This window comes from Aulostomus chinensis, chromosome 3, assembly GCF_037954235.1.
Source record: "Aulostomus chinensis isolate RoL2024-O1b breed Wild chromosome 3, RoL_Achi_v1.0, whole genome shotgun sequence".
Lineage (NCBI taxonomy): Eukaryota > Metazoa > Chordata > Actinopteri > Syngnathiformes > Aulostomidae > Aulostomus > Aulostomus chinensis.
Genome location: NC_141322.1, coordinates 6,883,453 through 6,988,732, shown reverse-complemented (window position 1 = coordinate 6,988,732; position 105,280 = coordinate 6,883,453). Strand labels below are relative to the sequence as shown.

Below are 105,280 nucleotides of genomic sequence, written 5' to 3'. Positions count from 1 at the left end.
TGCCAGTTGTTGGGCTGTGGAAACAGATTTCAGTGTCAGTCCAGGAGGCAGTCTCTGTCTTTGCATTTCAAGGCAGACTTAAAGCGTTCCTTTTTGCTAAAGCTTACAGTTTGGGTTAAGCTGTCATATCATTGTAATCCTGATCCTCCCACTTATATACTGTTCTTGATAAATTCTTTATGTTCATAGCACCCTCAAACTCACTATTCTAGACTACAGGTAGCCATTTCTTCATTTAATCCAACAGGTTTGGTGGTGTAGAAACATAAACTATTTGTTGTGTAAGAAATTATATAACGGCACAAACTGAAGACAGGATCACCTTTCATAAGGTTCACATGAGTTAAAATTATTCATTCATTTTCCTCAGATGGCATGTCAAATCAATGCAGTGGCACACATACAATTAGCTCTGTGTGTGTGATGATAATTGCCTGGATTTATGGGTGACAGGAACAGCTAACTGTGTCATTCAGATTTTCAGGGACAAGAGTTCACTTGCTGTTGAAGCACGCACACACATAAATGCACAAACACACACACACACACACTCACATACACAAACTCTCTCACACACGCACACAAACTCACACACACACACACACACACACACACACACAATCCCCAAATTTTACAAGACAAACCTGCTATGAAGCTGATGTGCTTAATGTTGCTGACTGTCCTATAAATGAACTCCTGATACTGAGATTCACACTAAACCAAGGGGAGTCTGATCAAATACTCCAATTCCCTACTGTTAACCCACATGCTCAGACACAAAAATAGTGTGGAATGATGGTTGAATACTAATGTCAGAGCTATTTACATTTCAAGCTCCACAACTGGCAGCACATCTCGGTTCCACGAGGGAATTGTGGAACTGTCAAGAATACACAGTTCTTGCTTCACTCTTAGTTTATTTCTACCATCTAAACCCACAACATATTGTTGGGATGCTTTGCATCAAGGGCTGATAATGAAACCTTAGTCAAAAGGGGTCGATAGGGTTATTTTGCTTACAAATCCCATGTTTACACCTGTTTTCTTCTGATGAGAAAGCAGCAGAAGATCAAGAGTGAAAAATCTGTCTCCACATAATTCCTATTGATCTACTTTTCTGTTTTATGTGCTCATGTGTTGCTTCTAACTTACCCACTAAAACCAGCCGGGAGCTGCTGCGTGAATAGCAAAGCTTTCTGAAGTCCTACTGAATTGTTCAGATATTTTCTTTGGCTATCTTTTATGAAAGGATCAACCAGAGCTCTGCTGAGGTGCTTGAGTGATTACAGTGCCAATGCAAGCAAATATAAAAGAATCAGTTGAATTAACATTTTTCCAGGATAATGCCTGCATGACATCTCTAACTTGTTGGCAGCATGAAAAAATGTGTATTCGCCAATTCTTTTTTTTTAATGCAAACTTTACAGCCCGAAAAATATGTTGTGTGATAAAATTTGATCTCAAGAGCAAAGGACAAAATGGCAGCTACCGCTGACGTAGTGTTTTAATTCGTAAACTTTTAGATTTAGGGCAGTACGGTGGTGCAGTGGTCAGCACTGTCACCTCACAGCAACAAGGTTCTGGGTTCGAGCCTTGGCTCGGGCACGGGATCTTTCTGTGTGGAGTCTGCATGTTCTCCCTGTGCCTGCATAGGTTCTCTCCGGTACTCCAGCTTCCTCCTACTGTCAAGTCACTTTTATTTGTGTAGCGCCAAATCACAACAAGAGTTATCTCATGACTGCAAGTAGAACAGGTCTAGTACCACACTCCTTCAATGAATTTACACCCAACAATTCTTCCTGAGCAAGCACATCCTGCAACAGCAGCGATGAAAACCTTCATACCAACAGGCAGGAACATCGAGCAGATCCAGGCTCAGTGGAAGGGAAAGAGAGCAGGAGAGCAGCGCAGAGACAAAGACAGATAATGGAGAGAGACAGATGGTAAATGGACTCAATTTTATATAGCGCTTTTCTACCTTCGCGGCACTCAAAGCGCTTTACAGTGTCATCTCATTCACCCATTCACACACACACTCACACACTGATAGTGGAGGCTGCCATGCAAGGCACCAACCTACTCATCAGGAGCAATTATGGGTTCAGTATCTTGCTCAAGGACACTTCAACATGGTCACCGGGGTCGAGGATCGAACCAGCGACCCTTTGGTTGCTAGACGGCCACTCTACCCCTGAGCCATGCCGCCCACAAAGATATGCAGAAGGAAAGAGAGGGACAGAGAGAAAGAGAGAGAGAAAGGGAAGAGACTGATGGACAGACGGGGACGTGAGCAGGTGGTGCTACGGGTGGTTGCTTGAGCCTCTTCAGGTCTGTAGCCTCCTCCAGCAGCACCCGGGGTCTGGGAAGTGGGGAGCCCGAAGGCTCCGGAGAAGAAGACAAGGGGACTATGAGCTCTGTCAAATATGAAGGTGCCTGATTGTTGAGGACTTTGTATGTTCGAAGGAGAACACATGCAAAGGGGGGACTAGGTTAATGGGATACTCTAAATTGACCGTAGGTGTGGCTGTGAGTGTGAATGGTTGTTTGTCTTTAAGTGTTGGCCCTGCAATGGACTGGCTACCTGTCCAGGGTGAACCCTGCTTCTGGCCCAAAGCTGCTGGGATAGGCTCCAGCCAGAAGAAAATGGATGGAACTTTTAGAGTTGAAACATAGGCCAGAATATTTCTTGTTTTGAAACTGTCCTACTTCTGAATATAGATTACCTGACAATTGTATCACAGGTCAGAGCAAGAACTGTTAACTGTTCACTTGGTACTGCCAGAATTAGATATCCCTTGTAAAAGGAAAAGCAGTCATACTTAATCATACATAGTCATAATTATATAATGATCATTATAATCACTTACATTTATTAAGCACCTCAAAATCAAAGTGTGTCAAAGAAACAAAAAAAAAATTAAAAATCTGACAGAATCAAAAAAAAAGTCTGAAGCTATGTGCCCTATTGAAGAGCTGGGTTTTTAACTTTGTCTTAGACAAAGAGTCCAGGGCTGCAGTGGAACGGCTCTCAGCCAGCAAGTTCTGTAAGTCATACATCATGCACAGGCTGGAATTCTTGACTTTAGTCAACTTTTGTGTAAGTGTGTGTGTGTGTGTGTGTGTGTGTGTGTGTGTGTGTGTGTGTGTGTGTGTGTGTGTGTGTGTGTTATATTATTTCTGGCTGAACTGAGTTAATAGCTGAGTGATATATTCACGCAATTTTAAGTTCCTCTGTGTTGTTTTACTCAGTTACTGCAGTTCATTCGGTATTGAATCATTTGGATTCAGTTCGTACTTCATCATCACAGTATAACACCAAATTAGACAAACTTGTGGAATATCTGTCTGTCTAGGTAGGAGGTGTAAGCATGAGTGAATCAGTTTCACCTGCTCTGGTGCTGATGAAAGAGACAACACATGGCCAGAAGAGGCAACAGCAAGCCTGAAGAGAAGGCTCTTCCAGGTGGTGGCCACAAACCATTTCTCTCTCCTTGTTCCTACTGACTGATTTTCCTCTAGTTTTGCATTTTGATAGTGCCCTTGTCACTTTTTGTTGCCTAAAGCTGCCGCCCATTCAGGTTTCATTAGAGGTTCAGCTTCCCGAAGATGGCACAATAAGGTTTTCCGTATCTCCCAGCACAGTCTGAAGAACATGGAAAAGATACCATAATTTTATGTGCAATATATTTAGAAAAATCAACACCATTAATTAGTCCAAGATAACAGTTAATATTAGTTGTCAACGACAGAGAAGACGTGGGAAATTTAGATGCGCTTCAGTCAATTTCATTCACAAAATAAAGCTAACAAGAAAATAGTGCAGGAAAACCCATAAACATTTCATTTCTTTTAAAACCATGTTTAAAGAAAGGCCAAGGGGATTGCCTGACACAATCTGGGAATCCCTCACAAAACAATCCCGATCAAGCCAGATGAAGAAGCTTCTTTCTACATTTTGTATTGTAAACTGTTTTCTTGTCTGTAGCAACATCGACTGCACGTCTGTCCGTCCTGGGTGAGGGATCCCTCCTCTGTTGCTCACCCTGAGGTTTCTCAGATTTTTCCCTGTTAAAAGGGTTTTCTATGGAGTTTTTCCTCAGTCGATATGAGGGTCTAAGGACAGAGGATGTTGTTATGATGCCATGTGAAGCCCTTTGAGACAAACTGTTTGTGAAAACGGGCTATACAAATAAAATTGCCTTGCCTTGCCTTTTGGGTCTCTGAGAATCTTCAGCTACATCCATACCTATGTTTGTGGCATCATCAAAGGGTGGAGGTCCGCGGACTATAGAGGTGTCCACATCATCCTCTGTTTTCCCTCCTGTAGCTCCATCAACCACTGTGTTGACATCAAAAGTGAGTGCACACACATCATCTTTTCTGAGATGGACATTTGTGAGTTGTTCAATGAATTCTCAGATGTGCTCCACTGTGATAAAGTTGAGCCTTAGAGCTTCACTGGGAGAAGCTGTTTGTTTCCAGCAAGAGTCAGCAGCCTTTTCATCAAATCGATAAAGGACAACCTGTCAAGTCACTTTTATTTGGATGGCGCCAAATCACAACAAAAGTGATCTCAAGACACTTAACAAGTAGAGCAAGTCTAGTACCACACTCCTTCAATGAATTTACACCCAACAATTCTCCATGAGCAAGCAAATGAAAATTTGAAAATCCTGACCGTTCAGAATGAATACTCAGAGATTTGAACCCTTCTGAATCAAATAACGCAGTGACTATTATTAACTTAATATAGATTCTGTGTTGTGTTGTGTGAAGTAGTTGTGTTTCATTTTTGTTTTTTCTTATGTGTTGGAATTGTTATGTGGAGGATTTTACAATGATTGTGTAATGCAACGTATAATGTAGTGTGTCTGGTCGACCCCAAGAATGGCTAATGAAGCCATAGACCCACACATTTTAAAACAGGTCACAGCTTTTCCAATACTCCAATATATTAAAAAATTCTGTAAAAACACAAGAATAAATGTTAATGATAAATCGACTCATTTTTGTATAGCACCTGTCTCAGTGTCATCTCATTCACTCATTCACACACACACACTCACACACTGATGGTGGAGGCTGCCATACAAAGCTCCACCCTACTCATCAGGAGTAATTATGGGTTCAGTATCTTGTTCAAGGACACTTCAACATGGTCACCGAGAGGAAGTGAGGATCAAACGAGAGACCCTTCGGTTGCCAGACGGCCACTCATCCTCCAAACCATGCCACCCACAAGAATAATTGTATAAAAAAACTAAAATATACAACTTTCTTTGGGAAAAACTCAATAATTATTGAGTCGGGCTGGAGCCTATCCCAGCAGCATATAGATATATCCCTGTGTCTTTTAAACCAGACAACACTCTGAGACAAAGACTGGTTCACCCCAAAGATCCCACCCCTCACAGCCAGAAAAGCAATCTGGTATACGCTGTCAGATGCAGTGAGGCCTGCACGGATCTCTACATAGGGGAAACCAAACAGCCCCTCAACAAGCGCATGGCCCAACATAGAAGAGCCAACTCTGGAGGACAGGACTCAGCGGTTTTCCTCCACCTCAAGGAGGAAAGCCACTCCTTCCAGGACGACCATGTCCAAATTCTCGACAGAGAGGACAGATGGTTTGAAAGAGGAGTTAAAGAAGCCATCCACGTCAGGATAGAGAAACCATCTTTGAACAGAGGAGGTGGACTGCGACATTTCCTTTCACCTATTTACAACCAAGTCCTTTCAAAGCTTCCCCAAAGAGTTCAGCTGAAAGACCCATGTGGAACGGCTGATGCCAGCACAGCCCATTAGCATCTGAGTGGTCGGTGAAACCCCCTAACGACCACCCCTGAAACTCCCTGACACCGCACAACGACTGTCGTTTGGAGAGGCCAGGTGAGTCTCGGGAGGGTCGTTTCCACCACAATAGCACTGACCACTCCCACATAGGTTTATAGCTGGAGTTTCCACACTCTTCACTAGAACTGAAGAAGCCTCTCGGATGAGAGGTGAAACGTCTTCAAGATAAACTTACGTCCAGTTGACCAGATTTTACTTCGCTTCGATCTACGATGACCTGGATGAATGAGAACCTACACAGACAACATTTACGGAGGCTAATATGATCCATATAAAAATAAGTTGGGTATTGAAAAACATATAAACATTGTTTTTTAATTGACTTTACCCCTTCATCACCAGAAATATGTGTAACTCCAAATGTTGAAACACATTCTGATTATATTCCTACCAACCACACTTATGCATCTTTTTCAGAACTATTTTCAAAGGTTAGTCATTCACCCTTGTGGTATACAGTCTTGCCAATGTAAGTAATTATTTAAAAAATAAATAAAAGAATGGGGGGGTGGGCAAATTGTAGCATCAAAGGGCTACCAGTATTTATTCTGAGAATAAACCATGTGCCTTTACAGGTTGGTATTTGTATTGAATAAAAGGACTGTATGAGTAAGTCACTTCCACCTGAAATACACTGAGACTGGCCAGCAGCAGACCCTCACATTCCAACAGTTCCAATGCTGTCAGGAGTTACTGTTGGTTAAATTTACAACACACAAGGTTTACAGGTACCATACTAGCAAGCTAAGATAAGCAACAGCACACACACATCTGTTTAACAGCATGCAGGCTAGCTCTGCATCTCTCCTTATCCAATCTTGTCCTCTAAATCTTGCCAGCAGGTGAAAGCCAACACCTCATTCACTCTAAAATAAACTTTACTTTCTGTTTCTCAGTCACTTCCTTCCTCTGAAATATGTTTGCTGCTTGGTTGGGCACCTGTTCAGCGAGGCTCAAAAGCACCTACACACTGTTATTGGCTGAAGGGTCACAAACCTACATGGGCTAAATGGAGAATGTGGAGATGATCGTGCTGGAGAAGCATGCATTGAACTACCTTGTTCAACAAAATCATAAGAAAAAAAAATCATAAACTATAGATTGATGGAAGAGACTCTGGAGAAACAGCCATACACTTCAAAAGGGATAAGAGTAACTATTGAGAGAGATTTTACATATCTATACAATTTTTTTTTTTTTTTTTGTCTAAATGATGCTGCTTGTTGTGCCTTTAATTTTCTTTAGGCTACAGTGGATGTGAATGTTGAGTTTCATTTGTTTGGCCACATCAAGAGTTCATTTTCAAAAAAGATAAGAGCCATTCTCAAAATGAATGAATAAATGCAAATTGCATTAAAACGGATACATAAAAAACAGGAATTAAGATAGCAAAAATGCATATGATTAAATAAATTGTATTTTATTATATTTTTGTTATCTTAACCAGTGTTTGTGTCAAGGGATCTGCACATCCAAAGAATGTGTGTGCTTACAATTCCTGTACACATAATCAGCATGTGCAGGGGCACAGGTTGTGCATGAGTAAATCATTCCCTTTACTTTTGAGAAACCATAAACCTTAAAAGCTGCTGTTGATGTGACAAGTGTCCACAGAAGGTAATGTCCTTAATCATTCCATATTGTAAGGGTTTCAGGGACAACACACCAGACCTGGACTGGAAGAAACCTTAATCTTAAAATGAAATGACAATTTACAAATTGCAAGATTTGGGACCTATTAACATTTTGTGATAGATTTGACAAGATTGACAAGATGAAACCCTCACACAGGGTTTGGCAGTGATGGTGGATTCACCCCAACTCTAACCCTCTATGTCTAACTCTAACCCTTTAACTCTAACCCTCTAACTCTAATCCTCTATCTCTAACTCTAACCCTCAATCTGTTACTCTAACCCTCCAACTCTAACCCTTTAACTCTAACCCTCTAACTCTAACCCTCTAACTCTAATCCTCTATCTCTAACTCTAACCCTCAATCTGTTACTCTAACCCTCCAACTCTAACCCTTTAACTCTAACCCTCTAACTCTAACCCTCTAACTCTAATCCTCTATCTCTAACTCTAACCCTCAATCTGTTACTCTAACCCTCCAACTCTAACCCTTTAACTCTAACCCTCTAACTCTAATCCTCTATCTCTAACTCTAACCCTCAATCTGTAACTCTAACCCTCTAACTCTAACCCTCTAACTCTAACCCTCTAACTCTATCTCTAACCCCCTAACTCTAACCCTCTAACTCTAACCCTCTATCTCTAACCTAACGCCTGAACTAATCCTCGAGTTTTAAGTTTTAAGTTTCACTCTAGAAAACACTTTCTGACAAGAGTTTTTAGCCTCCTTTCCCATTTTTTATGTATATAAATCCAATATTTCCATTATTTCATTATGTCCTATAAAATGGTCCTTTTTCATTTACATATGCTTATGTTTGTAACAAATACTCAGATTCCCTATATAATGTATTCATGCACATAATAGTTTATATTTATATATACAGTTATTTCTTTACAACTGAGGCATGATTAAAAACCACAAACATATGGAATAAGTGGAAAAAATAAATAGCCATGCAATTTACTTATGAACATCATACATAATGCTCTCTTGGTTCATAAATCATTCCTTTAATTATTTTCTGAAATATTAACATGGCCAGTAAATCATAGTTTGATGCTGTAAGAACTTGCCATGCAGGATATTTGTCTCTAGGCAGGGATGATGAACGCTGTCTGCACGTAAGATTGTACTGCACTTTGTGCTTTTCTTGTTGGTGGTAGGATGCGGCTGTTGGTCATTTCCATAAAGATGGTCCGATCCTCTCGCTTGAGTGCACCCTGGACAGTCTGGTGTTTCCGATGATTGAGTTTTCTTTTTTTTTTTTTTACATGCCTTAAAATATTTCATTTTAATACTGCATTCCCATAAATTCAACTTCCTCCTTGCTTCTTTTAACAACTCTTTTAATTTGTTAAAATATGTCTTTATTTCATCATTGATCTGGTGTTTCTACTGTGATTTTAGTTTCATTTCAGTCGAAAGTGAAAAGAACGGGTTTAGAGAGGTTGGATCGCCAGTTGGACAGACATGAACAGGTATTGTGGTTCAAGTTTTTACCAAGGTACAGTGGACTGGATTTCTACTGACGAGTAGATTTAAGAATCTGTGAAGAATCAGGAGCCAAGGATAGTATTACAGAGTGAAACAAGCAGCGTTGTTAGGGCCTGAGCCCCCGCGCGGCCTTTGGCCGCGTCGCTGACTGCGGCCTGAACCCAGTGGTGTACTTGTCAAATCTGTAGGCCTTGTAGTTTAGGAGTTAGAAGCCTGAGTGTGATGCAGAGCTGAGAGCAGAGCTGAGAGCTGGCCCTTTAAGAACCCCTCCCCCACTCACTGTCTCTGATCTGTGCTAGAGTGGAGAGAGAGGAGGATTAACAGAATTTTTTCTGTGTAAAAACTGAATAAATCAGCATACATTGGTCAAAAGTGACACATAATACCATATTTATGTAGGGATTTTTGTCAGGAATGCAGTGGTGTGTTTTTACAAGCTGTGGGATGTATGGGGTAGACGTGAGAAGCGTTTGTTTGAGAGTATGTGCCATGAGAGGACACGGCCTCCCCATTGGTTTCCATTGTAAGCGTAAAATGTGTCTGCCCGACTGTGAGGGCTTATAAAATGGACACCGAGTGAGTTATTACAAAGTTTTTAAAGATTTTTGAAGAGCAGAGTTGTGTGATTAATGTGTGTAAGTTTGGAAGCGATACCATTAATGCCCTAGGAGGAGATAGATTTTGTTCCGGGAGTCAAAGTCCTAATGTTGACAGTTTTGTCCAAATTGTGGACATTCTGTTGTAGATAGGTGAGGGGTCAGAGTGTATGGATTCTGCGTCTTCATGAGACGAGTCCAACGGTGTTGGTCCCATGTTTGTGGGACATTCGTGGGAGGAGTTATAGCGCTGCAAATTATCTGAAAATTATCTTGTAGTTGTGTGGCTCCGTAGGTGGCGATACTGACTTTTGTGGTGTTTTTTGTTTTTGATTAATGAATGTGTTGCCAGACCGGAGAAGTATGCCAAATTTCAGCGAATTTCATGCATGTTCAGGTGGTGAAATTAGATCATGCGCGTTATGCACGTTATGTGCATAATGTGCAGAATGCGCATTGACAGCAAGAACAGTCTAGTACCAGGTTTTGAATGGGTGTGTATGTGAAAACCGGCTCCGGGCCGTCTGGCCGAGCTGCCTCATGGGTGTTTGGGGGGGGGGGCTGGGACACTGTTTATAGGTGTTTTTAGTGCTGCTGATGTGTTGCTCTGCCGAGCAAACATAATAGGGTCTTCACCTGAAGTACCTTCATGCTCAGGCCCTAATGGACAGGAAAACAAAGCTCAGAAGGTGAAAAATAATAGAATTGGTGAGACGGGATTAATCTGATAAACCTGAGAACAAATATATTATCTGTAGATTAGGATCAATATTCTCTTTAAGCCTGGATCAATATTCTCTTTAAGCTTGGATTTCATGTACATTAATATTTCAATCCGAATGCCATTTTCCTTCATTTAGTTTTTAATATGTTCCTTTTGTTCGAAGCGAAGTAAAATCTGGTCAACTGGACGTAAGTTTATCTTGAAAGATAAACTTACCTCCAGTTGACCAGATTTTACTTCGCTTCGATCTACGATGACCTGGATGAATGAGAACCTACACAGACATGTTCCTGTTGTCTTTTAATGGTAAATATTCTTTTTTTTTTAACACATGGAAAGTACTATGACTTCCTCTGTTTATGAATGGTTCTCTATAGACAGGCTTGTCTTGATTTGCCATTTTGTCAGGATTCTAGATGTATCCTTCATCTTAAAGTCCCAGATATAGGTTATATTTGTAATCACCCATAACTGTGCCTTTGAGTTGTTTTTACTGGTTGGAATTTAAATTAAAAAAAACAAAAACATTTCACACCTCCTGTAATTTGGATTAAACTGAAAATTCCGAAAGTCCAGACAAAACGGTGTAGGTGTAAATATTTATGTGTGTAAATATATATTTCAAGTCAGTTTGGATGGAGTTGGAAATTGAAACTGTTTCTGTATCTTGTCTCTCCTCCTTTTGGTTCCTGCTGGTATTTGGGTCTTCAGAGCTGCAGAGACTGGGGTGTCAACAAATACTGATGAAGGGCATTACTATTTATACTTTATATTATTTTATAGGTTGCAGTGATGATTTAGTGTTACCATTAAAATAATAATGAATTGTTGTTGTTATCATTTACATGTATCATAATCTTTTGTTGTATTATGATTTTGTTGATCCGCTCTGTACTTGTGACAACTAGGACAAGATAATCCATCCTGGGAGACGATCCCTCCTCAGTGGCTGCCTGAGGTGTCCCCCAATTTTTTTTTTTTAAGTTTTTCCTCACCATTTGGGTATATAAATATAATTTATCTTGACTACAGTTAAGGAGCAAATATCTGCCCCATCTGTCTTCTTTGTTGCTCCTTATACTTTGTCTCTGTTTCCACCTACCCACAGCATTTCCTGTAACTCCAACTCCATAATGACTGAAAACTCTACAGTTGAGGATAGTATATAAAAGCAATCCTAGAGCCTCATTCATGAACTTTTTTTGTAATTTCACCTTTTATTTTGTGTACATTTTGCATGGTGTGGAACTATACCACAGAGCCACATCACATTCATCAAACACTTGTAAAGGAGATGCATAATTCCAGCTGTTCTAAATGAACACACGTTCACGAGTAAAGCAAATCAGCAAAGTAAAAATATATGGTCAGCCATACTGTATGAGTTTCATTCATATAAATGGTACAGAAAACAAAGAAGAAGAACGCTAAGTAGTAGAATTACAAATGATACCCTCAATCTTATAGATCACTAACCAGAATAATATCCATCACATATATTCACCCTTTAGTATGCGCACACAACAACTGGTCCGACTGCACCGCTCGGTGCTCCTGTCTAGTCTGTGGGTTGGTACGGGGAGTCATCATCTAGGGAGTCAAACCATAGCCTTGATAATGTCCCCATGTGTATAAATTCAATTGTGTAATATCGTCACCTTCTTGCAATAATTGCCTAAGTCACTTTTTACTTTTTTTGTTGTTGTTGTTGCTTCAATCAACTCCTTATGATGTTTTGCTTCCAGTTTTTTGTGTTTTCTACAACACTTGAAAAAATGACTTAGGCGATCATTTCATGAAGGCGACAATTAATGTATTCAACTCAGAATCTTTTGGATGTCCATCCAGCAATGAGGGGTTTAGTATCTTGCTCAAGGATACTTTGACATGGCGGCCTGGGGAAGTGAGGATTGAACCAGCAACCCTTCAGCTGCTAGACAGTCACTTAATCTCTGAGCCATGCCGCCCACATTATTTTGGATGTGATGGACAAGAAACAATCCATTTGTCAAAGTTTAAATCATTTTGACCGTGGCGTGTTGATTGTACACAATTTTGACAACAGATCTGCGCCACTCATGAATTTTGTTTGTGTCTGAGAGAAAATCCCAAATATGAAAACAAGGTTAACAACAACATTCAAGCAAAGTCTCAACTCATACAAGTTATTTAAGAGAATTGAGAATCTGTGCATATGAGTGTTCCCTGCATGCAGCTAAATGTGACAGCAAGAACAACAAGGCTTTTCATAGGAGTTTTATTTACTGAATTTTTTGTTCTCTCTCATTACGCCAACAGGTTGTGTGCGAATTTAAAAAATAATGACTTCATCAGTTCAGGGTGTCACAGTGGAGCACACAGCGTCACGGTCATATTTATCAGACATTCATACAGACAAAGACGGATTCCAGCTCCAGCGACAGACTAGACTGAACCACGTGTTCTGTGCCTGCAAGCAGGCACCCACTCTAGGCCAAATGCAGTCCTGCACTGCCCTCTTCAGGAGGAATAGTGAATAGGATGTTCACTCAGATAACTGGATTATGTTGGCTCTTACACCATCAGATATATGTGTTCACATGTCACAGTAGACAAAGTTTGTATCTGTGGCAACACAGCTGGATGGTGGTTGGGGAGGGGTGCTACTGAGCATGCTCTTTGGGCAGAGCATGCACACTTGCTGAGCTGGTTACTTTTGGAGAGTCCAGTTCTTAATTTCTAAATCAGGAGACCCCAGAACACAGGGAGGGTGCTGTTTCATCAGCATTCCAGATGCTGGAGAGAAGTACACAGAAAATCACATGCAACACATTGTAACTAAGCTTTCGCTGTCTCCAGACAACCACTCTAAAAAAAAAAACTTAAAAAAAAAAACCCTGATCAATAATAGTCAGTACATGATGAATTCCAGTCATAAAGATAATAATTTTGAAATATGAGAACTCCATCAGCATAACATATGCATATATATGAAACAGAAAAAAAGGAAAGAAAATTCCTAATTACACTGCACTGTATGAGGAAAGGATAAACCTTACTGTCCATTTTAGAATTTGTTTCAATTAAGTTTTAATGTTGTTGTTTTTTTTAATTTACTATGATTTTCAAACGGAGTCAAAGAGATGCCGAAATTCAAAAGAATTTTTTTTTTTATTTTTAGTGGATTGGAGTGTTCTGGCCTTATGAGTATGTGATTGAACCAAAATGCAATACCGAGTAATACCAGTATCAATATCTTAAACCTTGACAAAAAAATCCATAAATCAACTTCAACCGAGAACCCCTGAGAGTGAGCACATTCAAAGATGATAGATAGATTCAGTATCTGCAGTATCTGCAGTACACTGCAAATACTGCAGATACTGCAATGTTTAATTACTTAATGTGGAGTTCTTTTACATTGTTTCAGATAAAGAAGTAATTTGGGTCTGACCAAACATTTCTTTTATAATCTGGAGCAGTCGGTTTCCATAAAGTAGTGACTTTTGGAAAAAAGCACTGCTCTGCTATGACATGATTACCTACACATATGATGAGATAGAACTTTCCCACCTGGCAGTTTGTCAGTTAAAAGGACAACATTTCCAAAAGTGATATTCTTTTTATAACATCATAACACCCCCCCCCCCCCCATGTCTAAATCCTTGTCCTAAATCTCATGAAAATCCTCACATGTGTACCGTTCACATCTACCAGTGAGTCCATCTCATACAAAATTACATCCTTTTCAATTCATTCTTTTGTGGATCTGGACTTTACATTCATGTGGATATAAATAATGATCCAAAGCAATAAATCAAATACAATTTTTTTTTTTTAGCTTGATAAGTAACAAAGATTTACATTTTCAGCCACCACACTTTTAAAATAGGAAATTAAGAGGATGATATTGATGGCATGGTGGTGCAGTGGTCAGCGCTGTCACCTCACAGCAAGAAGGTTCCGGGTTCAAGCATGGGATCTTTCTGTGTGAGTCTCCATGTTCTCCCTGTGCCTCTGTGGGTTCTCTCAGGTACTCAGTCCAAAGACATCAAGAAGGGACTAAGTAAATCAATACTCTAAATTGACTGTAGGCGTGACTGTGAGTGTGAATGGTTGTCTCTCTATATGTGCTGGACCTGCGATGGACTGGTGACCTGTCCAGGGTGAACCCCACCTCTTGTCTGTAGGCTGCTGGGATAGGCTCCAGCCCCCCTTAACAGGATGAGTGGAAGAAAATGGATGGAGTATGATATCTATGATTATATCTTTAAATAACTACTGCTTAATCCATTTAATTTTATATATCTAATTGATTCTTTTGAAAGTCTAACACATTAGATATGTTATTTTTATAAGTCTTTAACACACTCAATGTTTTCCTTTGTAAAGAGAAAAAGGAGAGAACTGATAGTTGCATGTCTTTGGATCAACATAAAGTGAGATGGCAGGGAATCGTAATCTCGAGATACCTTTATGCCTTTGAGAGGAGTGCACAGCCTTGTTTGATCGAGTTTAATATCTGTCTGAATTTTTCTGTTTTAGGTAAGAATTTGGTTTGACCAAAGCATTCAATATGACCGACACTTGATACTCATACCTAGAAAAAAACATCATTAGCTGACTGAGTGTTTAACAAGTAATTTTCTCATATTTGTAAAATACTTCATTGTGTGCAGTGTGCTGTGTTCAGGTTAATAAACTCAGCAGCCACTCTAAATACAAAATGTGATATTGGGCACAGTTGTATGATTGATGGCTTCATATCAAAATCAGGAGATGCCATATGAACCAAAGAAACACATCTATTCATATTTCTGTTAAGAATTTGAATTGATTTCCTTTGATTTTCCCAAGCAGCCCAAGTGAAGTAAAACTCACTTATGAATAGGTGCTCCACAATGTTGAAGGCTTTGTAAAAAATCTATAAAAACAATCCTTCATTCATTCATTCACTGGGACACAACCATATCGTTAATATCTTCCCAGAATGTTCTATAGCATTCAAACTGTGAACTAGGATTTAAAGAGGGTTTTCTAAATTGCAGTATCACATTCTTCAAAAGTCCAAGGACATTCACAAAGTCTTAAATATCTTGCCCCCCTTCATCCCCCCCAACCACCCACTCCTAAAAAAAAAAACAGCTACTATGATCATGATCTTTTAATAGCCCCTTTTGCTTTTTCAATATAAATCATATTCAATTCACCATACAAATCATGTAATTTTGTTTTACCTGCACCTCATCCAAGCTTAGATGTGTCACCTAGGAACCTGAGCTCTTTGCTGGGATCAAACTAGGCTCAGACTGGACCAGGCTCCCATGTGGTGAGTGCTTTCATTTTCCTGAATGCTTCATCGTGCTGTGCATCCCATACAAATGCACCAGAGTCCTTTAACAGATGTCTGAGACCATAAGACAAACACTGATAAGTACTTGACCATGCCGAGGATTTTTCCAGCCCACCTTTGTCTTAGGATGCCGCCATGTCTCTTACAGCTGCAACTTTTGCTGTATTTGGCTTGCCTCCTTAACTGATGAGATGCCTAAAGTAGCTGATTTCTGTAGCACTGATTGTGCTCTTTTCCTGGATTTGGCTTGACAGCTTGTTCCCCAGAGCACTGCAACAGGGCACCAAGATTGCTGTCATGCTGTTCCTTGCTTTTACTGTGGATAAGAAGTTTTTTTTTTTGTCTATGACCTTCATTAGTTTAATCGACTTTCCATCGAAACTTGTCTCAGACCATATCAATCCAAAGAGTAAGGGGAGGAATTGTTACCAAACACAGTTGTGAATGTGGTCAGCTTGGATTACTCCTCTGTGAGCTTCATGGCTCATATAGCAGACTCCAGCCAACATGGATCTAACTTTGTTGAGGGTAAGTAATGGGTAGCGTGGTAGCTTTGATGAGAACAAACACTGTTTCTGCACTGGCATTCTTTACATGCATCCCTTAGGATGTACAATTCACAGTCCTCTCACTCGACATCCAATAGGGCACTTGACACTATCAACATTACACCATCTACTGCTTCTAACTGCCATACACTGGTTAGACCTCCAGACATCGCTGTCTGTCTTCCAAGCTGAATGACCTTTATTTCAGGCTCATGAGTCAGAGGAAGCGAGCTGACAGATGGACCAGGGTCTCTCTCAGGTTGAATTTCCTAAGTGAGGAGGTTCAGCAACTTCATTGCTGAAATGATGAGAGTTAAAGCATCCTGCTTTATTTCAAATTCTAAATACACTCAAGAGTATCGACACTAATTTCATTATTAGTATCTAGAAGTCATTTTATGATAACATGTTTCTATTCACTATTGCCTCTCAGGTATCATTCACATCCATCTTTGTATTTAATGCTTTCATGATATCATACCAGAGTTAAACCATAACTATCATGCCTTTAGAGTCATCATTATTCACATTTATCATCCATCCGTCCATTTTCTTCTGTTAATCCTGTTAAGGGTTGGGGGGGGGGGGGGGCGGGGGGGGGGGGGGCTGGAGCCTATCCCAGCAGCTTTCGGGCAAGAGGCAGGGTTGGAGCTGCCCTGGTGAAGACATGACATCCCGGAGCTGAGGTTCTCAAGTTGCTGGAGGCTTGGTGAGGGATGGAGCAGCCGCTGAAGCGTCCAGTGACATTTGGTGCAGAGATCATTCTTTCAGCGATGATCGTGAGTGGTCCTTTATAGCCAGGCAGCTTCTCTTACCTTCTCACCTGTTCCCCAAGTAGCAACAACTTGGCTTTCCTCTCTCACATGTTGTGTTAAGTTCTCCAAGATGTTTTGCTTGACAACTTCTTAGATCACAGTGTGGTAGCAGGACGGTAGTGAGAAAGACACGATAACATGGGATGGCTGCTTGCTGCTTCCTTTGCCAGTCTTATCAAGCTTGGATCCAACATCATGCACAACATCCACAGAGTTTTTGAGTGAGTCCTTGATTGCTGGTGAGACCCTGGAAATAAATCAGGCATGGTCATCTGGATGCCTTCATTTTCCTGCATTGACATATAGGATGTTGTCAAATTCCATCTCGTCTTGTAGGCATCAGTGTCTTTTATCCGGCCTCATAAACCTTGGCCTCAGTAGTTAGAGAAGTGACCCTCTGCTCCAGACCCTTTACCTGTTCCACCATGTCGCCAACAAATGTGGACTGGGAGCAGATGGCTTTGTTGTTCTCAAATCCTTGATCTTTTTCATCGCAACAATTAAGGAAGTGTTTGTTATGAGCTCCTGAGGTTCCTTACAGTAGACTTTCTTGAGAGGACTGGTATCCCGAGAGTTTGCAGGGTTCGTTTGTTTTGTATAGTTATGTTTCACTCACTTCATGCCTTTAGCTTCTTTTCCTCATTATCCACTTAAATAACCAAGTAGGGTGATTAGTTGGCTAGCATGTTACGTGGTCCTAGTTTAGCGATAAGAAAAGTAGAAACATTGTGTCACAGGCACATTATAAAGTTCTGAAGATATCACTTCCATTTGAGACTGCTCTTCCCAGTCCTTTCCATCATCTGTGGTACGTTAATCAAAAACTTGGAAAAGAAAAGTACTCCTTTATAGCGCTGATTTTACTTCTGCGTATTACATTTTATTGAAAAAGTCACATCAATTGTGAGAAAAAAATGTTTTTCTCAATACTGAGGTGCACTATAGAGAAAAATAAAATTAATTTTGCAATCACAAAATAAAAGACGAACATGCTATATGAGTCTGCTGAAAAACAAGAAAACATATTTGTAATGTATAAATATGATATGCATTACTGTCTGGCTAATAGTACTCTCTGAGGTTGATATTGGTATACATCTTAAACCCTGTGACCAATCAAGTTCTATCACAAGCTGCACCACTGCTTCCCTTACATCATTTTACCAGAATATAAACAAGCATTAATGACCAAGTTTGTAGTTGGTTATCTGGGACCATCCATTTTCTTCCACCTATTTCTGTTGAGGGTGGCAGGGGGTCTGCAGCCTATCTCAGCGGCTACGGGCGAGAGGCGGGGTTCACCCTGGACAGGTCGCCAGTCATCTGGGACTAACTCCGAACCTTATTTGTGGCTTCACATTTATTTTTAGAATTTATTGATGAGCAGTTTTCCTCGACTCCAATCTGTCTTCGCAGTCATATTGATGTCATATTCTGTTTTGATTCAGTTCTGCTCCTGCTGCATTTTCAGTTTTTCCTCTCAGGCTTCCACACTCTTTGTGCCTCCTACCAACTCATTTTCTCTACCATTTATCTTTCCTCAGTCCTGTTTTCCATTGTTAACGCAGTTTAAGGAAAGATGCTGGGGGGACTATTCTAACCAAGCCTGTGTATCTGTCTTGATGAGCTCAACAACTTTGATCCAATCATCAATGTTGGTGCCTAAATAAAAGACAGTGCCAAGTTTGAAGTCTGGGGTTTAAGGGTCTCGACATCCCTGAATTCAAATTGCCATCAATAAATGTTTGTCCATATGTCATACCATAACCCCACCGCCACAGCAAACTGATGGTTCACCAAATTCTGTACAGTCTGTCATCTGCCTGGTACAGTGTAAACCAGGACTCATCCATAAGGACAACTCTTCCACAAAGTGGTAGATACCAGCAACAGTGAGCATTTGACCACTGACATCAGTTACGATGATGAACTGCAGTGAGGCCAAGACCCCGGCAAAAACAAGGTCTCTCTGAGACACTTTGAGGGAAGTCTTTCATGTAGCATCAGCTGTCTGGGTGGTGTCAAACCATTTAGCAGGAGAAGAAACTGGGTGTTGCGATCCTGGACTGGTGTGGGAACACGTGACCTGCAGTTGTGTAGACTGTTGGATTTTCTGCCAAACTTCTGGAAACAATGTTGAAAATAACTGCTGCTGGTGCAATTCCCATGCCACTGACAAGATCAGATGGACATTGCAGTCAGTGCACCCATAACATCATTCCTCTCAACTTGTGACATCATCATCATCATCATCATCATCTTGTTGTGTTATAGCCTGGTCAATAAAGGGACACTGAAATGTGCAGGTTAAAGACTCATCTGTCAATTATCCTGCTGTTTAATCAGCATGCACATATGTCACACCTGCCAGGTGAAGTACTAAGTGCTCACTAACATGGATCTTTAACACATTTGACAAAAACGTGAGGAAGACAGAAACCTTCCTCCACATCTTTTCTGCCCGTCAGCAACTGAACATCACAAAACAAGTAGTTTAAATACGTATAAAAAGTAAGTTGCCTTTATTAGAAGCTGGAAAACCAAAACATCGTCAACATCATCGCTTCACACTTTTTCCACAACATGCAAAAGTTCTGCTTTTCCACGACTGACAAAGCCTGTCCACGTTGACTCCTGTCGGAATCACATCTTTGCTTACATTTATTTACATTGCCAGGACAAGTGAAGTGATTAAAAAACACAGCACAACAGAGGAAATGATGAACTGATGAAGAGGAGAAATTCATAGCCTTATGCCATGTGGCTCCTGTGGGATGATGACAGGAACATCATTCATGCCCTCAGACTCGCTGGATCTGATCTTCCTGAAAACACTCAGCAACTGACTACAATTTAGAGTCTGCTTGAAGACAAAAAAAACAAAACGCACGAATTTGCGTATGAGCAGTCGTACAGGATCATACAGGTTTCCAGGACTTTTTCACACCTTTGAGGAAAGGTTTCATGATCATACATTCTCTGAAATGTCTTTTTACACATGAAAAATAAGGTGAAAACTATGTCAAAAATGTACCAGCGCACATTTCACTACAATTACTGACAAGCTACGTGGTTTGATACAAATTAAATATGTATTCATGTCATCAGTCAATATTAACCAAAGTTGATCTTAACTGAACCACCTACACTTGAATATGCAGGTATTTTAGAGGCAAATTTCCAAATTCCAAAAAGCTGATTTCTTCCAAAATTGTCAGGCCTAATTCATTTTCAAAACTTGTACAGGCCTGTAAATTGCAATTTTAAAACTCAATGACTTTTCCAGGTTATTTATGACCATATGAACCCTAAAAAACAGCCGGGTCCAGTTGATCTTGTGTACATCCAGGGCTGGTTTCTATTGTGGGTTTGTGGCAAATCAGAAAGCATTATCTGATTTTCTCCCATAAATTTGTACATGCCCCCAAGACCACAATAGCAACCGTTTTTTTTTCATATTAGACATCAAACACAACTTTGCAAAAAGAAGACAGTCTCACAAGTGCTGCACCTGATCTAAGAATCACGAGTTTGGAGATCATTTATGGCTTTGGATGGTCTGCTGATGAAACAGAGTTGCTGCTTGTAGAAGAGACCAGGACCATGAGGACAGATGAGGCTCTAAGGCCTCCAGTGATGATACCTGAGCCACCGCTCAAGCTCGTCTGAGCCTCAGTGAAGTGGACAGTAACCGGAATGGGAGAGTGGTTCTACTCGCCAAGCACACCTTTACGAATGACCTTGAGTGGGCAACAGCAGGGATACTGACAAGCCATGAATGCTGATGGGGCGGGGACAAACAGAGCATATAAGAAAGGACTGGGTGGCTGGTCTGGTCCCCACAGGCCAATCATCACGCTGAACACACTGGATTGAAGGTCAACATTTTTCTTTAAAATCAAGATACATTTTATTTCGTTTCTTAAAAAACAAACATTACAAAAAAAATCTGAATAGAGAATTAGTACAATGAACCAACAGGAAAAAACATTTTTTGGACTCAACAGGGAAAAAAAAAAAAATCTGTTCTTGCATTTCTAAAAAAAAAAAAAAAAAAAAACTAAAAGAAATTAAGATTTAGTGGGTGCCCGGCACAAGGGGTTGAATGTCAGGAGAATGCGGCGGCCACGCAGGGATGCAGGGGTTGTGTACTTTCTTAATAACAATAGAAACCATTTCACAAAGGCAGCTAATGGGAGGCTGAGACAAAAACAAAAAACAAAAAAAAGCCAGGCCCTCGAACACAAGTACCCCGTGCAAGCACAAAAACTGAAACAAGGACATAAAAACACACATGCTGGCTTATCACGTGTGATTAGTGGCAGTCCGGCACGCAGCAAACCATCAGCAGCAACCCTACATAATTTGAACAAAGATCCATGATGTGACACGTTTCACAACTATTTACTTAATGTTCTCCTGCTCCAGCCACACAAGTGTTCAGGGCATGAATATCACGTCTGAAAGAAGCTGGCTGATTGTTAAATATAAAATGTATAAAACACAGCTCTCAACCGACTGAACAGTTTCAAAGAGTTTTAAAACAACTTCCTAGTGTTGCCCTGTTAAAACATGCTCCTTGTTTAAAAGCACAATGCAAAGAAAGGATAAAGAGACTCAGCTGACTGATCAACTGGGAAATACAGCGCTTTACTTCCTGATCCTGTGAGCCCCAGGAAGCCCATTGGTAGAAATCTGATCATGATCATCCAGAGGGAGGAAAGCGCAAACACAAGTGAACTAGTTTGTTCACGTAGGACGGATGGGCTTTGAAACTGCTGTCTCACTTCCAAATTGTCACCCAGCTGTCAAACTAAAAGTGTGAGCGATGAAGTCAGGAGGATGAGTGAAGCTGTACGATCACACATTCATTGGGACAGACAAGGGTCCGGGCTGAGGAACAACTGAGAGATGATGGGAGGGGAAGGCAAAAGAAAGAAAAGCACATCAAGTCCAAACCATTGAGCCAGGCCACCAAGGGGGCGTAAGGGGGGGAGGGAGAGAGAAAAACAAAAACAAAAAAAAACAACAACAACAAAACAAAAAAACAAAACTTGGGTACAGACATGGAGGATGGGCTTGATCAGGTACCATCTTCTAGTCTTCTCCAGAGGGCGCTTCCTCCTCTGAGCCCTCCTCCTCTTCATCGTCCTCCTCTTCCTCTCCTCCTACAGCCTCCTTTGTCGTCTTGGGGGCAGGGGAAGTCTCCTTCTTCTCAGTCTCCTCCTCTTCTTCCTCCAGAGGACTCTCAGGGTCCTCCTCTTCCTCCTCTTTGGGTGAGCTCTTCTCCAGGGCCTTGGCACTGGGGCGCCCTTTCCCCTTGCCTTTGATCGGGCTTGGAGTCACTGGGGAAGAGGGAACCGCACACATTACTGGTAAGCACAAGATAGTACAAACTTGTGGATCACTCTCTCATCCACAAGGGACCTGTACCATAAAGCAGAATTAGAGGGTTAGCCAGAAAACTTAAGGCTAAAATTGGGATTTTCTGTTCATCGAAGTTGGCTGACTTTTCGGTTTGTCACCATGGTAGCCATGGCTGCAGACTTAACCTGCTCCAGAGCAGAATGAGAAATAGCATACCGGGTCAGAACATCTATAAGCCTCGCCCACTGACCAACTATATCTCATGGACAATGTTGTCAGCATTGACCCATTCATAATTTGACATTCGTGCAGAGATCATAGGAGGGTTTCTTTGGCATTTGAAAGATAAACCTGATGGTCTTTCTCAATGAGTTTCTCTATGAACGATACAGAATTTTTTTTCAAGGGGGAGATATTGGAACATATGTACGTAACCAGTCAGATTGATCTGTGTTTGACTCTCACTGACTGTGTGTCACTCTACATGCATGCATTTCTTCTCAATTGGCAATTTCATGTATTAAAACCCAGCTGCAAGAATGACACAAATATTGTCATTATTTATATTAAATACATAATGACATCATTTACGCCATCCATTAAACAAATGTCAATTACTGGTGATTGCACTCACATCTACTTGCACCTCAATGAATAACAACGAGATTAAAAAAAGTTGAATTCATAAATTCACAGTCAGCTATGCGTTGCAGCTTTCCCTCCTGCTCCGGGTGCAGCAACCGTGCATTGTGGTTTTATACTCATTTGTTTACGGTTGTAGTTTGTTCCTCTTGAGGGTAGGAAAATGGTTGCTTGATTCAGTTAGTTGATAACCACAGCTGATCCCTAACTTTGATTGTGTGGCTTTGCCAAACCACACAAATTGAATATATCTTTGATATGCGGATCCTTCTGTGCAGTGTATGACCCTAGGGTGCCTGAAGTGATCATGTTCAAAGTCATTTCGTCTCATAAAATGTTTGTTTTTATGCACTACAGGAACAGGACCCTCTGCTGACGACTGCAGTTTAAAGCTCATGACTTCATCTGCAGGGCACAAATGCGTGCACACTGCTGTCCACCCCTAGCCCCGTGAACACTAAATAAGCACATGCTGAGGAATATTTTGGTAATGTTCTTCCATTAAAGTTTTTTTTATGTGCATCTTTAGTAAAATTTGACGGAAAATATGTAAGTAGTACTTACAGACACCAAACATTCTAATATCTGCATATGGAAGGTTTTTACACAGGGCTCCAAGGAGCATTCCTAACCCATATCAATCCTGAAGAGCTCAATGAGGGGCTGGTTCATGTTAAAGTCTGGTGATGTGTTTAGTCAACCAGTCAGTATGAAGGCAGCAAGTCCACCTCCCACCTTTCTCTCCACAGTTGCCCTGATTAATATGAAGTCCATGTCCAAGACACTCATTCATGCCAGGAGACAGAATGTTGTTATTGCACAAATATCATGTCAATCACATATCCGTGCAGTTGAAAATATTGAACTTAGACAAGAACATTGCGCACCATTGTGTCAACATTAGAACAGCTGATAAGCCTTTTGTTTCTCATCTTCCAGACAAATTGAGATATATTTGTATTTGTGTATTGATAAAGTCACAGTAAAATCCCAACAATGCCCTTGACAGTTATGCGGGCTTCACATTTGTGTAACTTTCACAGATATTAGTCAACATTTCTGTCAATTATGGGACATATGTTTGGTACCTACATGATGGTGAGACCCTGTGATTTGATTGCCAGTATTTATTCCATTGCACACAAGAGAAATGCAAATAAACACAAGTAACCCTGAAAATAATAGAAATGAAAATTCACTCTGATCCAAGCATAGGTTTTCACAACCTGCAGATAAAAGCTGAAAATAAACAGATTAAATACTTGCATATTTTAAAGACATCACTTGCCATTGTTCATGGGCCCTTTCATCGAAATACTGAGTATCCCAATTGACAACTGAGAAGATGATACACTTAGTCAGTACTATAAAATGATAGAAAATGCTTACAAGGTGACTGTCCCTAACCATTTGCAGCTCAAGCGGAGCCCCCAGAGCTTGTGGCAGCAGTTGCGTGTTAGCCATGTTGCATTGTGATATTGTGCAAAAACATGCTGGAGTCTGTTGAAATACAAATTTAACTCATTTAGGATATATCAGAGGCATGTTGCTTATTTGTAAAATACACCTCCTCTACTTTGGACATCCAGTTAGCATTGGACATTCACTTCTTCCTTGGCTGGTGGATTTCAAAAAGAAACTGCCAACATGGAAAAAAAAAAAAAAAACTGCCAACATTAAAAAAAACTGCCAACATTAAAAAAAACAGCCACCATTTTAAAATCAAACTTTTTTGTGCTCTGAAAAAAAAAAAAAAAACAGGTTTCCTTCTCACTAATAGTGTTAATGCCACATCAATTTTAAACAAAACACACACTTCAAATGCACAAAAACAAGATAAAGAGCTAACCCTCTATGTGTCCATCAATTCTGCCCAAACCTCCCTTTCCCTGGCCACATCAACCAGCCCTGGCAAGGTGATCCAAGGCATTACCAGGCTAGAATGTATATATAATCCACCTTGGTATGCCCTGCAGGACGTGCTTAAAATCTCTCCCAGGGAAATGTGTCCAGTAAACATCCTTACATAAATGCCCAAATCACCCAACCTAGCACCTTTTAACACCCAGGAGGAGCAGCTCTACTCAGCATCCCTCACATATGACTGAACTTCTCACTTTATCCCTAATGCCTCCGATAGACTGTGAGATTCTTATAATTCTATGAATTAAGTGCCGGCCACACAGTACCACGTGGATCTTAAAAACTTGGGTAAGACATCAATGCAGAGTTTACTATGACACCAGCTCCTGAATCCCAGGCTGTGATACAAGTGGATTCATGCATTCCCACTAGTTTGTTAGTAGACATAGGTCATAGCAGCAGTCACAGTGAGATGGCGAAACTAGATTTCTGACACTTTTAGACTTTTGTCCCAGGTTATCCTTGATCAGGAGACCATGAAAACACCACATCTCTGAACCTCTCTCAAGGTGAAATAAACAACCGTTTTAGAGCCACAGTCAGAGATATTGCCGAGTTTAGTCATCTTTTGGCTGAGACGGCCCAAAATTGCACACCCAGCTTAAAAGGAGACACCAGCCCCCTCTAGAGGAAACCCATTTAGGCTGCATGTATCTGAAGTTTCATTCATAGGTGAGAGTAAGAACAAAGACTGGTAAGTTTAAGAGCTGTAAGAATGTGCTCCAGCTCCACCAATTCTCTGGGCCACCGCACTACCACTCAAGAACAGGACCCTTAGATACTTGAACTCCTCAGCCTTAGTAAACTTATGAGCATTCTTATGTTTTAACATGGTGTCCATTTTTGACAATCCATGATTCCCACGAAATCCAATTGCAAGACATTGTTAAGGTTCAGATCAGGGAGGCTGTTACTCCCAATCACACCCCTGCAAGTCTCATCATTATCCACATGCATTTGCCACCAGTACAACTATGGAATACCCTACAGAGGACTCACAGGTGACTGCTCTTTGGTGCAAAGGCACAGACATTAGAGAGAGTCATTTCCCTACAGAAGTATTTGGTTTTTGTGGTGTTGGATGACTTAAGGATGGGTGAATTTTTCCAAATGCCAATTTGAAAATAATTTTAAAATTTGTGTTATTCAAAATCTGCCCATGAAGAAATGAATGGGAGGTTGTCATTATTATTTCATTTAATTTTAAAAATTGCTACAAAAAAACAACATGCAACTTTGACAGGAATATTTAATGCAGTTCAGATGAGTGGAATCTATGACTTAGTTTCACAATTTTCAATATTCAATAATGTAGAAAGTAGAGTTTTGACAGATGTATGCAGTTCAACAACGTGGCCACAATATGTGTATATGGCTGCTTTTGTTTGAGATAGAAAGATGGCAGGGTGCACAACCCCAAACACAGAATATTGATTTGTTGTGAGGTTGTGTTTTGTTTTTTTTGGGAGGGGGTGTGAAGGTTAATGTAAGGGCAACAGCCACTGATAGGACTTGAAACAGATGACTGAACTGAATTGACCATTTTTAATGGAGAGCAACATCCAAAAAACAACAACATTCTGAACAGGCTGCTTCCACATTAACAGCATTTTGTGACTTATTTAAAATGCATTTTTAGAAACAATATACAATTGTCATTTTTTAGGAGTTATGAAAGCCCCAATTCTGATCAATGAAGTACATTGTAGATGCCCATGACTCAATGACTGCAGTCCATGTAAAAATAGTCAAAGTTGGAATGTAGTTGAGGCAAGTCCTCAGATTTGTGACTTGATGTCATTAATCATATTCCCATCTATAATAAATGCACAATCAACTGATCAATCGATTCTCACGGAAAATACTATCACAATGCCTTGAAGATCGCATGACTCTGTGCACTGATGACAACTCCCTTTCCTTGTGAAGTGTCCAGTGTAATGGGTAACATCGGTATCACTCAGCTACTAAGCAACTAATATCACAGCAGTGATTTGAACTTCGGTAAGAACTCAGGGTCTGTGGTTTAACCCTGCATATCTTACCTGTGGCCTTTAGTCTGGGTTTGGGGGATTTCTTCTCCTTCTTGTCTGGCCGTCCCCGTCGAATGACCTTCTTGCTTCTTTTCTTGGAGTGACCATAGTCACTGTCATCATCATCTTCCACCATGAAGTCCTCGTCACTGCCGGACTCGTCAGCTGCACATAGATTTTGGGCTACATTAAAATCTTTTCAACACAGATGTCCTCCTGCCCTGCCGTCTGACATTTGCACAAGGTGGAACAGATCTACTGAAACCTATCAAGGTATCATAGGTCTAAATATGAATTCTGAATTAAAGCTGCAAACACTATTGTGCGAACCCTTGCATCTTCATGCATGCTAGAGTGTGTGGCACTTTTTGTCTTCACAGTAGAAAAACAGAGTTGTGAATCTTCATATTTGGATTCTGAACTTTGTAGGTATCATTCTTCCAAGAAGAGTAAGAGGACACACAATGTTAACTTTGTTGCTCAAGTGAGAACAAAATAATGCTATTTTGGCATTCAAGTACTACTGTATTTGTGACATATCACTTGCTTACATTCTTACGTGGGTGGATTTGAGGTAGATCTAGTAAACCCACAAACATATAAACTGCCTGCAGGTGGCATTACATCTGTGATTCCACATTTGTCCACACATGCAGTTCAACCATGAAGCCTTTTCCACTTTTCCAGGCATCTCAGCCACATCAAAATGAGAGTTCATTAATCAGTCCATCAATTAGTGACTGAGATAACCAGTTTAGTTGTTGAACCATTGAGGTAAAAGGTTGCAAAATAGGTTAAATGTTTTAACAGCAAAGATGTGTTTCTTAATTCCCCATTCCGAAAATACTCTCAACAGCAACAAAAATACATTTACCATGTTTTTCAGGATCTAAATGATAAATGTCAATAAATCCAACAACTGTTAAACTGATCAACATTAAACCTGGCATGGTTAGTGATAGGGCCTCAAGGAAGTACAGTGGTGGGTTTGAAGGTAAGCTCAGAGTTCTGACTTCATTGCTTGGGTTGAGATGATAATCAGGATTCTGATCAACAGTCAGGCGAAAGACCAAGAAGACAGTCAAGAAAAAGACATCATTAAACAACCCATGACCGCCCCCAAGAAAGGGCACTTTACAAGTATAGGAATCAAACCCTCAAAGTTTGGTGTCTGTAAGATTCATAACTCTGTTCTTGTTGCCTGACAAGTTGTCAAGCCTGGACTCTTAGCAAACATGTAAAATTTGGGATTATGTTATATCACATAAAAAAATCCATCTCACCCACACTGTGATGTTAACTCAAACACAAAAGAGCATCATAATGTTCAACAAAATGTCTAAAATTCAAGGGGTATCCTGTCAACGCCCTGGGAGAAGTAAAAAGTGTGACATACATCATCTCCTTTGTCAGTAGGAATCTGAGCAAGCTGGCATGATAAAACAGATTGGTGGCACACAACTGAAATGATGCTAGCCAGCCTTGAACCATGTGTAGAGGGCTTTGCCATGTATTGTCCAAGGTATATTGTCAAGAATCTTCACCATGAGATTTGTTTGGTATTGTCAATGTCATATATTTGAAGTATTTTAAAAAAATTACGACCATGAGGAGGTCTCAGGCCGACCCAGGACCCGCTGGAGGGATTATATCTGTCAGCTAGCCTTGGAATGCCTCTGGATCCCCCCAGAAGAGCTGGTGGTAGTAGCTGGGGAAAGGGCACTCTGGTTTTCCTTGCTGAGGCTGCTGGCCCCACGACCCAGATAAGCAGAGGATGATAGACGTGAAAAATTTACTCTTTTAAATAGAAGAAGTGTATTTTATAGTTCTCCTTGTATATCCTAGAGTGAGTTAGATCAGGAATTCAGCGTGTTGAGCTATTTGCATTGTAAACAGCATTTTGTTTTATAAAATACATTCCTTCTACAACTTATAAACCAATTTAATTGGTGTTATTAAGTATTAGATGTTGGTATGGATTTAAATTCATGTTTAAGTTTGCACAGGAATGGAGACTGTATGCTGATGTGACAAAAAGACAGTTTAAAATAGTACAAACTTCATGTAGTCATTTGTAGTTTTATTTTTGAGATTTATATTAACCATCTCAGTGGGCACTTGAGCATATTTTGTCACTGGCTTAACAATGTGCAGAATAACTACAAACAGTACAAGATCATTACAGTGTCACCATGAGGTCAATGCGTATGGGGGAAATTTACAACCCACCAGCCAACTTTGGCATTTTGTACTCTTCAAATACGAACAAACATTTTTGATGGGCTCAAAGGCTAATCATCCATTTAAAGTGATATTTCATCAACTAGTATAATGCATTCCTCTATTACCGCAGTATGCTCAGTAATCCACAAAGGGTTTCATGATTGTTGTGTTTTTTTCCGATGATCTGCTGGCTAGGAAATTGAAGTGGGAAAGATAAAAACACTCTAAGCCAGAAAATAAAGCACTAGATCATGGTAAAAGGGATCAAGCCGTCTGGGATGTGTATAATATTGAAGAGACAAGCTCTGAAGAAAGTCCATGCTAGCCTGTTAAATAAATCACCATTTGCACTGTAACTATTTTTCTTTACGCCAACATACTTTCAACTACTATGATACTTTCACGTCTTCAGCTTGTGTTTTTTTCACATTGTTTTAGTACTGTCTATCTTTAGGGCCTGAGCCAGTCCCTGGCGAAGACCCTATTATGGTTCGAAGGCACACTCGCCACTTCAAAAGTTAATTTGACCCCCTAAACATGCTCGAAAACTCACCAAATTTGGTACGCACATCGGGTGCGGCGAAAAGTTCGATGATTAAAAAAATAGAGGCGCTCTACCCAATAGCGCCACCTACATACACAAAAAACCACACCACAGCCTGTAGGAATGTCCTACAGACATGGGACCAACACCATTGAACTCATCTCATCAAGACGGATAAATCATACACTCACCCCCCTGACGTAACTGTAACAGGATGTCCACAATTTGGACACGAATGTCTAATTTTGGACAATTTTGCGCCCCGAACAAAATCTATCTCCTCCTAAACCGTAAATGCCAGGGCTTCCAAACTTTCACACATTACTCTCCCAACTGTGCTGATTAAAAGTTGTACAAGATTAATGTACTACGCGCTCGGTTTGGATTTTATGAGTCGTTAAAGTGGGGGAGACACATTTCACCTTACAATGGAAGTCTATGGGGAGAGCGTGTCCTCTCAGGGTACATACTGTCAAACAAATGCTTCTCACATCTACACCATACATCCCACAGCTTTTAAAAACACACCACTGTATTCCTGACAAAAATCCCTACAAAAATATGGTATTTTGTGTGACTTTTGACCAACGTATGCCGACTTATTCAGCTTTTACACACTACATTTCTCTTAATCCTCCACTCTCTCCACTCTAGCACAGATCAGAGAAAGTGCAGCGGGGGAGGGGTTCTTAATGGGCCAGCTGGCAGCTCTCCCTCTCAGCTCTGCTCTCAGCTCTTAAAGGGCCAGCTCTCAGCTCTGCAGTCACTGTGCAGCGCACTAAGGCTCGTATCTCCTAAACTACAAGGCCTAGGGATTTGCCGATTACACCGTTGGATTCGGGCCGGTGTCGGGGCTCAGGCCCTAACAACGCTGCTTGCAGCTTTAATTTAATATATGTTTGGTACTGTTGAAGTCATGTCAGCCCATTCAACTTTGGGCTGTATGTTGCTCTTTTGCTGCAAATCAATTGCTCTTTTGCTGCAAATCAACTGCCCTAAACTGCTAGTGAAAATCCATGATCCAGTCCATGAAAAGCAAAGTACACATTTGGATAAGTCCCTCTTTAACTCGAATTTAGAAAAGATACCACATAAAAGGTATTGATACATTTTAAATTGTAGTTTTACCAGCAACAGATTTAAATTTTGACCTCTTATTTGCAAAGCTTTGACTGATTGATAGCTCACAGATACATGATGCTCACATGAGTCAAAATGTTGGTGCAAAAAATCTTGCCCTTTCAGTAAAGAACAGCTACATGTCTTGATGAGCAGTCTTCTTTCTTGGTGGTTCTCATTGAGAATAATGGCCTACAGCTCCTGAGTGACATACACACATTTGGATATCATTCCCAGGGTTGGGAAGTATTCCCCAGATATAAATGCTGAACTACAGACCTTGCTCAAGGGACTCTCCATAATCCTGTCACCCTACCCCCGTATATAAGGTTGTAAACAAACAGTCAATAAAGGAAAAGTGTAAACACACACACACACACACACACACACACACACACACACACACACACACACACACACACACACACACACACACACAGTGTTGCACTGGCATCCAAGTCAGAGCAAGTATGGGGATCCTATTTACCAATAACAGCCCCTGGTAGTCTGTCAATGGGTCTGTCCTCACTCTTGTTGCAAATGAGTGGAACATGACTGGTTGATGCTTACATATAGCTGTGCAAAAGTCAGAAAATAAACATTGTTTCGCAAAAAAAAAAAAAAAAGCTTTTTCACTGCATAATAGTCACTCTTTTCAAAAGAACTCATGTTACCAAAGTTTGGAAAAAATGTGCAGATATGCACAGTAATCACACAAAAAAATTGATCAGGTGTGCAAAGGCCTAAGACTTGGAATCAAATCATCATCAGCTGTCAAGGATTAATCCATTATTTCTGGCAGGTGCAGGGAATCACACCTGGCCTACTGAGCATCAAAAAATGTGCCAAAGAGACCCACCAAAACAAAAAAAAACAACAAAAACAATAAAGAGAGAGAGAGGAAAAAGTGCTTGTTTAATAGTGTACTTTGCTGCTGGTGTGATGAAGGTCTATCAAAATTAAGTAGTGTGTATGTAGTAGAAATGTGCAGTTATATTTGAAAACCATCGCCCTCTGCCCCTGGAAAAAGCCGACAAGGGTCTATTTGCTCAAATAAAGCAAAATATACAACTACCACAATGCATGCTCACTACCCTCCAAGGCCATACCGACTGCTTTTCGAGCTGGAACTGTATTCACAGCACAAGATGTGAAGACAAACAAATTCCTTATACAGCAAGACTAATTCAGACACTTAGGCTACTCTACAATGTCTCAGCTAATTTGAGACTACACCGTAAATCACTTATATTTGTAGTTGTTTAGCTTTTTTTTTAATCTTTACAATGTTCATGTTTTTAACGGTTAACTTCAAGTGTCCTTGTTTCCTTGACCACTGAACATTGAGCTTAGTGGCATGAGATTTTCCTCTGAAGAATAAAAGATGAGATCTTTTTTTTAACCTTACCTTAGACTCCTGTCCACACCGAGGCTCAACATAATAGCCTTGCAGGTGGGAAGCTTAACTGCAAGTCTTACTGATTATACTATTTCAATTATTTTTTTCCTCATATGATTTTTTTAATCTGTGAAAGACAGTGACTCTGCATCTCAACCATCCCTGGTAGCTATTAGTATCTCTCTAACACAATACTCTAGTGAACCAAAACTCTGATAGTTTACAAACCACAACCAGCATGAATTTAAAGTTTTAATCTGCCAATCATGAAAAATACTTTACAAAAATAAGAGGTCTAGAGTGTTGGTTCGGATCAAACTGTTCACAGTTCATCATAATCATCTATATTCTCTTGGTATCCATGGTACAACCATCAGATGTTTCTGTCAGGTTCTGGCTGCTTAGCCCTGATGGACTACACAGGCTGGCAAAACAAGGTTTGCAGGACCCATACCAGGAAATGGCAACTGAATGTTTGGTGATACGGTCTCCAAAAAAATGAGCATAACATTAGTGAGGCAAGCTGATATATGCCTGCAGTAGTCTACCAAGCATATTACATGAAAGTGAACTTAGTGTAAAGTGAAGTTACATTACAAAAATATGCACTTTGCAACAGGACTCAAGCCTGTATACTGAATAAATTCACTGGTAAATGGCCATGATAGTAACAAAAAAACTTACTGTATGTCTGTTTCTCCAGAGGTGCGACATTTGTTTTTCCCCATGGACTTTGGCGGGTGTTACACATATTGCCCTTCCTCTGCATATTCAGCAATTTCTTCAAGAAACTGGCATCTCTGCTGCACAGGAACTCAATTTCATTTTCTGCGGTAAACAATGTAATCGTCTGCACCCTTGCGCCCAGTATACTCAAGCTAAAGCCCCAGTGTTCTAGCTTGGTCTCCTCATCCTCGCAGATAAGCAGGGCTTCTTTCTGCTGATTCTCTTTTCTCTGATTTGTACATGTAGCGATTTATGGCTGGCTCCATTAGACTTCCTCTTACAAACGAGCTTGAAACCTGTCTTGCGTCATGATCGTGAAAGATGATTGCAGAGAGAAATGCTCTAATACACTAGCCATTAGAGAGTGAGCAACTCAGCGATACTTGTATCCTTTTGTATTTCAGCCAGAAATGAATAGCAGAAGCGAGAGAACTAAAATCTTCCAGGCTAGGATTGTTCCTCAGCATGTTCTCGACAAACAAAAACGCCCGAGATGGTTGCATTTTCTATGGTGTGGTTAGACTCATCAGGCATTTTGTAAAAATAATGCTGTTTATGGAGGAATCTGTGTAAATTTCTGCTTGAATATGGATAAGCTGATAAGATGAACTCTCCATGTGGCCCTGAATGTATTTGTGTTCCCAATATTGAAATAATGCCACATGTGGTCCAGACCACCTCTGAATGGGATCACAGCAGTGGGATTTCAATGCATCCTGAATGTGTACACACCTCAACTCAGAACTTTTTCTTGACAATGATGCACCAGAGATTTACGGATCCACATTTTTTTCCATATAATTGCTGATACAAATTCAAATAGACCATGTTCTTAATTTTTTTATGTTAAGATCTGATTTTGTATTAAGTTTAAAAAGGCTTGAGTTAACCATTACATTACACAAAAGACCACAACTATATATACATATACATGCATCAAATCAAAAATCAATGTTTTCTCAAACTCAGTATTAGAAATGCCTCACATTTATGCTGACAAACGAATACTGCAGCAGTGTTTTTGGGCTTAAATTTAATATTAAGCTAACCAACCAGATATGATCATCCGCCGGGATAAATGATCTAATAGAAAAGAGGTGACCGTCAATAAGCATCTCTTTTGATAAGCCGAGTTATTGTCTTAGATTACCGTCAGAGCTGTCACATTTACCAGGTTTTCAAACTTAAAATTATCAAAACTGCAGGAAAAAAACATATTTTTGGTTAAAATTGCTGCAACTCTGATGACTAATAGCTTTAGTTCAGGTACAGCAGTCTTTGTTATGTTTTTTCTGTATGGTAAACCACCTCAGATCCCAGTAGCTCAACACATAGCTGCTGGTCACTGATTATGACGAAACCGAGCGACATCTGTAATCACTTTAGTATGCAGATTCTCTGCTAGATGTTCAGTGTATCTGGAGTGTTTCACAGTAGGGCTGCAACTAACGACTATTTTAATAGTCGACGAGTCACCGACTATTGAAACGATTAATTAATCAACTAATCGGATAATTATTAATTTTTTCTTAAATTCAGCCTGAAGTTGATTTAATTATGTGGCAAATGATAATAAACAAGAAAGATGGGTACAATGAAAAATACATCTTTTATTGAACATTCATTAATTTAAAATAGGTTTGTCAGGCGCAATCTGGCATAACGCGAGAGCTCTCTTTTATAGCGAAAATACGTTTTTAAAATGTACAATGTGTGTCATAAAAACCGTATTGGCTTGAATGTTACTTGAATCTCACCGAGGCGAGTCAGACTCCGTTTCGTTCAACTGCCCGACGTGCTTCTTTAAATGTTCGTGCATCACCGCCATGATACGCACGGTCTGCTTTGCAACCTCTACAGGTAGTCTTTTTATTTGCCGTATCCAGGCTAAAATGCCACCAAACTTTAGATGTTTTGGTACGCGCACCTGATGTTGACGCCGCGTTCCTGAATGTTATCGCTCTGAGTCAGAGACGCTATTGCGCATGAGCGACTCTCAGCAGAGATTATAAACAAGTGAGATGCCTCACTCTGTTGGAAAAACGCATGTGGCGACAATAGTCGACAATGGAATTCATTGTCGACTATTTCTATTATCGATTTTTGTCGACAACGTCGACTAATCATTGCAGCCCTATTTCACAGTGAGAGTCTGTTGCCTGTCTTCCTGGTTGCTAGTGTAAGCTTATAAGAACTCTTCCACACAAAACTTTTGCAGATGCTGAATTAAGGTGGTTGTATCTCACAATGCAACATTCAAGGCCGCACCCTTTGGAACCCTCGCTTTACACGTGACAAGTTGCTGCAGTCCTGCATAAAATATCTCCAAACCAAGGACATGTTGGGATGGATATAAAGTTCATGAATGTAGATTGGCACTGTCAATCCAATGTCCCATGTGTGACTAATGTCAATGTGTGACTAATACAGGATCAGTCCTGTCCCTACAATTGACTGGGGGCTCCAATATGCAACCTACTCTTCAACTCTTGCTCTGCAAAGAGTAGTTGCATATCATCACATTAGCCTGGGTCACACACATTTTCTCATGTATTGTTGTGGTGAGGACTTGTGTTGTTGCACTGATGTAAATTGATGTACATACGGTCCATGTAGGCTTCCTCTTGGTCTTCATGCTCCTCATCCTCACTGCCACCATCGCCCAGCAGGATCTCCCTCTGTTTGGACACAGCCTTGGAGGCTGCCTGGCGCACTGTACGCTTTCGACTCACTTCCCTATCTTCATCACTGTCATCTAAAAGACACACATACACAAAAACACATATCAAGCAAACAATGTTTCAGTTTATATCAGCAAAGGCAGGCCAATAAAAGTGAGCAGTCAATATTCAGCACTTCCCTTCTATGTTTTTGAATGGAAGGCTGTGGTGTTTGCCCTTATCTCCATGACTTTCAATTTATCTTGCAACCCAAAACCATGTTGTAATAAATAATCTATAAATGTACCAATAGTTAAACAATGTATGACTTTATTACTGATTTCAAATCATCCATCCATCCATCTTCTGTTTATCCAGTGTCAGGTCGCGGGGGGCAGCAGCCTAAGCAAGGAAACTCAGACTTCACTCTCCCTTGATACTTCCTCCAGCTCTTCATGTGGGATCCCGAGATGTTCCCAGGCAAGTTGAGAGATATAGTCTTTCCAGTGTGTCCTGGCCTTCCGAAAGGCCTCCTGCCATTTCGGACATGCCCTGAACACATTCCCAGGGAGGCGTCCGGGAGGCATCATGACCAGGTGCCCAAGCCACCTCATCTGACTCCTCTTGAAATGTATATGCATATCATTGAGTGAAGAGCAGCAGCTCTAGTCTGAGCTTCCCCCCGGATGACAGGAGTTTGTCACTCTGTCTCTAAGGGAGAACCAAGCCACCCTCGAGAGGACATTCATTTCCGCAGCTTGTACCTATGATGTCCTTTCGATCATTACCTGAAGCTCACGACCATAGGCGAGGGAGGGTAGGAACGTCGACTGACCGGTAAATTAAGAGCTTTGCCTTTCCACTTAGCTCCCTCTTCACCACGACAGACTGATGCAGAGTCCGCATCACTGTAGACGCCACACCAATCCACCTGTCAATCTCACAATCCAGCTTTCCCTCACTCATGAACAAGACCCCGAGGTACTTGAACTCCTCCACTTGGGGCTGGATCTCATCCCCGAAGATGGCACTCCCCCGTTTTCTGGGCAAGAACCATGCACTCAGAATTGGAGGCGCTGGTTCCCATCTTGGTCGCTTCACATTTGGCTGTGAACCGATCCAGTGAGAACTGAGGGTCATGCCCTGATGAAGCCAGCAAGACCACATTGTCCACAAGGAGCAGACACCCAATCTTGCTCCACCAAACTGGATCCCCTCAACACCCTGGCTGCGCCTAGAGATTCTGTCCACAAAAGTTATTAACAAAATCAGTGACAAAAGGCAGCCCTGGCAGAGTCCAACCTTCACTGGAAACAAGGCCTACTTACTGCTGGCAATGCGGACCAAGCTTTGGCACTGGTCATACACGGAGCAAACCACCAGAATCAGGTGGTCTGATACACCATACTCTCGGAGTACCCCCCACAGGATTCCCTGAGGGACTCGGTCTACTGCCTTCTCCAAGTACACAAAACACATGTAGACTGGTTGGGCAAACTCCCATGTATCCTCAAGGACCCTGCCAAGAGTGGACAGTTGATCCACCACGACCAGGACAAAAACCTCCTGGATCTGAGGTTTAAATATCAGACACACACTCTTCTCCAGGGTTATGTTATCACTATAAAAGACACCTGTCCACAACCTCAAACAGTCACACTCCCAACTCTACTATGGCCAAGACCAATGAGCTGTCAAAGGACACCAGAAACAAAATTGTAGACCTGCACCAGGCTAGGAAGACTGAATCTACAATAGGTAAGCAGCTCGGTGTGAAGAAATCGACTGTGGGAGCAGTTATTAGAAAATGGAAGACATACAAGAACATTGATAATCTCCCTCGATCTGGGGGTCCAGGCAAGAGCTCACCCCGTGGGGTCAAAATGACCACAAGAACGGCCTGCAGAGAGCTGGGCCCAAAGTAAAAAAGCCTACCATCAGTAACACACTACGCCACCAGGAACTCAAATCCTGCAGTGCCAGATGTGTCCCCCTGCTTAAGCCAGTACATGTCCAGGCCCGTCTGAAGTTTGCTAGAGAGCATGTGGATGATCCAGAAGAGGGTTGGGAGAATGTCATATCGTCAGATGAAACCGAAATAGAACTTTTTGGTGAAAACTCAACTTGTTGTGTTTGGAGGAGAAAGAATGCTGAGTTGCATCCAAAGAACACCATACCTACTGTGAAGCATTGGTGTGGAAACATCATGCTTTGGGCCTGTTTTTCTGCAAAGGGACCAGGACAACTGATCCATGTAGAGGAACGAATGAATAGGGCCATGTATTGTGAGATTTTGAGTGAAAACCTCCTTTCATCAGCAAGGGCATTGAAGACTAAACGTGCCTGGGTCTTTCAGCATGATAATGATCCCAAACACACCGCCTGGGCAATGAAGGAGTGGCTTCGTAAGAAGCGTTTCAAGGTCCTCGAGTGGCCCAACCCCATAGAAAATCTTTGGAGGGAGTTGAAAGTCTTTGCTGCCCAGCAACAGCCCCAAAATAACACTGCTCTAGAGGAGATCTGCACGGAGGAATGGGCCAAAATACCAGCAACAGTGTGTGAAAACCTTGCGAAGACTTACAGAAAATGTCTGACCTCTGTCACTGCCAACAAAGGGTATATTACAAAGTATTGAGATGAACTTTTGTTATTGACCAAATACTTATTTTCCACCATAATTTGCAAATAAATTCTTTAAAAATCAGACAACGTGATTTTCTGGTTTTCTTTTCTCATTTTGTCTCTCAAAGTTGAGGTATACCCATGATGAAAATTACAGGCCTCTCATCGTTTTAAGTGGGAGAACTTGCACAATTGGTGGCTGACTAAATACTTTTTTGCCCCATTGTATGTAGTCTGAATTTTCCAACCTCACACACCAGCTCAGGCTCCTTCCTGACTAGAGAGGTGACATTCCGCGTGCCCAGAGCCAGCTTCTGCAAAAGAGGATCGGATCGCCATGGTCCCCTCTCTCCGATGCCACCCATCTCACACTGCACCCAGCCCCTTTGGCCCCTCCCATAAGTGGTGAGCCCATTGAAAGGGAGACTCACGTTGCTTCTTCAGGCTGTGCCCAGCCAGGCCCCATGGATGTAGGCCCAGCCATCAGGTACTTACCATGGAGCCCTTCTCATGTAACAATTCATGTGTAGATGATGAGGTGATCAAAGTTTGATTTTGTGTGAGTGTCAGCGGCTGTTAGTCTGAAAGAACTCATAAAATCACTGTAGAGTTTTTACATATTAACCATTTACCGGTGCTATGTTTTCAATGTTTGGGGTATTATTACCACGATTGTGTCAAAGGTTTGTCCAATTATGTTTTAGAAAGCTGAGAATTGTGGGCATGCGCACACACATTACATGGTATGGTATTTAATGTGGAACAGTACCACCAAAACTGCAACTTTGACAGAAGAGGAGGAAGAAAAAAAGAGGGAAGGAAGAGAGGAAAAGAATAGCAAGTGAATGAGTGTTTTTTTTGTTTTTGAAATAGTGTTAGATAGTTGTATTTTTGTGTCTGTGTTAATTACACACATTTCTAATGTCGGGAAGACCATCAAAAATGGTAAAACAGCCGCTACTATCATAGGAGAGGAGAGTGATTTTGAGGACTCTTCTTCTGAACTGATTTCTGTGAATAGCATACATTGTTTGCAACAAGTTTCCAGTGTTTAGCTCAACTTTACTGTTAGAAGTATTTGTCAGAGAGTGTTTGTCATCATGTCAGGCACACATATTATTTGTACATGTTATGATGATGAAAATCATTGTGTTTTCTACTATGATAAAAAGGCAAAGTTTTCATTTGCTGTTCTCCATTTTACTTCTTGTGCTTACCCCCCTGCACATATGCACTTAATGTTTTTGGATAAGGTGTGTATGAGTGCGGGACTTGACAATTTTTCCATCATCATCAGTGTTCTCTCTGGTGATGAGCAGCCATCCTGCAGTGGTTCCAGCCATGGTGACTACATCACACCACAAGGGAGAGAGAGATGCAGAAGCAGAGGCCCTCAAGGCTCTGCTCACCACTCACCACTGTTATTTGCACTAATTTTTGCTTATGTATACAGTTATCTTTTGCACACCCAGAGACCTAAACTGTCTGAGCCTTGAAGTACAACATTGTAGTTGTTACATATATTGCACACCCATTCCTACACTACATGTCCTGGACATCAACATGATTGGTTCCCTCTGCATTTGACCCACTTAACACCAGCGCTAGGATGCAGCTGTTGATGAAGAAAGAAGAAACTAAAGTCTGACCTGCAGCTCGTTTCCTCTTCGGCGTCCTCTTGCTGGGTTTCTCCACCTTGGCTTTCTTTCCCTTTTTCCCTTTTTTTTCTTCATAGTCGCTTCCTCCATCTTCATCTTCCTCCTCTCCAAAGTCATTGTCTTCCTCATCACTGCCAAAGTCATCTGCAGTGACATAAAGGAAATGTCAGCATTACATCTCTGCCAGTGGTTTGATATGGCACGTTAGCCAACCTTTGACCATCTTACCTGCAGAATCATTTTTTGATTTGGAGAGCTTGTCATCAGAGTCCTCACTAGAACCAGAGATCAGAAGAAAAAAAAAATCTTAGCATAGCAAGGCTAACCAAGGAGAGCCTGGTCAAATAAATCCAGATAACATTTGTGAAAGGACCTTTTTTAACACCATATGATTTTTCAGTATTCATTGACTATAAAAAGCACCAGTCATCTGCACAGGATGGAAAATGTAGGATGATGAGGATTAAAAAATGTAAGCCTTGATTGGCCGAAATGAAGTGTCAAATGGTCAGAGGGCAGATGCCATTTTTGTTTATATGCAAATATGTTTTGTTAAAACAATGTTGGCAGCAACTACAGATCCACTGTCCATTCTCCTATTTATTGTACAGTTAAACCAATAACAACCACTTTAACAATCATATTTTGATCTACTAAATCTATAATTTTAGCAAAATCCTTACAAAATTACATATTGTTTGAACCTTGACTAATAGCCATGCCCACATTTTTTCATTATGGTAAACTGTATCTACTAATTGATGGAAAATCTGCTAAATTGCCCCATTTTACATTGTCAAGTGATTCAAAAAAAAAGATAGTCGTGTCCCTTTGCTCAGATACACTCCAAACTCTAATTGGTTCAACCTTGGCCCCCCATCTTCCCACAAAGTTCAACACTCCCAAAATCGGTTTAATAGTTTTAGCATAATCCTTTAACAGGACGTCCTCAGTGGATGTAATAATGGAATCACTACAGAAGTGCTCACCTGTCATCTTGGGAGTTCTTTGAGCGCTTGTGCTTCGTCTCTCGTGGAGCTGTGCGCACCTTCTTAGGCTTGTCATCACCATACTCCTCATCTGCAGACAGAGATACATGGCTTTATTACTACCAGCAGACACGTTACCAAACACCAATCCTAATTTTTAGTTTGCATGTATGCATGTTTGCTTCTGTACAGCACAAAAATGTAGGGTATGTTGATTTCTTCGCTATACTTACTATCTACCCTGTTAACCATGGCATTAGTATGATGTTGAAACTATATAGAAGGTATCCGATTTCATCCGATCCCACCTGTAGGCTCTCTCCACATTTAAGACAATCAAAAAAAGCCCAGCATGGACAACTAGTCTGCTGAGGTATGCATTAAGTTAATACACAAGACTAGTTTATCACAAAAATGTAGGTTTTGTTTTTTTATAACTCCTCTTGTGCTTTTTCAATACATCATAAGCCACAAGCAGAAATTCACGTTATACACTTTCAACATTATTCATTATATAATTGATATACATAATTACCATGCACTGAGATCATGATGTAAAATGTCATCAGTATGTTGTCTTACCTGCATCATCAGATTCATTGAATTGTGAATAGTTCACCACCTTCCTGTTCCTGTTAAGAAATACTCACATAAGTTAGCTGCCAACAGATGGATAACAGATACAAACAACAAGGGATGGGTGTGAACTATCAATTCATTGATGATCATATCTGCCAATTCAACAGGTTGCACCCGATCAGCTGTGCTTTGCTCTGTAGTTTGTAGAGAGAAACTTCAGACTACTTATCTAACACCAAATGACTTTTCATCTGACAACAAAATGTTGTGCTACCTACTCTATTTGTCAAAAATGATAATGAGCAGTGAACAGTGCTATCAAGTAGCATTACAACAACTAAATAATGTTGGAAATGTGAGGGGGAAAAAAATCAAATATCTTGATAGGCATGGATGGCAATGATAGCCTTTTTTAATGAATCGTTTATTTGTCTATTCTCTTAAAAAATGTCCCCTTTGTTCCCATATGTGCCTCGTAGTAACATGTAACTGCCAGAAGGTGGCCATAATGCACCATTACACAGAGTATGTTGCTATGAATGTATTTACTGGTTTCATGACTAGACAAGTGAAATAACCCAGGTTAACCTTCCTAATGGCTTTATGTTTAAAAATGTAGTGGTTCTTGTTTTTTCTATAGAACCAATAACTTAGGTGCTTGAGATATCAGCAACACAGAATGAGAGGCAGCTGCTTGTGGAGTGGTAGAGATAAAAAAGAAGACTGTGGAGATGACGAACGATAGAATATGCTACTGTTAGCAAATGTGGTTGGAAAATATTGTCCTGCTTGATGATATTGGGTGGAGGGGTATGCAGAATGTTGTTGCTGTTGCTTCTTGTCGGGGGGTGTTTTAATTGGAAAGCATTTTGTCGGAAGAGTAGTGTGCAAGTTAAATTTTTTATAAGATTTATACTTGACTTTGTCCATATGACCATTAGAGAAAAGAAGGCAGTATTTAATATTTTCAAAAACGAAAAATGGGAAAAACATACAGAGGAAAACCTTTTATTATGGATGTACCGTGCGCATGCCTAGGGACCGGAATCTGATGGTTTTCGGCATGCCTGGTCAGACAGACAATGTTATGCATTTCCTATTTCTAACTTGCCACTTCGCAGGCAAAAGCATTGTGTCTGTTTTTGATGGACAGCAAGTCAATCTGCATAGAGCAGATGGAGCCAGACAGGAAATCTTCACACAAATGGGACAGTATATCCAGTCAATTTTAAAAATAAAACCACGTGTAGGCTCCTTATTGCCAAAACAGACATGAAAAGGGACACAATATAAATACATTCTCAACATCCACGTGATAGAAACACACAAATCAAAAGACAATGGCCAAATCAGCATAATCTGAGCAGTTTTACAAAACTGCCAGGCAGCTGGAAATTGCAGCTGTGCAGAGGACCACCATGATTGGCATCACAGCTAGAATACTGCACAGCCACAACCTGCAGCTGTGCCCGGTGGAAATTCATGTTCAGTGTGGAAGTTTTTCACTGTGAGTAATGAGCACATAAAGCTAGCAATTTCTTAAACATATAAGGCCAAAATAAAAAAAGGGGGGAGCGACAACGAACAACAAACCTAATCCGACGTTTGTGGACGTTAACAAAGGGAAAGCAGCTAAGGGTAGTAGGCAGAGCTTAGAGCCAAGCAAATACCAGCAGCCTCTCCTATCCTGCTTTAAACAATTTATTACTAAAAGTAAAAGGTATGTCAAACATAGCTGGACTTACAGCAACTCATTTTCAGTAGAATTTTGTTTTTACCTCTCTCCAGAAGGAGGGCAATTTATTTATTGTGAGACAAATGGAAGTAACAAAACATCCATTAAGCTAGTGCAATTTGGGTAAAACTGTGAGAGTAGTATTCTTAAATTATGTAAACAAAATTTTCTATTTTTCCATTGGAAAAAAAGGTTTATTTATATGCTCTTACATTGTCAAATTTAGTGCACAGAATGAAAAGTGGAATCGGCAAAAGTAGGATCCACTAATAAAAAAGCAGAAACTGGAAATGATATGTATTGATGTCATTGTTCTACTGTAGACAGGTTTTTTTATAACAAGAATCATGTGAATTCAGTTGAATTGGAACATGCCTGTTGTGCTATCCTTAGCTGGAGCTTGAGCAAAACTCAGAATTTCTGTAGCTTAACTTTGGTTCAAACACATGTCAGAAACTACTGAGACTTTTCTTAACTCATAATGAATTCCAATTCAGTCAGTTGTTGAGATGAGCAAAAATGAAATCTTTCAGTCATGGGCCCTATTGTTAATATAACAGACATTATGAAAAGTATTCAACTGAGAGGTAAAATCCAGCTTCCTTTAATGCCACTAGGTAGGTGTGATGATGTCATTTTGCATAATAATTAGCCATGTGCTTTGAGCAAAGATCAGATGTCGGATTAAACATTACTCAAATGTGAGCTATTGCTCTGGTACCAGATTATTACTCCAGCTGTGAAGTAAGACATGCTTACAATCATGTTATTAGTTGGGTTGTTGTTTTTTTACCTGTAAGTCTTGTGCATATTTCAGAAGAAATGATTCTTTCAAAGAGAACACAAATACTATAAATGATGTTATTTTCTGCCAATAACAGGTATCCAGTGTGTGAACGGATTGAAACTAGAGGGCTGTGAATGCTGCTGCTGCTGCTCATATTGATAGATTTGGAGAAATTGTATCAGTGTTTTTGTATCTGTACTTTAAGCATTTTCCAGCCTGTCCATTGTCACAGCCATACCAATGAACCATGACATCAAATTACTAGTTACATTCCTCGCTATTGTAATAATAAACACATCTGGGAATGGAAGGTCATTTAAAAACAAGTATATCTAAACATCAAACATAAAACAACATGTGTTTCCCAACAGTACACCTTAATCTCACAGGTAATGTGCGTATTGGTGAATGAGAGGCAAAGTTCAAAGCAAATGGCTAATTGTTATACAAAATGGCCCCATCACATCAGACCTTCCCAGTCACACTGAAGAAAGCTGGCTGTGTGTCCGACCTTACAGTTGGATATTTACTAAACCTTGTCTGGTTGAATTTATGCAGCAGTGATATTGTGACGATAAAGAAGGCAATTAATCTTCCAAGACAAACGAGCTGTTTTGAGAGTGTGAATTCAGAGAAGCCAAGTTGTGGCAAATTATCTGTTAGTTGTTAATTTGCTGTTAGTTTAGTTAACCAGGCATAACATACTGAAGATGCATGAAAAACAAAGTGTGAATTAAAATGAAAGGATGAATAATATTTCTGCAGCCAGTGATGGTAGCTGAAGGAACGCAATCAAGTAACATTAGCTGCACCATTTACAGTTTCCACAAGGTACCAGGGTCAATGATCAGTCTGTGCATGTTCATCTTCTGCTGGATTTATCTTCATTGTCCCTGTGGTGGTGAGGCAATGTTAATCAAAGCCCCTCACACAAAAAGCATGAATTTTCACTTGGCCGATGCACAATTTGCACAGAAGCTCCAACAACTTCACTCAGAGGTGCAGTTAGATTGCTCGCTCACTGCATAAACATACCAAAACACAGCATTTTTAACCCACTAGTAGGTATAAGTGCGGTACACCGGATTCACGGTATGCCACAGTTTGAAAACATAGTGGTATCAAGACCACTAAGAATTTGCGGTCATACTTGCGGCACAGTATCAGCCTTTTCATTCAGGAGAGAATGCCCCGCTTACTTGGCCAATCCACCAGCTGTATGCCTGGACTAGAGCAATCAGTAGTGTAGTGTCGCTGACAGTGTTGTTTACATGAGAATTGCTGAGGTATGTGCACGTTGAGGATTCCCCAGAGGAATGTTTTCCCCCCATCTAAAACAACGAAGTCAACAGTGTGTTAAATTTCAGCTATCATAAAAGCAGGGATTACAAGTTTGAAGAGAAGGTCGGTCAATATGTAAAACATGCAGTCAAAGAGTGAATGCAGGAGTAGGCCTTTTTACGCAATACTTATTTACACAGGAAGCTGCTCTGCCACCTGCAACTCGTAAGATGCGTTACATTTTGCCTGTCCATCAGTTCCTGTGTTTAGAATTTGTGTCAGCATTCTGTCCTTTTATGCCTGTTTTGAAGATAGTCAATACACATGGTGTTTTATTTTGAAATTTGGCCTATGCTATTCATGTAGGGGCTTCCTGTCTGATCCAACCTGATCCATGCAAATGGACATACCATCAAATAGACTGCCAGCATTAATGTGTGTGAATAGTAGGGATGCAACAGTTCAGTTAGCCCATGGTTCGGTTCATACCTTGGTTTTTGGGACGGTTTCGATTTGTGTTTTGCATAAAAAAACAAGAAGTTTTGACTTTCCAAAAGACTCCCTTTATTAGAATTAGCCTTAACTATTATTTAGCTTATATAAAGTAGTAGAGAGCTCAGGGTGATGACGGCTGAGGTGCTGACTCATGTTGGAAGTGTTCTCATTAGCGTAGGGGACTAGAGCTGAGCAATGCTTGCACAGTTTTATTTTTGTCCACTGTTTTCTCTCCCTCGTCGTTAAAATTTAAAGGGAAACAAATGTCCCCACAACGCAGATTTGAATGAAGCCGGTGCTTCTTCAAACTCCGGTCTCGTCACCCCTCTGCTCGCCATAACATTTTTTTGTTGTTATTTTTCTTCATCTCAGCGTGTGAGCCGTGAGCTGCGCTGAGCTCGTAAAGCCTGGTTAATGCTTCTGCGTCGTGCCTGACATGCACCTCCAAAAAATCCTGACTACGTGTCACATCGATTCAGCACAACAACACAGCTATTTTTGAAGTTTCTGTGATGAGAGCTACACACAAAAATGGACCAAGCTGAAGAAAGGGTTATCAAGGAGGTCCACAAGTACAAAGACACAGCCACACACCCCCTAGTGGATTGGCGGTGACTTGCAGAGCAATGCATTCCCTCAACACAGAACTTCGAATGCTAAATGACGGCGTAGGGTCTACGCGACGCAGAAGCATAAACCAAGCTTAAGTGAGACAAGCCGCTGCTCCGCTATGTGCTCTGCACATATAACACAGCAGGTGCTTGACAGTGATTGGATATTTACTCGCGGGGCGGGGTTTTGTCCAGAGCTGTGCGAGGAGGGGTTGTCTGCAGAGCCGGAGAGCAGGCACTGGCTTGACAAATACATCCCACAGCTGTTCGAAATTAATTAATGGAAAGACCGAAAAACCCGGTTTCATAAAGGCGTCTTGAGCCGTGCAGGGTGTGCCGTATGTTTCGGTTTCAAACCGTAAACCGTTGCAACCCTAGTGAATACTGCATCAACTTTGAAAAAAATGTTTTGCCCAAAAAAAATCACAAGAGAAACTGTTTACATTTATAAGTATGAATATTTTTACTATTGAAATCATATGAAGTGACATAAGTGATGTTCTAAATTAATGTTGTTATAAATAAAATTATTTTGTTCAATGTCCAAAAAGCATATTCTCCTTAAAAAAGACAGAATTTACAGCAAGCACAGAATACAGAAAGACCTACACTACTGCGATACTTTGGTATTTTATTCACCAGTTATCATGCCGTAAAAAGTTATAGCAGCACATCCCAACCTGCACATAAACACCAGATGAGCCTGTTCTAATTGCAAGTGGATGTGGTGTTGCTTTTCTGTTCCTTTCAAAACAGCAACACAGTATCAACACAGCAACAGAATTTAGCATCTTGGGCTTTTATTCCATATTTGGTAGCTGTAGTAAAACCTACTTTGACAGTGACTTTTTTTTTTTTTTTTTAATAGGTCCAGTCCGTTTTTCGAAACTTAACACTATCTCAGCCATCCTCACTGCTTAAACACTGTCAGACTTCACAGCAGAGATCATGTTATGGCATTATACATTAAGTTGACAAGGATTCATTGCCTCCATGTATTGTGTTGACACTATGTTCAAACTATGCTTCTGAAAAAAATCTAAGCTGAGAAGTGACAATGCATCAAAGGCAATTTGATGTGTGATGAATCAGCACAACCTGGTTAGAGGTTGTTGGACTGGAGTTGCATCGCCCTGCCGGGCCATAATGCACAATACAAGCTCTCCAAAGAGAATGGATGGGATCCATCTGTCAGCATCCCCAACACAGCTGCTTTCTTCTGCACTGAAGAGGCAAAGCTTTCGTCCTACCCGCCAAATGGAATCTTAGCAGCTGACAGCAGGCCTGGAGTGTGAGTGAAACCTTTTTGAGTCTACAGCAGGCTCATGGAGCCTGCTGGGCTTTGTGTTGACTTGCGCTAACTTCTTTTGCTGTAGCACACAGTGAGAGCTCACAGCTTCATTGTAATAATACTCAAATAGCAACACAGAGCATTTCTGAGGTTCATCAATGATGGTAAACAATTTTTTTCCCCTCCTGATTCAACTGGTCTGAAATTCACCAAGTTCCCTTGAGTCATCTCTACATTTATCAGGATCAAAGCTACTCTGTTCTTTGCACAGGTTTGAAGTGTATGTGTTTTTCTATTGCAACTAGTAAGCCAATAAAAAACATCAAATTGGGACAAGGAATTCTATCAAAGATCATATTACCTGCTGATAATAATTTAATTCAATTTAAACACCGTGTTTAAAAAAAAACGGCCAAAAGTGTCTGCTGTTTTACAAAATCATGGACAGATTTCCAGAAATAATTTTTTCAGTGTGAATGAATAAACAGAAGTCTTTCATTACCTGCTGGGAACTACAACCCCCCCCCCCCCCCTTTTTTTTGTTGGTCTGGAACATTGAAGATGTGGATGCAATCGACAATGTTGGACCCAAACTCATGAAAGCATGTGCTGTTTCTTTTACCATCAATGATGAACCTAGGGCCATAAGCCTGCATCGTTTGTCTTTGAATTATAACGGCGTAGCTTTCCAGCTGACGTTATGTAGTGCATTTGTCAACAGTCGCCGCGACGTAGAAGCATAAACCAGGCTTTATTATGAAAATTTGTGACAAGAAATTTGTTCTGTTGCAATGAGCCAACATTACACTACTCTATAGTTACACTACAGATCAGCCCCTATGTTCTTGCTGATATTACATTTAGGGATACACTACGATATCAACATGTCACTGACATTGGCAGACTTTGATCTTTTTTTTTTAATATATTTTACTTCTGGTCTTATCTCTGATATGAATATCTGACCAGCAAATCAAGGTAAGTTTCTTGATTATTGCTCGTTGTTTTTTAATAAAGCAACAGTTGGCTTTTCAAAATATTTTGGAAATGAAAGCACTACTCTTTCAAATTCAACTTGTATATGTGTGCTTTATGGTATGAATAAAATTTTAATGTCACATAAACTTGATTTTAATGTACATAAAATATATGCATTGGCAGATACCGCTATCAGCCAAATCAGTTGTAAAATATCAGCATATCTGACATCAGATAAAAATCCAACAACATGCATCCATTGTTACATTACTCTCGTCGTTGCTGCAAGTCTCATTCGTGTTTTCAAATAGCTCACGGTTCTCGGTTTTGGTCTCATCCCTACACTCACACAGCAGCTGAGTGGAAGAGGCTGACCATTCCTAACACTGTGAGCAAGCACCGCTCCTCTAGTCAGCAGATTTCTCCACATGTTGAATGGGATGTTCCACAGAAGTGAGTCCTCATAACCCCCGAATGAGCTTCCAGCTCTGTCCAGATGACTTGAATGGAACATTGTCAGTACACGAAACAGCCGACACTGACACGAAGAAATTCTGCTTTACAAAGCTAGTCTGTTACTTTTAACTTTCTCTCTAATAGATGGTTAGACTTGTAAATACAGCCAAATTTATCCATTTAGTGCATTCAAGTACATTAAAGCTTTCAATGCACTACTGTGTTTAACTCCAAGAGGTGAAATGTATTAGTGGGCACACATATCCTACTCTTAAATAAAATTTAGTTAATTTACTTTAATCTGCTCTGCTGAAGGGTTCTTAAACCAGCCCACTATCTTCACTGCTGTTCAATAATCTGCATAACCACTTGCTTCCTTCATAAACTCTGGTATTTTATTACTTTGAGGTGTGTGTGTGGGAGGTTTTTTTTCACTTCAATAAAAAAAAAACTTTGCTAACTTGGAGACATCTTTATTGGCCATCACGTAAGATTTTCTGAACTAGCCATAAGTTTTAATGTACATTCAAGTACCTGTCAGTCCACCTTAAATGTTAGCACACCTTAACTGAGAAAGAGCCATGGTAGAAGCTGGCATTAGTTAGCAACCTAGCTCTGCTGGCAAAACACATGAGCGTATGAATTAATAGACAAATGTCCTAAAAACTGCACATATGTGATTTAAGTCTGGCGATGGCATCATATAGCCATCCATAGCATTTTAAAATTATTTCCAACCACAACAGAAACAATGGTAATGTTACTTGTGAGAAATGTAGCCTCCAGGGGACTTCTTGTTTTGTCTTTGCTACTGAAAAGCTATTTTTTATTCAGAAAACAGATGCTGCCACCACGATACTGAGAGACAAAACATTAAAGGCTGCTGCTAGAAGAAAAAACTGCACTGCTGTAAACATTCCTGTAACGCTACAGCTGATTTCATACATGCAGTCCCCTGACTTCTCATTTGCTTACACACATTCCCACACACTTAATTGCTATTCTAATTTATCTTTATGTGACACATTCAAATATGTCTTCATGCTTCTCTCCTCACTATTTTCTGTCCTTCTCCATGTTGCAATCACTGCCATTCATGGCATACATGCTACAAACAACTCCATTCACACAAAGCACTGACTGATGAGAAGTCACATGTTGGCAAGCGAAGACCTAAGTAGAGAAACTGCATAGAGGATTTTTGTAATAGACAGGTCCTTCAAGAAAAATGCAGATGTTTCTTGTGATTGTTCCAGGCAAAAATCCTTGATCATAAGGCAAATTTTCTTTAAAAATGTGATGGAATATGCGGGATATCAATGTAATTTTATGCAATGAAATTGCGGGAATTTACAAAAATTATGGGAACTTGCAAAAACTGCAGTTAGATGAATAAGACAAAAAAGTGATTCCCCAAAATTCCTATGATAAGCGAGCATACTCAATCACAGAAAGTGCTTGAAATAATTAAGTTGTCATCTGGTTTTATTTCTGACCCCAATAAACACATGGCTCAAACTTACAAAACATTGATGAGTCAAACAAGTTCCAAGCTTATTTTTGTTTGCAAATGAGACTGATTTCCAGACTTAAACATGTATTCTTCGCAGCTTTTGCAGCTTTCCAATGATGTTATTTCACAACATTTTTCAACTTTCTGCAAAAATGTGGGACTTTTTGCAACAGAAATGCAGGGATTATGATCATCAAATCATGCAAGCCCCACATATTTCAAGCATTTTGTGTGGAAATCAGCGAGTTATGTTGCAAAAGTGCAGCGTCTTTGAAAAATGCAGCCCCCACGTAAATGTGCAGACTTTGGCCAATTATGCGTTGAATTATACGATCGCATAATCGCATTTCTCTGCAGGGTCTGAATAGAGTTACAGTAATCAATCACATATAATTATGATCAACTTAAAACTTGCATCAATGAAATTGCGCATCTTGAAGGTGTGAGATGAATTTCATAACACAGCAGCAGCCTGTTGGGGGCACATTACAACTATATGGAGAAGAACAAGGAGACTTAATACTACACCATACAGAACAAGCAGCATGAGAGAAGAAACCACCTACTTTACCTGCCTTGTTTAAGAGGATTGTTGTTAAATTAAAAATTTTGTCTTGAAATATACACTGCACTGAGGAAAAGGCACTTTCTTCAGGCTTGTCTGCCATAAGCATTTTAACAACATAATGATCAATTAATTATTAAAGTTAATTTCCCCAGTGTTAATGGCCAGCAGAGTGTGTCCTGTTGTCTTATAACAGGTATTAGGTTTGGCTGTATTCACCTACAACTGAAACTAATTTCACAACCTTCAGTAATACAAACAAACAACAACAAAAAAAAACATCCTGCTGCACTGTTGTATTACGATTTCTTTAAACAAACTGTCATGTTGGGCATAACCTCAAAGACACACGTGGATGTAAGGAGTGCAGCAGCCATATTTTGTGCCAGGGTGAGCAGTCTTATTATGACTGGTTCTTGCTACAAGGACTTGAAGCTTTTTTAACCATTTTGCACATGGGTTCCATTTCTTATTAGCTTCCCTGCCTTTTTATGGCAAGCAAAGACAGAGCTGCTTTTCACCTCACTGCTGTGGTGGATCAGGTGAGCTGAGGATTTACTCTGGTTGACAAAGATCTTAATGCAATAAATTAGAGATGCACCAATTCCTTTTTCTAGGGCAATAGATTTATTGATTTTCAATTCAGTGTGACCCATCCTTACCAATGTTTTGCATATTCTATTTTCTGTCAATGAACTACACTTGACAGTGTATAAAAATATAAAAGTCAACTTTTCTTTAATGGAAAATTTCATTTTCAGAATTACAGAAAATAATCTCTTGATTTATGCATTTCTGTCACATGCATGTAGAGTGTGTGGTTAAATGGTGTCCTTTTAGGTCGGTTTTCGCAACTGAAAAATAAAATTGCAGTCAAACTCCATCTGCTCTGTGCAGATTGATGCAAAAGTAGACATGCCGCTATTCCCAGTGAGGCAGTGCGCTGCAGGAGGTGACCGGTTAGGGATTGGAAACATGTGACTCTGACGGGCCGGTTACCCGACAAGCAGGGCATCGAGACAACCATTCAATTCTGGTCTGTGGCCGGGTTATCGGCGTATCTCTATTTCAATCAGCTTGAAAAATTACAGTTGGAGTGTACCAATAGGTCAAATGTTGGACTTTGAGAGAAGATTTGAGGGCTGACAGACTAGAAACAACACTTCAGATAACCTTTTGTTTTTTGTTGTTGCTGTGTTTTATCCTCTATACTTGGAGTAAACTGATAAAAGCCCTGTGGTTATTCTATCTTTTGAAATTGATATTTGCTCGCTTGGTATACATAACTTGTTCTAATTTGATGTTCTTTCTAGATTACACAAAATTTTTACTTCGCGTGATCAGGATCAGAAGATATGGCATTCAGTGATCGTCCAAAATTTGGAGCACCATTAGTGCATACCTTCATCCACAGCCAGATATTTAAAGACCTGAGTATGTCTACTCTATATTTTCCATGTAGAAAATTAATCAGGAATTGATACAGAAACACTGACTAGCAGAACTAAAAAGCATCAAGAGATTGTTTATCATCAAGTCCAACCCCTAATCTCCTATGCTCCAACTACAATCAGCAGCAAACTACTCACAGCCCATCAGACCCTTGGTCCTCTGTTAGTCTGGTTCAACACAAGTGATGGGCCATGATTTCCAGATATTCTATCAACTTTGCAGCTTGTCCTGAAATGTGTCTTTTGTTTTGCCTGATAGTGACACAGAAAACCCAGTGATTATCAAACTGCAGATGTACCAAACCACTCATCTTGAGTGCAGTGCATCCTTTCTTCCAAGCTGGTGGCGTACTCCACCCCTCCTCTAAAGCCCCCCAAAACAATTTCTGCACTATAACCATTGTACATTTCTGCTGGTGGAGATAACAGGGGCAACTTTGGTTGAGGAGGAGAGGCTACTTTGGTAGTCTCGAAACACTGTAAAAAAAAAAGAAAAATCTAAATAGTGAGCTAGAAATGCACCTTAAATAATTTCTTCTGATCAGATTTCAAATCTATGTTTCTGACATTTCTGATTAAGCTCACATTAGGTGACAATTTGTATTACTGATATCCTTAACCACTCAAATTGCACAGGGGAAACATAGTAGATCCACATCACTGAAGGCGTTGCTGTGAGCCATGTCAACCAACATGTCACACTACTGTCCTTGAAAGTCCACCATATTGTACATTCAAGACCTCTGGTACCGGATCTGGATCAAGTCAAGAGCTTACTCAATAAGAGATGACCTCTTACTGTTTGAAGGATGGAGAGTACTGCTACTGCTCATTCACACACATTGGTTTATCAGCTCTTTTGAACAAAAGCCTTCACAGGGAGGGCCATAGGACAAGGAAACCACATCAATGATGAACATCATGCTAACTCTGCAACCTGGGTAACAGCTGGTATGTGTATCCTTCCACCCTCCGTCTTCTTTCTACTACCAAGTGATACAAGAAACTCTACAGCTGAATACAAGATATTCTTGGAGCATCCACGCCATTGGATTTGAGGGCACAAATTAATTCTACTGTCGTTAAGGACGTTCAGAAGTGTATTAGGAGACACCTGTGTAAACTGGGGGACGGGGGGCGTGGCGACTGGCTAGAAGTCTCCGCCTCCCCTGACATCAGCCAGCTGCATTCGTAAGTGCCCCGAGTGAAACATGGAGCTCGACTGCCCTCACCCAAACAACGGTTCTGCCCGTGACTAATACACAATTATCTACTGGTCTTAACATAGTATGAAGCGATAAACGTTAGTGGAGCTGTGCTCCGATATGCTGGTCGGCGCGGCAACCAGCTACATTACCGAGGCCGACCCCCTCCCCCGGTGTGTGTGTGTATGTGTGTGTGTGTTTCAGGGCCTTGCTGGATGAATGGGTAGCCATGTTCGCATTCTCTGACAAGGAGGGAAAATATGATAAGGCCTAGCACCAGCGAGTCGTCCAATGTGGTGTATTCACACCGACCAACTTTACGCTTGGTCGAACGTTACACAGCAGCCAATAAGGCGCACCGAGGATCCGCTTCGAGCCGATAGACGCGGTACAGGAGACATGGCGAGCATTCCGCACCGCTGGGATCCATGTTAGAAAAGAGGGGGGCATAAGCAGGAAAAGAAGCAATCATTCGTGCTAGATTTTCTTGAATCCGATTCATTTCCACCTCAGCACACACAACATGGTCGACATGTGCAAGCAAATGTCTCCCAGCACGGCCGTTGTGAACGTGCGTAGAGCCGCGGACAGATTTAGCACACCTACCTCACGGGTCTTGACATTCTGCAGGAATACTGTAGCGGTTTACGGATGGAAGAAATGAGGAGAAGAAGAAATGTAGATTCCCGCTCAGCTAACACCAAGGCGAGCGAGGTTGCCGCGCGGCTCCACCGTCCGAGCTAGCGCGTGAAACTAAAAATATGGCAGCGACTTGTCCCCCAAACGCAAATGTTCTTATTTTTTTTACCTTCAGCTACTCAAAATGGTGAATAAAACAAACTGAAACTGCAGCCTGTGTGCAACCAAACCCGACGGCGTCGAGGGTGGCGCCTCGGCAATACGCACCGCCCATAAGCGCCCTGAGAGGACAGGCACAACGCCTCGCTGCCGCCATTGGTTCATTTGAACGACCAACTTCGTATGTATAAGTCACATGAGCTGCTCATCAGGAAATTTTGTAGCTCGTTCCCCGCCCCCGTTAGAAGGCTGGGTTGAATTAGCACTGTTAAGAAAACAAAAAGAGGCCCTCAAGTTGGATGCAAACATTCTATTCAGTGTGGCTTCCAAAAGACCATAGAGCTACATAAGAGTGCAGGGTTCCTGCTGCATATACCCAGTGTATGGTGGAGCTCTTAGCCTCCTTTGTCTCACCTGCTGCAGTGTGATATGCATGTAGCAAGCATGCATCCACATGACTTTCCAGGTTTTACTTGATAATTGGTTTCTTTGTCTGCCTGTTAGCAGGATTACACATAAAGTTCAGGACACATTTTCACTGGAATTATAATTGGAGTTGCATCATGGTCTAGCAACGAGTATTTTTAATTTTGGGTGATCAAGATGCAGAATTTTGGGGAGGATTCAGAAGCACTGTGAGACAGTCAAATTTGGCATTTTGAGACATTCAATATTTTTTTCATGAAACGTATTGCATGAAGCTTATGGTTTTTCTCCAATATGTACACACAATTGGAACTATGAACACAATTCATGAAACGTATGTAGTGGCACTTATGTATCAACAGCATGAATAAACTTTGTAACAATTCCATCGGTAATCACAAACCATTTTAAACCACAGCTAAAAACAAATTGCATCATATGCACTCTTTCGTGTTGCACTTTGTTTACATGGACAACACAAGCTTTTAAAATGTAACACCCTGATCAAAAATTGATCACACTCGTGTAATCTGTGCAAAATTAAAAAAAAAAAAAAATTAAAAAGCACTTCAGTAATGTGTCAGGAGTATAAAAATGGCCTTGGGTGACTTTCACAGAATACGAGTGAGTTTAAGAGGTGGAGGAGGCACAGGATTAGAAGTGGGATGCTGAGAGATTTGTTTCATTGAATTTAGTAACATTTTTTGTTATTTATTTTTCAGTCAGCATCACTAATAGATCTTTGTTCCCTTTTTGTATCAAATTCATCATCAGATAGATAGTCTAAACATTTTCTATGTGGTGTTTCTTGTTGTCGGTGACGTTCTCTGTCATCAAGGTCCTGTTGTGTCATAGTCAACCGGACTTATCAACAAATAATAACTGTGTGTATTGTTATGATCATTTTTTTTGAGAAGAGAGTATGGTTTCAAGTGTTGGGTGTCATCATACAGAAAGATTTATAGAGTTTTGACAAAGTGGATAATTCTTTGATTTCGTGTTTCAAGTTTTGAGAAGGTCACAGCTACTAGAAATGTGCTTTTACATTTGGGGAAAACTGAATAAGAAAAGGCCCTGCAACGGAGTGGTGACCCGTCCACCAGGGTGTACACAGCTTCTCGCCCAAAAGCCGCTGGGATAGGCTCACGTCCCCCCGTATTTCTGATATGTTTGCCCACATTTCTAAATACAATGGGACCTGCTTGGTCCATAGTCATAGTTTTAACTTTGAGTTTAGGGGTTTACAAAGAAAATAAAAAATAATAAAAAAAAACAAGAATAAAAATTAAAAAAAAGATTAGTAAAACAGAGGGTTTGATGAGAAATATTTTATGAATTGTGCAAAATGCTGAGGATACTCCTGCACTTTGCATGACCAGTATCATCACCTTAGCTGTATATGTATTGTTAAACTGGATCATGGATAAACATTAATTTGGTTGATTTAAATGTAGTCTAACCCACAATGTTGAATTCATGTCTTGCATATCCAATCAACTTTAAACACATATATTATACTTGTATGTCCTTCTGTCCAGGTTTATGCCTGGATGCAAGGCTGGACTGGCCACCCAATGGCCTCCAGCCAGGGGCTCAGGTCATTTAATTAATTTAGTCTCTGACTAATACTACGTCGGACAATCGAAAGGAAACAATCAGCCAGGCACATAAGGCTGTTTAGAATGTGTTCATGCTTGTCTTTACAGCCATCTCTGTTTTTAGTGAGGTCTTCTGCATGATGTACTCCAAATTGACCGTAGGTATGAATGTGAGTGTGAATGGTTGTCTGTCTATATGTGTTAGCCCTGCGATGGACTGGTAAACTGTCCAGGGTGAACCCCACATCTCACCCGAAAGCTGCTGGGATAGGCTCCAGCCCCCCCCCCCCCCCCCTCCAGAAAATGGATGGATGGATGGATCTGCATGATGTTCATATACCAGGGTATTGTGGTTAGATATGTGTAGTAAGTGTTGCTACAATGCTATGTCACTGCTGTACTGTAAGATGACTCTTCATATGAGATAGCATTCACATCAATATGGTCTCAGAAGTAAACCTGAGTGTACATTGGCCCAAGGACTGTAACATATTAACCTGCTTGTGTTTGATGACCATATCCTGACAACTGAGTGAAGTTAAAGCAAGATTGGCAAGCTGTAATTGCCAGTAAAAAAGTACTCCTTAACCTCGCTGTTCCAAAAGCACTAAACAAGGTTGACACTTTTACTTTGGAGAAGGGAGAAAATAAGGAGGATCCCAATGTACTGGTGAAGACATCTGAGGAAATATGCCTGGCAGGAAAGAATATGATAATGGACATATGTATTAACATGATGAACCAAAAGCCATATGAGAAAGAAAAAAACTGCAACCATTGAAAACTTTATACCACCTATAAACTGTATACTACCTGAACAAGAAGAAAAAGAAAAACTCAAAGAGGTAAAGATGGAAGCCGAAGTGTGTACAGTGCAAAATACAGCATGCTTGAATTACAGCAGATAACACCCATCCGTTGCCTTCAGTAAGCACTGTTTACACGTGAAAACTGAACCATTTCTCCAGGTGCTGTCAATCAAACAAGTCTTCTACAACCAACATACCCAGATAAGGTCTATCCTAGTTCAGTGGTACATACTACCACTAGGCCAGTTCAGATACATACACTGAATAACTGAACTTAACACACAGTCACCTACAGATCTGTTTTACATCAAGAATGTTAAAATGCGGCGGCAAGGTGGTGCAGTGGCTTTGACTCCAGCAACAATCTCAAGGTTAATAGGGGGCAGTTAACAAGACCGATTGAGTCACAGATGTGAATTTCACACGGCAAACACTAAAATTTCATGTTGTAGAAAAATAATGTAAACCCTCTGCTGGGTGTCACTGACTGTAAGCTAGGCTTTGTACACATTGAGCCAGATGTGCATCTCACCAGCAGAGCGCGCCAGAGCTCACTGAATACAAGGATCTGTTTAACTGCAGCACCATGGATAAAACTGCTGTTGTATGTCACATGCGCCTCGATGCCAAGGTGCCATCCAACATATGTACACAGAATGGCTAAGCTGGGTGTCATTTGACCAGATCAGGAGCTCAGCTGATGCATCTCAGCTGTAGTAACTATATTAAAAAAAAGATGGAGGCACCAGCCTGATCATTGACCTCATCCATCTCAATAAAGCCCTCCTTAGACCACATCAGCCAATTAAGATAGTGGAACAAGTTAGTGCTGGCATGCCATTGTCCAAAGAGTACAGCATCCTTGATGCAAACTGTGATTTATGTGAAGAGTCTTCCAGAAAGACCCACTTCATGACCCCATCGGGTTGCTATGCCCTCCTCCAAATGCCCTACGGAATTTCTACAGGAAGAGAGGTTTTCTAGAGGTGTATGGAGCAACTCATTGCAGAACAGTGGTGACCATTTGTCGTAGATGTCATCTGGGTCTAGGGGCGCACAAGAGAAGTGCAAAACCTATGCCTCTACCAAGATATGAACAAAATCTGAAATGTTAGTCTAAAACTGAACCCCACTATGTGCCCTGTGTCTGGTTTATCGTATGTAGGCCATTTACTGACTGATTTGGCCTCAAGCCCAACCCTGGTAAAACAGCAGCAGCTGGTCTGACAAAAACTATGAAGGACAAGCTAGGACTTTACCAGTTAAGTTAATCAAATTGAAACACTATTTTGCCACCCATGGAGCAACATACAAACTAATAAGTGACAATGTTGTGTTGTTCCCAAGCAGGGAGTTCCAGAAATTTGCATGACAGTGAGACTTTTGTCATATCACCAGTAGCCCCCATTACCCCATATCTAATGGGCTCGCTGAGAGGGCCTGAGTTCTGTGAAGCATATGCTGGAAAAAATGTGAATATGATGGCACGGACATGCATGCTGCTTTCCTCGACCTCCACAACTCACCAATTGTTCTTTCAGTGCACAAAGCATCCATCCCCAAGACAAAAGCCATGTACACCCTTTGTGCATATGCCAGACAGAAAGGAAACACACACCATTACAGGTGAGCCATGCCGTTGGATGCCCTGCATACAAGACAAAAGATGAAGATTCATACAAGTGGATATGACAAGCTGGTAATGCTTCTTAAAAAAGCATCACAATCCAATAGCTGCCACATCCAGACTTGGAAAGACAAGCATGTAAGGAATAGGAGCCACCTGTTCCAGACATCCAAGCTCTATGTCCCTCTCCCATAGCAAAGGCCATGACCATTGACACCTCCCTCCCCATTTTGCCCTCAACGCGTGGTTGCTGAAAAAAAAAATCAAAATGGCTTTTGTGCCACATAGATAGATAGATAGATATAGATAGATAGATAGATAGATAGATAGATAGATAGATAGATAGATAGATAGATAGATAGATAGATAGATAGATAGATAGATAGATAGATAGATTACTTTATTCATCCCTGAAGGGAAATTATGTTATTTATTATTCAATATTCATTCCATATTTTATTTCACTTAAACAGTTACACATGAGAATCCTTATGGCTGTTTAATAGATTGCCAATCATTTAGTCTTCCAGCATTGTGACGGGAGGTGTAGAATGTTTTTATGGTTGTAAAGACAACCATAAACCTCATATTGTTTTTATGGTTGTCTTGACAACCATCTCTGTTCCGGTGATAAACTCTGTATGTGCTCATGTTCCAGGGCACTGTGGGTAGACCAGCGTAGTGAGTGTTGCTGGATTAATTATGATAAATGCAACATGGCTGCTGTGCAGTAAACTGATTCCTCAAACAATATTGCATGCACATCAACAGCTGTATTTTTGCTACAATCAGCCAATATTTTGGGCAATAGTTTCCAGCCACACACATTCAGTTACTCAAATACTTCAAGCTGTGTGTGTGTGTGTGTGTGTGTGTGTATGTGTGTGTGTGTGCTTGTGTGTGTGTGTATTTCATGTGTGCAGCTGATTATAGTGCAGATATGTGGCCTAATGTGCAGAATCCTCTAATGATGACAATAACTAATTGCAGTCAGACATACGATGCCATCAAAGACAGGCTCTTGTTTTTCTTATCCAAGCACATTAAGGTGCACAGGGTCTTTGATCTCTGGTTTTCTTGGAGGACGAATGAGCAAATGAGCCAAAACTGTCCTCCACACGCCATGCAGACTGAGACAAAGCCTAGGCTGCAGAACTCTTTCGCTTCATGAATTTCACTGGGGATGAGACTTCATCAACAGAGCTGCAGCAAACTGAGATGGACTTAGAGCAACATTCTCAAATGAGTTAAGGAGAGAGGTGTTTTTCATCAAAAACCAAATGTTCAGTAGCCCAAATCAATTTATTGAATTAATCACAATTTTGGCACAACTAAACAATTTACATCTAGATAGACAATGACCCCTTTTGCAAAACTCTAAACACATTCTCACTCACTGACACATTTACTTTGTAATGCAATTGTGGTGCGAAACAGTGAACTTGAGTCGCAAAAGATCAAAGCGATTCATGCAGGGGGACATAGCCAACAGAAGCCAGTTCAGAGGTCTCAGGTTGTTGAGGGTTTATATCAAGTCTTATAGTATGAAATGTGATGCTGAGGCTGAATGAACAGACATTAGTTGAACTGATATTTGTGCTCACTACTACGGTGTGCTGAACTGTGGTAAAAATTGTGAAGACACAGTATTTGAAACTATCGACCTTTTTCCAAAAACTGTAAGCACAAAAACCAAACTTCAAACTACATTCAGTGTTTTTTCAAAACTATATTTTTACTCTGATATTAAATCCATTTATAAATATGTTTTTTTACAAGAGAGAGCGAGCGGCATCATCAAACAGACAAAGCAATCTTGAACAATGACATTGTATGACAGCTGACACTGTCAAAGTCAAGACAGTAGCCAGTGTAATGCGATATGATGATGCAACAATTTGTGTTCGCCTGAAAAGCACACCATTAATTTCCTCAAATTGTTAGAATTTAATTTCATAATGATGTATAAGAGCCTACAATATCGAGTCTCAGAACAAATCATTCAGACTTTGCTGGTTAGTCATGTAATTATCTTTAAATGTAAGACTCATTTTTTTGGGTTTGCATTTGCATTTGCATTTTAGTTTCAGTGCTTATTGTTGTTAGTGACAGCTACTAATACACAGAAAATTATAAACTTTCTCATGATTTACATCATGGGTGCCCAAACGTTTTTGCTCAGGGAGACAAACAAAAAAATTAACACATATTTTGGAGTTTCAAATGCCTTTTTCTGTGTCCCATCATGTGTGCCTCTTGAGATGACCCTGTCTGTTTTGCTGTGCTTGTCAGCCCATTTCAGTGCAGTTAATTAAGGAGGCGTGTCAATGGAGATGCCACACCCGAACGTACTCCATCTCAGGGCTCCTCCTTTATAAAATGGCTGGTCAGTCATTTCTCTCTCTCCCTCAGCCTCCTGTCCAGCAAGCAGGGTTTTTGTTTGGTTATGTTTGGTTGGACTATTTTGATATGCTGCACTACACACTCACACACAATAAACAAGTCAAGTCAAGTCAATTTTATTTGTATAGTGCCAAATCATAACAAAAGTTATTTCATGACACTTTATAAGTAGAGTAGGTCCCTTTCAGTGACAGTTGCTGCTGCAGCACCAAGAAAACCATTGAATTTGGATTAGTCCACACAGAGACAAAAACGAACACAATTTTCAAACATTTTCCACAAACACACCTTCATCTCAAGAAATGGGTGTGTACACAAAACCACTGAAAACACTGAAGTGTATATGCCAGGCCTGAAAGTGGTGCTGTAACACTGCCTCAGAAATACGACAAAACAGAGAAGAAAACATAGAGCATATGCACAAAACTTCCATCCATCCATCCATTTTCTACCACTTAGCCTGTTAAGGGTCGCGGGGTGGGTGGAGCCTATCCCAGCAGCCTTTGGGTGTGAGGCGGGGTACACCTTGGATGGGTCACCAGTTCATCGCAGGGCCTGCATATATGGACAGACAACCATTCACGCTCACAGCCACACCTACGGTCAATTTAGAGTATCCAATTAGCCTCGTCCTGTCTTGATGTCTTTGGACTGTGGGAGGAAACCGGAGTACCCAGACAGAAACCACGCTCAACACAAATACTTGAAGATATGACATGTATAAGGAACCAATGAATACAGAATGAAGAAAATGTAAGCTGGTATCAATATGCGACTCATTAATGTTCTTCTTTGAAAAAGGAGTCTGCTTCAATGTGATGTCAACTTGAGCTTCTTACACATCCATGTTACATCAATATATGGCCAAAAGTGTTTCTGTAGCATTGTGATAGCTACGTGACAACAACATAGATATGAAACTGCTGTGGAAAAAAGTGGACACTGAGTTGGTGCAAATCCATTGAATCTTCGACCACAAAGTGGGTTGTAATTGGGGAGTGGTGCTGTCCATGTTTTCAGCCATGTACGTCATCAGGTAGGAGACAATGCTTAGCAATTCCACAAACAAAATAAACCTCGATACATCAATTCAGGTACAGTCTTATGTATCAGTGTATTATAATATATTTGAGGTTTTGAATGTTAAAGGCATCATTTCTGTCATGTATACAAACATTTGTAAGTAAGAAAAGAAAGATGTGTAAGTGATGTAATCTGTTACTCAAACATGTTGGCAGGTTAAAGGGACCCCTCCCTCACACACAGTTTAATAACAAAAAAGTAAAAGCTCACACTCTTTTCCTCTTCTTCTTCTTCTTCTTCTTCTTCTTCTTCTTCTTCTTCTTCCTCTTATCATTATTATTGTTATTATTATTATTATTATTAGACTTTTATTGAGCAGGGACAAATGCATCAAACATTATTTCATCTGAATACAAAAAAGACGTTATGCATTCAGGTATCCAGCCAAGGCGAATTTGCAACCCCTGTCCCTATAGGCCTTTACAAAAACTTCCAGAGCAAAGTTAAAATAGCACAAAAACATTAAAATACAAAGCATACAAAACAGTAGTAGTACAGTATGTTAAAAGAAAAGTTCAAATGCTTATTTCACATGATTGTTTCAGTTTCATCCATCATTTTGCTTGTGTGTTAAAAACCTTGAGGTCTGTCAATGTTTTTATTTCAGGTGCTGATGTATTCTAGAGTTCTGTACCGATTACTGAGAAGGATGACTGTCCGAATATTGTTCTGCATTTTGCTGTTCTACAGTTACTGCTTGTTGCACCCAGTTGGCAAAATATTTCTGGGGCAAGGTTGTTGAAAATAAGTTTTAAAAATGAAAAGCCCATAAACAGATTATATTTCTTGTTTATTTGGTGGTGATGCCATCTTACAGGTTTTTGACCCATTACTTTCAGTGCCTTTTTATATGGTGACCAAATGGGTGCAAGTGTTTTCTGTTTAACTTGGCCCCCAGACACAGTATCATAAGTGAGAAAATATCATGGCATGCATAGACTGTTGTGCTACCTTATGGAATATGTATTGTGTGATCAGGCCAAAGCAGTTTAAATTAGCTTTGAGAGTTTTACAAAGCCTTTCCATGTGTCGATCAAACTTAAAGGTGGCATGCAGTTGATGTTGAAGTTAAATACATTTAATAGAGCAGTTTAAAATAATATACAGATTTTTCAAATGTTGCGTAAAGTATTAAGCAACACAGCAAAAACAATCTTCAAGTGAAACTGATTGGTAGACTAATAATACAGTAAATCCTGACTTGATTAGACAAATGACATTCAAAAGGAATGTTTTATGACGTGCAAAACCAACAGTTTCAATCAAGCTGGTCTTAGTCGTAGACTCATAGCAGATCAAACCAGTGACTTCTTCTGGGCTCATTGATTAGCAGACTCCCCTGTCCCACTGTAATGGGTAGATATCATTTCTGAAAAAGGGCTTATGGCATTACTTAATTTGTAAATCTGTGAAAAGTGACTAGTTCCTGAAATTATGAAGCATTTATAAGATATGAAGCATTTATATATACATTAGATATTGTATATATTTATATATACAAGCAACATTTTTTGTGTTCATTAGATTATGTGCAGGTGATTTCAATTACTCTGTGAACACAAGCTAGCTTCCAGGTCAGTCTACAGACTGTCAGAAGTTGTCGGAAGCTCTGCCAAATATTCTCAGTATAACTCATTTTAACGGGCCATTTCCCAGCTGCTCTTCTAGCTCCTGCTTATCTCATTTACACACTTCAAACGTGATCTGTAGATCTTTTTTTTTTAATCTGTTGATTGCTCGTGGTTTCTAACAACCCCACCCACTGGGAAGAAGCTGCAGTGTGCAGTGACCAAACTAATCTGCAATAAGTGTATTTAATAGTATTAAGGCCTCTGATTTTTGAAAAAAAAATTATACATCAGTTCCTTCTGGACCTAATACATGAAAATACAATACAGCAATCATGATTTAAATGTATTTTTATCAAAACTTTAAATTATAATATCATCTTGGAACTGTGAAGCTATCATGATTGAATGATTAGATCCTCACAAACTGTCATCATTGGGTCATCGTCCATCCGCCACCTGTCAGTCTGAGCGATACTTTCTGCTCTGGCTCCTTCAAAATAACCTGCAATGGGCAAAAACTTAAAAAACAAACAAACAAACAAACAACACACACACAAAAAAGAACTAAAAGAAAAAGCAGTCCCATGGGTCAATTAGCAGTTCAAGGCAGGCTACTGTGCTCCCGATTTCTAGTGAGGGCCTTGAGGAAACATGATGTCTTCGCCCAGGCATGGATTTCTCCTCAGTTGATCACTGCTGATGAGTTCGGGGCGCTTCCATCGGGGTGAACCTGCAAAAATGGAGAGCATGTGAATGAATGAATGAATGAATGAATTTGACATGTCTCACAATATGGGTCTAAAGCCATTAACTCAAAAGGAGACCAAGAACAGAGCATACACAAGATCATTTCCGCTGTGGTCCTTTGGTGTTAAACAGATTAAGAAAAGGGGACGATGAAGGAGAAGAAGTGGGAAGGCCACTGGCAGGACAGGTTTGGTGTACAGGGAGTGATATATGGTAAAAATTCATCAACCAATATAGTCAGGGTAACTATAAAATTCTGTTGAAATATAGAAGTATCAAAATATGTAAGACATTATTTAGAACAGCAAAAAAAAAATCAAAAATCATACACATATCAACCCTAACAGGAGTCCTAAGCCCCCCTTGAAAAATCCTACTTATTAATTACAAGTAGCCTTTTTTTCAGTTGACTCTAAAGGCTGGCTGCTCACACTTAATAGAGTTTTAAGATGATTTGGTAAATCATCCCATTATTTAGCACCAAAGTACAGGAAGGATTTTTCCCATGTGCTTTTGAAATTACATAATGCAGAATGAGGAGGGCATCATGCGCCCCCTGTTGGAGTACTGGTGAACATCTGCAACACAATACAATAACTACAGAGGTACTTCAGCACATCCCCCATGACAATTGCACCAACCACAGCTTGGTCATGGAAAAATCTTTAGCATTCATCCATCCTTCGAAAAATAAATATATGTAAATCTCCATTGATGGTGTTTTCTTGTCTTGTGGGGTTAAAAAGGTTGCTTTTTATATTTATATGGGGGATCCCTGATAATTGATTATTTTTCATAAATTAATCAATTATTCTGCACTGCGTGCAGGAAATCAGTTTGGCACAAGTTCAGTAAGAAATAAAATAAAAAGGTTGCAACTATGGCAGACAGCCAAAAGGCATTTTCACAACGCAATTTGTGTTGGAGGTGGCACGGTGGTGCAGTGGTTAGCACAATTGCCTCACACCAAGAAGGTTCTGGGTTTGAGTACTGGCTTGGGCATGTTCTCCCTGTGCCTGCGTGGATTCTGTCCGTGTCCTCCGGCCTCCTCCCACAGTTCAAAGACATGCAATTGCGGACTAGGCTGATTGAATACTCTATATTTCACTTTGAATATATACTTTAAAATACATGTAAAAAATCTGAAGGGATACAATGTTGCTGGAGAAACAATAGAGGCTGTGAGGGTTCAGGCTGGCATTTAGTATATTCATGAGATTATTGATTCAAATCCCGTATAAACATGCACCCATGAAAAAAAAATCTGTCAGAAATATTTGATTCACCATCGGAGAGCGAAAATATGAAAATCAGGTAACCACGTTGAAAAGAGGTAAAAAGAAAGAATTTAACCAGAGTAAAATTAAAGCCTCTGGAAATGATATGAAGGTCATCACATCAAACAAACTCTTTTCTTGAACTTGTCACTTCGGCAATTAACTGGCCTCAAAGTTCACAGCATTCATACAGAGATCACTCTACTGCCCCAACCCAGCTAACAGAGAACTGATCCAAAAACAAATGAATAACAAGAAAACGGTGGGCACAGTCTTACCTGACTTCAGTGCCGATGTTTCCATGTCATACATTATGATATAATGACTGCTAAACTGAAGCAATATGGATTCTGAGGCACTGCTCTCTCGAGGATGGTCAGCTTTCCATCCAAAAGATCGCAGATTTATGGGATGGATGCTGCTGAACAACATTATCCAGAACAACAACAAAGTATTTGATCTCATATCCTTTGTAATCTAGCTTGGTTAAGTGGTTTCAACAATGGTTGCTTTTCACCATAACCTTTGCGGTGTTTGGTCTTTCCTCCGTCTCAGCTGCATTTAGGATGTGTCATGACATGACATGAGCTGCCAATCAAAGACGCCGTATCATGGAGTCCACTTCGGATGCAGATGAATAGAAATCCATGGGACCACCTGCAAGCTAGTGGGGCACCCGGCGCATTCAAAGGGATACCAAGGCATTCTATTGACAATCAATATGTAACCAGTTGAGAATGAAGCCATATTGGTTTATTTTTTTCAGCCTTCAAGTAGGGGATGTGAAGGGCTGAAGTTGTTGGAAGAATGTTGGAAGTTGTGAGAGAAATTATTTTGTTGTTGTTGTTGTTGTATATAGTGTATACAGTATATTGTTACTGTGTTATTGTGTTGGCAATGTTGCTGGTAAATTTATCTGAAAAGTAAAATACATTTATTGAAAGAATGGACGGATGTTTTAGTTTATACTTGTCAATTAAGGTGACATGCTGCTGCTGGCTTTACATCACATCCAGTCTAGACATCCAGGCACCAATTTGTGTTTATGTTCACACTGACCCTCCTTTCTCTCTCTTTGTATGTGTGTTTCTCTCTCTCTCTCTCTTGCTCTCTCTCTCTCTCACACACATACACACTGATGATTAAATAGAAGTCACAGTGACCCTCACAGGCCCTCATGTAATCAAGGATGGGAAAGTATAACACTAGATTAGATATTTACTTTTCATCTGAATGTCGGGGTACACATCTACAGTAGACTAACACCTCACATCTTTTGAGCCCCCATCAGTCACATGTCTCAGGAACAGGAAGTGAGGATGACCAGCACCTTCATTCTGCTGCTTGTTACACATCTCTCTTCTACCAACAGTATCAATAGGCCATATTGTGTGCTGCTGCTGCTGCTGCTGTACGTCCCTCCATCAACACATGGTAATCAGATTTTTTTTTCGAGCGGCAGCCAATCAGAACGCTCGTCTTAGGACGAGCCTCCGTCATGCTCGGCCAATCAGCAGCTCGGAACAGGACCCGTGCCTCCGAGTTGTGCAGCCATGCGGTCACGTGATACTGGGAGAAGGAATGCCAACATGGACCCGTGGCAAGGACGGGATGTGATTGTGTTCCCACAATAACACGACGGTGGAGAGCAGCGGGATCAGCGAAACCATCGACGGTGTGTCCTCTTTTCTTTTTCCGCCTGCCCGCCAACCCTGGTAGGTCGAGCTAACGTGTCCACGTCCTCGGGCTTAGCTCCCTGCCCCGGGAGACAAACAGGACGTTTACCGAGCCAGTCCAACTTGAGACTCGGGGATCGTTGCGCAGGCCGTTAGTCAGGTGGTCGTCCGACTACATTGCTACCTACGCAGTTTCTGCGCTTTGGCCGAGCAATAGTTCGCTGCGTCGAGTTTTCCTCGATGCGGCCGTGAGTGCGGGCGTGTTTGTCCAGCTGCGGTCCGAAGGGGAAGGAAGGCCCCGCTGCAACATGTGCCTTCGCTCTGACAGCCACAACAAACAGGAACGTTGGTAGTCAGGGTGGGAGGCTCCTCTGCTGTCACCTCAGGGCTCTGCCCACCAGCAGGGGGCCGGAACTCAAGCTCATCATTAACAAGTGTGTTTATGCTGCTGGAGTTGAACCCAGAGGTGTTCCAGGTGTGTGTGTGTGTGTGTGTGTGTGTGTTTGGGGGTGGGGGGGGGGGGTAGAGCAACTTAAATGTATGTAAATTAGTTAAAGATGGTCCCAGGATGCTGTAGTTTCGGGTGAATTGGACCGCTTTTCCTACTTTCCAACACACAGAGACCAAATGATTACTCAGTTCTGTTTTAAAGTATTTAGTGACCCTGAAGTTCTGTAAACGGCAATATTAGCCTAGCGTGGCTAATAGTTGGCTATTTATATTATTAAATAACATATTAAAGATACTACATAAAAATCTAGAAACTAAATAATGTAAACAGTAAGGAGGGGGGCTTATTCCAAGCTTTGTCTGTATGGAGGCCCACTATGCTAGACCCCCTAATTCAGAGTATCAGACTGGACTTTAATTATAGTTGTTGCACAGACATAAATCTAAACAGATACCTGCCATGGTATTTTCATATAAGTTGCCAAATTCGATATTTCCCATCATTACAAGTTGAATGTCATTAAATATCGGACGATCTCACAATTTAATTATGCATACGTTTCCATGAAGTCAAAGTCTACAGTTCCCATTTGTTGGGGTGGCCAAACTGTGGAATTCCAAATACAGGATCAGTCACGGGATGACAAGTAGCACAGAAAGATGGCTCAGTTACAGTATAGTGTGAAGAAAGTTGCCATAAAACCTTTCATTTGTTTTGAGGGTCATTTTCCCAAGAAACGGTTCTCCTATACACCCATCAATATGTACTTAATGCTGAATAATATTGATAATAATGATGATAATGATAAGGTGCTGGAAATGGATTTTTTTTTCCAGTTTCCACCTTTTGCAATTTTCACAGTTTTGAGTGTAATGAACATTTTAGGAGAACCAAAAAAAACTTGAGTGTTTGTTTCCCACAGATAGTGTTGATTCAATGTTTACGTCATGTTTGTGCAGATTTAATTCTCTTACCCTCATAACAGACTCCCATAAACAAGAGAAACAAAATATCTCAATGGAAATTAAAAATGTGCATATTTATAAATTAATGTATTATTTTCATTTCAGAATTGAAGAATACATTCAGAATACATTTTTAGAATGTTCATGTTCTTTCTCCATGGCTATTAACTATCAAATAAGAAAAAAGTACTTGAGGGACATTTAAGTAAAGATATGGGATTTTTGGGTGAACCTGAATGCCCCATTAAGTTTGTTGGTTTGACTTTGATGATTAAAAAAGTCCAAAGATAATAAGAGTATGCAAGGGTATTAATAAAGCCTTATGAGTTCTCAAATACAAACAATGAAGTAATGACACTGGTTGAGGAATTAGAACACTGGAAAACACAGGACATAGATGTATTGTTAGTTTTTGCATGTGTGTGTGTGTGTTATGGCTTATATTTTTCTGCAAGATGACGGTGATATGAATGTAAATGTCTCACTGTGTGTGTGTGTGTGTGTATGTGTGTGTGTGTGTGTGTGTGTATAATAGAGGGAGAGCGTGAGAGAGTGTGTGTTTCATATGATCCTGATTCTTGGAAAGCTGAATCTGTGTTAGATATTATTTTCAAGGAAACTTCTGTTGGCTGAAGCATGTGAATAAACAAGGCCCTGTTAAAAAAAAAACATGAAATAAAGAAAGATAATTCTATTTTATAAAAGCAGGATCTGTTCCCAGTGCTGCTCACCCTGCACCAGCTGATCTGCTCGCTCAGTTATGATACAGGATAATTTGTATGCATTGATTTGTTGGATCTATTTTAAAGTAGAAAACATAAACAATGAGGTTAAATAGAATAATTTTTCACAGTCAGGAAGTGCTGGAAAAGCTTGAAAATGTTCCTTGGAATGGATGGATGTACATATGTACGTACAACTTGTAGATGAATCGTGATTCACAACCTGCTAAAATGACCTGTTATGCTGTTTTTGTGGTGACAAAGTTTTAAATTCCACATTCAAGTGTGTAACTCTTGATGCACTTTTTGTTTTCTCTATGCTGCCTTTGCAGGTCCTATTCTTGGTCTTGTGGATCGAGTTAGCATTGTCTCTGCTGTGGTTGGCCTGAATCAATGGTGTCCCTCAGCAGCAGAACGCTGAGTTTGGAGAATGACCTGTTCAGGGACAGCAGCGGCATCCTTTTCTCCCTTGGCCTGGGAGACGGAGCTCACAGCGAGGGGGGCAGTTCAGCCTCCTGCAACAGCCCAGATGCTGGGGAGTTAGAGGCTATGCACAGCTGCAGCCCTGGAGCAGAGGAAGATGAGGATGAGGAGGAAGATGACACGGCACCTCTGCACATATTTTTAGAAGCAGTAGGAGAGGAGGAACCTGTGAGTGAGGAGCCCAAACTGCCAGAATTTCCTTTCAACCCCTCCTCCCCTTTCTCTCCGACCCTCGAGGACATAGAGGAATTCTTAAGGGAGAAGATGGAACTAGTCAAAGAGGGGCTGCTGGCCCCTAAAGAGGAGGCCACCCCTCTACTGTGCATCTCCAGTGACTCTACATCCTTCACTCCACCCCCGCCCCTCTCCTCAGAGTCATGCGGTGATCAAGGGACGAGTGCCTCCAATTGCACATCCAACCCAGACACCCATCAGGACAAGAAAACCAGTCCAGCACACCCTTCCCCCTCTGCACAAGTCAACCCATCACCTTCCGCTATAAGCCCACCCATGCTCCTGGGGGCTCCGCTGGTGCTGCAGCTCCAACCGCTTCCTCTGGCACAGCCTCAGACCCCAGCAAGTTCTCCTCTTGGGTCAAGTGCCATTTGGCTCACTCATGTGGTCATGGGACTTCAGGGAACATCAGAACAAAATATCACTCTGCTTGCCCCTGGGGTGCCCTCCACACCTACCACCCTACTGTCCCTGAACAGTGGGGATGCCCGGTCAGCTGACCAGAAGTATGTCAAAATCGCACCTCTGCCCATCACAATGAGGACTCTAGAGATTACAGGTGTGACTGGGGTTGGGGGCCAAGGCAACAGCCTGCTGAAGGCAGTAGCACCCCGGGTGACCAAAGTCCCACCTACAGAGAGAGTCCATAAGTGCTCGCATCCAGGTTGTGGGAAGATGTACACCAAAAGCAGCCATCTCAAAGCTCACTTCCGCCGGCACACAGGAGAGAAACCCTACACGTGTAGCTGGCCAGAGTGTGGCTGGAGGTAGGTGCCTTAACTATTGGTGGTAATGTGTTTCTCCTTAGTGGAGCTGGCTGATATGCTCTTGCTGCTGTGGCAGGCCTCTTCTCCATCTCTATGTATTAATAGCATTATTCCTTTGTGACTTTGTCTATGACAACAAATGAGTTCAATGATGAAATGAGAAATGGAATGAAGTCATTCACGATCCCCTCCACTTCTTTGTTTCCTTCGATCAATGAGTTCATGATCGATGTCAGACAAGGCCACAGCCACTAAAAAGCTCAGCTCAAGCTCAAGTGCAGGCTCACATTTACAACAATTCCTCACATTTCCAAAGACGTTGAGCAGTTTTCCCATCAACCCATGATTCCACAATGGTTATTACTATAATTGTCAATCACTGAGTCATTTCAGTATTAATGCAGGCTTACAGAACTAGAATGTAGCATGTATGTGGCCTGTCCCTCCTACTTTAAATAGAGTAAAACTACAGGGCACTCTGAGAGGGCAAACCTTCACCACGGCAACCTCAGCCAAGCACGGTGGAGAAAGATCTAATTCTAGCTATGGTAAAGCATTCTGGGCTACCTTTGGTTTTTACAGTGTAGTTCGGTACATGCAGGCACACAAACATGCAGTACCATAAAGTAATGAGTGAACACATTATTCGTCAAGTAAAAACATCAATGATACTTTCAGTTATTCAATTTTTTACATCGATCTATCTTATCTATCTGTCTACACACATCTACACGGAGCTCCATGTACAAAAAAGCATGACTGCAACATAATACATTATAATACAAGCCACATTGCTGGAAGTTATTACATTAATTGTTTGAAAAAACATGAAAATCACAGATGATGTGGTAATGCAAATGTTGTAATAATTTATAACTGTACATTACCTTATGTAAATTATATATATTATTTGTCATTATATGATATGTCACCTTATTTAGTGTCACACCTCTGTAACACTCTTAAAATTTTATTTGTTAGCAGATTTTTAGCATTCAAATGTTTTTTACCCCTTTACATTTCATGTCCCCTGTACTTAAGAAGTTAGGTAGTTAGTTATTACTTCAAATTGAAGTAACGTGAAATAAAAAGCATGCAATTTCAACCCACTACTAGTATGAAGGTAAAACTGTGGTGGCTTTCATTTGATTTAATATGCAATGACCGTTTACTTTGTTTTTGACCCTTTGTCGAGCCTGTCATAACCAGGAATGTAAATATGGTAAGGATTCGTGTGTTCATTCATTCCTTCGTCTTTTTCATTAAAAAGTGTAAGTGTCATGGAAGTGTGACACTTATGATATATGATACATAACAATTTCAATCAATTCAATGATACATAACAATTTCAATTCCATCCATCCATCCATTTTCTTCCGCTTATCCTGTTAAGGGTTGCGGGGGGGCTGGAGCCTATCCTGGCGGCCTTTGGGCGAGAGGCGGGCTTCACCCTGGACAGGTCGCCAGTCCATCGCAGGGTTAACACATATAGACAGACATCCATTCACACTCACAGCCACACCTATGGTCAATTTAGAGTATCAATCAGCCTTGTCCCCAATTGCATGTCTTTGGACTGTGGGAGGAAGCTGGAGTACCGGAGAGAACCCACGCAAGCACAGGGAGAACACGTGGACTCCACACAGAAAGATCCCATGCCTTGAAGTGTATTGCTGTGAGGCGACAGTGCTAACCACTGCACCACCGTGCCACCCCATATCAATTTCACGAAGAGATATATCATTACTTCAATAATGTAAAAAAACAGCTAATGGAAAAATCATTGGTTCAGGAATGTCATTACTTTATTGTTAAGTAATGGCATCATTGGCGATAACTGTCCAGTAATGTAATAACTCATGCATTGTGCAAGTTATTATGTTATTGGTTATTACATTTTTGTCAGTTATTACATTATCAGCTGTTATTTTTTATCATTATGCTTCTCTGCTTGAGGGATGAGATGATTGTCAGGGTCCTTCTCTCCGGACCAGCAAGCCTTAACCATGTAGGAGGCATAGATAGTGGCATGGATGACTTTGGTTTTTATGGATTTAGCATTTACCTGGGAAATCAGCAAAGGAGGTCAAATGAAGTACTTTTTAACAGTTCTCCTAACTTCACATCTCTGCTCTTACATCACCAGGTTTTCTCGATCTGATGAGCTGTCTCGTCACCGCAGGTCTCACTCTGGCATCAAGCCATACGAGTGCTCACTGTGCGAGAAGAAGTTTGCTCGAAGTGACCACTTATCCAAACACATAAAGGTGCACCGCAGCTCCAGGCCCAGCAGGATTATCAGATCAACTGTGTGACTCCATCGCTCGGGCTAAATCCAGGTCTCCCTCAGGACATTTGGTGCTTCACGAGCAGAACTTTTCAGAAGAATCTGGAGAGCTGGTTGCTGTTCCGCCTCTCTGTCCTCTTGGCTAACCTTTCACTGTTTTTGTTCACAGCAGCTCCTTTTACTACCCTGCTGAGCTTCCCACCACCTCAGGAAAAACTGGGCTAAAAGTGAAAGTTTCCTGGCCTCCACACATAAAAACATGACACAGGAATGCAGATGCACTGTGCTTCTGCCACTTCCTGTTACTGAGCCACCAGCTCATGGGAAGTAGGCTGATCACTGATAATGAGCCGTTCTGTAGTTCTGCTTTTCTCTAATATGATCTATCCTCTTCCTCAAAGCCAAACTTTAGGGTCCACATGGGAAAGGCTTCCCAACCTGTTTGTTCACTCATTGTTCATGTGTGGACAGAATTTATGATGTACATTTATGCATTTATTCAAATCTTGAAGCTTGCAATGTTCACATGGTGGGGTGTGATTGCTACGTCGATAGAGTTCAATTCCTAAACTGCTGCGTCTCAGTGCAATATACATGAGTGGTATTACTCTAAATGCTGAGACTCTGATTTAATCAGACTACAATGTGCTTTTTTGGTTCAGTTCGGCCAAGATGGAAAAAAAACTCTTCAGCTTGTGATGTTTTACACTCCCAAATCTGGCATTTACTGCATTTGTCCAATCATTCTTGTCTCTCCTTGTTTGTCTTCTCCAGCTCCCAGTGTAACTGAATCTTGATAGATGCCTTTGTGTATTTCACAAATCTTTCCTTGACCATACTGTTATTCTGTAGGACTGTGCCTAACTGTGATTCTGAACTGGGTTGCCAAACCAGAAATCCCTGTTCAAGTCCTATGAGAGCATGAAAAAAAACACCTGTGCTTCTGACAGTTTATAAGCTCTTTGTTCTCTGAAAGTCTCCTCATTGTTTTGCAGCCATCTTCTGTGGCCTAAAACCTGCTCAACTCACATGTATATGCTGTACTTTGGTTCAATGGTGCAAAAGTGATGTGAAACGCAGTTTTTCTTTTTTTTTTTTTAACCGTAGAGCCTGACTGATTCATTGACTTGACACTTTTGGCTTTCACACATGTATCAGAATCAGTGGATATACTGGCTGAAGTGGAAACTTCTATTCTACCAATTCTAATGCAGAAAAGTTGCTTTGGTGCCTTTACACATAGTGTCGTTGGATTAATTGTCAAGCAGATTGCGCTCCACTTGCTCTATTGTTTACAGTGATCTCAGCACTGACTTCAGGGTTGAGAACTATTTTGTGGAACACATTGATGGAGCGCTGGAAGATAGAGTAGAATAAAACTTAATTTCCCATCGAGTTGGAAATCTGTCTTCTGAGTCTGTGTTGACTGCACACTACAACCAGTTGGTGAGATACCATTCTGGAAAATTCGTCATTCGTTTGCTACATTTGTACGCTTAACAGCCTCATAGGAGCTTACTTGTCAGCAGACTGGAAGCTAATGGTTTGCATCTACGGTCTTAGGAGTTACTCATGAGAACATTATGCATCTCCAACTCCTAACTGAACTTTTTCTTTGCTACATCTACATACAGGGGTGCAAACTTGTCATCCATCCATCCAACCATTTTCTTCCGCTTATCCTGTTAAGGGTCACGGGGGGCTGGAGCCTATCCCAGCAGCTTTCAGGCATGAGGTGGGGTTCACCCTGGACAGGTCGCCAGTCCATCACAGGGCCAACACATATAGACAGACAACCATTCACACTCACATTCATACCTACGGTCAATTTCGAGTCTCCATCCAGCCTAGTCCCCATTTACATGTCTTTGGACTGTGGGAGGAAGCCAGAGTACACGGAGAGAACCCATGCAGGCGCAGGGAGAACATGCAAACTCCACACAGAAAGATCCCGTACCCAAGCCAGGGCTCGAACCCAGAACCTGTGAGGCGACAGTGCTAACAACTGCACCTCCGTGCCGCCTGTCAAACTTGTCATTTGTAAGCAAAATTTGCAGTTTTTACCTCGAAAAAGGCCATCCATGTGAATCCTGTAGATGTGCAAAAAAGTCTTCAGGATAGGAATACACTTTTGTGCTGGTTTGTCTGTGCCATACTGCATTTAAATCACTCATCCACTAGTTAGCAGTGGGACTTAAATGCACCTGTCTTAAGTTTCTTAGTGTACTGAAAAGCACTGAAATACTGAAAAGCACTTGGACCAGAGGGGCGATGGTCAGGAAATGAGCATGTGGAAATGTGATGTTAAAGCAAACCAGTCTGTTATGGTAGTCATGATGTGAAGTCACATTTCCAGGAAAGTGCACTTTAAGGCATATCGCATCGGGAGAAAAACGGAGCATATGTGTCTGGGAAAGGGAAACACAGTGGCCAGTTGCTAACAAGCTAATGGTTAGCAAGCAGCAGTTTAACAGAACTTGGATAGGAATAGTCACTGTAGTTAATGAGAAGGGTGTGGCAGGTTCATGAGTTTCATGCAAAGAATATGTCAAATTTTTAGGCCTTCACCATTAAATGAGTACATATTTAAAAGTGGTTTTCTTTCGGGCATGTTGAACGTTTCCCATGAAGGAGATTCAGTCTTGGTTGTATACATTCACTGCGAAATAGAGGGGAAAAAATGTCATGGAAATTGAATCATTGAAATAATGTTTGAGAAGAAAGCTGCAGCATCAATCTCAGAGCTTGACAGAGGAATGTTAGTGGTGTAATTGAGAGGTGTGGTGGATTGTACTTTTATGAAAAGTTTTTCAGTCTGAGTTAAATTGATCAGCTTGGTGTATGGAGGGATGAGGTATTTTAATTCTCCAATACAAAGTTAGGCTCTCCATGGGTTCCCTCAAACAAAAGCTAATGGGATTGTTAGGTTGGATTTTGGATTAATGCAGAAAATTAGCTCTGAGGTGAACTAAAGTTGATGAGTTGTACATGTTCTGTTCAGCAAGATAATCTTCACGAAGTTACACCACTCTAAGATTTTTGACGCATAAAATGCAACGACTGTGTTCTGGGCTAATGTGAGGCTATAAAGGCATGACACCACAGACGCACAACTACAAATTAGCTTCATCATTGCAATTTTAAAAAGACACTCATGTTGTGTGAGTTTTGTGTGTGTGTGTCAGCATTGCCCCGTAAAGTCAGGATCAGTCGGGCTCCAGTTTACAGTAGCAGTTACTGTAAACCGTTTCCTTTTGGTTGTATCAGCAAGAAAAGCTACTAGGTAACAGCTGGAAAGGCAGCTAACATCTGTTCAATCATCTGTTTTAGCATACTCAGTATCATGTATGCTTATAACATGTAAGAAAACATGTAGCCTGTAGCCTTTGTATAGCAGTTTTTATCCAAGAAGATTATCAATCAGTGCATTAAGCTATTACTTGTGTTTCAGAAGAGGATTCTGTTCTGTTGTGTGAGTTGGATTGTAGCGTGATCAATCTCTAGAATGTCCTTCACTAAACATTACGCTCCACTGACTCCACCGGTCTCAAGTGCACTTGTGTTTGCAGGAAGTGGAAACAGTCATTGCGGTCTTAAAGCAATCTCATCCAATGTATTGGAACCATAAAATGCCTAAAATGGATCTTTTCTACAGAAGGTTCAAATGAGCTTCACATTTGACTCACTATTTTCATGAGCTCTTTGGTGCTTGAAAAGCATCAGTGTCTGGAGACTTTCGGACTGGATTGTATCTGTTGAACCTCCATAAACATTGATGCTTTTAATAACCTCTGAAATAGAGCACATTCTACACAGCAGTCATTCTCATATCGTAGTAGCATTGATAGTTGTCTTTCTAAAACCATGCTTCATTATGTTGACCAGTGTAAAGCAAACAGACGGGCAGACATCTGACCCAGCGCTGTCTTTGTGTCTGAGCTCCCCCCTTCTCTATGCTTCTACTGACCTACATGCAGACCTGTACTCCCGAATTATCATCAGTTCTCTCTGTTTGTCTTTTACACACGTGTATCTGGTCAAACACCGGCTGTTTTTTTTTTTGAATACCAGAAATGCTATTTTCCTATTTGCAAATATAAAAATCAACAACTAAAAGGCTGAATCCTGTTGTTATTTATTAATGTTTTACAGTATAATACAAAGGTGTATTTCACATATATCAACAGACTTATCAATTACACAGAACGTGATAATATGTAACACTTTTAAGTGAAAATTAAAATATTGAATTAAGTGATATGTTCTGGTTTTACCTGTCATCACAATTTATGTCAGGCCAGACATTCAGCTTTTATGAGCTGCAATGAAAGAATGTTAAATTACTATTTCAGTGATGATGACATCTTAAATTCAGTTTCAGATTATCAGTGTTGGGACTAACGCGTTATTGCGTTATTAGTTAGTGCCAAAAAGTAACTTTGGCACTAACTAATAATCAAGTACATTATTTTTAAAATTCAATAACTCAGTTATAGTTACTAAACGATCCGTTTATTAGTTTATTTTACGTTATTTTACTATCTTGGCTGAGCCACTGTGTTTACTTCCTGTGTCGGGGGGCTTGGGGAAAGTGCAAGAGACAGGAGGAGAGTGAGCTGCGCTGTGGGGGCGTGTTTGTTTATAACAGCAAGAACGTGCAGGGCATCATGGCGGAACCTAGGACAAGTTTCTTCACGTGGAAGTACGCTCACTACTTCTCCTTCGTTGAGCTGAAGGAGAAAAATGTTTATGTTAAATGCAACTTGTGTCTCGGAACTAAGACCCTCTCTGCGGCCGCAAACAGCAACTGTAATCTATTAAAGCATCCAGGCACGCAGCATGCGACGGCGACGAAACTTGTTGCTAAAGCTAGCGGGTCAGGGACCGGCACAGATACCGACACAGATGTCGCCTCACCCCGTTCACCTAAGCAACATCGCCTGAGTTGTTCTCTTCAACGAGGGAGTGCTACTGCTAGCCAGGCTAAAGTTAATCAATCACTTTGAAACATCTTAGTGTTTGTATAAATAAAGACCATATTGCTTTGCAGAGTTCAGTTCAGTGATGAAAATGCATGTCAAGTAGTACAGAGCTTACAATGATGACAGTTCTGAACTTTTTTTTTAACTAAATAGTTTTCATAGTAGTACTCTTTGGTTTTAATAACTGAGTTAGTAACTGAGTTGCTTTTGAAGTGCAGTAACTAGTGACTATAACTAATTACTGTTTTGCAGTAATTGGCACAACACTGCAGATTATTAATTGTGACTGTAGCGAAGCATATTAGAAGAATGGTAAAGGATGTTGAAGGCTGAGATTACATCATCTCAACTCATCAAACCTTAAAATTAATACACAAACGGTTTAAGGTTACACTTCTTATCCTTTGTTAAGATGTGTCCATCTCTCTGAAGCCACTGTCCAATGACGTTTGAGCCAAATGTCCACAAGGAAGCGGTATGCAGAATCACCTCACAGCATATCAACCCTAGTCTGTTGGTAACCAGCAACATGTGGTTTGAACTGGAAAACTGTCCAGGGGCCTGTACTACAAACAGGATTAGAGGGCTAGTGAGGCAATGTCTATAGTATTATTGTACATTACCACGTAAAATATGAATTAGTGCACAGGGAGCTGTGTTGCAACAGATGCTGACATGTTGCTGTTCATGGTACATGGTAAAAATAGAAAGTATTGTTGATATACAGGAAACAGAAGGTTGTCAGAAATGCTGTTGGTCTAAATCAGACATAAATTGTATACCTGGAAGGAAAAAGAATGGTTGATCAACAGATAAATGAGTGGAAGTAGAGATGAGCAGAGGGGAGGGGGAGCATTCAGCCACTAGAGCCCTTTGATTTTTCTAAACTACACAAGTTTATTGTAGAGATTCCACCATGAAAGTAATTTAACTAGCTCAGGAAAATCAGGTTAAAACACTCTGTTCTCTACATTGTAGATGAAGCAGATGATGTGGTGTGATGCTTGATATAATGCTGCAGAGCAGTCAATATTCTAGAGGGGAGGGGGGAGCTTTCAGTCATTCTTTTCTGTGAAAAAGAACATTGTGTAAGACCATGCATGATCTAACATGCAAACAAGTCTATTGATACATTTGTCACTGCACTGTATTCCTTAGCAGAGCACTGCAATTACAGCATGTTGAATGATGAACCAATCAAGGAGTGGACAATGGCTGGGCGAGAACATGGCTCTCTGAATGCATATAGATAAATGAATCAATAAGTCAAACCGGGAAAAAACATTAACATGTCAAGACAATCAGATGAAATCAAAAGCAGCAGGAAACACTGATGGGTTAGGTCTGAGGCATAAATCAGATGTTAATATCTGTTCATAGAGTTGAAAGGCCGACAACACAAGGAAAAGCCTGATTTCAATGAAATCAAAAGCAATGGAACTAAGCCACACAGCAGTCAGAGCAAAAAGTTCCCAGTACAACAGATCTGGAGGAACACCCCACCATAAACATGACTGCCCTGTCAGTGATGGCAAGTTCAATCAGACAGCTCTTGGATTGAATTCAATATATTTATTAAGAAGAGATTTAATATTTCAAAATATTTGAAAGCATAAGTTTGGTTTCAAGGCTCTCTCAACATATTAAATCCCTGTACACTTGAATATATTTATAGTATATAAGATAATGATAAGCCGAATAGATAATGCAGGGAATGAAATAGCAAGATCCCAAAGTGGGGAAAAAAGAGCACTCAAGACGATGCTGTGGAGGCAGTGGGATTGCAAAACTTAGTAAAGCAACAGCAACAGCACAGCACAGCAGAAAGAATGCAGATCAAGGAATTATCATGTAAGCAGAGAGGTTTAACCAGCTCGCCCATATCACATGAAGAGTGCATGTGACTGATCGTCTCATCAGGATTTGATGCTTTGAGTTGTCTGCCTGAACTTGCTTCACCGGCTTCCCGCCGTTGCCATTCCTGTGAAAGAAGCAGTGCTAGGTATTTAATTGCAGGAGAGGAGGGGGAGAGCTGCTTACTTGGCTCAGTGACAGTCATTGCAGATCCATGGATTGTTGATGTTGGTGTAATGGTAGGGGTGGTTAGTAACTTGTTACAAGTACACTTAGTAAAAAAGTTGTTTTTAAGGAACAAGTACCTTTCACATTCTTTACAAAAAAAAACTTCTCTCTCTATTCAGTTATATTTTTGAGACAGAAATTTCCTTTTACTATGTCACACATATACCTTGTAACAAATAGTTTCAGTTATTGAATTCAGTAGTGAAGTGTTGGGGAGGTTACAGCTGAGGATCATCTATACAGATGCAGATATCAGCTGCCTGTCAAAAAGGATGAGGACATAGAAGATAGCAGTGTGCAAACATTAACTAATCTGTCAGAAAGAAAGAGAAAAGAAGAAGTAAAAGCGGCAGCACGGTGGTGCAGTGGTCAGCACTGTCGCCTCACAGCAAGAAGGTTCTGGATTGGAGTCCCGGCTTGGGCACGGAATCTTTCTGTGTGGAGTCTGCATGTTCTCCTCATACCTGCATGGGTTCTCTCCGGGTACTCCAGCTTCCTCCCACAGTCCAAAGACATGCAATTGGGGACTAGGCTGATTGATACTCTAAATTGACTGTAGGTATGAATGTGAGTGTGAATGGTTGTCTGTCTCTATGTGTTGGCCTTGCGATGGACTAGTGACCTGTCCAGGGTGAACCCCGCCTCTCGCCCGTAGCCGCTGGGATAGGCTCCAGTTTGGGGGTCACCACCTTGAGTGCTCCTCCTGCCAATGGGACCATGTCAGCTTTGACCTTTCACGTCCATTCAAGCTGTTCTTTTAACACCTGGTACTTCTAAACCTTCTTGTGTTCCTTCTTCCTGATGTTGGCATCAGCTGGTATCGCCACGTCTATCACCACTGCCCTCTTCTGCTGTTTGTCTACCACTACAATGTCCAGTTGGTTTGCCAGTAGCTGTTTTTCAGTCTGGAAGCAGAAGCTCCACAGCATCTTAGCCCTTTTGTTCTCAACCACTTTTGATGTATGTCCCATCGGGATTTGGGTACTTCTAGTCCATACTGGGCACAGATGTTTCTTTACACGATCCCTGCCACATGGTTGTGCCTCTCCATGTGCGCTTTTGCAGCTCACATCTTACACCCCACTACTATGTGTTGGACTGTCTCAGGAGCATCCTTACACAGCCTGCACCTTGGGTCTGATTTACTGTTGTAGACCTTGGTCTCTATTGCTCTTGTGCTTAGTGCCTGCTCTTGTGCTGCCATGATGAGTGCTTCTGTGCTTGGTAGGTCTTCTTGATATCAGCCACTTCCTCAATATGGCCGTTGTGCCATGTAGGGGCTTGTCCATCCATGTCTGCACCTCTCCCTGTATATATATATGTATGTATGTGTGTGTGTATGTATATATATATATATATATATATATATATATATATATATATATATATATATATATATATATATATATATATATATATATATATATATATATTTATATATGTATGTATGTATGTGTGTATAAACTGTATATATGTATGTGTGTATATATATATATAGAGAGAGAGAGAGAGAGACCAAAATGACTGAGAAGGTCATTGGGTGCCCTCTAACCACACTGGAGGACCGTCATGGCTCTTACTACCTCAGTAGAGGAGAGGCAACACCATCCTGAAGGATTATTTCCATCAAGGACATTCATTGTTTGAGCTACTGCCATCAGGCAGACGGTACAGGGCCATTCAAACCAGGATAAACAGAATGAGAAACAGTATTTTTCCAACTGCTGTGATAACCATAAATGCTTCCTCTACGAAATAACTGTAATATATCTATGCCATGAAACTGTCACTATTTCTTTAAAATATCCAATGTCAAGACAATTTCACACGGTTTTTGCCCCCACCTCTCTACCCATGTAAAGCATGTTTGCGTAAATGCCTTCCCTAGACTTTATAAGTCTGTATGTTGCATATTGTTCATCACTTTGGTTTTATATTGCTTTTATGATGTTCTTTAAATTTATATATTTTCTCTGCACTGGAAAGCTTGTGTTGTTCTAGTTTCACTCCTGATTAAAATCTTAAGACCAGTTAATAAATTGCAAGAATTTACATTTTGCACTGTTGGATCTTAAGAAGGTTCTACAAGTAAATGCAAAAAGAAGAAATGGGAACAAGTGACCAAATGTTTTGAGCAGGCGATTTATTGAAAACATCTGAAATAGGCTGTTCATCAGCTGATCAAAAGTTTAAGACCAGAAGCTAGCTTCCCTCTTCAACTGTTAACATTTCTATGTTTCCCACATTTTGTATTGTAAACTGTTTTCTTCCCTGTAACAACAACTACTGCACGTCTGTCCGTCCTGGGTGAGGGATCCCTCCTCTGTTGCTCACCCTGAGGTTTCTCAGATTTTTCCCTGTTAAAAGGGTTTTCTATGGAGTTTTTCCTCAGTCAATGTGAGGGTCTAAGGGCAGAGGATGTTGTTATGTTGCCATGTAAAGCCCTTTGAGACAAACTGTTGGTGAAAACGGGCTATACAAATAAAATTGCCTTGCCTTGCCTTGCCTTGCCTTACCACAGCTAAAAAAAAAACAAAAAAAACCCGACAACATAAATTAAAGTGTCAAAAACTGAATCAGTACTGTGTAGCTCCACCATTATTGTTGATCACTTCAAAAATTTGTTTTGGCATGCTTGATGCAGGTGTTTCCAAAAGGCGAGTGGTAATATTGCCCCAAGTGGTGAAGATGGCTTCACGAAGGGTATCCACTGTCTGGAACAGATGTCCATTTTTGTAAACCTCCCTTGCCATCCATCCCCAAATGTTCTCATTTGGATTTAGATCAGGGGAACACGCAGTATGGTCCAAAAGAGTGATATAATTCTGCTGGAGAAAATTCTTGGTCACATGGGCATTTTGAATTGTAGCGTTGTCCTGCTGAGAAACCCAGTCATTACCACACGGACGAGGGCCCTCAGTCATGAGGGATGCCTGCTGCAACATCTCCACGTAGCCAATTGCTGTTTGATGCCCCTGCACAACCTGGAACTCCATTGTTCCATTGAAGGAAAAAGCATCCCAGATTACGATGGCCCCCCTCCTCTGTGCCCCGTAGAAAACATCTCAGGTGGCATCTCCTTGTCATGGCAGTATCGTTGGAAGCCATCAGGACCACCAAGGTTAATTTTTTTCTCATCAGAGAATAAAACTTTCATCTTCTTCTTTTGAATGTCCCATGTTTGGTGTTCCCTTCCAAAGTCCAAACAGGCAATTTTGTGGCATTGAAGGAGACATGGCCTTTGAAGATGTTTTTTGGTTTTTGAAGCCCTTCCTTTGCAGATGCCGTCTGATAGTTATTGGGCTGCAGTCAGCACCAGTAGTGGCCTTAATTTGGGATGAGGATCGTCCTGTGTCTTGACAGACAGGCATTTGGATCCTCTGGCTCAGCGGCTGTGAGATTTTTTTTGTCTACCACTTGATTTTTTTGTTCCCTCAGGGTCTTTTAAGAAATGCAAAATGACTGTCTTACAGCATCCTCAGCAGCGATGGCATGTTGTGAGAGGCCTTGTTTATGCAGCTCAACTATCCTACCACATTGAAAGACAGTGAGCTTTTTTGCCTTTATAGTGTGATTACCTGACAGGAAATGACATTGAATCCAAATTTTTGCACTGTTGGCTTTTAAAGGTTGTGGTCTTAAACTTTTGATCAGCTGATGACCTTTTTATTTTATTTTTTTCAATGTTTTTTATTCACTCAGTAATACTCTAACAATAATTTCTAGATCATTGTTACAAACTTGAACTAATATCTCTTGAGAAAAAAATGGGTTAATGGAATGGAATGGGAAATGGACTGGTCACAATTTTTCTTCCAATGGTATCTGGGTACTACCCAGTGGGTAGGCTATTAAAGCAGTGACTCCCCCTGCAGGACCTTTCGTGGCTGTTATAAAGGCCCATGAAATTCAAGTCAATGTGGGCGTGACTTTGAGTTTGACAGGTGTCTGAGCCAATCATATTTCATTGAGTTGTATCATCATAGGGTGGCATGGCGGTGGAGTGGTTAGCACTGCTGCCTCACAGCAAGAAGGTTCTGGGTTCAAGCCTTGGCTCAGGCACGAGATCTTTTCATGTGGGGTTTGCATGTTCTCCCTGTGCCTACATGGGTTTTCTCCAGGTACTCTGGCTTCCTCCCACAGACTAGGCTAATTGGATACACTAAATTAGCCAAAGGCGTGGCTTTGAGTGTGATTGGTTATCTGTCTCTATGTGTTGACCCTGCGATAGACTGGCGACCCATCCAGGGTGAACCCTGCCTCTCGCCCGAAGGTTGCTCGGATGGGCACCACCCCCTTAACAGGTTTAGCGGTAGGAAATGGATGGATGGATGGTTGTATCATCACTTCTTCCATGTTGTAATACCTAGGAATACGTTTGTCAACAAAGTGGCCTGCCAATACAGTGAATGATTGGAGGGAAGAAAGACAGAAGACGATTTAGAGAGCAGCAACATCGTGGGCACTAGTGAAGAAGAAGAAGACTGTGTGGCTTATATTCTGGATACTCCTTTTTCAAGATTGCATTTTTAGGAAAAGTAGGTATTATCCAAAAAGGTTGACCATCACATGACTTGCCAGAATTGGTGCAAGCTAGCAAGGGCTACTGGCCGCATTTTCAAGCAAGCAGCAACAGTCACCATTAATGGCTAATGGGCAGCCCACACCAACAAGCTGTACTGCTGAGACTGTTTGCTTTTTAAATCCAGACAAGGGGCCCTGGTCCAGCACCAGAATTAACAATTTAAGTTGCCTAATCGAGGCAGCAATGAAGCACTTGTCTGCCCCCGGACACCTGTGTGCCACATTTTACGTGAAAACATTTGGATCTGGGGTTGAGTGAGCAACAGCAGAGAGACCCAATTGCTCACAAAGAAGGTGAGTGGGGGCTGGGGCAGAAATATGTGTCACTAGAGACTGAATTTGAATCATTTATAATTGAATCTGAATTGCTCAACTTGAATAATTTGAAATTGCATTTATTTGTTAGGAGCAAATTGCAAACAACCTCAACCTGAATAATATGAAATTAATTTCAGTTGTGCTGAAAAACTGAAAATTCAACCCTGTATAGGCTACTCAGGGTTTCTGCCAGTGCACCTTCTTGCAAGCCCTATAGGCTTAAGCATTAGGGATTTTTAAAGTTTTTAAGATGTTTTTTTTTCCCAGATTGTTATCAATCAGACAATTGATAGTTGCATGATTTGTTGTTGAAGTTATCTGCTTAATTCAAATGCAGCACCATCAAGAGTAGCAGCAACATCAGCACAGGCAAAGAGCCACAGCAGCAGCACAGACCCAAAGCCACAGCAACAGATGTGAATTTGTAATGAAGTGATATTCATTCAGTGAGTAAACACTTTTTTCAATAATTGTCTGGTTCTCTCTATTTTTATATATTATGCAGCAGCACAGACCCAAAGCCACAGCATCAGCGCAGAACTGAATTTGTAAGAAGTATACTGTAGGCCTAAACCTACAATGTTACTTTTACTTCTGTTATTGATGCCTTTTCCGGTTCGGGCATGGTGTCTGAGAGCCCACAGTCTAGTCAGACTTAGATCATCACACCAGTCACTGCTGTCTGTCCCTCAAACCCATTGCAACACCAGAGGTGACCGTGCTTTTCAAGCTGTTGCGCCCAATTTATGGAATGCTCTGCGTTAATAACTGCGTTCTTCTGACTCTTGCGAAGGCTTCATGAAGCAGCTGAAAACATTTTTATTCAGACAGGCTTTTGGTTAAACCTGCACTTATTGTGTCTCTGTATCTGCTATGTTTTTAACTTGTCAGTCACAGTACTGTTTTGTTCCTGTTGTTAATTTTATTCATGCATGATACATATGTATATTATTTGTCTCATGTACACCCTCTGCTTATCCAGGTCCAGATTGCAGCCTCTTCCACCAGCTCTTCCAGGCGAATCCCAAGGCTTTCCCAGGCCAGCCGAAAGAAATAATCCCTCCAGTATGTCTTGGGTCGGCCCCGAGGCGTCCTCCCAGTTGGACATGCCTTGAAAACCTCCCAAGGGAGGTGTCCAGGAGGCATTCTTACTAGATGCCCGAACCACCGAATCACTTTTTTTTCTTAGTCATCAAACCGTAGGTTTTGCAAGTTCCAGCAATTTTTGCAAATTCCTACAATTTCATCACATAAAATTACATTAAAAAAGTGCCGCATGATCAAGGATTTCTGCTCACAACAACCCTTAACAGGATAAGTAGTAGAAAATGGATGGATGTTATGGATAAGGGACTGATTAATTGATATAAATTTTTTACACATCTTGCTTGGCACATGGGTGGCAAGGTGGTGTACAATTACCCCAAGAAAACGAAACTCAGACAATCTCTCAATGTCAACTCCATCTATGGACAATTCAATATTTTCATCTATTCTTCGATTTCCAAAAATCATAAATTTAGTCTTTTTTTAAAATTTAATGATAGCTTGTATATGTCAAACAATTTTTTTTAGCTTTTTCATTTCATATACAATACATTCTCTCTCTTTCTTCCCCTCTCTCTCCTTCTGTGTCTCTTTTTTACTCTCTTTTTAGTCTCTCTTTTTAATCTAAATTTGTTTTAAATTGACTATTATCCCTTGTGTTGTTGTTTTTTTGTTGCTTCTGCAATTGTACAGCACTTTGGTCGACTGAGGTTGTTTTAAATGTGTCATGTCCTGTCATTTTTTAGTCATGTCTTATGTTAGATTTCCAGGTTTAGCTCATGTCTGCGTCTTATCCTAAGTGGAGCACTGGGTGAGTCTAGTTTATGTCACTGTTTTTGTCTGTCCTGCACTTCCTGTTTTATTGTGAAGGTTAACTCTCCTCTCGTTTCAGGTCACTTGCCCTTCCTGCCTCCCGTGTTTCCCGCTCCTGTGATTGTCTGGCCCCTCCCTAATGTGCTCCACCTGTGCCCCATTACCTTGTGTACATATAGTCCTCGTCTCCCTTTGTCCCGTGCCAGTTCGTCTTGTTCTCTTTGCTCACCTTGAGATACTCTTGATCCTGTGCCTATTCTTGATCCTTGTGTTTTTGTTTCTCACCTTGTTCCTTTTTAGTGCCATCTAGTTTTGAGTTTTTTGTCCTTTGATTGTTGCCAAGTGCCTGAGTACCTTAGTTAATAAAGCCTTTTTGTTCTCATTTTGGAGTCTGCTTTTGGATTTTGCACCCGTATTTTTGGACCTGACAAAATGTGCTTTATAAATAAATTGTGACTCGACTTGACATGCTGCTATCCCTTTATAGGTAGGGAACGTCAAATACAAGCTCCAGTGAATGGAAACCCTGGGCGTCATCAGGGACGTGGAAGAACCAGCTGAATGGCACGCCCGCATGATGGTTGTGTTCAAAAAGGAAGATTAATCTGTGAGCCTTTGTGTGGACCTGACCAGCCTGAATGAACATATGTGCCATGGCAATTACATTCCATCCTCAATAGAACAGCCTTGTAACTCATGTTGGAGCAAATATGTTCAGCAAACTGGATGCAGGCATTGGTTTCTGTCAGATTTTTTTGATGGAGGAATCAGCCAATCACACCACATTCATTACACCCCTCAGGCATATTCATTTTACCCGCCTACCGTTCTGTAGTCACACAGAGAGGCTAGAAAGAGTGGTCTGTCATTGCTGACATGGTGGTGTTGGGATGAGAAACATGGAGTCCATAAATGGCAGTGAGTTGGGGAGTTCTCTTGGGATAGTCAGTTAGCTAAGAAAGTTCTTTTGCCTGCCAGCAGAAAAACACAAATCACTCTGTGACCTTCTCTCAAATTAAAACTAACACTGACCAGAGAAAAGTGTTTAAATAGATAAACAGAGCATAGTCTTTCCCTCCTGTCCTCTCAAGTGTCAGCCAATGCTTAATTGTATGGGCTGGGAGGGGTATTCCAGAAATGGGAACGGAGCCTGTTTCTTATGCATCATAGTTGCTTATTCCTACTGAGCAACAATACATACATGAATCTCATCCCTGAACTCATCCCGAACCTGCCACTATCAAGAGTGCCCCAGCTAGCCACTTAAATTGCAGGGAAAGCTGCTATGGAAAGCTTTGGACACCTGTGGTTGCACCCCTGTCTAACTTTTAGAATGCACTGGGGTCATACACGTGGACTTCTTGTCATTTTCATCCAGTTACAGAGGGCTGTAGGTGAGGGAGTTAAAGGTGGCTTAATGTTATGTATGGATGATGCAGAATTTGGCCTGGCGTTATCCACCTCCAGTATCTTACTCAGCAGATCACTCAGCTCCAGGCTGTCAAAGAACCAAACACCTCTGAAAGGCATCAGAATAAAATAAAATGGTGAGAGACTCAGAAATGGTAGGGTTGTTTGTTCTCATGTTCAATTTAGAAATTCTGCCTTTGCAACATACCATCAGAAGAAAATCCATGGTCTTTAAGGCATTAGGAACTTTTTTGGAATGTCTAAAGAGAAAGTACATACCAATTAATGTGTAGTTTGACAGTTACCTTGGCTCTACTTTGGAGGGAGTCCTGCCTTAACCTGTGCATGAAAGAAGTTCTGTGTGGTTTCAGGATGTACACCATCTGTAGGTATAATACAAGGTTATTTTACACATGCTTATTTCACTCCAAGGTTTTACACAAAATAGTGCTCAAATAAACAATGCATCTCTCTCCGTCACTGCTCGTCTTTAAATAATTCTTCATTCTTGCTAAGTTTGAAGTGTTGTGCCATTAAACATCCTCATTATTGCTAGGGAACACTGAACGACCAGAGACCAACTGTCAGTGACTTTGGATCTTTAAGAAGAGGAAACACTATTCCTGTTCTCATGGGTGACAAAAAACAAAAAACAAAACAAAAACCCAGAGACTCCAAATTGCCTGTTACTTACCTTTACTGCAACATTTGAAGTTCTGCACCTCTCCAGGCCTCTGAAATCCGAAAGGGCAGGCAAAGTCAACCTTTGTGGCTGTCTGATGTTGTCCACCATCATCATTTTCTCTGGTTTAAATCATTTGACTCTGTAGCAAGTGTAGTGCTGTAGTGAGCTGAAATCATGAAATGCAGTTTGAGTTTATTACCCCAGTGTGGTATCTGTCAACCCAGATCTGCCTCCAGAGCTGTTTCGAGCAATGAAAAGGCAAACAGAATACAAAAAAGTTAAGCATTGCAATTTATTTACATGCAAAACTAACTGATTAAAAATAAGCTTTTTGACCTCAGTGGCATCATCAACTTCAACTGGCTTCACCGTGAAATGTGCTTCAGTACAACCTTTGCTACCTCCATAGCTGATAATCCAGCCCAAGGGCCTGGGCCACCAGGTAATTAAAGTGATAGCATCAAGAGGTAAAATTGATAGATAATTACCATTAAAATCCATCCATCCATCCATCCATCCATCCATCCATGCATCCATCCATCCATCCATTTTCTACCTCTTATCCTGTTAAGGGTCACGAGGGGGTGGAGCCTATCCCAGCGGCTTTCAGGCAAGAGGCAGGGTTCACCCTGGACAGATCGCCAGTCCATCGCAGGGCCACCACATATAGACAGACAACCATTCACACTCACATTCATTCCTACGGTCAATTTAGAGTATCCAATTAGCCTACTCCCCAATAGCATGTCTGACAGTGCTAACCACTGCACCAACGTGCAGCCACCATTAAAATCATTTCACCAATAACAGCTTCAGGCATACCCTCTTTGAAACAGAACTGCTTCCTGGACTGCTTCCTAAGCTGAAAATTATGGGAAACATCCTCATGTGGAACGAAGAGCTGGGCAGCACTTTAGCTGACATCTTTTGCCAACATCCCAGAAAAAAGAGAAATATAACTTTTTGGAAAGACATTCATCTGGAAGTTGGATAGCTGACCGACCCTCCGTGTTCTTCAATTAAATATATTTTCTTTAATATTTAGTGTTTATTAAATAATTATTAAATGTAGTGCAGAGTTTGCAGTCTATAACATCACCCCCGCACAACAACACTGCCACCAAAATTTCTGCAGGAAACCCTGGGGTGATCTCCTTCAGTGTCTGAGACGGCAAGTGCCCCTGCCCCCCCCCCCCCCCCCCCTCCCTCTGGAATTCATGACAAGTGAGATCCTGCTTCTCAAATTGCATGCAAAAGAATCCCTCAAATATGAAGGAGCCATTCTGTCTGACAATGTTAGAATTGTCAGAGTTATGGTTCATCTTTTTCAGCATCTTCCCCATGAGATGCATCAGGGGAAAATTGCACGAGTGCATATATTATTTTACCCAATGCTTGTATGTTCTATGATGAAATATTGTCCTGAGGGAAACAGAAAGTATAACATAAGAATCTTAAAGGTTAACTTTCTGCATTCTTAATTTATGATTTGATCTCTGAAATTCTCACTTTGATGGTACAGACACATAACAAAGTCTTTACGGTCAGTTCTTGGACTCACTTTGAGCACTCTGTTCTTGGGGGCACAGGGATGATGAGAGCTTTCTTGGGTTCAAGATCTTGTTACTTCAACGGATCACGCAAGGAGTCCTGGAGAAAGCGATTCACTTCCTCTGTTGAGCACTCAAGAGGGTAGCCATGTTTATCGCCAACCAGCAGTTTTGTAAAGCCAAAGGGATTGGTGACGAAAGCGGCCCACTTCCTGGCTCTCTCTCTTCCCCACCTTCAATGCCACTCTGCTCTGCAAAGGGGCAATAGCTTCTTTTGTATGATCTTTGCAGTTCTGCTAATGGCTGCTACTCCTCATTAGAAGATTTTTGATACTACTTCTTGATGGTTCAAAGCTCTTGATGCAGTTGATGTATTTTGATGGCCCTGTGGTTCAGAATGAAGGAGGTGGGCTTGGTGTTTCGCTTCTATATCTGGCTGAATCTTTCTGAGGCGTAGCCGACAATGATGGTCATACAGAATTTGCTTATCATTTCCAATCCCCTGACTTGCATCAAAATAGATAATACTAAAATTAAACTGGCAAAATTGCTGGGTATTACACTTCATTTAGAATTTCATGCCTCGGGCACGGGATCTTTCTGTGTGGAGTCTGCATGTTCTCCCTGTGCCTGCGTAGGTTCTCTCTGGGTACTCTGGCTTCCTCCTACCGTCCAAAGACATCAAGAGGGGACGAGGCTGATTGATACTCTAAATTGACCGTAGGTGTGACTGTGAGTGTGAATGGTTGTCTGTCTCTCTATGTTGGCCCAGCGATGGACTGGCGACCTGTCCAGGGTGAACCCCGCCTCTCGCCCATAGCTGCTGGGATAGGCTCCAGCCCCCCCCCCCCCCGCGACCCATAATAGGAACAAGAGGAAGACAATGGATGGATGGATGGACAGAATTTCATGCCATGATATCTAAGGGATTTAACTAAATTGAGAAGGCTAAACAGCGCCCCCAAGAGTTTTGATTTCTGTTTGCATTTTCAAGAACCACATTAGGACAATTTGAACATGAAATTGCAAATTTTAACACCAGCTCATCAAGGTGAGTATTTAATAGGTGAAATTGAAATACATGACTCAGCATCAGGATCTTGTTATCACTGCTGGGCTAACCCAAAGTAGCAGTGTGTGGAAATAGCTGTGGACTTGTTGCCATGAAAAATAATTACCTTGGCAGTCAGCTCGACAACAGCCTGTCCTCAGCAACAGATGACGGAATTGAGCAGGGGACATATGTGAAGCTGCAGTAACATAATTACCAACAACAGAAAACAAGTTCTGTCATTATTAACTACATTGATTTACATCTAAAACATTTTTGTTTCATACAGATTTTTAGTGCACATTAATGAGGGGTATCAAACTGCTTCATTATTATAGTGAGGGGGACATGGAGTTTAATTCCAGTTTTCAGTATAATAGTATAATATTGTACACTACTATAAACGGGCAGCACGGTGGTGCAATGGTGAGCACTGTCGCCTCACAGCAAGAAGGTTCCAGGTTCAAGTCCCGGCTCGGGCACGTTTCTTCCTGTATGGAGTTTTGCATGTTCTCATGTCCTATGTGGGTTCTCTCTGGTATTCCTGCTTCCTCCCACAGTCCAAAGACATCAAGAGGGGACGAGGCTGATTGATACTCTAAATTGACCATAGGTATGAATGTGAGTGTGAATGGTTGTCTGTCTATATGTGTTGGCCCTGTGATGGACTGGCGACCTGTCCAGGGTGAACCCTGCCTCTCACCTGAAAGCCACTGGGATAGGCTCCAGCCCCCCTGCAACCCTTAACAGGATAAGCAGAAGAAAATGGAAGGATAGATGAATGGACTATGATTGTACTATCACTAACTTAGTATAAAAGCATGAATTATAATCACCAAAATAAAATCACCAAAATAGTCACATTACTGTGAGACGGACTAGGATGTATGATTTAGAATATAGAATAATATATTGAATATATTCTAGAAATAGCTGGCAACCTGTCCAAGGTGAACCCCACCTCTTGCCCATAAGCCACTGGTATAGCCTCCAGCCCCCCCGCCCCCCCCCCGCGACCCTTAACAACATAAGCGGAAGAAAACAGATGGGATGGATATTCTAGAAATAAAAATATCCACAATAACCAGTCATTCATCATTAGGATTTGTATTACACAGGCAAACATTTATGCAACAATACAACATTGAAAATTCAAACTGGGTTTTATTAACATTGAACTGATATACAGCTTATCTAGACTCCAAAAAGGGAATGACAGTGTGTGGCCCTTTCTGCTTTTGCCATGCACAGCTTAAGCGTGACATCAAATCAAAACTATTGCTAATTTCACACTACAACTCCATTTTGTTAGAAATAAGACTCCTTAAGATTTGCGTTTCAAATATGGCAATATAACAAAATCTAAATCAATTAAAGGTGTCAACTTAAGGTAATTATTTGACATGTTAATTGTTAAAGATTGGAATGGATTTGTGGCAACTGTTTATTCACGGATGAAGGTTACTTTGAACTCCAAACAGTCGTACTAACCTTGCCCTCCATACTGCTTTTGTGTACATTCCATTGTACAGAGGGAAATATGATTAATTTCCACTGCATCATTCAGGGGCTGATGTTGATGCTGATGTTCTATCATGACTGATTCTGGACATATTTTAATCACAAATATTTCAACCAGGCAACAACACAGCTGAGAGTACAAGAATACCTTTACATATGGGAGATCCCTTAAGCCCCCTCCTTTGAGCACCGTTTACACACACTCCTTTGTCCATTTATGTTTTTATTTGTATCGTATTATTGTATCTTGTTATATTAGACTCTGTTCTGTCCACATATTCCGGGGCAGTAGGTGGCGGTACGCAATAAAATGATATATTGCGATCCTCAAAAAACAGTGAAGAAAAGAAGAAAAAAAGAAATACAAGGAAGAATAGTCGTTCCTGAAGTTGAAACGTACGGGGGACAGTGAAAGCATCATTATTTCCTGTAGGAAGATCTAGCGTCTGTTCAAGTGGGAGGCAGTCAAATGAAATGTCTGCGCTGGTATTAGCTTGATACACCGAGTGAAACGTGTACCTGGGTTGTGCTTTGATACGCTAGAAGCTGTTAACACAATGTTCTGGAAATATTTCGACGCGGCTGGACATCTGCGAACTTCAGTAATATCTCCGAGGGAGGTATGTTGACATTACTGCTAACGTGAAGCTAGCTAACAGCTAACTGTTAGCAAAGTAACTATGTTACTTCGATCTGTTTATATCTGTTTACATACACTAGCGTCTAACAAAATACTAATGTATTAGTGGTACCAAAACAAAGGAAGGCCTTATCGATCGGATTGTGTAACGTCACCTGACGGTAACAGTAAAACTAGCCAGGTGCGTTAATGAGGGAGGGGTCGCTTCTTCTGGAGGCGAGGAGGGTAACCAACCAGAGAGGAGTCCTGGCAACAGGCTTTGTAACGAGATGAACCATCCACGCCTCTGAATGTCATTTTACAGAGACTTCAATTAAATGTGACTTTGGCGAAGTTGTATAATCATCCGTCCATTAATTTGTTACTGTCTGCCTTTACTTGAGGATCTATTTGATTTATAGTAGCGATGTGGCATCGTGGCAGCTGCTGCTATTTGTGACCTGACATAAAGGATGTATGTGTTACTCCATACGCCACCAGGTAATAAGTATGTTTTTAGTTAAAGAAGGCTGTAGTGAAAAACACGATAATAATTGAAAGAAAAATGTATGCATAAAAATCTTGTACTTTGAGCTGTGTTGTTGCCTGGTTGAAATATTTGTGATTAAAATACGTCCAGAATCAGTCATGATAGAACATCAGCCCCTGAATGATGCTGTGGAAATTAATCATATTTCCTTCTGTACTTGTTCTCTGTACAATGGAATGTCCACAAAAGCAGTATGGAGGGAAAGGTTAGTACTACTGGTTGGAGTTCAAACTCTCCATCATTCCTGAATTAACAGTAGCTGCAAATCCATTCCAGTCTTTAACAATTACTATGAGCAGATAATTCCCTTAAGTAGAGACGTTTAATTGATTCCATCCATCCATCCATTGTCTTCCGCTTATTCCTGTTAAGGGTCGTGGAGGAGCTGGAGCCTAATAGTTTTGATTTGATGTCACACTTAAGCTGTGCATAGCAAAAGCAGAAAGGGCCACACACTGTCATTCCCTTTTTGGAGTCTAGATTAGCTGTATATCAGTTCAATGTTAATAAAACCCAGTTTGAATTTTCAATGTTGTATTGTTGTATAAATGTTTGCCTGTGTAATACAAATCCTAATGATGAATGACTGGTTATTGTGGATATTTTTATTTCTAGAATATCCATCCCATCCATTTTCTTCTGCTTATTTTGTTAAGGGTCACGGGGGTTTGCAGCCTATACCAGTGGCTTAGGGGCAAGAGGTGGGATTCACCTTGGACAGGTTGCCAGCTATTTCTAGAATATATTCAATATATTATTCTATATTCTATAGTTTAAATCATACATCCTAGTCTGTGTCACAGTAATGTGACTGTTGTAGGTGATGTAGGTGATTATAATTCATGCTTTCATACTAAGTTAGTGATAGTACAATCATAGTCCATTCATCCATCCATCCATCCATCCATTTTCTTCCGCTTATTCCTGTTAAGGGTTGGGGGGGGGGGGGACTGGAGTCTATCCCAGTGGCTTTCAGGTGAGGGGCAGGGTTCACCCTGGACAGGTCGCCAGTCTATGCAGGGCCAACACATATAGACAGACAACCATTCACACTCACATTCATACCTATGGTCAATTTAGAGTATTCAATCAGCCTAGCCCCCAATTGCATTTCTTTGGACTGTTGGAGGAAGCCAGAGGACATGGAGAGAATCCATGCAGGCACAGGGAGAACGTTCAAACTCCACACAGAAAGATCCCGTACGCGAGCCGGGACTCGAACCCGGAACCTTCTTGCTGTGAGGCGACGGCTCAATTTAAATGTGTTCTCAAACTATTTGTTTGAGCTGTATTTTGGCTTCACATACAACTAGGGGAAAGAAAATCTGTAAATATCTAAATGGAATACTTGCATATATATGTAGGCAGCAAAATCCAATCACTAGTTATCACATGAGACATGGAATAAATAAAAGACGATACTACTTCCCAATGTTCACTATGTTTTTAACACAATGTTTTCAACCCAGGTTAAAAAGACAAGACAAGCACTTTCCTTTCTACCTTTCTTCCTTTATTCTTATGCATCATGTTATACATCACAAGAAAGTCACCACCATGGAAAAAAGTAAATAGCATTGTAAAAACAACAGCTTGTGTACAACCTTTGGTAACTCCAATAATTGCAGCTTGTAGGACTGTGACAGTGTTTGTTTTGTTTTTGCTCTATTGGGTTTTCAAAGCCAACACCACTTGAACACAGACAGGTTGAATTTGTGGCAGAGAGGACAAAATGCTTTGGAAGTTACTGTTGGAGGGCTGTTGTGGGCTGTGGTAACTGCCATTTGAGTACTGCTGCACCGTCTTTTACCTTGTCGCTCTGCTAACTTAAACTCACCACGTGTTGTCTTGAAACTTTTTAATGTTCTTCCCACAATAATGATTTTATTGTGGCATGCATTGCAGATGTCATATGCTATATAACAGTCTGGCTTGTATTGCTCTGTTCTGTTTACAATACAAGACTAAACACAACATGCCATGTCATGATACAATGGTTTAATTTCACTTGTGCTTTCCGCATGATTTGGGTGCCAAAATTGTAATGACATTCAGTTAATTACCCAGGCCCAAATTATGGGTGCCCTTGTTCTAGCTAACACTGTAGCAACAGTGGCAGCTTGCTGGTTAACCAGGAAAATGCAAGCTTGTAATTGATTGTCAGAACTTTGAACAGAAGAATTCATTCATTCATTCATTTTCTACTGCTTATCCTGATAAGGGTTGCTGGAGGCTGGAGCCTATCCCATTGGCCTTTGGGCAAGAGTTGGGTTCACACTGGACAGGTCACTGCTCCATGGCAGGGCCAACACATATAGATAGACAACCATTTGCTTTCACAGCCACAGTCAATTTAGAGTATCCAATTAGCCTAGTCCCCTCTTGCATGGCTTTGGAGAGAACCCACACAGGCTTAGGGAGAGCATGCAAACTTGACACAGAAAGACCCCGTGAATCCACTCGGATCAATTTTACTTTATAATAATAATTATAATATAATCTTAATATAATACTTCCCTTCAGTTGAGGGCTTTTTGGAGTTAGTCCTAAGGTCAGCCACACAGCAATTTTACTCCCCCATATGTTGTTAAGCTACAGATTTAGTCATTGATGATTAACATACATTTGCATTGTTCATATAACTGGTTAATCAACCATTAAGACTCGAACCAGACTTTAAAATGTTAGACCATGTATAAGCTGCATGTCTTGTCAATCAGTTAATTAACCCAGGGACACATTAGGTGCACAGCAATTTCAGAAAAGTACTGGATATTGATAATCATAAGAGTCGCTTTGATTTTTCTAATGGCATTCACAGGGCGGCATCGCTTGAAAGTAGAGTCGCTGTCAGCTTCCACCATTAGTATGTGTATCAATGGGTGAAAGTATTGCAATTGTAGAAATGTATAAATTAGGCCAGTCCATCAAAAGTACTGCTTTGTGAAAGCAAATGGACAGAGTGGAGTCTATTGTGCTTGTGGGTGAATAAATGTAGAGCTTTCAACAAGCTGCTGACCTCAAGATCTATATGAGAGAGACTCTCCTGACAGTGACACGAATGGTCCTGACTGGTGGAAAGCACATGTGCTAGGAAGGTGCTATACCTGCACATTGGCACCATCATGGAGCAGTGTTGTTTTTGTCGCGCTGGACGAAAACGAAAATGATGACGTCAGACCCCTTTTTTCCATGACGATAATGAGACTAAGACGAACGTCACCATAGCCCTGTAAAGACTAAAATGTGACGAAATTGTAAAAAAAAAAGCCTCTCTCGCGCGCGCACACACATGCACACACAGAGACAAGTCTGGGCCTGTCTGCAGCGGACGAGACACACACCTTGGCAGCAGCAGCAGTGTTGGGTGGTCATAAAAAGAGGGATGATTAAAGCATAGTTAGGCCAGCACTGTGATGCATTTTTTTTTTGTATTAAGCCTAAAGTTTTGTGGTGGTGGTGGTTTCACCTCCCCCGTGGTGCAGAGACCGCTTCCTAGTGCTACATGCTAAAGCTAAAATGAATGGGGCTGCCAGGGGCCCCGCCAATGTTGGCTCGTTTAAACCAGCCCCTCTATTAATTTAGCATGTTATGTATAAAACTCCTGTCCATTTGTGGACGGGTTGAAGTGAAACGCTTTGACCCATGTTTGTGGGACTGGGAAACACGGTAGTCTTCAGACCTGTTGCGGTTCCCTATGCTAAGCAACACACGGGGATGCTTTAACCAATAATAGCAGCTAAAGCCAATATGTAGGACATATGGTCATTCATATGGAAGTCAAGTGTGCTTTTATTTTTGTTTAATCCTATTTTATTGTGATACAATACTCATATTGTGTGCCAGTGTGTTGTCTGCATCTGCAACAAAATAATAAAAGTAAAAGGTAGAGAAAGAAAAAGAGGGGAAAAACTCACCTTTGAAAGTTAGATCAGTTTCAGTGTGCTTCATTCTAATTAGGGATCAACCGATATGGATTTTTCAGGGCCGATATGATGCCGATTATTAATAACCAAGCAAAACCAATAGCCGATACGTATAACCGATATGTATTTGCAGTAAAAATGAAAATTTTCTCAGAACATTAAATGTACACTATTGTGCTTAGAACTGTATGTCATATTACACAAGAATAAGGCACTTGGCAATTGTAAATGCAAACAATAAAGGCTACTTTACACACGTGGGTTCTAGACGTGACGGTAAATTTATTGATTGAAAAAACTCGACGTGTGCTCTCTACTTGACTCATTGAAATGGCCCATCATTTCCCTGGACTTTACGAGTGACTGACAAAAAGACGAATGTTTAACAGCTATTCTGTGTGATCATTGTGTAGTGACAGCATGAGCACTGAGGGAGAGGCGACTATAAAAAAACAAGGACATGTTAGCGTCTGGTGTTAAACTACAGGCTATAATCGCCTTGTTTGTTGACAAACTAGGAGCCGCCCCACGGGCTGAGACATGTTAAATTATTCCCACAAAGTAATGATAACCATAAGGGAATCCTATTATTATTGTGCGTCTGGCTCCAGCTCTAAAGCGACCGGTCGTGTCAATCATAATGTAGTGGTGAGCCATCATTAAATAGCCTACCCCCTGTTGAAGTTGTGAAAAGTTTAATCTCAACAGACAAACTGCAGGTTTTCCTCCCTTATACTTGCTACAGCCTACCTATGTCATGTTTTTATTTAATTAAGCAAGGGACTTCAGGTCATCTTCACTCACATCTTTTTATCTTTTCATCTTTGTTTTTTTTTTGTTGTGAGTGATGCTCGTCCTATCTTGCAAAGCCGTACGCTTGATGTGACTAGACAAGTAGGTTGGTGAAATGTCGACTCTAGGCCTGCATGTTATCACTAATATTGGTCAAGGCTGTGGTATTTTTAAAACTTTATCCTAAAGGGCTTTAAAACTTCGACTGACACTGTCTTACCTTTTCTGCTGGAGCAGCCAACGAAGCAGTCGTCTGTTTCTCCTCTTGTCTGTGGCACTGCATGTAGAGGCTTCAGTGTTGATTGATTGGCTGTCACTGGCTCACTTGTGCCAAGTAGCCAATCAGTGAGGGATGTGGGCGGGCCATTGTTACACAACCAAGAGAGTGATGACTTCAGGCAGAGACGGCTGTATCAGAGCCTAAGGAAGGAGCGCATTTTAAAATACATTAATTAATTTTATCACTTATCAGTGAAAAATACGCAAAAATGCTGAATATTGGCGGATATTATCGGCCACGCCGATAATTGGTCAATCCCTAATTCTAATACCTGGATTGGCCTAATAAGTACATACACATATATCTTTTATTTATAGGTATCTTTGATATGTGACTAAAACCTTTGAGTTTTCGTTGACTAAAACTAGACTAAAACCTTTTTGAGTTTGTCGAATAAAACTAGACTAAAACTATCAAGGATAGAAATAACTATAATGTGACTAAAACTAAGAAGCATTTAGTCCAAAAGACTAAGACTAAAACTAAATCTAAAATGCCTGCCAAAAACAACACTGTCATGGAGTGATGCCATGAATTATAGACTTTCTATGGAAATAACTATCAGACAGATTGTTGTCATGATGTTGGTTGATTGATTGATTGATTGATTGAATTTCAGTTGAAACGAGTGAGCGGCAAAAGGAGTGATGAAGAACTGGCAAGCAATTACCAACCAACCAGTCCACCCAGCCCAAAGTGAGGGTGTGGAATCATTTTGTCTTTCATGGAAGGAGCTCTAAACATGTCGACAGAACACACGCTGTTTGTCGACATTGTCAGACTAAATTGAAGTACTGCAGCAATACTAGCAACTTGAGGGCTCACATCTCCTGCTTTCACCAGGAGGAGGCTGTGTGGGGGAAAGACAACCGCGTTCCACTGAATCAACATACCTGAGGTGACAAAACTACCTCAGGTATTGTAAAAAAATTACTATGTCAATGTCTTATTTCATTGCAAAAGATTTGAGACCATACAGTGTTGTAGAAAACAAATGCTTCTGCTACATGTTGTACAATATAGAGCCATGGTATGTGATTCCAAACCAGAGCTTTTTTACACACAAGTCAATTCCAGGCCTTTACAATGAGACAAAGATTTTAGTGCTGGAGTCCCTCAAGTCTGCTCCCAGGGTAGCATTTACATGTGATTCCTGAACATCCAGAGCCTCCATCTCATATGAAACTGTTACAGCTCACCACGTCAACAGTGAGTGGAAACTAACTTCAAATAACTGCTTTATTTTGGGTTAACTATCAAATGAAAGTCAGTAATCTGTAATCGAGAATTGTTAATCAGTTGCCAATCAAATCGGGACCTCAATAATCGTAATTGTAATCGAATTGGGAATTCAAAGAGATTAACCACCCCAGTATCCTCTCAGATTATGAGTTGTCTTCCGGATCGTGAAAAAAAAAAAGCATTACTTGGTAGTAATTTGTTGAATGCTTTGAATGCATCATGAGTGTGTTCTAGAAATCACACCTTGTGTGTGATCCGCACTGCTTGTTTCTGTAAAGTGGCTAATGGATCAATTGTGCATTAGTAACTGTTTCCCCACAGTTCAACACAATATTGTGAAGTATGGGAGTACCAAGGAGCAGTATAAAGTACAGAGTGCATTTTCATCAAGGAATGGTTTCACTTTATTCATAATTGAAAGGCTTTTGGAGATTTTTGTTTTTATGTGTCTGACGTGGGCTTTCCCAGATAATTTCATGTCTATTATAACTCAGAAAAATGTATTCTCATCTGCATTTTCAATATGGACACCTTCAATCATTGTCTTTAGTTCTGAGGGGTTTTTTTAGAATGTCCAAACATCATAGCCTTAGTCTTATTTAAATTTAATTATAATTTATTATTATTACTGTTAAAGAATATGTTGGTGTCATCTGCAAAGAGTATAAGTTTTAGCAATTGAGACACATCAAATATGTCATTAATATGAACATTGAACAGTTTTGATCCTAAAACGGACCCCTGGAGGACACCACAAGAAATGCCAAGATTTTTGATGAATACAGTCCCATTTTAACATATTGCATGCTTCCTGTTAAGTAGCCTCTTAACCACTTCCCAGCAACCCCCCTAATACCATATAGGTTAAATTTGTTGAGTAGGATTGAGTGATTGATTATATCAAAAGCTTTTTTAACATCGCTAAAAATGCCCATAGCATGTTTTTTCTGGTCCAGTGTGAAAGTAATTTATGCAGTTGCTTCAGTTATTGCCACTGAGGTGGGTTTTTTTTGTTCTAAGTCCATATTGTCCATTATTAATTATCTGGTCTTTGTCAAGAAACTTTTCTAGTCGGGAACTGAAGAGGTTTTGTAAGATTTCGGAAAATTGCGGTAGTAGGGATATTCATCTATAATTTGTAAAGCTGTGTTTACTCTTTTTTTTTAAATTACTTTTCCAGTTTTCATTTTATTTGGGAAACAACCAGATTGGAATGATAAAAAACATAATAGGGTCTTCGCACCGGAGGGCTCAGGCCCTAATTACAGATATTGGCAAGACAGGGTTCCCACGCATCCTGGAAATCCTGGAAAATGATTGACCAATTTTCCAGTCATGGAAAACATATGGAAAATGAGAAAAAAGGACAAATGTCCTGGAAATGCTTAATTTTTCCTGGAAAATTATTTATCCTCCCCTGGCCTTGTGAGTGAATGTAAATTGGTTAAAAGTAATGCGCATGCATGTCTGTTGTCACCTTTTTCTGAGCAAAGAGCTTCTCTGCTTCTAGCCGGCGCAGAGCCCCACGTGACGCTACCAGCCAATCAGATTTGCATTTCCGCGTAGAGTGGTTCTGCAACCCAGTGTTTTCAGTTTATTTTGTTGCTAGATTTAGCAACTTTTCAGACGGCGTTAAGGATTTAATGCCTAGAGACTTCATCGTTATTTTTCATAGATAGATTATAGCCATAGACTGCACATCAAATGTATGAGTAATAAACATGAAAACAATCTGTGTAAATGCAAGTTACAACTGTAGAAAAGAACACTTCCAAAGTGTGCGAGGGACAGAGACATGTATGAGTGTATGACTTAGTAACTTGTCTGTGTAGCTGCTTTAAATGACCTGGAAAAGTCCTGGAAAATAATTTCAGGGAAAGAGGGGGAACACTGCTAGAGGTTTTGCAGTGTTGTTTATGACTTTTTGACAATTATCATGTCAATATTGTGGCAGTCAGTAGATACTTTAACATTTTAAAACAATGTTTGTCACTCCCTGCTCATCTGTTGCTTAGAGAAAAAATTGAGTATGGGCTCCTCTTAATAGTTTTATTACATTGGTTAATTCCTTTGTCTGGAATTTCACCAGCCAACTCTGGGCCAACATTTACAAAATAAATAAATAAATAAAACTGTTAACCATATCATTCATGTTGTGATTTACAACATGCTTATCAATGAAATAGTCAAGATATGTTGCCTTAGCAGATCCTTGTTTGATTAAGTTATTCAGTACATCACAAGTTCCTTTTTTATTATTTTTATTTTCATATATATATATTTTTTATTATACCTTATTGCTAGTTCTTATTAAGTCCATTAATTCATTTCTGTAGGTTTCTTCTTTGGTTTTTAACTTGATGAACAGTTTGTAGAGATTATTTTTCATTTACAAACATTCATTATTCCTTTAGTAAGCCGAGGACTTTTAATTTTTTTTCCCTTTATACAGCAGGGCAGACCATACATTTTGTTGATTGTATACAACAAATGTATTTGTAAATTATATGTGAATATATAAAGGCAGCATGGTGGTGCAGTGGTTAGCACTGTCACCACACAGCAAGAAGGTTCCGGGTTCGAGCCCCAGCTCGGGCATGGGATCTTTCTGTGTGGAGTCTCCGTGTTCTCCCTGTGTTTGCGTGGGTTCTCTCTGGTATTCCTGCTTCCTCCCACAGTCCAAAGACATCAAGGGGGGACGAGGCTGATTGAATACTCTAAACTGACCGTAGGTATGAATGTGAGTGTGAATGGATGTCTGTCTATATGTGTTGACCCTGTGATGGACTGGTGACCTGTCCAGGGTGAACTCTGCCTTACGCCCAAAGGCTGCTGGGATAGGCTCCAGCCCCCCTTCATAGGATAAGCGGTAGAAAATGGATGGATGGTGACTATATAAAGAAACCCCACCTCCCATTTTCTTTTCTCCATTTATATAAATCACAGTCAAAAATAAATACCTATTTCAACCTCAACCAGGTTGCTGTAATAGCAATAATACCAAACTGATGGGTGAATTGTTGTAGATACTCTTTAATAGAGTTGAAATTTGTATACATTCTTCTGCTGTTAAAATGTATTCTTGACAGTTTACCCAATGATTCAATGCTGTTTTCATACTGTCCTTGTCTTAAAGAGTTACAATTGTTAACGATGGAAGAGAGAGAGTTATTATCAGGATCTATTTCTGTTTTGAGATCTTTTGTGTTGTGCTCCTCGTATTCGAAAGTTTCCAGGTCCATCTGTTTATGGTATAGAGTTCTCTGTAGCATGTCCATATCAGCATTGTTCCTTGGTATGAGTCAGTGGGTTAGGTGTGTTGTGGATGTTGAATATGTCGAATCATGTTATCTTGATTCCGTTAGAACTTGTCAAGTTCCTCAATCTTCTTCACAACCAACACTTTGCTTCCTCTGGAGTCCTGTTCAGTTTGATGGAGATCTTATAGCTTGCTACTCAGGTGTGTTGGATCTTTTGTTGCTTTTTAGAGTGGGCTTGCGTTTTTTTGCGATCTCAGCATTTTTCCTGGTTAAGCGATCATTCATGCAAACATCGGTTCTTTTCTTTTCTTTTGCATCCTTGTTTCAAAAGTGCCATCTTGTTTTTCCGGTTTACAAATCTTTTAATCATGGCTGGTGGTCTCAAGTTCCTTGTTGTTAATGGGTGACTCCTTGATGTGCTCAGGTCCATCTCTATCCGCTTGCATTGGAGATAGGATGCTACTTGTTGCTCTCCTGAGCACGTAACCTGCTCGCTGGTATCCCCGCTGTCTGTGGCCACTGGCCACATGTTGTTGATGATGAAAAACCAGGGGCCTCACTTATAAAACTGTTCTCAGGAAAGCTGCACTAGAAATGGTGTATGAAAGAAACGCAGAAATTTGATATGCATAAAAATATTCTGATTGATAAAATGGCACACACACACACACACACACACACACACACACACACACACACACGTCCTACACCTTTTGGCTTTTAGACATCACAGTCTACCTGGAAATCCACCTCACATTCTGTCCTCAACACACCTTCTTTCAGCCTGAAATGT

General features: G+C 40.7%; 3 protein-coding genes across 7 annotated transcripts in view; 2 read left to right on the top strand and 1 right to left on the bottom strand.

Annotated features, from left to right (window-relative positions):
• Window positions 1-21,033: 21,033 nt before the first annotated feature.
• Window positions 21,034-54,734, bottom strand: nucks1a (nuclear casein kinase and cyclin-dependent kinase substrate 1a). 2 transcript variants are annotated; one of them, XM_086198395.1, is made up of 8 exons: window positions 54,458-54,732; window positions 41,487-41,536; window positions 40,905-40,995; window positions 40,144-40,190; window positions 39,907-40,059; window positions 35,581-35,730; window positions 26,977-27,129; window positions 21,034-22,344 (listed from the first exon to the last, which is right to left on the bottom strand). In XM_086198395.1, the coding sequence occupies exons 1-8, from the start codon at window positions 54,472-54,474 to the stop codon at window positions 22,097-22,099; spliced, it is 909 nt and encodes a 302-aa protein (XP_086054521.1). In that variant the 5' UTR covers window positions 54,475-54,732; the 3' UTR covers window positions 21,034-22,096. The 2 variants fall into 2 exon arrangements, with proteins under 2 accessions (XP_086054521.1, XP_086054522.1); XM_086198396.1 differs by lacking the exon at window positions 26,977-27,129 and having other exon boundaries at window positions 54,458-54,734.
• A 13,013-nt stretch (window positions 54,735-67,747) lies between these two features.
• Window positions 67,748-77,881, top strand: LOC147267520 (uncharacterized). 3 transcript variants are annotated; one of them, XM_086198393.1, is made up of 3 exons: window positions 67,748-67,865; window positions 70,337-71,488; window positions 73,635-77,881. In XM_086198393.1, exons 2-3 carry the CDS (start codon window positions 70,398-70,400, stop codon window positions 73,801-73,803), a joined length of 1,260 nt encoding a protein of 419 aa, XP_086054519.1. In that variant the 5' UTR covers window positions 67,748-67,865; window positions 70,337-70,397; the 3' UTR covers window positions 73,804-77,881. The 3 variants fall into 3 exon arrangements, with proteins under 3 accessions (XP_086054519.1, XP_086054518.1, XP_086054520.1); XM_086198392.1 differs by having other exon boundaries at window positions 67,766-67,905; XM_086198394.1 differs by lacking the exon at window positions 67,748-67,865 and adding an exon at window positions 68,084-68,341.
• A 16,307-nt stretch (window positions 77,882-94,188) lies between these two features.
• Window positions 94,189-105,280, top strand: part of elk4 (ETS transcription factor ELK4) — a 25,124-nt gene continuing 14,032 nt past the window's right edge. Inside the window, exon 1 of one of the 2 annotated variants that reach the window (XM_086198386.1) lies at window positions 94,189-94,438. In XM_086198386.1, coding sequence (XP_086054512.1) covers window positions 94,376-94,438 — 63 coding nt within the window. In that variant the 5' untranslated portion in view covers window positions 94,189-94,375. The remainder of the gene's footprint in view (window positions 94,439-105,280) is intronic. The other variant, XM_086198387.1, reaches the window with a different exon arrangement.

Coding starts and splice junctions, on each gene's coding strand:
- nucks1a (XM_086198395.1), bottom strand. Junction 27,130..35,580: donor AGAGGAAGCCTACATGGACC/GTATGTACATCA, acceptor ATCTATGTGCAG/CTGACGAGTCCGGCAGTGAC. Junction 22,345..26,976: donor ACCCAGACTAAAGGCCACAG/GTAAGATATGCA, acceptor CCTCTTCCCCAG/TGACTCCAAGCCCGATCAAA.
- LOC147267520 (XM_086198393.1), top strand. CDS start 70,398: ATGGTGTCCCTCAGCAGCAGAACGCTGAGTTTGGAGAATGACCTGTTC. Junction 71,489..73,634: donor TGGCCAGAGTGTGGCTGGAG/GTAGGTGCCTTA, acceptor TTACATCACCAG/GTTTTCTCGATCTGATGAGC.